The sequence below is a fragment of the Schistocerca serialis genome, chromosome 2 (genome assembly GCF_023864345.2).
Source record: "Schistocerca serialis cubense isolate TAMUIC-IGC-003099 chromosome 2, iqSchSeri2.2, whole genome shotgun sequence".
In the NCBI taxonomy this organism is placed as follows: domain Eukaryota; kingdom Metazoa; phylum Arthropoda; class Insecta; order Orthoptera; family Acrididae; genus Schistocerca; species Schistocerca serialis.
In genome coordinates, this window is record NC_064639.1 from 443,904,597 (window position 1) to 444,048,775 (window position 144,179).

The 144,179-nt window shown below is 42.3% G+C and overlaps 1 protein-coding gene across 1 annotated transcript; it reads left to right on the forward strand.

Moving 5' to 3' along the window:
• Nucleotides 1–23,111: 23,111 nt before the first annotated feature.
• On the forward strand, nucleotides 23,112–104,025 carry LOC126456053 (venom serine carboxypeptidase-like). The gene is made up of 8 exons (XM_050091807.1): nucleotides 23,112–23,429; nucleotides 42,357–42,543; nucleotides 49,976–50,122; nucleotides 53,137–53,211; nucleotides 68,273–68,439; nucleotides 74,893–75,072; nucleotides 96,284–96,480; nucleotides 103,592–104,025. Exons 1-8 carry the CDS (start codon nucleotides 23,112–23,114, stop codon nucleotides 103,740–103,742), a joined length of 1,422 nt encoding a protein of 473 aa, XP_049947764.1. The 3' UTR covers nucleotides 103,743–104,025.
• The last annotated feature ends 40,154 nt before the right edge of the window (nucleotides 104,026–144,179 follow it).

Consider the following 144,179-nt stretch of genomic DNA (forward strand, 5'->3'; position numbering starts at 1 on the left):
AGATAGCCGTACCGTAGGTGCAACCACAACGGAGGGGTATCTGTTGAGAGGCCAGACAAACATGTGGTTCCTGAAGAGGGGCAGCAGCCTTTTCAGTAGTTGCAAGGGCAACAGTCTGAATGATTGACTGATCTGGCCTTGTAACAATAACCAAAACGGCCTTGCTGTGCTGGTACTGCGAATGGCTGAAAGCAAGGGGAAGCTACAGCCGTAATTTTTCCCGAGGACATGCAGCTTTACTGTATGATTACATGATGATGGCGTCCTCTTGGGTAAAATATTCCGGAGGTAAAATAGTCCCCCATTCGGATCTCCGGGCGGGGACTACTCAAGAGGATGTCGTTATCAGGAGAAAGAAAACTGGCGTTCTACGGATCGGAGTGTGGAATGTCAGATCCCTTAATCGGGCAGGTAGGTTAGAAAATTTAAAAAGGGAAATGGATAGGTTGAAGTTAGATATAGTGGGAATTAGTGAAGTTCGGTGGCAGCAGGAACAAGACTTCTGGTCAGGTGACTACAGGGTTATAAACACAAAATCAAATAGGGGTAATGCAGGAGTAGGTTTAATAATGAATAGGAAAATAGGAATGCGGGTAAGCTACTACAAACAGCATAGTGAACGCATTATTGTGGCCAAGATAGATACGAAGCCCACGCCTACTACAGTAGTACAAGTTTATATGCCAACTAGCTCTGCAGATGACGAAGAAATTGAAGAAATGTATGATGAAATAAAAGAAATTATTCAGATTGTGAAGGGAGACGAAAATTTAATAGTCATGGGTGACTGGAATTCGAGTGTAGGAAAAGGGAGAGAAGGAAACATAGTAGGTGAATATGGAGTGGGGGACAGAAATGAAAGAGAAAGCCGCCTGGTCGAATTTTGCACAGAGCACAACATAATCATAACTAACACTTGGTTTAAGAATCATGAAAGAAGGTTGTATACATGGAAGAACCCTGGAGATACTAAAAGGTATCAGATAGATTATATAATGGTAAGACAGAGATTTAGGAACCAGGTTTTAAATTGTAAGACATTTCCAGGGGCAGATGTGGACTCTGACCACAATCTATTGATTATGACCTGTAGATTAAAACTGAAGAAACTGCAAAAAGGTGGGAATTTAAGGAGATGGGACCCGGATATTCTAAAACAACCAGAGGTTGTACAGAGATTCAGGGAGAGCATAAGGGAGCAATTGACAGGAATGGGGGAAATAAATACAGTAGAAGAAGAATGGGTAGCTTTGAGGGATGAAGTAGTGAAGGCAGCAGAGGATCAAGTAGGTAAAAAGACGAGGGCTAGTAGAAATCCTTGGGTAACAGAAGAAATATTGAATTTAATTGATGAAAGGAGAAAATATAAAAATGCAGTAAGTGAAACAGGCAAAAAGGAATACAAACGTCTCAAAAATGAGATCGACAGGAAGTGCAAAATGGCTAAGCAGGGATGGCTAGAGGACAAATGTAAGGATGTAGAGGCCTATCTCACTAGGGGTAAGATAGATACCACCTACAGGAAAATTAAAGAGACCTTTGGAGAGAAGAGAACCACTTGTATGAATATCAAGAGCTCAGATGGAAACCCAGTTCTAAGCAAAGAAGGGAAAGCAGAAAGGTGGAAGGAGTATATAGAGGGTCTATACAAGGGCGATGTAGTTGAGGACAATATTATGGAAAAGGAAGAGGATGTAGATGAAGATGAAATGGGAGATATGATACTGCGTGAAGAGTTTGACAGAGCACTGAAAGACCTGAGTCGAAACAAGGCCCCCGGAGTAGACAATATTCCATTGGAACTACTGACGGCCGTGGGAGAGCCAGTCCTGACAAAACTCTACCCTCTGGTGAGCAAGATGTATGAAACAGGTGAAATACCCTCAGACTTCAAGAAGAATATAATAATTCCAATCCCAAAGAAAGCAGGTGTTGACAGATGTGAAAATTACCGAACTATCAGCTTAATAAGTCACAGCTGCAAAATACTAACACGAATTCTTTACAGACGAATGGAAAAACTAGTAGAAGCCAACCTCGGGGAAGATCAGTTTGGATTCCGTAGAAACACTGGAACACGTGAGGCAATACTGACCTTACGAATTATCTTAGAAGAAAGATTAAGGAAAGGCAAACCTACATTTCTAGCATTTGTAGACTTAGAGAAAGCTTTTGACAATGTTGACTGGAATACTCTCTTTCAAATTCTAAAGGTGGCAGGGGTAAAATACAGGGAGCGAAAGGCTATTTACAATTTGTACAGAAACCAAATGGCAGTTATAAGAGTCGAGGGACATGAAAGGGAAGCAGTGGTTGGGAAGGGAGTAAGACAGGTTTGTAGCCTCTCCCCGATGTTGTTCAATCTGTATATTGAGCAAGCAGTAAAGGAAACAAAAGAAAAATTCGGAGTAGGTATTAAAATTCATGGAGAAGAAATAAAAACTTTGAGGTTCGCCGATGACATTGTAATTCTGTCAGAGACAGCAAAGGACTTGGAAGAGCAGTTGAATGGAATGGACAGTGTCTTGAAAGGAGGATATAAGATGAACATCAACAAAAGCAAAACAAGGATAATGGAATGTAGTCTAGTTAAGTCGGGTGATGCTGAGGGAATTAGATTAGGAAATGAGGCACTTAAAGTAGTAAAGGAGTTTAGCTATTTGGGGAGCAAACTAAATGATGATGGTCGAAGTAGAGAGGATATAAAATGTAGGCTGGCAATGGCAAGGAAAGCGTTTCTGAAGAAGAGAAATTTGTTAACATCCAGTATTGATTTAAGTGTCAGGAAGTCATTTCTGAAAGTATTCGTATGGAGTGTAGCCATGTATGGAAGTGAAACATGGACGATAAATAGTTTGGACAAGAAGAGAATAGAAGCTTTCGAAATGTGGTGCTACAGAAGAATGCTGAAGATTAGATGGGTAGATCACATAACTAATGAGGAAGTATTGAATAGGATTGGGGAGAAGAGAAGTTTGTGGCACAACTTGACCAGAAGAAGGGATCGGTTGGTAGGACATGTTCTGAGGCATCAAGGGATCACCAATTTAGTATTGGAGGGCAGCGTGGAGGGTAAAAATCGTAGAGGGAGACCAAGAGATGAATACACTAAGCAGATTCAGAACGATGTAGGTTGCAGTAGGTACTGCGAGATGAAAAAGCTTGCACAGGATAGAGTAGCATGGAGAGCTGCATCAAACCAGTCTCAGGACTGAAGACCACAACAACAACAACAACAGTGGAGTTTCGGGAATAGATATGTCTTAGGTAACATGTTAAACTGATTAACATTGCAAGATCACAGGTTAACGTAAGCGTGAGATAAGACATTGCAAATGTGAAATGCTGGTACACTAATAAACGGTATAACCGGAAAAATGTTGAATACAAGTACGCAGACGAGCATGCATTCTGTCGTACAAGTGGCGGACTTCAGTTTGTGGGATGGTGTTCCGTGCCTGTTGCACTTGGTCGGCCAGTACAGGGATGGTAAATGCTTGAGTTGTCCTATGATTTCCCATATATGCTCGATTTGAGTCAGAGCTGGGGTTCGAGCAGGCCAAGGCAACATATCGATACTCTGTAGGGGATGTCGAGTTACAACAGCATTATCTTGTTGGAGAACACCCCCTGGGATGCTGTTCATGAATGACAGCACAACAGCTCGTGTCACCAGACTGACGTACAAATTTGAAGTCAGGGTGCGTGAGGTTAACCATTAGGTGGTTCTGCTGTCACACGAAATCGGAACCCGGACTATCGCTCCAGGTTTACTTCCTGTGTATCAAGCACGCAGGCAGGTTGGCTACATGCCATTAACTGGTCTTCTTCTACACGGCCATCACTGGCACCAAGCGAGAACCAGTTTTCATCAAAAAGAACAACAGACTTCCACCCTGCCCCCCCCCCTCCTTCCACCAATCAGCTCTCGTTTGATACCACTGAAGCGGAAAAAGACGGGGGTTTGGGATCAGTGTAAAGCTGGCTCGGACTTGGCCTTGAAGTAATCGATTTGCAATAGTTCGTTGTGTCACTGTGGGGCCAACTGCTGCTCTGATCCCTGCTACAGGTGCAGTAGAATGTTTCAGAACCAAATGTCGGTAGTACCACGTGGCGTCCGGATGCCGGTCTTTTTGCGACCGTACATTCCTGACCAACTATGCCAGCAATCGTATACAGTGGCTACACTTCTACTAAGTTTTCACCTTCTCGTAGCCCTATTACACGATCTCGTTCAAACTCAGTGAGGCGTTGATAATGGCATTTTTGTCGCCTTAAATGCATTCTAGACCAGCATGAACTCATCACGTCTAATCTCAAAGTTAATTAACGCTCATGACCTTTACAGCGTGTACTTAAAGTAAATTTGATTTGCATCCTCATAGTAGCCCTATTAGCACCAGTCTTACCCGACTGGCGCGAAATTTTAACAGACATCATCATTCAGATGTAGAAACACGCCTACCAACTTTCGTCTATGTCGCAAAACTAATTCTTGCTGCAGCGACTTTTTTTCTGTCAGTGTATTATAAAAACACCGTTATGACACAAACCTCTAAGCTATAGATAAGTGAGTATGCGCTAAGGAAGTTTCCTTATCACAACTGTGTTTTCTCTCTCACAACATAAAAGCTGCATTGAGGTAGGGATTTAAGGAGTCACAGCTTGGTACTCAAAGAATATATAACTTACCCTTCTCTACAATCAGAATTCAAACGAGCCAGGCCTGCTCCTGAGATGCTGATCAGTAGTGGGCGGAATAATAGGCACAAAAATATCCAAATGAAGCATTTTACATGCACTAATAATAACAAAAATATACACAAACTCCGGGAACAATATCAACCAAGCCCTTAAAGGGAATGAAGCATTACAAATTCGGGAAATATCATAGCATGTTATTAGTAATTTCTACATCAGTTGTAATAAATTAACTTTTCTAACAATCAGAGCACTGAAAGATATAAGTCAAAACAAGGCCTCGGGCATAGACAATATTCCATTAGAACTACTGATAGCCTTGGGAGAGCCAACCAGACAAAAATCTACCATCTGGTGAGCAAGATGTATGCGACAGGCGAAATATCCTCAGACTTCAAGAAGAATTTAATAATTCCAACCCTAAAGAAAGCAGGTGTTGACGGGTGCGAAAATTATAGAACTATCAGTTTAATACGTCACGGCTGCAGAATACTGACGCTAATTCTGTAGAGACGAATGGAAAAACTGGTAGAAGCCGACCTCGGGGCAGATCAGTTTGGATTCCGTAGAAATGTTGGAACACGCGAGGCAATACTGACCCTACGACTTATTTTAGAAGATACACTCCTGGAAATGGAAAAAAGAACACATTGACACCGGTGTGTCAGATCCACCATACTTGCTCCGGACACTGCGAGAGGGCTGTACAAGCAATGATCACACGCACGGCACAGCGGACACACCAGGAACCGCGGTGTTGGCCGTCGAATGGCGCTAGCTGCGCAGCATTTGTGCACCGCCGCCGTCAGTGTCAGCCAGTTTGCCGTGGCATACGGAGCTCCATCGCAGTCTTTAACACTGGTAGCATGCCGCGACAGCGTGGACGTGAACCGTATGTGCAGTTGACGGACTTTGAGCGAGGGCGTATAGTGGGCATGCGGGAGGCCGGGTGGACGTACCGCCGAATTGCTCAACACGTGGGGCGTGAGGTCTCCACAGTACATCGATGTTGTCGCCAGTGGTCGGCGGAAGGTGCACGTGCCCGTCGACCTGGGACCGGACCGCAGCGACGCACGGATGCACGCCAAGACCGTAGGATCCTACGCAGTGCCGTAGGGGACCGCACCACCACTTCCCAGCAAATTAGGGACACTGTTGCTCCTGGGGTATCGGCGAGGACCATTCACAACCGTCTCCATGAAGCTGGGCTACGGTCCCGCACACCGTTAGGCCGTCTTCCGCTCACGCCCCAACATCGTGCAGCCCGCCTCCAGTGGTGTCGCGACAGGCGTGAATGGAGGGACGAATGGAGACGTGTCGTCTTCAGCGATGAGAGTCGCTTCTGCCTTGGTGCCAATGATGGTCGTATGCGTGTTTGGCGCCGTGCAGGTGAGCGCCACAATCAGGACTGCATACGACCGAGGCACACAGGGCCAACACCCGGCATCATGGTGTGGGGAGCGATCTCCTACACTGGCCGTACACCACTGGTGATCGTCGAGGGGACACTGAATAGTGCACGGTACATCCAAACTGTCATCGAACCCATCGTTCTACCATTCCTAGACCGGCAAGGGAACTTGCTGTTCCAACAGGACAATGCACGTCCGCATGTATCCCGTGCCACCCAACGTGCTCTAGAAGGTGTAAGTCAACTACCCTGGCCAGCAAGATCTCCGGATCTGTCCCCCTTTGAGCATGTTTGGGACTGGATGAAGCGTCGTCTCACGCGGTCTGCACGTCCAGCACGAACGCTGGTCCAACTGAGGCGCCAGGTGGAAATGGCATGGCAAGCCGTTCCACAGGACTACATCCAGCATCTCTACGATCGTCTCCATGGGAGAATAGCAGCCTGCATTGCTGCGAAAGGTGGATATACACTGTACTAGTGCCGACATTGTGCATGCTCTGTTGCCTGTGTCTATGTGCCTGTGGTTCTGTCAGTGTGATCATGTGATGTATCTGACCCCAGGAATGTGTCAATAAAGTTTCCCCTTCCTGGGACAATGAATTCACGGTGTTCTTATTTCAATTTCCAGGAGTGTAGATTAAGGAAAGACAAACCTACTTTTCTAGTATTTATAAGTTTAGAGAAAGCTTTTGACAATGTTGACTGGAATACTCTCTTCCAAATTCTGAAAGTGACAGGGGACAAATACAGGGAGCGAAAGGCTATTTACAATTTGTACAGAAACCAAAGGGGCCGGCCGAAGTGGCCGTGCGGTTCTAGGCGCTGCAGTCTAGAACCGCGAGACCGCTACGGTCGCAGGTTCGAATCCTGCCTCGGGCATGGATGTGTGTGATGTCCTTAGGTTAGGTAGGTTTAACTAGTTCTAAGTTCTAGGGGACTAATGACCTCAGAAGTTGAGTCGCATAGTGCTCAGAGCCAGACACCAAAGGGCAGTTATAAGAGTCGAGGGGCATGAAAGGGAAGCAGTGGTTCTATATCTACATCTACATCTACATTTATACTCTGCAAGCGACCCAACGGTGTGTGTCGGAGGGCACTTTACGTGCCACTGTCATTACCTCCCTTTCCGGTTCTAGTCGTGTATGGAAGAACAACTGCCGGAAAGCCTACGTGCGGGATCGAATCTCTCTAATTTTACATTCGTGATCTCCTCGGGAGGTATAAGTAGGGGGAAGCAATATATTCGATACCTCATCCAGAAACGTACCCACTCGAAACCTGGACAGCAAGCTACACCGCGATGCAGAGCGCCTCTCTTGCAGAGTCTGCCACTTGAGTTTGCTGAACATCTCCGTAACGCTGTCACACTTACCAAATAACCCTGTGACGAAACGCTCCGCTCTTCTCTGGATCTTCTCTATCTCCTCCGTCAACCCGTCCTGGTACGGATCCCACACTGATAAGCAATACTCAAGTATAGATCGAGCGAGTGTTTTGTAAGCCACCTCCTTTGTTGATGGACTACATTTTCTAAGGACTCTCCCAATGAATCTCAACCTGGTACCAGCCTTACCAACAATTAATTTTATATGATCATTCCACTTCAAATCGTTCCGCAAGCATACTCCCAGATATTTTACAGAAGTAACTGCTACCAGTGTTTGTTCCGCTATCATATAATCATACAATAAAGGATCCTTCTTTCTATGTATTCGCAATACGTTACATTTGTCTACGTTAAGGGTCAGTTGCCAGGTCGGGAAGGGAGTGAGACAAGGTTGTAGCCCATACGCGATGTTACTCAATCTGTATATTGAGCACGCGGTAAAGGAAAGAAAAGAAAATTTTGGGGTAGGAATTAAAATCCACGGAGAAGAAATAAAAAATTGGTGGTTTATCGATGACATTGTAATACTGTCAGAGACAGCAAAGGACCTGGAAGAGCCGTTGAAAGGAATGGACAGTGTCTTGGAAGGAGGATATAAGATGAACATCAACAAAAACAAAATGAGGATAATGGAATGTAGTCGAATTAAGTCGGGTGATGCTGAGGGAGTTAGATTAGGAAATGAAACACTTAAAGTAGTAGATGAGTTTTGCTGTTTGGGGGGCAAAGTAACTGATAATGGTTGAAGTAGGGAGGATAGAAAATGTAGACTGGTAATGGCAGAGAAAGCGTATCTGAAGAAGAGGAATTTGTTAACACGAGTATAGATTTAAGTACCAAGAACCCTTTTCTGAAAATATTTGCATGAAGTGTAGCCATGTATGGAAGTGAAACATGGACGATAGTTTAGATAAGAAGAGAATAGAAGCTTTAGAAATGTGGTGATACAGAACATTAAATTGTTAGATCACGAAACTAATAAGGAGGTACTGAATAGAATTGGGGAGAAGAGGAATTTGTGGCAAAACTTGACTAGAAGTAGGGATCGGTTGGTAGGACACATTCTGAGGCACCAAGGGCTAACCAATTTAGTGTTTGAGGGCAGCGTGAAGGGTAAAAATCGTAGAGGGAGATCAAGGGATGAATATACTAAGCAGATTCAGAAGGATGTAGGTTGCAATAGTTATTCAGAGATGAAGAAGCTTGCACAGGATTGGGTAGCATGGAGAGCTCCATCAAACCGGTCTCTTGACTGAAGACCAAAAAAACAACATCAAAAACAGCAACAACAACAATTATTACCCGTGTCTCTAACGAGATAGTACTGAATGTTATGCGCATATTCTTTCTTTTCTCTGTGAAGGCCTTTTAGTTTGAAAAGGTTTTCACCAATCCCCATGGTCATAGACGACAGAACATTAATAGCATAAGTATTGACAGCTTGGATAGTGCTAACACTAGAGTAAAGCGGATGCCCAAGTTCATTGCCTCCACATTCCTGCTTTTAATACATGTCGACTCTCTATCGGCATTGTCGCTGCTTCTTGATAACGGAATCGTATATTTTCAGAGCAGACACTAAAGGAGGTCCTCTTTCCTGAATCTTCTGAAATCGATCTACTTTAGAAGTAATTTCCTACTTTGCTAACGGAAGTGTCCATCAGAAACTCGAAGGTCGTAAATTATTTCACGGTAACAGCATGAGTAAAACCAGTACTAATAAAGCTATGTAATAGCATTGACACCTCATGAAAGAGAAAAACTAGGCAAAGAAGCATTTTTAAAGACCTATAATGCAGGTCGAATAGTAACTTAGCTAGGTAGATGGAAGATGTAGATTGGCTTTTGACTGTAAAAATTAGTGACTTAAAAACGCCTTAAACGATCATTGCAAAGTGTACAGATGTGCAGAACTATAGACCTATATCTGTAACGTCGATCAGTTGTAGAATTTTGGAACACGTATTATGTTCGAGTATAATGACTTTTCTGGAGACTAGAAATCTACTCTGTAGGAATGGTTCAAATGGCTCTGAGCACTATGGGACTTAACATCTGAGGTCATCAGTCCCCTAGAACTTAGAACTACTTAAACATAACTAACCTAAGGACATCACGCACATCCATGCCCGAGGCAGGATTCGAACCTGCGACCGTAGCGGTCGCGCGGTTCCCGACTGAAGCGCCTAGAACCGCTCAGCCACTCCGGCCGGCTTACTCTGTAGGAATCAACATGGGTTTCGAAAAAGACGATCGTGTGAAACCCAGCTCACGCTATTCGTCCAAGAGATTCAGAGGGCCATAGACACGGGTTCCTAGGTAGATGCCGTGTTTCTTGACTTCCGCAAGGCGTTTGATATAGTTCCCCACAGTCGTTTAATGAACAAAGTAAGAGCATATGGACTATCAGACCAATTGTGTGATTGGATTGAAGAGTTCCTAGATAACAGAATGCAGCATGTCATTCTCAATGGAGAGAAGTCTTCCGAAGTAAGAGTGATTTCAGGTGTGCCGCAGGAGAGTATCGTAGGACCGTTGCTGTTCACAATATACATAAATGACCTTGTGGATAACATCGGAAGTTCACTGAGGCTTCTTGCTGATGAGCTGTACTATATCGAGAGGTTGTAACAATGGAAAATTGTACTGAAATGCAGGAGGATCTGCAGCGAATTGACGCACGGTGCAGGGAATGGCAATTGAATCTTAATGTAGACAAGTGCAATGCGCTGCGAATACGTAGAAAGAAAGATCCTTTATCATTTAGCTACAATATAGCAGGTCAGCAACTGGAAGCAGTTAATTCCATAAATTAGCTGTGAGGAGGCATTAGGAGTGATTTAAAATGGAATGATCATATGAAGTTGATCGTCGGTAAAGCAGATGCCAGAATGAGATTCATTGGAAGAATCCTAAGGAAATGCAATGCGAAAACAAAGGAAGTAGGTTACACTACACTTGTTCGCCCACTGCTTGAATACTGCTCACCGGTGTTGGATCCGTACCAGATAGGGTTGATAGAAGAGATAGAGAAGATCCAACGGAGAGCAACGCGCTTTGTTACAGGATCATTTAGTAATCGCGAAAGTGTTGCGGAGATGATAGATAAATTCCAGTGGAACACTTTGCAGGAGAGACTCTCAGTATCTCGGTACGGGCTTTTGTTGAAGTTTCGAGAACATACCTTCACCGAGGAATCAAGCAGTATATTGCTCCCTCCTACATATACCTCACGAAGAGACCATGAGGATAAAATCAGAGAGATTAGAGCCTACACAGAGGCATACTGACAATCTTTCTTTCCACGAACAATACGAGACTGGAATAGAAGGGAGAACCGATAGAGGTACCCAAAGTACCCTCCGCCACACACCGTCAGGTGGCTTGAGGAGTATGGATGTAGATGTAGATAACAGCGGATGCATAGCACCATCGAAAGTCAGTTTAATTTTTTTAAATTAAAGAAATACAATTTGAATAGTAAAGCAGAATGTTGCTTCCCATGATTAAAAAAGCACATTTATGTACAAAATAATTAAAAAAATAATAATATAGGTGCAATGTAGGATGCTAAATCAGAATTCCTGTCTGTAGATGTGTAATGAAACGCGAATAACTCACAAACTAAGAACCCCAGCAAAACACCATTGTAATCATGTAAAAGTTTTTTGTTCGTTGGTAAGTCTGCTCGTAATCGACAAGATACATTATGCAAAATTTACTTAGTGCAAGCAATCCAGCTGTGATATTTCATAGTATCAGAGGAGTAGGTGCATAAGCGCGTGCTCTGTGAAATATTTAGGTGTATAGTTTTAACAGTTATATGCACAATAAACGCCTACTGTTTAAGTCGTTTGAAACCAATTGTGTTTGTATAAATGAAGAGACGGGTGACTTGGCATCTGACTTACTCCATTATCAAATGGTTCAAATGGCTCTGAGCACTATGGGACTTAACTTCTGAGGTCATCAGTCCCCTAGAACTTAGAACTACTTAAACCTAACTAACCTAAGGACATCACACACATCCATGCCCGATTCAGGATTCGAACCTGCGACCGTAGCGGTCTCGCGGTTCCAGACTGAAGCGCCTAGAACCGCTCGGCCACTCGGGCCGGCGTCCATTATCAACATCGATTCTGTTTCATGTCCTTGCATGCATTTCCGAAGGAACATTGCATCGTACTTCTTAGCAACACAGGCACTGCAATATCGTAATTATACGCCGATACCACGTGGTGACTTTCAATTAAAATGTCCTACATCTGTACGGGAATTACATGACGTGTACGAATGTTGGTTGAGACGCAGGATCGACGACATACGGAAGTTTGGGTCTAGCCGTCAGTCGTGTACGGATAGCCAAAGCGTTTTAGGCGACCGCTCGTTTAAATCGGGAAATCCGGGATCGAGTCCAGGTCCGGCGCAAATTTTTATTGTTGTCATTCCACTATACAGCTGATGGTTGTCCGTATTCGCAAATGCGAATACGTTTCATTTAAAATTTGTGTCAAACTGTGAAAGGTGGTTTGGCATACTGATCTGCGGCTGTTATTGTCGGTTAATAGATTGACCTGTCATCACCTAACGTTTTAGAAGCTTTTCAGTTATATAACTTACTAAATACCATTTTAGGATGGAAGAAGGTGCATCGTGATCTACACTTGAAGAAATATAGTCAATGTTACTGACAGGTAATATTACTTTTTATCACATTTCTATCAGGCCTACTTGAGGTTATATACCGAACATTTATCAAGAAAGGCTGGAACATTTGCCAATCGGAAGTCTGATGCAAATGGTCTCTAAAACGTTTACACAGTGTATTTCCATAACCAACTACTAAGTGATACCCATCTAATACTAATACTGCAAAGTACAAAACGAAAAAAACACACACTGTAGCCACAGACAGAAAAACAGACCAAACTCCATTTTAGGATGGGCAGAAGGTGTTTTGATGAGATCGTGTATCACTTCAACCACATATTTTCGTAATACATAAGAAGACATTCATAATGTTTACTTTATACATGGCCAAAGGCAATCAAGGAACAAGACAGAGATGAAAAGTCGACGTCTCAAAAACAAAATCTTTGCACCAAAACAAAATTATTTACTTTCAGGTTGCTTATCTTAGTATGTTAGCACAATTACAGGTCTCTCATCGTGAGCGAAAATTATAACTTTGTACCAGAATAAAATTGTATTATTTCTCAAAATATTTAAGCTTCCAAGTGCAAAACATATGTGGCCCTAGAGTCCTAACAAATAGTTTAAATTAAATGACTGCATTACATTTCAAAAGATAAACGGCTCGCTTATTGGCATCTCTGGAATATGTTACAGATTAGTTGACGAACCACGCATTAGACACTGACTGCTGCCACATACACAGTGATGTATGTTACAGCGCAAGACCTAGGCAGCTACAGCGTCGGAAGTGAGTCTCTGCTGTGGCTACCAGCGGGTACACGACATTAGGCGCTAGTTCTGCTATGACATGTGGCGGCCTCGTGGCAGTCAAGATCTTAATGAAACCTAAATACAAGAAATTGGTGGTATAACATTATAAAGCACACATTGGCACTGCTGCTGATCTAACAGCTTAAAATGTACTTGTTGACGAGAATTACTAACGTAAACAACGTTATTCCCACGATGTCAGTAATGATAAAATCTTACGCTCACAAAAGCAATACCAAATATTTCACCATTCATCCGTACATTTTCCCATGTTTAGAATGCACCTAGAGCAGTAAGATGATCTTAATGCTTACCGACAACAAACGCATTTGTTGATACACAGTCAGTTCCACAAGAAAGTGTACGCCATAATTTTAAATGTAACGTCCGTAGCGACATCTCTGGTAGTGGTCTCGAATCTGTTCTCACTGTGCTTTTGCACAGTGTCTAGATAAACAATGTGAGAGTCGGCTGCAGTTTAAAACACGTGCTAAGTATCTGAAGTGTCACGAGGCAGTGTTCCTTGTAAATCATCCAAAGGGACCAAAGCTTTCATAGGGAGCCTCAGTTAAAATTCTTAGAAAGTCAAAGACATTCGTTGCGAAGTGGGTCAAACGAAATTTAGAGGTTGGAAACGTGGATGATTTACCGGAGAGGGGGCTAACGTGCGCGACTACAAAAACTCAGGACAATGAAATTGTGCGTCCTTTAAGATTTGTTCGAACGAGGCAAACTGGGTGCTTGAAGAGGTTAATGATCCGAAACGTCGCAGCCGCCTCTCTACAGCGTGGAAACAAGGCGATGGTGAGTCCAAAATGGATTGGCCTGCAGTGTCTCCGGGTGTAAATCCGATCGTAATGTTTGGTCGCATATTAAGATGAAGCTTAAAGGAAAGCCAATACGTACTTGGAAGCAGCTATCATATACAATCAGGACGATATGGAGATCGTTACCGAGAGAATATGCAGAAAATCTCGTGGAAAGCATGCCAAAAAGTGTCAAGCTATAATCGATAATGGCGGCGATTGGATTAACTATTAGGTAATCGTCCAATTAGTTATAACGTGTATTTTCATGTAAACATATATTTATAATAGTGCCTTATTTCATACGGATAACGGCGTACACTTCCTTGTGGAGCTGACTGAATCACATGGCGATTATCCAAAGTAGTAACAAAAGCACCTGAGAATGTGGACCTGCTGAAACATGTTTCTTAGTGTCATCGTGATACTCAGTCTTGGGTCAATTAGTAACTTAGAAATAATCCGACCCCATGGAGCAAGGTCTTAATTTTTCGTTTAAGCACTACATTTCTCTGTGTAAGACTTCAACTTCAATTACGGCGTCAGTAGGTAGATGCTGAATTGCCTTGCTAAGAAACTGTGCTATTACTTCTAAAGACAAAAGTTATGTGGATGGCAAATCGTCTTACTTCCGCTACATCTTATGCGGCAATCAGCCAAACATTACAATGACCATATTAACTTAATATTGGAGTTGAAAACGTTTGTCATCTACTGCTATCACTCAATAGACACCACATGGCACGTTGCTCCATGCATCGTCATTTTAAAGAAAATTTTAACATACTGTCTCAAAATTGCCCTGCACTCGTACATCACCGTGAGGCAAAACTGTACCAGATTGCCTCGTATAACACTACGTTACTGCTAAAGTGAAACAAACTGCCCAGTAGGGTCAATAATGATCAATTTACAGGACGAATACCATTACCTCTGGTGGGGAGGGGGGTGGACAATTATGGTCAATTTGCAGGGTGACAACAACTACCGCTGTCGGATGGTGGAATTACACCAGTCATCAAAATGACACAGACAATAACAATAAGGCATTTTAATGGCATTAAAACGAATACCACCATGATGTCACGGATTCTGCCATCTTGGATTCTGACATCATGTGGATAAGGTCAATTACCTATGTGTGATGTCATGATGATGTTATAGTAATGGTGATGTGACTTTCACATCATGGATACGGTGCAGACCTGCACACATGAGCCGCCCGGTGTGGCCGTGCGGTTCTAGGCGCTTCAGTCTGGAACCGCGTGACCGCTACGGTCGCAGGTTCGAATCCTGCCTCGGGCATGGATGTGTGTGATGTTCTTAGTTCAGTTAGGTTTAAGTAGTTCTAAGTTCTAGGGGACTGATGACTACAGATGTTAAGTCCCATAGTGCTCAGAGCCTTTTGAACCATTTTTTGCACACATGACGTCACAAATCTGAGCATTTTGCTTGTTGGAAAAAGTCTTGACTTTCCGTCGCCAATAAATGCCGGCTTACTGGTAATCGCTTTCGCTTGTTCTAACAAGTCGTAGCTAGAGAGAACAAGTGTCAATTTGCTTAGTCGACGTCATGATTAAACTTTCTGACGTCTACGAAAGTGCACTGACGGAGTCTCCAAGCTTGTCGTATTTCGCCTTGTAGGGGTATATGCACATTCACTGTAACGACAGTTCTTATGTAACTCATCATTTTCGCCCCGCTCAGTGGTTTTCTGACGGTAGTGGTAGTCAACTATCAACTGACCATCATTGCCCCAAATTAAATTTGGGGTAATGCTATCCCGGTTTTTTAATGGTTTGTGCGAATGAAATTGTAATCCGTTACGTCCCATTCTGTTCCATTTTATTGAATGAAATTACGATCCATTTCTTTTCGATCTTTCGCATTCGAATCCATTCTGTTTCGATCTCTTCCATTCTGACCTGTTCCATTCCTTTTTTTGAATGGTCTGTGCGAATGACGTTCTGATACATCCCATTCTCCTTTTTGAACGAAATTCTGATCCATTCTGTTCTGTTCCTATCAGTTCCGTTTCTTTCTGTGGTGTGTGGGGATGAAATTCTGATCTGTTCGATTCTGTTCCATCATTTCCCCACTCAGCTGTATCAACCATGCGTTTGGGTACCTGTAATGCCAATCACCCACTGCACATACACACTGAAAGCTACTGGTCTCACAATACTGTTTTAAGAAATAGATCTGACACCCTCAGTGGCTGATTAATTAACTGACACCTCCAGCAGATGGAACATGCAGTAGATGACACACTGAGTTGCTGACACACCCAGTACCTAGTATGACTAACTCTCGCAATTTCCTGGTATCTCCGATATTGCAGCAATTTTTAATCCTTCTGGCTCAGTAGTGGCAATATAGCTGATATGTTTATTTTATTAAAACTTATGGAAAAATTAAGTTACAACAGCAGCATCACGTATGTTTTGCTCTCAAAATCTGACATATATTGAGAAATAGTTCAATTTTATTTTGGTGCAAGGTTCTAATCCTCGTTCATGATCAGACAACTGTAATTGTACTTGTGTATTATGATAAGCAATATCCATGTGTTCTTTGCTTATTTTGATAAATAATTTTATTTAGAAGCCAATATTGTATTTTTTGCAATATAGACTTTTCATTTTTGTCTTGTTCCACCATTGTATTTGGCGATGTTGCCGGTACAAATAACCATTTGATATTCCAGGCATTATGAAGCTCTCCTTGTGTATTACGGAACCATGTGGTTTAAGTGATACAAATAAATTGTTCTAGGAGTCTCTTCAAAACAACTTCATCCCGTCCTATAAAACCGCTTACTCAGTTTGTTTGCCTCTGGCTGTGTTGTGTGTTTTTACATGTTGTATTTTGCAGCATTATGATTATAGTAGTTGATTATGATAATACAGCATGTAAGTTGGAATGGTAAGGAGCGTAGGAGTGGGGGAGAGGGTGGTGCTATTGGCTTTGCTGGAGAAATCTATATTAATCATTTATTAATAAAAGAAAAAATCTAAACATTAAACGCAATTATAAAAGGAAATTCACACTGGCTGAGCACAGTACTGCAGTTTGGCCTCAGAGTACACTTTATCATATTTGTCCATAAGACAAGAAATTTTAAGTATTCAGCTTCAAGTAGAAATATATTGAATGTCATTTAACCACAAGAAAATGAATATTTGGCCTAACAACTGGTAGCAAAATACAGGGAAATCCGATTTGGCACATCTATATTTATGAAACTAATAAACATATACAATGAATTTTGTGTTTTTATGAACGGGAAACTCGAAAAGTTTTTTCGTCGTAGGTGTTCAATATGCCCCCTTAAGCTGCACGGTGTATGTCAATGCGGTGTTCGAATTGTTCCCACACTGCAGTGAGAATATCTTGAGCTACAGCTTCCACAGCTGTTGTTATGCGATGTCTCAGTTCTTTCATTGTTGTTGGTAACGGAGGCACATAAACAGAGTTTTTTATAAACCCCCACAAGAAATAATCATATACAGTCAGATCTGGTGACACTGGAGTCCAATAATGTAAGGTTCAATCATTTGGTCCAGTGCGACCGATCCATCGTTCAGTAATCCTTTGATTTAAAAATTCCCGAACTTCTAGATGCCGGAGTGGCGGTGCCAAATCCTGTTTGGTAAATGAACTCGTTCAAATCAGTCTTCAACTGTGGGAAAAGAAAGTTCTCAAGCATATTGAGATATATGCTTCTTGTAACAGTGTTCTCGTGAAATAAAAATGGACCATACACCTTTTCCCGTGAAACTGCCCGTAACACATTAAATTTTCAAGAGCCCCTCTCACGTTGTACAACTTCATGTGGTTGTTCCTTACCCAATACTGTCACATTATGACGGTTCACCTTTCCATTTAAATGGAATGTTGTCTCGTGACTAAACGTCTTGCCAAGAACGAAATTGCAGAACTCCACACGTTGTTGTCTGTCATCTTCACGAAGAGCTTGCTGTAGCTAAATTTTGTATGGTTTCATGTGTAAACATGGACGCAGCACATGCTAGACGGACATCGGGGACATGTTGAGCTGTCGAGCTGCGCGGCGAACCAATTTCTGCGGACTCCTTGTGAAACTATGGTGGATGATTTTGACATCTGTGTCAGACACTCGGGAGTGGCCCGGCAATTTGCCTTTACATAAACAACGTGTTTCTCGGAATTGTTCATGCCATCGTCTATTGCTCTATGCTGTAGGAGTATCCACGCCATATATAGTACGAAAGTCACGCTGAACGGTTATTACTGACCCGCAATGCGCAAAACGTAGTACACAGAACGCTTTTTGTTGTTCCGACACCATTTTTACTAGAACTGAAGTTGGCGCATACTGCTGGTACCTAGCGGGAACCATGTGAAGCTTGATAGTTTGCTTTCTCTGACTGTATATTGTTCACTCACATATTCTAAATAACATAAAAATTATAATTTTTTAAAAAAATTGGATGATTGTTTTTGATACATCCAGGATATGTAGCTGTAGTATCTCATGCACATTACATAGAAAACTTAACAAAACACAGGCATACTCTTAAGGCACATTTATTGACGAAAGGTGATGACAAAACTGAATGCAAATGATTAACGTAAAACCATAGAGCGTCATAATAAATATTTAAATGTACTGTTACTGAAACTTCGCAACCGGTGATATTTTCTGGTTATGAACTGCGAAAGGAATTTACATGCAATCACCAAATAGTTTAAAATAAATGTTCACATAACAACTTGAGAGAATGAAAACATACATAAATGACGTACATCAGTAACATTATCCTCAGTGCAACTGATGGACTAAACTTTGCAGATTGAAGTTGTGACTCATTTACAACCGGACAAGAAATTGTTTTTAAAATAAATATCCAACACACACCTCTGCAAATAAAAATATGCGTGACATGTACATCAGTTAGCTTAATACGTGTCGAAGTCTATATACAGGCTTTGCACAACTAGTGCACTAAACCTTACAGAATCGAACAGTAGATCAATAGCTTCACATACATGGAACCATCTTTCAGTCAACCTGAGTGCTACCAGCGGAATAAATACACAGAGGGGTCCAAAAAGATGTATCCACTGTTTAAAAGTCCAAAACGTGCAAACTGATTGGCGGAATTGTCTCATTTTTGGTGAAAGTGTAGCTTAAAGTTAAAGATATCACTGTAGGTTTACGAAATGGTCACTATTTACATCCTCACACAAACAATGCCGCCGAACTGCAGCACTAACTACTGACTGCTGCGTGTTCAGTTGGATATTTGCACATGAACGTACAATGGATTCTCGAAGTTCATCCAATGTCGATAAACGACGTCCCCACAGGTAAAAGTCCAGAGGAATTAGATCTGGGGAAGGTGGTGGATACTCCACAGTACCTCTACGGCCTATCCATCTTCCTGGTAGATTTTCGTCGAGATACGCCTTAACACCATTTTGGTAGTCGGCTGGGGCACCATGTTGTTGAAAATAAACTCTTCCGTCTCCATACAAGTCACAGACGGCAGGTAAAATGGATGTCTGAAGCTTCGGAACGTACACCTCACCGGTAACTGTGCCGTCAAAGAAGAATGGCCCAATCAAGCCCCGGTAAGACAACCCACACCACACATTTATTCCTGGCAAATTCACGGCTTTGTCTACATGGACGTTCGGATTTTCGGCGGCCCAGTAGATGCAGTTGTGGAGATTTACTGTACCATTGAGTTTGAACTGTGCCTCATCAGACCACACAATCATCTCCGCAAATTCTTCATCGTTGCGCACCATGTTGGTAAACCACTCGCAGTACTCCATTCTAAGATCTGGGTCGTCCTCGTTCATTGCGTGAAGCAATCGCGGGATGTAACACTTCCAGTTTGCTGTCTTCAAAATTCACCGAACACTTGACCGACTCACTCCAGTTTCACGGGCACCACTGTCTCACAGACTTCTGTGGTGAGCGAGTGAATTGTTGTAACACACGTCGGGACTTAGCTGGACTTGTTACTGTTAGAGATCGTCCAGATCGTTGTTTGTGTACATCTTTAACACAGCCTTCGGCTTCAAATTTGTCTCGAATGCGACGAATCGTTAAACGTGTCGTTGGCTCTGTTTGATACTCGTTTCCCATTGCCGTTGAACCTCATTAATGTTTTCGTTCTTAAAACACCACTTCAAAACTGACTTCCCTTCATCGAATGCAAGCCTTGCGCCAGTCATGTTTACTCGAATAACTAGGTGCAACTAAGAACAAAACACTGACTATCTGGCAACTGTCATCTGACAAAACAAAACAACGCAATAAAAGGCTTGTGTGGCGATTGCCGGAACTACAAACTATTACACTACCAAAGATGAGACAAGTCCGTCAATTAGTTTACCAGTTATGGACTTTAAACAGTGGATACAGTTTTTGGACGCCTCTGTATAATGGCAATGGAATAGTGAGAAACTTGACAATTTAGCTTCTCAATAAAACACAATAGTCCTTTGTAGCATGTAAAACACATAGTTACAGACACAGGCAGACAAACGACCAGAGGCGAACGAGGAAAGAAATTTCCATTTGAAAACAGACCACTCACTTGTACGACAGCACCATGCCCTGAGATACACAGTTTAACAAAACAGTAGGTCAGGTACAGCAGCCAGCACTAACATAACTCACTGAACTAGGCAAACATAACATCACACACAAAAAAAACAACGTCGCACGAACCGCTCGCAAACGTGATCACTGTCTTATAGCCACAGACATAACCTTAGCAGCCATACCAAGAGTGATGTGACAGGCGTAGCATGTACCTGGGCACCGCACTGCACACACAACAGCATGATGGTAGCAAGCTGCCAGTCCACACCCATCGCTAGTGTGTCTGCAGCATCCCTCCAGGCCTTGTATTTTGTAGGCGGCACCGCGGTAGTGGCAGGCAAGCAGCCTGCAGTCAGTTACGGTTATGCCAGAACTTCCATACTCGCGCCGCACTGCGTGCCCGCTACCGAGAAGTGACACGCAAACAAACAGCCTACATTCAGGGGGCGCGACTCAGGACTGCCCTCATCACTCACAGTGGTGGGCACAACTCGAAGACACAAGCTGGCTGGTGCCCAATGCACTCCAGCAGACGATGTGTTCCCTTCCTCGTTCATAGGCTGACTTCAGACTCAGAGCCTGCAGCAGCCAATGCTGCTGAACTTTCTCTTAGGACACAGAAAAGAAGCCCCACGGTGCACTCGTGGGAAGGTTCTGAGATATCGATACCTAGAGATATGCTACCATGGCTCCTAAATGTCCAAGAGAGCCTTGGCGACATAGTTCCGATCTGTAAGTGTTGCAGCTTTCGTGGAAAGCCTTTTTTCACAACCTCAAGCAGACCTAGTTCAAATGTGAAAAAAAGTAATGTTAGCATGTCAGTAGCATCAGTTACATTTTTTTGTGTAGTGTAGAACAGGATGCATCACCTCTTCCAGCCTAAATGGTGCTTTCTCTGGTGACACGTTGCTGAGAAACTTCTAAAATGTCAGGTGATGATAGTTCTTTCTGTGAACCACGAATAACGTAGCCTCGGATAGAAAAGGCAATAATATGTTGCTGTTCTTGTGTTAAGCTCCAGTGTTCCTTTAGACATGCGTGTTGCCCGAGGCACAGGCACTGCGGTGACTGCACCCGTTATGAAATACGTGAAATGTATTTGCAGTTGCGAATGTGGACAATCATCAGCCGTATATTAGACTGACGACAGTGAAAATTTGGCCTGCACCGGAACTCGAACCCGGATCTCCCGCTTTATGTGAGTGGTCGCCTTAACTGCTTTGACTATCTGTGGACGCCTCAGAGCTACATCGAAACTGCCACATGTTGTCGTTCCTCTGTCACAACCAGTACTCGTACACACATTAGGCAATTCCCGTACAGGGGAGGACATTTGTTAGCAAGACAGGTAATTCACTATCGTATTTCCAGAAATTTATGACATTGAATTAACGTTTTAACAGTTCACAAGCATTATAGAACAATTTGTATGTGGAAAGTGTTTAATTTTAGGGTCCGTTGTGCCTTACGCCAAGTATAGCACAGAGATCGAATTGTCGCAAGACAGCCAATGACCTCTTCAGTACAGATGCACACCACGTTCGAACTCTTACGGGAATCGGCGAAATACAGCGAAAAATAAGAAGAATGGGTGGGACAGTATATAGGTTGTGTGTGGATGAATTTAGAATCTGACTGTGACAGCATATACGCCAAATTTCGTAGCACTGTCCTAACGGATATGTTCGTTGTACGTCCTACTTAGATTTATGTGGTTTTTCAGGCAGTGCTGCTTGTCTGTTAGCAATGAAAACTCTTTGCAAACACCGCTGCTATCGGTCGCTAAGTGAAGGCTGTCGGCCACTGCGTTGGGCGTGGTGAGGTGTAATGCCTGAAATTTGGTCTTCTCGCTACACTCTTGACACTGTATATCTCGGAATACTGAGTTTCCTAACGATTTCTGAAATGGAATGGCCCAATCGTGTAGTTCTAACTACTTTTGCACGTTAAAGTTCTATTGATTCCCGTCCTGCAGCCATAATCGCACCGGAAACCATTTGACATGAATCAGCTGCGTACAGTCCGCCCCCGGTAGTTGAGTGGTCAGCACAACAGAATGTCAATCGTAAGGACCCGGGTTCGATTCCTAGCTGGGTCGGAGATTTTCTCCGCTCAGGGACCGTGTGTTGTGTTCTCCTAATCATCATCGTTTCATCCCCATCGACGCATAAGTCGCGGAAGTGGCGTCGAATCGAAAGACTTGCACCCGGCGAAAGGTCTACCAGATGGGAGGCCCTAGTCACACGACATTTTTTTTTTTTACCTGAGTACAAATGACAGGACAACGGCCTTGCCGCAGTGGATACACCGGTTCCCGTCAGATCACCGAAGTTAAGCGACATCGGGCGTGGCCGGCACTTGGATGGGTGACCATCTGGGCCGTCATGCGCTGTTGCCATTTTTCGGGGTGCACTCAGCCTCGTGATGCCAATTGAGGAGCTACGCTAATCTGTGCAGCTGCGATGACCACTGTGTTTGATCGGCTCAGTGGTCAGAGCCTCTGCTTAGTAAGCAGGGCACCTGGGTTCGAATCCTGGTCTGGCACAAATAAACAACTTTCCCCCACTGATTTCAATTAGTGGTCACTCGCAACCAATGTCTGTAATTTCCTTGTGTTTTAATTTCATTATTGCTCGTAATAAGTGACATAAAGGAAGTCTGATACGACTGCAATTAAACGCATACACAGAATACAGTGAATGGTGTGACGAGCAGGTAGTGTCAGCCGCCTGCCGCGACATGTGGACCTCTGTGGCGCCGGTGCTGCTGCTGAGTGCTGCCGCCGCCGCCTCCCGCCCGCCAGACGTGGCGGCCGCCTCTGCGCGGCTGCTGCTGCGCGACGCGTACCCCGTGTGGCAGCCGCGGTCTGCGCCGCGCGACTCTGGCCGCCGGCTGCTGCTGACGCCGCTGCTGGAGGCGGGGCTGGACGCGGCGGCGCGCCGCCTGTGCCAGGTGCGCGGCGACCGCTTCCCCGCCGACACGCCCAGCTACTCGGGCTTCCTCACCGTCGACAAGCAGCGCGACGCACACCTCTTCTTCTGGTTCTTCCCCGCCAAGGTACGCCGCCGGTACCCTTACCGGTGCAAAAAGTTCAGTACGCTTAAGGAGATGCTATACACTGATGTGAGCCGGCCGCTGTGGCAGAGCGGTTCTGGGCACTTCAGTCCGGAACGCCGCTGCTGCTACGGTCGCAGGTTCGAATCCTGCCTCGGGCATGGAAGTGTGTGATGTCCTCAGGTTCTAGGGGACTGATGACCTCAGCAGTTAAGTCCCATAATGCTCAGAGCCATTTGAACAATTTTTTGACCTCAGATGTTATGTCCCATAGTGCTTAGAGCCATTTGAACCAATTTTGAACACTGAGGCGACAAATGTCATGGCATGGCGATATGCACATTCACAGATGGCGGCAGTACCACATACACAAGGAATAAAAGGGCAGTGCTTTGGTAGAGCTGTCATCTGTACTCAGGTAAAAAAAAAAAAAAAATGGCGGCTGACTAGGGCCTCCCGGCGGGTAGACTTTTCGCAGGGTGCATGTCTTTCGATCTGATTCGACTTCGGCGACTTGCGCGTCGATGGGGATTAAATGATGATGATTAGGACAAGCGGAGAAAATCTCGACGCAGCCGGGAATCGAACCCGGGCCCTTACGATTGATATTATGTCGCGCTGACCACTTTTTTTTTCATTTCCTTCGTTATTGATCGTTATGTTTGGTCGTTGCGGACGTAACATGACATCCGTTCAAGTTCATTTGTTGATCCTTCCACTCAGTTTACTCAGTTTTTTATTACAGAGGCCAACCGGCTTTCTGACCGAACACGCTGAGGTGCTGTGCCGGCTTGTATATTCTTCATTGCGTATGTTCCGGGCGGACGTGCCATGACACCCGTTCAGGTTGTTCTTTGAGCCTTTCACTCAGCTTTTTTATTACAGAGGGTAGCTAACCCTCTGACCGAACACACTAAGCTACTGTGCCGGATAATTCTATTTTGTTCGTTGTGTATGTTCGGAGCGGATGTCTCATGACAGACGTTCAGATTGTTCGTTGATCCGTTCAGTCAGGTTTTTTTTTATTATAGACGGTAGCTAATCCTCTGACCGAACATGCTGAGTTACCGTGCCGGCGTGGATCAACAGACCTTTAACGTGCAAAAGCAGTCAGAGCTAGACGATTGGGCAATTCCATTTCGCAAATCTTTAGGAAACTCAATATTCCGAGATATACAGTGTCAAGAGTGTGCCGAGAAGACCCAATTTCAGGCATTACACCTCACCACGGCCAACGCAGTCGCCGACAGCCTTCACTTAGCGACCGATAGCGGCGGTGTTTGCACAGAGTTTTCATTGTTAACAGGCAAGCAACACAGCGTGAAAATCCGCATAAATCAATGTAGCACGTACGACGAACGTATCTGTTAGCACAGTGCTACGAAATTTGGCGTAAATGAGCTATGGTAGAAGACAACCGACGCGAGTGCGTTTACTAATAGCACAATATAGCCTGCGACGCCTCACCTGCGCTCGTGACCATATCGGTTGGGCCCTAGACGACTGGAATACCGTGGAGTGATCAGATGAGTCCCAACTGCAGTTCCTGGCAGCTGATAGTTGGTTTCAACAAAGCGCTGTGCAAGATGGCGGTGACTCCGTAATGGTGTGCGCTATATTTACATTGAATGAACTGGGTTCTTTGGTCCAACTGCACTGATCGTTGGCTAGAAGTGATTATGTTCGGATACTTGGTGACCATTTGCAGCCATTCATGAACTTTATGTTGCCAAACAACGACGGAATTTTTATGAATGACAATGTGCCATTTCTCCGGGCCACAGTTGTTCGCGATTGGTTCGAAGAACATTCTGGACATTTTGAGCGAATCATTTGCTCAGCAAGACCTCCCGACATGAATCCCATCGAATATTGATAGGACGTAATCGAGAGGTAAATTCGTGCTCAAAATCCTACAACGGCAACATTTTCGCATCATAGATTGTCAAAGGGGCAGCATGTGTCAATATTTGTGCAGGTGACTTCCAACGATTTACTGAGTCCAAGTAACGCCAAGTTGCTGCACTACGCCGGGCGAAAGCAGTTCCGACACGATTCTAGGAGGCATCCCATCACTTTTGTCACCTCAGTGTACATCATTAACGACTATCGGCGATCACTGGAACTTGAACAGGAAAAGAAAAGAATATCTATTTTACTTTGTTAATTCCATGCATTTGGGAGAACCTAAAAATGTAGAACACATATTTTTGTACTGTGGCCCATAGAATATCGGAATTGCCTGTAGAACAACCGGAAAAAGAGAGAGAAGCGAGTGGCCGCCCTGCCGTTGGAGCCCCGCCGCCATGCTGACCAAGGCAGCGGCAGGAGCTGCCCCACCGTTATGCTGCACAGTCGATAAACTAAGCGCCGTCTAGCGTTTTATCAGCATCTCCTACTTCCTCTTCATTGTGTAAGGAATGTTATCACAATAAATGCCATGATACTATCAAAAACCTACACTTAGTATTATTTAGAAACTTTCATGTTTTTAGTAATTTTGTTTTTAAGATACATGAATGTTAAACATAAACATCACTGAGAGTTCAAATAAAACAATTATCTGCGTCAGTCACTCTTTTTATTTCATTCCACGACGTGTTTCAAGACTGTACGCTCTCACCTTCAGGTGGAACAATGATTTTATTTTACATTTTTGCTCGCTGGATAGAGCCAGTTGTTTGTTGTGGTTTCATTTTGTTACAAAAACGTATAACAAGTACAAGTTACCGTAATATGAAACTAAGATTATAAATTTTAAACGATAATAGGTTACTTACTATCTGTTCTAGTGCACAGAACCACGTAGTTCGTCATAAATATAATTTTCAACTTAATTTGTCTCACAGAGCGCTAACTATTAACGTAAACAAAACGAAGATTATAACGATGTAATGATACAGTGCATTTGCTCAGAGATCATTCATTACTAGCTTACATTATGGACTACAGACAGGTGTAACAATTATAAAATTGTTTCATTCTTTACATCTTGGTAAAAGTATTACTACTGTAAACCTATGACGGGGAAGTCGTAAATAAACATAAAATAAAAAAAGAAAAGTGTAAAACTTGCACACTTAATATCAACATAATCGAATTATTACTGTTGCTGTGCAATGATTTGGGTATTATCTTTGATTAAGAGCACTCAGAAAGTGGAAAGAGTTATAGTTTGGCATCTACTATTTCTGCGAAGCTCTTAAAGAAGCTCATTGTCACTGTCTCACCTTTTCATTTAGCGTTTTATTTTGTGAAAGAAAATTTCCAGTTCTTCATAACGACTGAGTTTATTTTGTGATATAAAGTTTCACGAAAGACCGACTCTTGTAGCCGAATGGTCCGCGTCACTATTTTCGGTCCGGAGCCAACGAGATATACGGGCCCTGCAACGAACTTGTGACGTCACACTAGTCGGGTTCTCCACCACTCTCTTATTTTGTGAAATATTATTACATTGTCTTCTATGTTATCAAAGGAAAATATTATTATTGGTTTGTGTTTTGTGAGACAAATTAAGTTAAAAATATATATTTATGACGGACCGCATGGTTCTGTGCACTGAAACATATTTGAAGTACCTCTCGAAACGCTTCGTAGGATGAAATAAAAAGAGCGACTAACGCAGATAATTGTTTTATTTGAACTTTTACTCTCATTAACAGTCCAATTTGTACGCCATAAGGTTATAAACACCACCACTCACGGACTAGGCCTTACTTCTATTCAGAATGGCTGACTACTGCCTGCTAGGCAGTAAGAGGAGTGATCTATGATCGTGAGACATGTTATCAGCCTGCCACCTATCCCCTCGACCGTTCTATAAGTAGCTGAATCGTGGTGCCGGCGCTGCTTCTTTATTCAAGCAGCTCCTCATTTAGCTTCACGAAGCTGAGTGGATCTTGTTCCAGTCATCCCTACCTCAGAAAAATCCGAGGATGTACCGATAATCTTACCGCACCGAAGTAAGCCCCACGAGAAAGACAGGCCGTGGCGCGTACACCACATGACACTGCAGGTCTTACGAGTGCCAGTAGCCGTCTCCGGCGGGGAGTGAGTAACTATTTCAGGCAAGTTTAATGTCTGACTGCTCATTTAAAAGCTCACGACAGCACAGGAGATGTTTAAGACTCTTAGTGGGATCCTTTTCAATTACATATTGATTTCCCGTTGGCACTGCATCGAGCCGACCGTTCGCGCAGAGTGGTGGAGAAACCGACTAGTGTGACGTCACAAGTTCATTGGAGTGCCCGTATATCTCGTTGGCTCCGCACCGAAAATAGTGACGCAGCCTACTCGGTTACGGAGTCCGGCTTTCGTGAAAGTTTATATCATAAAATTTTACCTTGGTGTTTCAACATATGTTTAGATTTTCAGTATAGATATTTGTTTCTTCCAATTAACTTTTAAAAAGATCTTCTAATTGAAAGAACTATGTTAATCAAGGCTGCACTGTAAACAGTTCCAGCTTTGCGCCAGAAATAGCTCTCTTGTTCTTAAGGAGTCGTACAGCACATACAACCTACTGTGTTTGGAGTCTGACAAAGCATCACGTGACGGCTGTCTGACGCTCCATTCTGTCGGTATTCGTTTTACTCGTTTATGTTGTCCCAGATCAGTAGAATTGACAAAGTAAAATATATATTATTTTCATTTTCTTCACTACTAGTATCTAATGTAGTTTTAGCACATAAAACTTTTAGCCTTTTAACTTTTTCTGTGATTGTGCTAAAAGATCATATTAAGCGTACAAAACAACAAGAAGTCAGTTACTGTGTCGACCACAAAGCCTAAATTTCGGAGCTTGCCTTATTCCTCATTTTAACTTACTAATGCCAAGATCGCTGGTTCAACTTACATATCGAAGAAGCAAAGAAAATTTCGCGAGAGACATACAGGTGGAAGGAAAAGAGATAACAATGTTAAGGTTCTCAGGTTACGTAGCTTTGCAGGGCCCGTATATCTCGTTGGCTCCGCACCGAAAATAGTGACGCAGCCTATTCGGTTACGGAGTCGAAGAAGCAAAGAAAATTTCGCGAGAGACATACAGGTAGAAGGAAAAGAGATATCAATGTTAATGTTCTCAGGTTACGTAGCTTTTCTGGCCGGGCGAAAGGGTCGCTCATCGGCCTTCTGAAACGATTTTATGACGCATTTCCCGCAGAGTATCGCTTAAGTGCAAATAAAGCAAAGACTGATGTAATGCAAAGTAGTAGAAAGGAGGTTTGCTTAACATCAAAAGTGGCAGCGATGCAGTAGTGGAAGAAGCTACAGTACTCACCTACAGGTGTTTGGCAAAAGCATGGAAACACCGCGAGAAATGCATCTTTCAACATAAATGCACATGCTAGCCAGGCCTGCAGGTTAAACTGTTATATTTGATCACGAACGTCACTTGTGCAACGCTCTCAATACGGCTGCAAGCGTAAGCCGTGGTCTGAACAGTGTGCTGTATAGTTGTGAATACATTATATAGGAGCTCAATCAATTAGAAAGTGGGATAATTGTTGGTCCTCGTGTGGCGGGTACTTCCTCAACCAAGACAGCCCGTTTAATGTTTCGAGCGTTAACGCGTCGAAGATTTATACCGCATGCTGTGAAAGCAGAAAACCGTAGTCCGCTAAGTCACATCGCGGACGAAAGTGTGTGTTCAGTGATCGAGACATTCATTGAAGATAACAGGGACAAAAAATAAGAGGACGACTGCTGCAGACGTCGCTCAGAACTGTCTGTCGTATTCTTAAAGAAAACAATACGAAGGCAGCACTAAAAGAAGGGAATTGCAGAACGATGTGCAATTCCAGTCAGATATATAAATGTCCCAAACAGGAAAACGTGGTGCCGAAGCCATGAAACCTGGACTATGGAACATTGGAAGAAAGTCTTTTGGTCCGATGAGTCTTGTTTCACAATGTTCCCAAAATGGTAGAGTTTGCGTCTCAATAGTGAAACATGGCGGGGTTTCGGTGATGTTTTGGACAACAATATATCACAGAATTGCATGGACCACATCCTTACTCCGCAAGGTCGCATTACTGCCACAGTTCATGTCACTGTTTTGGCTGGTCAAGTCCATCCCATATACAATGTTTGAAGGCCACTGGTAATGCTGCGTCGTAAGACTAGAGGGCCCTGCTCACACAGCTCATGTTGTCCAGGAAAAGTTTTGTGAGCGGGAGGATGAACTGTCGCATCTCCCCTGGCTTCGACAGTTTAAATGGTTCAAATGGCTCTAAGCACTATGGGACTTAACATCCGAGGTCATCAGTCCCCTAGATTTAGAATTACTTAAACCTAACTAACCCGAGGACATCACACACATCCATGCCCAAGGCAGTATTCCAACCTGCGACCATAGCAGCACCGCGGTTCCGGACTGAAGCACCTAGAACCGCTCGACCACAGAGGCCAACTCGTCGACAGTCATCAGATCTCAGCACTATTGAGCCATTGCAATTTAATTTCGATAGAAGGATGCGTGATCGCTATTGACCCCCATCATCGTTGCCTGCATTTGACACTATTTTGAAAGGATATTGTTATAAGATTCCTTTGACAACCATACAGGACCTGAATTTGTGCATACCGAGACGACTGGAGGTTGTTTTGAATGCCAGCTTGTTTCCTACACCGCATTAGGCATGGTAATGTCTTGTGTTTTTGGCTTTTCGTTGTTTTTGGCTCCCTCCTGTTTGTAGGAAGCCAGATTGCACAGAATGGCCGAAACGAGAAAGATGTTCGAAGTCGACTGGCATAGGCAGAGTAAGCTTCCTAGACTGGAAGAGCCTCCTCGGTATCAGATATTGGTACGGAAATGAGGACGAAGTTTCTGACAGTGTACGTCTGAAGTGCAACATTACATGGAAGTGAAATGTGGACCATGGAAATCCGGAGAAGGAAAAACTTGGATGGATTTGAAGTGTGATACCATCAAAGAATGTTAAAAACTAAGTGACATAAAACACAACATGAAGACACACTAAAGAGAATAGATGAGGAAACAATTCAGTGGAAGAGGGGCAAATTAATGGAAGATGCAAGATGTGTTGTGGCATCGAAGAACAGTTAACTTTTTGCTGCAAGGAGCAGTACAAGAAAACGTAATGCAAGCAGAAATAGGCTAGAATATGCATTAAAGGTTGTTGAGCATCTTGCCTTGAGCATTTATGTACAGATGAAAAAATTCGTATAAGATAGAGCAGACGGTAAGACAAAAACTAACCAGTCTAAAAGACTGATTTAGCAGGTGTATTCATTTCAATAGTAAATCATCTAGGTTTACCCAGAGCAACTGAGTATTAAGAATCCCTACAGGATTCATAAGAAAATTCGCTTTCGATGTTGAATAATAAAGCGATGGAAAGGCAATATATTCTCTTCAAATTCTTGTGACATTTTCTGAGATATGTTGATTTTGGTTCGCATGCTAAGTCCATGATGCTTCGTAAACGTGTTGCACCAACCAACTCCACGCATCAAGTCCGTTAAGTTCCCTATAGCGCTAGCTTACGAGCGTGTATTTGAATAATTTTTGTGTCAAGTCCACTGTCATTTTGACGGTATCCTTGAATCCATTTCAATACCTCATCTTCTAGATTCGCCCATTTTACATTCAGTCCTTTATTTGCACATTGAGTCTTCCTCATTTTTTTCAGTTCTTCTTTACTAGCCCGCCTGTTACGAATGGTTTTTTCTGTTGGTGGAGGGCCGAAATGCCGCTCAGCTGCTCCGTTTCCATGTTCTTCTGCATATGCTGTTACTTGCTGTTTATAGCCTTTTATTTTTTTCCATTACGAAACTAGTTACTAACAGAAATATTGTATTGTTACCCATAATACAAATCTCTTCTAACAAAAATATCGTATTGTTACCCATAATACAAATCACTTTGAATTCAGATTCACTGGCACCGTAGACTGCAATGACGCAACATGTGGTAGACAGTGTTCTGGGTTTCTGATGACGGGGAGGGAGGGAGTCAGTGTTAGTGAGATTGTGAATCCCCGCAACTCATGTTCGTCTTATCGGTGCACTGCTGCTGTCAGTTGAATACCATGTTTCCACATACACATAGGTTTCCCGTGGCGTCGAATATATGGCCATTTTTAAGACGCGGAAATTTGAAATCACGATGGAAATTTTTATATTACTTTCGAGTGTAAGTTCTTGAATTTTGGAGGACGTCTTTCACAAAAAGTGCATCTTATAGACCGTAATATACGTTAATCTAGTTCCTAATTGGTTCTTAGTACAAAGGAGTTAAGTAACTATTACGAACACAATAATCGTCCCGCTGGTTATTACGCGTAACAAGCTTCTGACGACCACGCACATTCCGATGCTCGCGCTGTGACGTATACGTTACAGACTTCCAGGGGTGATGCAGAAAGGTAAATATAGCTATTCGAGGTCTAGAAACGATCGAGCCGAAAGTTGTAACCGAATATCGTTCTGATATCTCTGAGAATGGAATACATGTAACGGTACTGTTGCAGCTATGATTGTAGGCTAGGCAGTTCCGACGAGCACTTAGGTATAGAGGGTGGAACAGTAACTCAACTAATACAGTGCAGATGGCATACTGTGTACTGGCATGAGCAATTCTGGTGTACAATGTCTGCACTGCAGTAGACTGCAGTCTGTGTTTACAGGTTGAAGTACTAACGTTTATCAGCCTTGACCAAGTGGAGTTGTACTCGATGACGGATCTTGCAGACACGATTTTCGTGTATGGGCAAGCAGATGGAAGCAGCAGAGAAGCAGACCATATATCCGCCTAGAAGACTTCCACTTCAAACCATATTACCAAGACTGTTCCAACGAGTACGTGAAACAGGGCGATTGGCACCAGATTACAACGACCGAAGAGGACGACTAACTACACAGACTCCGGACTTAGACGAAGCAGTGCTTGTCCGAGTGGATGAGTCGCCTCAATCAGTACTCGATCAGTTGCACTTGAACTGAACGTTTCGCTGTGTACTGTGTGGCGAATGTTACAGGAAATGAAGCTACATGCTGTCATGTCCTTAGTTGAAAGATAAGTCATGTGAACGACATTTCGAGTTAGTTAAAGATGGAATTCTGGGTGTGGCACAAGAAAGCCGCAAGAGGTGGAAGATAGGAGCCGAATTAGGAAGCTGATGTGGAAGATAGGAGCCGAATTAGGAAGCTGATGTGGATAAGTCAGAGAAAACAAGAAGTAAGAGAGAAGGCGAGCGGGGCTTGTGGTGGGGGCCAATGGATGGCTTAGGACAATTACGGTGGATATATAGGGAAAGGCGTTCTATCTCCTCCACACAGTCTCTGAAAGATGACTGAAGAATAACAAACCAATGTAGCCAACAGGCGATCTGAAGCCTCAGACGCTACGTTATGCTAGGGACTGGCGGGGTCTAAGAGGAAAGGTGAGCAAAATGATAGGACCGGGGGTTGAGCAGGCAGACAATAGAGACAGTGGGCAGATTCAGTGGAGGTAGGCGTGACAAGGGGTCGCAGAAGGAGGCAGCCAGAGCGTTAGGCTGATGTTGCTGGGCCGGAATTAGAGAGCTGTGAACCTCCATTGATCTTAGATTCCGGCGAGGGTTTCAGTTATCAGACGAAGCAGTTATAGACAGTCACTGTATCAGTGGAAGGACTTTCGCGAGGCGGCACCTCAGCTGGAAAGGTCAATTTGTCCTAAAGATTCGGAATAAATTCAAAGTTAATTATTCCTTTTGAGTGATTATTTAGCTTGTCATCCACCCATCTCCTACAGCCACATCAGGGGTTTTACGTCAGACATTCAATTCTTCCTCTCAGTACGGTCAACCAACCGAATTCGCTGTAGCACGAACCCTTGTCGCTCAGTCCCTGGCAAATCTCACGCTCTGAATGCGAAAATCCCCAGAAAGTGAGTACTTTGACTCCTGCAAACTTCGGACTTCGTGTCGTATTCTGCCAATGGTTGTTGCATTGTCCTACAATCGATCTTCACATTCCCTTCTGTACTGTTTGCAGATGGGCCGCGCGGGATTAGCCGAGCGGTCTGAAGGGCTGCAGTCATGGACTATGTGACTGGTCCCGGCGGAGGTTCGAGTCCTCCCTCGGGCAAGGGTTTGCGTGTTTGTCCTTAGGATAATTTGGGTTAAGTAGTGTGTAAGCTTAGGGACTGATGACCTTAGCAGTTAAGTCCCATAAGATTTCACACAAATTTGTTTTGCAGATGGTGCCTGTTTCGCCAGAGATGGAAAGTTAAATAGTCATAATAGTCATGTTTAGGCTGGGCTATAATTCTGAAGATCCATCAGCACAGATTATTAACCGACGTGTGGGCACGCATATTCAGGCATTACACACTAGACTCATTTCTTCTTCCTTCCCACTTAAACGCACCAGAGTACACAGTGTTAATCAGAGACACACTACTGAGGTTCCTGGAACATACCCTACTTGTTAGTGGGCAACGGAAGTGGTTCCAGCATGATGGAGCACCATCTCACTTTGGAGTGAGGGTTCGTGAACACCTGTAGCAGACATTCCTGAAAAATGGATAGGCAGAGGAGATCCTTTTTCGTAGCCGGCAGTCATATGATCTCACCTCGTTTGATTTCCTCTTGTGGGTCCGTGTGAAAAGTCTTGTGTAAAGACGCCTGTCGAAATAAGAAGTCTTGGCAAGAGATATCACTGCTTGCGACACTTTTCCGACGATACCAGGGTTTTTATAACAGGGTATCATCCCTTATCTCCAATTGATATTTACTCTTGTCCATCATCCCTGAGAGTTTGTAAAATCATGACGGAATGGCTCTGTGTAAACGTCGGTAAACTAAAGAGTGAGCACCGCTTGTGGTGGAGGAAGTGGACTTTCCCAGAAGAACGCCTTATCTGCCGTACAGGGTGACATTCTTTTAATGTACGATTCTTGGGTTGGTTATATTAGTTATTAATTTCTGTATTCCGTGTATTGTTATTCGTTTAGTGGAAAATAGACTCTGTTCAAAAAATGTGTGTGAAATCATATGGGACTTAACTGCTAAGGTCATCAGTCCCTAAGCTTACACACTACTTAATCCAAATTATCCTAAGGACAAACACACACACCCATGCCCGAGGGAGGACTCGAACCTCCGCCGGGACCAGCCACACAGTCCATGACTGCAGCGCCCTAGAGCGCGCGGCTAATCCCGCGCGGCGAAAATAGGCTCTCCAGGAGCACTGAGTTGCTACTCGTTTAAAAGGGGTGCTGCGGAAGAGCTGATGTAACATTGGCAAAAAGCCTGTACAGGGTGGTCCATTGATCGTTACCGGGCCAAATATCTCACGAAATAAGCGTCAAACGAAAAAACTACGAAGAACGAAACTTATGTAGCTTGAAGGGGGAACTCAGATGGCGCTATGGTTAGCCCGCTAGATGGACCTGCCATAGGTCAAACGGATATCAACTGCGTTTTTTTAATAGGAACCCCCATTTTTATTACATATTCGTGTAGTACGTAAAGAAATATGAATGTTTTAGTTGGACCATTTTTATCGATTCGTAATAGATGGCGCTGTAATAGTCACAAACATATGGCTCACAATTTTAGACGAACAGTTCGTAACATGTAGGTTTTTTAAATTAAAATACAGAACGTAGGTACGTTTGAACATTTTATTTCGCTTGTTACAATGTGATACTTGAACCTTTGTGAACTTATCATTTCTGAGAACGCATGCTGTTACAGTGTGATTACCTGTAAATACCACATTAATGCAGTAAATGCTCAAAATGATGTCCGTCAACCTCAATGCATTTGGCAATACGTGTAACGACATTGCTCTCAACAGCGAGTAGTTCGCCTTCCGTAATGTTCGCGCATACATTGACAATGCTCTGACGCGTGTTGTCACGCGTTGTCGGTGTATCACGATAGCAAATATCCTTCAACTTTTCCCACAGAAAGAAATCGAGGAGGGGGGGACACGTCAGATCCGGTGAACGTGCGGGCCATGGTATGGTGCTTCGACGACGAATCCACCTGTCATGAAATGTGCTATTCAATACCGCTTCAACAACACGCGAGCTATGTGCCGGACATCCATCATGTTGGAAGTACATCGCCATTCTGTCATGTAGTGAAACATCTTGTAGTAGCATCGGTACAACATTGCGTAGGAAATCAGCATACATTGCACCATTTAGATTGCCATCGATAAAATGGGGACCAATTATCCTTCCTCCTATGATGCCGCCGAGGTCGCTGATGTTCCACTTGTCGCACCCATCGTGGATTTTCCGGTGCCCAAAAGTGCATATTATGCCGGTATACGTTACCGCTGTCGGTGAATGACGCTTCGTCGCTAAATAGAACGCGTGCAGAAAATCTGTCATCGTCCCGTAATTTCTCTTGTGCCCAGTGGCAGAACTGTACACGACGTTCAAAGTCGTCTCCATGCAGTTCCTGGTGTATAGAAATATGGTACGGGTGCAATCGATGTTGATGTAGCATTCTCAACACCGACGTTTTTGAGATTCCCGATTCTCGCGCAATTTGTCTGCTACTGATGTGCGGATTAGCAGCGACAGCAGTTAAAACACCTACTTGGGCATCATCATTTGTTGCATTTACACACAGATATTTCTCTGGAGAGCTGCGAGGAACTTTCCTCACATGAGAAGACTAGCCAAATTCAGTCTACAATTTATTATGGGCAATCTGTTACATTTTGGTACTCCTTACTTTGTACACTATCTCCTGTACATAATCCAGCAAGTAACAATAGCTCAGACCATCTTTTTGTTCTGGTGTTTGACCTATGGAAGGACACCGGATCAATACAAGTTATGATTGCACTTTCTTAGTCTCGGAGGGAAACATCCAACGTTACCACACCCGTGCGTGGGTGGCAGGAGGGAAACTTTGAAATCTTCAGTGGAAAGCCCCTTTTCTTATTGCAAATTATGATTCTAGGGCAAAACCTACATGCGTTTTGTCTGAAGCGTTATCTTCGTTTCGCTACAGATGGCGCTGTAGTCGGAAGGGGTAGAAATAGGTACACAATGGTAATTTATGACATGATAATCAATGACCTTTAAATATCCAATGGCACTTGAATCCACACCTCCATGATGCGAGTGCAGGACAGGCCAGTATTTCATAACTTGTAATTGTGAACGCCACCTGTAATGTCGTATTCATTCGACGTATCGGGCAGGGTACTACTCGACGCACCACCGTGGCAGTGTAGCGAACTACGACGTGTAATAACAGGCAGTACACGGCGATTGGAGGTCACGTGTCGTGCAGACGTAGAACAGATAGCGGCTCTGAACATCATAATACTTGCACAATGTTTATTGCCTGCACACCTACCTATCATTTGAAGAACAGACGTGTAGGAGGACGATGAAATTTGCAACCACAGAAGAAAAAATTAAAATGATCCTGATTTACGAAGAATGTTGAAGAAATGTTGAGGCTGTTATCTTGTATCCTGAGCGTTTTCTAGGAAAGCTCGCTCTCTTTCGTTCTTTTACAAAGCTTTATGTCTCATGGCAGCGTACAGACCGGCAAAAGGAAACGAAGCAAACGTGTTACAAGAGAATCTAATGAAACAGATGTACCAGTGACAGTGTACCACAACCCATGGATAAGCGCCCTTCGTTTATACCGCGTTTGTGGCTTTTGGGCAGGTAGTGTTGTCACAATAGTATATCCTCGTACGTACTATCCATACCATGTGTCACTGCATCAAGAACTTCATGGCGCCGATTTCCGTACCGGGGAAGTGTTTTGTGAGTGGGGACGTCAACAAATGCAAACGACTCCCTTGTTATTTGCCGAGATACTATCTTCCAATGAGTCTACATTCACAAACTATGGTAGGGTCAAGCGGAATAATGTGCTTTACTGGAGTGTAGCATCATGAGGAATAAACTCATTGGTCCTCATTTTATCGACATTACGTTGAATGGACACAAATATCGAACGTTTTTGGAACAGGAATTACCAGTGCTATTGCAGGATGTTGACCTGGACGTTCGACAACGTTTGTGGTTTTAGCATGACGGTTGTCCAGCGCATTAGGCAACTGAAGCACGGGAGGTATTAGACCGCGTTTACACTGGTCGATGGATCGGCAGAAGTGGCTCTATTAACTGGCCCGCTAGGTTGCCGGGTTTGTAGTCGCCGGATTTCTGTCTGCGACGATATTTAAAAGATAAGATGTACCAGCCAAGTGTCAACAGGCCGTGAAGACTTGGTCAACCGCTGACATTCCTGTAGACATGCTTTTGTGTACACCATAATCATCATTAGTGTTCTGCAAAAGATGGTAGTTCTCCAGGCTGTCCGGTCTTCTACCATCCTCTTCTGGTGCGCATAATTTCCTCTTCCATTTATGTCGTCTACCATCTTGTATCTTTTTCTTCTTTAGTCTTCTCCTGCAAACGCCTCGCTTGGTGTAAGGAGCGTAAACAGTCCTTCCAAATCATCTGCTAGCAAGCACTCCCTTCTCAATGAATGTCCCAACCAGTTCTTTTTCCTTTCTCTTATAACCTTCAGCAAACATCTTCTTTCACCAACCCTTTGCAATACTCTTTCATTACTCACCCTTTCCATCCAGCTTATCCTCTCCATTCCCTCCACATCCACATCTCAAACGCTTCTGACTTTTTTCATCCTCTAGTCTCAGCATCCATGTTTCTGCCTCATATAGTGACACACTACAGACGACACATTTGCTAAGCCATTTCCTTAGACCTTTATCTAATTTGCCACATAACAGTCTCCCTTTCCTGTTGAATGCCTCCTTCGCTATGGCAATTCGAGTTTTACCTCCTGGTGACATCTCAAGTCTTCATTTATTGTGCTTACAAGATATTTAAATGCACTTACTTGGCTAATGGTAGCTTGTCCTATTTTAATTTTGGACGGTCTGCATCTTGTACTGAAGACCATACTCTTTGTTTTTGCTGTGTTTATTTGCATCCCGTATTCCACACAAAGCTTCATTCAGATCTTTCAGCATGTTATTCACTGTTTGCTCACTTTCTGCCACTAATACCATGTCATCAGCAAATCTTATACATTCTATTCTCTTTCCACCAATACTCCTCTCGTTCCATCTAAGCCTTTCGCAATAATCTCTTCAAGGTATGCGTTAAATAACAGTGGGGAAAGGCAACAACCTTGTCTAACACCTCGTCCATTGCTGCTTCCTTCTGAAATTTCATTTCCAGTCTCTATCCTTAGTTTCTAGTGTAAACATAGATTTTGTATCAGTCGTCTCTCTTTGCAGTCCACTCGTTTCCTCTTCAAAATATCCATCAACTTGTTCCACCGAACTGTATCAAAAGGGATTTCTAAATCTATAAAAACAGCGAAGTTTTCTCTACCGTTTTCCATACATCTTTCCTCTACAATTCGTAACAGGCCAATAACATCTCATGTTCCTTTTCCTCTTCTAAATCCGAACAGCTCCTCTGAAATCCGTCTATCCAGCTTGCCATATAACCTTCTATTCAATACTCTTGGCAACACTTTAGCTGCATGAGAAATTAGACTGATGGTCCTAGACTCTTCACATTTTTTAGTGTTTATCTTTTTCTCTATTAGCATCATAACTGTTGCAAAGAAGTTCTCAGGCCATTCCCCTTTGTCATATACTTCATTACAGAGGTAGACTATTTCTTTTCTTGCCTTGTTTCCCAGACCCTTCAATAGTTCTGCTGACAAATCATCAGTTCCACATGCCTTCCTATTCTTCATCTCCACCAGCGCCTTTTCTTTCTCCGGTTTCAAGATGGTGAACCCTTTTCCATCTACCGGCACGTATTGCTCCTCTTCAAACTTAATTTCGCTTTGTGTCTCATCCCCCTTATACTGACATTCTACATATTCTTGCTATCTGCTCAAAATCTCCTGTGGTTCTTCTGCTAGAGTACCATCCGATCTTTCTATTTCCATATTATTCCTCTTTCTTTTACGTCCAAAAACTATTTCACTAGCCGATTTATATATAATTTCATACTTTCCCTCTTTCTCCATTTTCTCTATTTCTCTTGCTTCTTCAGTTTCTCTTCTTAATTCATTATTCAGTTTCCTGTAACTCTTTTTGCCTCCTTCAGCCTCTACATTTTTCCACTTTATCCGCTCTTCCATCTATGCATTGTCATTTGGAAAGCGGATCACAAAGTGTAGTCAAGTTGGCGGTACTGCATTTGAACACTTAGTGTGATTGGAAAAAAAGAGCAGCGTTCTCTTCGTGCCGAAGTGGCGTGTCGAGTAGTCTCCTGTTCGATACATCGGAGAAATACAGCGTTGCGAAAGGGATTCACAATTAGAAGTTATGAAATACTGGCCTGCCTGCCCTCGCAGCGTCGACGTGGGGTCCCATGTGGCATTGGATATTCAAAGGCCATTGAGTAGCATGTCGTAAATTACGATTGTGTATGCATTTACATTCTTCCGATTGCAGCGCCATCTGTGGCGAAACGAAGGAAACGCTCCAAACACAATGTTTGCAGATTTTTCGTAGAATCGTAACCCGCAATAAAAAAGGGGGCTTCCCGTTGAAGATTTCGAAGTTTCCCTCCAACGCCACTGCACGGGGCGGGGTGGCATGTCCAGTGTAGTATCGGTGGATGTCCTCCTCCGAGACAAACAAATTGGAATTATAACTTTTTTTGATCCGACGTTAAAGTGAAACCTCTGTATATTTTTGAGCACATGACCATCACTTTACAAGTGCCTCACGGCTCACTTACAACACGGGAGGATAACAGAATAGCAGACTTGAAACGCTATTCTCATGCGGCATGAGAAGTATTTCTTCATTGTTGGTTCCTGAAAATAACACCCTAAATTAATTAATGACGTTATAAGAATCTGTTTCCTAACGGTCAAGTTAGATATAGGCAAAGCATTCATAATTGAAAAGTTTCCCTTACTCAAAAGAAAAAAAATAGGTTGTAATTGCTCTGTATAGCAAATACAGGAAAAGCTCTGAGGATGTAACCTGACGTACTGGTATGTGTACTTCAAATTTCAACATCCGCTGTGATGAACATAAATAATTCTATACCACTGGCCATTAAAATTGATACTCCAAGAAGAAATGCAGATGATAAACGGGTATTCATTGGACAAATATATTATACTAGAATTGACATGTGATTACATTTTTACGCTATTTGGGGGCAAAGATACTTAGAAATCAGTACCCAGAACAACCACCTCTGGCCATAATAACGGCATTGATACGCCTGGGCATTGAGTCAAACAGAGCTTGGATGGCGTGTACAGGTACAGCTACCCGTGCAGATTCAACACGATACCACAGTTCATCAAGAGTAGTGACTGGCGTATTGTGACGAGCCAGTTGCTCGGCCACCATTGACCAGACGTTTTCAATTGGTGAGAGATCTGGAGAATGTCCTGGCCAGGGCAGCAGTCGAACATTTTCTGTATCCAGAAAGGTCCGTACAGCACCTGCAAAATGCGGTTGTGCATTATCCTGCTGAAATGTAGGGTTTCGCAGGGATCGAATGAAGGGCGGAACCACGGGTCGTAACACATCTGAAATGTAACGTCCACTGTTCAAAGTGCCGTCAATGCGAACAAGAGGTGGCCGAGACGTGTAACCAATGGCACCCCATACAATCACGCCGGGTGATACGCCAGTATGGCGATGACGAATACAGGCTTCCAATGTGCGTTCACCGCGATGTCGCCAATCGCAGATACGACCATAATGATTCTGTAAACAGAACCTGGATTCATCCGAAAAAATGGCGTTTTGTCATTCGTGCACTCAGGTTCGTAGTTGAGCACACCGTCGCAGGCGTTCCTGTCTGTGATGCAGCGTCAAGGGTAACCGCAGCCATGGTCTCCGAGCTGATAATCCATGCTGCTGCAAACGTCGTCGAACTGTTCGTGCAGATGCTTGTTGTCTTGCAAACGTTCCCATCTGTTGACTTAGGGATCGCACGATCCGTTACAGTTATGCGGATAAGATGCCTATCATCTCGAATGCTAGTGATACGAGGCCGTTGGGATCCAGCACGGCGTACGTATTACCCTCCTGAACCCACCGATTCCATATTCTGCTAACAGTCATTGCATCTCGACCAACGCGAGCAGCAATGTCGCGATACGATAAACTGCAATCGGGATAAGCTACAATCCGACGTTTATCAAAGTCGGAAACGTGATGGCACGCATTTCTCCTCCTTACACGAGGCATTACAACAACGCTTTACCAGGCAACGCCAGTCAACTGTTGTATGTGTATGAGAAATCGGTTGGAAACTTTCCTCATGTCAGCACGTTGTAGGTGTCGCCACTGGCGCCAGCCTTGTGTGAATGCTCTGAAAAGCTAATCATTTGCATATCACAGCATCTTCTTCCTGTCGGCTGTATTTAGCATCTGTAGCACGTCATCTTCGTGGTGTAGCAATTTTAATGCCAAGTAGTGTATGTGCACCCACGGACTGAAGAGGTTATTAATGTGGTAGGAAATTTTCATTCAGAGCGCTGCCCGGGAATGACCACTTTTAGGTTCCGAGTCCCGGTACGACACACCGTTATAGTGTGCCAGGAAGCTTCCAAGAAAAAAACAAAGAAAGAAAGAAAGAAAAGGTTCAATGGCTCTGAGCACCATGGGACTTAACATCTGAGGTCATCAGTCCCCTAGAAGTTAGAAGTGCTTAAAGATAACTAACCTAAGGACATCACACACATCCATGCCCGAGGCAGGATTCGAACCTGCAACCGTAGCAGTCACGTGGTTCCGGGCTGAAGCACCTAGAACCGCTCGGCCATCGCGGCCTGCGGAAGTTTCCCAACAGTGCACACAACTGCAGAGTGGAAGATTCATCGTAGAAACACATTGGTTTGCCCTGCTGTATGTTGTGTAGAGCCGGTGTGAGGCTGGCACTGAACTACTTGCTGGTTGGTGTTTCCTCAGATCCGCGTGGAGGAGTCGCCGATCGTGCTGTGGCTGCAGGGCGGGCCCGGCGCCTCGTCGCTGTTCGGCCTCTTCACCGAGATGGGGCCCTTCTCCGTCGTCAATAACGGCACCACGCTGCGGCCCAACCCACACTCCTGGCACCACGGACACTCGCTCCTCTTCATAGACAACCCCGTCGGCACAGGTAGGTGTCCTGCGCCGCTCATGACGGATAGTAACAACGCACATGAGTAAAACCAATAAATATCATGGACGGCTTCTCGACTGAGAGTGGAGGGAAAAAGATCCTATGAACATGTGTGCGGCAACGGACGGTGTGCTTGCAACGACAACAAATCGTTCCGAAACACAGTGCAGAGATGTATCGTATCCACGTCACAACAGATTTTCAAAGTGGCCTCCATGGGATGCAATGCATGTGTTCACACGTCGGATCATGGATTGCCGCACTCTTTCGCACGTTCCGCTCTCTCCCCAGATAGCGTCACAGAATCGTGAACACGTCGTTGGAGGGTATGCATATCAGGAACTGGTTCAGCACACACAACGCTTTTCAGACAAAAAATCCAGGGGGCTTAAATCCAATGATCTAACAGATCGTGCTACACAGCCTCCGTATCCTATCCAACATCCAGAGAAGATGTTGTTGAGGTACTGTAATGTGGAAGTGGAGTGGTGCTCTGTCATGCAGAAAACACATAATCTGTCGTACTGCCAAAGGCACATTCTCAAGAAGCCCAGGCAAAGTATTCCGCAGGAAGTCCAGGTACATTCCTCCGACGAGGCGTTCTGGGATAATAACCGGTCCAAGTATGTGGTCGCCGAAAATATCCGCCCACGCACGATGCAGAAGCGATGCTGATGAGACGCCTCAACAGCCCAGATGATGATTATACAGACTGATGATGCCAGTTCTGGTGAAAGTAACTTCGTCGATGAAGAGGACTGATGACATAAATCACATAAGTGTGATGGTCTGCTGCAAATACCATTGACAACATACTTCCCGTAGAGGGAAATCCTCTGCTATAATCGTTGCACTCGTTGTAGGTGATAGGGATAGTAGCGGTTCTCATGCAGCTTACACATAATCGTTCTCTGGCATACACCACGCTGGCGAGCCACTAGCCTGGAATTGATACTAGAGTTCCTCTCAATATCCTACAGAACCTGGTCCTTCAAATCTGGCTTACGTACAGTCCGACGCTGTCTCCCTACACCTTCGTCTGTCTGAAAGGACCCATGATCACATGAACGACCAAAAAGGGCTTAAAATGTTGTTTGATGTGCTTAGTGTCTGTGATGGTACTTGTTTCAGTATAACCGCGCTGCCTCTCGACCTTTTTCATCTGCTTGGCCTACACAAACGCCATCGCTGCTTCTTCCCGACATGAATAACGGAGCAGTCTGCTGCTTACAGTTCGCTGCATCAATCGCACAGCTTGCAACATACAAGGCAGGTGGTGAGAGGAACTTTCAGTTCTTCAGTTGTCAGCGCCATCTACCATGGCAACGATGCATGTCCGGACGCGTGTTCGTAGGACCTTTTTCCTCCATTTCCAGTCAGGAATCCGTCCCTTTAGTTTGTCGATTTTTTTAATATTCATACTGTTTAACAAGCTGCTCAAACTTATAATCGTTGTTTGCCTTTGAGGCTCTAACAACGGTCGTGTTTCCAGACAAAATTATGTGAAATCTGTAGAGTTATAAACTAACTTGCAAGTGTGATCCTTCAAAAACGTGTACCGTGTTTCTGTACGTGTTTGTAGAAAAAATGAGTTTGCAAACGAGGACAGACATCACGAAAATAACTGCAAGTAATCGCAAAACATACGCACAACAACTGTACTTTCATAGGTAATGTAAACTGTTATGTCGCCGATTGAACTCAAAATAACACCTTACCGTATTAGTGTAAAGAACGTCCTACAGAATGTAACGTTCTAGAAAATAAGGTAATAATAGAACAGGCACAAAACGTTTTAAGCTGTATGTTTCATTCCAATAGCTATTACTTAAAACATTTTTCTATTCTATAAAACAAAATCAGTGTAGTGACAGACAACGGCACAAAACTGTTCAAATATCTTTGGGCATTAGAATGAGCAGTTGTGTGCATAAGAGGAAGACCTGAATTCCCAGGAATGCTGAGTATCGTCTGTCTATTTGCTTGACTTTAAGAAGAGCAGGGAATGCAAGAATAACCCTTCTTGAACTAAAAAAAGTTAATCTATATTAATATTAAAACAAGTCAATGAGCAAATAAAAGCTGCCTGTACGAAGGCCAGATCTGTCTGCAGCTAAGAAACCCCAGTGTGCTACTGAGTATCATGTTGCTCCACCCTGTGCACCGTAGCTCTCCTGGATCCTCATTGATATCCTGTCCTGAATATGCTCGACATGTTTCTCCTAAAGCTTGTTTTACTCCTCTATGGCGACACTCCTGACGTCATCCAGAGTATAAGCTGGGATTCAGCCAGGATGTATTGCAAGTTTCTTCTTATCCCTAGCATGCTGAGTCAGATTCATATCACGAGATATCGTCAGCCATTCCATTCATTTGATTCCCGCCTCCAGGATGTTGGTGTGGCGCGGTATGCTTGTGCATTCATCAGTCTTCTGACTCGTTTGATGAGGCCCGCCATGAATTCCTCTCCTGTCCCAACCTTTTCACCTCAGACTAGTACTTGCAACCTACGTCTTCAACTGTTTGCTTGATCTGTCCCAGCCTATGTCTTCCTGTACAGTTTTTGCCCACTACAGGTCTCTCTAGTAACAAAAAAATGGCTCTGAGTACTATGGGACTTAACATCTATGGTCATCAGTCCCCTAGAACTTAGAACTACTTAAACCTAACTAACCTAAGGACATCACACAACACTCAGCCATCACGAGGCAGAGAAAATCCCTGACCCCGCCGGGAATCGAACCCGGGAACCCGGGCGTGGAAAGCGAGAACGCTACCGCACGACCACGAGATGCGGGCTATTTCTAGTAACATGGAAGTTATCCCGTGATATATCAACAGATGTCCTATCTTCATGTCCCTTCTCCTTTTCAGTGTTTTCCGCGTATTCCTTTTCTCGGCCATCCTACGGAGAACTTCTTCATTCCACACTTTATCAGTTCACCTAATTTTCAACGTTTTTCTCTAGCACCGCATCCCAAATGCTTCGGTTCTCTTCTGTTCCGATTTTCCCACAGTCCATGTTTCACTATCATACAGTGCTGTGCTCCAAACGTGCATTCTCACAAATTTCTTCTTCAGACTTCTCTCGGTCAAAAATGTCGTTTTTGTCAAGGCTCGTCTGCTTTTGATGTCCTCCTTGCTCCGTCCGTTATTTTTCTGTCTAGGTAGCAGAATTCCTTAACTTCATATACTTCGTGATCAGCAATTCTGATGTTAATTTTCTCATTGTTCCCATTCCTGTTACTTCTTATTACCTTCGTCTTTCTTCGATTTACTCTCAGTCCATATTCTATACTCATTAGACTGTTCATTCTATTCAGCGGATCCTGTAATTCTGACTCACTTTCGCTGAGGATAGAAATGTCATCAGCGAATCTTGCCATTGATATTCCTCCACCTTTAATTTTAATTCCACTCTTGAACTTTTATTTTCGTTATTCTTTCTTCAATGTGTAGACTGAACAGTAATGACAAAGGATTCATACCTGTCTTACACACTTTTTATCCGAGATCTTCGTTCTTGGTTTTCCATTCTTATTGTTCCCTCTGGGCACTTGTACATACCGTATATTACCCTACTTTTATCAGAATGTCGAACATGTTGCACTATTTTACATTGTCGTACGCTTTTTTAGGTCGACAGATCCGATGAATATATCTTGATTTTTGTTCAGTCTTGCTTCCATTACCAACCGCAATGTCAGAACTGCCTCTCTCGTGCTTTTACCTTTCCTAAAGACAAACTGGTCATCATCTAACAGAGCATCAGTTTTATTTTCCATTCTTCTGTATGGATGGAAATAGGATGCGTGAGCTGCTAAGCTGATTATGCGATAATTCTCGCGCTTGTCAGCTCTTGCAGTCTTCGGAAATGTGCGGATGATGTTTTTCCAAAAGTCATTTGGTATTTCTCTAGATTCATAAATTCCACACACCAATCTGAATAGCCGTTTTGTTGCCACTTCCGCCAATGATTTAAGAAATTCCGATGGAATGTTATGTATACGTTTTGCCTTATTTTGTCTTAATCCTTCCAAAGCTCTTTCAAATTCTGAAGGGAAAGACATGTCTGATGACGTTCTAGAAGAAGAAACAAGAGTTGGCATAGAAAAGATAGGAATTCCAGTATTAGAGACAAAATTTAAATGAGCTTTGGAAGGCTTTTCTGCATCAACGTCATGAAAAACGAACCCATCACGTAGACGGTGTCTCTGGGCTGAACATTAGATTGCACCACCCTGTTCATATACAGTACAGCACCCAAATTACTCTCTATGTCGATGAGACGCGTCCGACGTTCATATATCATTTTGTCCCATAATCCGTTTGGTCCATGTTTCTGCAGAACCCGTTAGACTGCCTGTCTAAGACGGTTATAGACACCTGACCACCTCCACGGTCTTCCTTCACGATCATAATACGTTATAAATCCTGCAGTCATGGATGAAGACAAATGCGGCGCCAATGATCCAAGTTCCGCGAAACGTTTTCCTTTGCCAACGTTCTTCGCGCAGAAAGAGGCTGAGAGCTTGTACCGAAGTACCTAATGAACGCCTGACGCTCAATTGATATTATGTACCGACACAGCTCTCCCATTTGTCTCCAAAGGAAGAAGAGCGCATCCATAACTTGTACAGGGATTGCACGAAAATAGAGAAACACGAAAAACGTAAGACGTGTCTAATACGTTGTAGGAAACCCTTTGCATTCAAAACAGCTTCCCAGTCGTTTTGGAATGGAGAAATACAGGTCTCGTACGGATTTGAAGGAACTCTTATACATGCCTCGTACGAAGTAGTGGCAGGTTCAGACAAATAGGTGTGATTCCCCTTCTCACCAAAGTAGACTACAAAGGTTCAGTAATATTGGTATCTGGTAATTTATGGCCAGGGGAGACGCGACAATTCATTCTCCTTTTCACAAAATCATTCATGGATGATGCGGGCTGCGTGAACAGCAGCTCTGTCTTCTGGAAATACAGCACCTCCAATGGGGAACATTTATTTTATAATGAGATGGATCTGATCAGCCAAAACGGTCACATAATCCTTGGCAGTAGCGCGATACCTATAGGGCCCATGGAATATGGCTGTCCAACTCATCACCAATCTCCCGCCATGTTTCAGTCTAGGGACGTAAACTCGGCCAGAAGTTGGAAACAATGTGAAACAAGGCTTATCCAACCAACTGACTTTCTTCCACTGCTCCATAGTCGAGGTTTTATAGTTTCATGATCACGTTTCCCTGTTAGGAGCATTTGCAGCACTGATTTGTGGCTTTGGAACTCCTGTTTCCGGAGCTCCCTTCGCGTTTTTTAGGCGCTTACGGGGTCAAGAGGGCGACTTTCATTTCTACAATGACTTCTGAAGCTGTCTTCCTCTTATTTTTCGTCGCAGTTCTCTTCAACTAATGTCTGTGACGGTCACTCAACACACACTTTCGTCCGCTTTGTGACTTAGCCTGTTATGTTTTCCCGCTTTCATTGTATGCGGTATAAACCTTCTATACGACGCCTCTTCACAGCGGCTACCATAGTTATGAAAGAACCCGCCACACGAACACCAACAATATGACCATATTCTAATTCGTTTAGCCCCGACATAATACACTCACTACTATACAGAACACTGGACCACGACTGGCACTTGCAACGATTGAGGACATTATACACACAGCTGTCGTTCGCGGTCAAATACAACAGCGCATGTTGAGGACTTGGCTATCTCATGCATGTACGTTCAAGAATGCATTTTCCGCGATGTTAACATATTTTTGTCCAACCCGTCTAGGTTTCGACCGTCATCTAGTGTTGTGCACCATGGACGACTAATGCGAGGGGTCTTTAACGCTGTGTGTTCATGATAGTGGTGTAATAATTGAATGTCGTCGCTGTTGTGTACGACAATTCTGAGAGCAATTTCCCGAGCTGTCAGTCATTCTTCCCGTAAAATGGCAATGCACTCACGGCTTAGTCTTGAAATGATCCTTCGAGGTTTACTGACGGACTGAACGATGTATATCAGACACACTGCTCCGTTCGTGATTGGAAACACAGCGGGCTCTGTTGAGCAGTTCTGGTTTAATTTTACTTCCACTGCACATGCACAGCTATTCCTCGTGGTGTAAAGAGCACAGAAAAAGAGGTTTGCGATAAAAAAACACTAACTATGCTAGTCATGCGAGTGATATAAAACTTTTTTGGAGGAGGCATCATTGAAGATTTGCGTGTGACCAGCTAGTCGAATTGTTCAATATTCAACCTTGCGGGGCATGTGGGGCGTTTGGATGTGACAAAGGTCAGATCTTGAGCTGAAAGAGAGGAGGAGGGAAACCACACGCATCGTCAAAGTCGACAAAATCTCAGTCAGCATTGGAACACAGCGATAGTGTGAACGAAGGACATCGTAACTGCTTCATATTGGCTCCTTCCAGCAAGGCGGAAGCAATGTGTTCACTACGACATACCTTGTCGTCATGCTTCATTTGTTGGAGACTTGCTGCTGATTCGTCGTCCCTTGAACCGGATGCTGCTAACTAGGAAAGCGTGGGGTCTACTGACGAGCCCCATCGCAACATTTTGAGCTATGAACCTTGGATCTGCACTTGTTCTGATGACCATCTTGTGCGAGTGTCGTGACGATGTGGAGAACTGACACATTTTGTCAGTGTTTTGGACAGACACCCCAATGCTGTTCCTAGCGTCAAGTTGTGAAGAGACAACGGTTATGAACTGAAGTCATCTCTGGTATCAATTCAGGTAATCATCAGTATATCACAAGACACTCTGCGTCGTCACGTGTTGTCTCCCATGAGACGGTATCTTGGCTCCAATTTTCCACAGTGCAACACTTGTCCACGCGTGGCATGTGTCGTTTCCAACTGTGTGCACGATCTTGAGGTGCTTCCTTGGAGATTTGGTAGAACGTGTGTTCAGTAGCAACAAGCACGATATGGAGTGCAAATTACAGCAGTTGTAGGACACCTTACCACGCGGTAGGATGCAAATGCTGTATGACACCGTTCGGAAAAGAACTAGTGCTAATTTCGTTAACGACAAAGCTTATTTTAGTCAATACTCAAATAAAATGTTTAATGGTTATACCGATTTCAAATGGTTGGTCACTGTTAATAATTCATAAGCACTTCTTAGCCGATGATTGCGTCAACATTTCCATTAAGTTGCTATTAGTTCTCTAGTGAGAGCATAATGGAAATACTGACTCCTGATAAGCTTTGATATAACCATAGACTAACATTATAGTTAAAAATAACTTTCTCATTGATGTTCTTTGCTAATAATAATGCAAATTCCGTTCTTCATATGACTAAATTTTGTAATCACTAAACTGAAAACACACAACCTGTCCTACTGCGTGCTTAATCTTTCCGTGAGAGACAAGAACTCAGAGTCGCCGTCCCGTTGCAGGCTTCAGCTTTACGGACCGCGACGACGGCTACGCGACGGACATGCCGCAGGTAGGCGAGGACCTGTACGAGGCGCTGCAGCAGTTCTTCACGCTCTTCCCGGGACTCCGGGAACGGCCCTTCTTCGTCGCAGGAGAATCCTTTGCCGGTACTTACCCACTGCTGTACTTATTACTGCTTCACATGAGACCAACTGCCTGAAAGCTACTGTGGACAACTGCAGACCTAAATGAGTTATGAGAAATATATGTTTTTTTTATTTTCTTATTTACAGAACAGGTGTGTTATGTGGACTGTGAATGTCTACACCACCTTCATTACTGATTCTGCTGCTATACGAGCCGCATGACGAGTGTGAGAGCCAGGGAACATGTCATAACTAGAAGAGAAGTGTCGCGCGAAACTAAGGAAAAGAGAACAATGGGTGAAAGAAAATAACAGCGTGGAATCGAGAACGATTGATGGACCACCTAATACAGAATATAATAATTAAATTTTACAGTTTAACCCTCTCACTTTTAGTGTCGACAAAAGGCAGTGGAGTGTAGTAATTTCCAAACAGTACAGGACTGAGAATTTGTGTTTGTCTCCATTTTATCGGATCCGTTTTCTATCCTACTATGGATGGGTAGAGCACGGTTTATGATCACTCGCACTGGCGGTGATGCAGAGAATAGCTAAAACTACCGGACGTGTGCATAGCTGTGGTACTTACAGACTATTCTGGTAGTGGATGGGTTCGTGTCACAATCCCGTAGTGGTGATGGCACTCTCTGGGGTTTGCAAGGTGCTCTGGCTGGCAGGGAATCCAGTGCTGTCGGACGTTAAACTGTTGTTTCCTAGCTCTTGTATATCGTGAGGATACTTTAATTGTAATTTCTAATTAAATATATTAATTCGCACTGTAATATGTGAAATAAGTAAATCATCACCCACCGGATCAATTATAAAGGAATTAATCTATGAAAGTAAACAAAGATCTCAATGAATGCAGTTTGTTACACGTATGTAATAAAATTCACAAGAATTTTGTATAACAATAATTGAAACTGCTAAGCTAATGCCTTAGCAGACTTTAATAGGGGATCTGGAGTGCAAAACAAGTGAATGAACATACTTACATGCGTGGGAGTCGTATCGTGATCGCCAACGGTTAGTGCAGAGAGACAGAAAATTCTACAGAAGGGTATTCATGGGCATCTTCTGCCGGGATGAAAGCACGTTGAACCTATAACTGCGAACAAGTCTTCGGAATGAAGACTGAAATTACCGAACACCGTTTATCAATGATTTGCCTTTCCCTAGAGATCGCTTTGCTATTGCAACTGGATCTCGCCATACGTATAACTAGCAAGTGACAGATGTGGCTCCAAAATCAGCCATTTGCTTGATTCCAACTACCCCTCCCTGTTCTTTGTCTAAGCTTAATTTGGCTGGATGAGACTCTCATCGCAGACGAGCCTGGAGAAGTTGTGTAGAAGTGAAGTTGCCAAAGAAGAGGCCTGCCCTAGAAGTCTGCCTGTGAAGATGCCAGCCTGAGAGGTAACTCCCTACAGAGCACTTCCAACAAGGAAAACTCTGTGCTCTGAGTTTTTCGGCGCAGCGTGATTTTGATTGGCTGAATAATAATTCTTGCGCTTGCCTACCAATAAGAAGTTTTTCTACAAGACTCTGGTTTGCCCCCCTTACTTGTGTTTCAGGTGATTAACCAGTTAAAAAACCTTTTAAGCTTGGCGCTCCAAAAATGTGTCCAGTTTCTCCATTACTCAGCCCACTTTCCTACACTGGCTAATTCTGTAGGACCCCCATAAGTAAAGTTGCACTCCTTACTCCCACTTTTAAATTATTTATGTAAATCCTTGGCAGTCTTTTCCACATATACTTTAAATTCAGGTTGGCGGCATTCGAGCGAGGTGACGGTCTCTCACGACCTTCAAAAGAACTGTAAACTTTCTTCCCTTCTTCCACTTTCTAATTGTAGGATATCATCGTAGGCCGTCATTTTCGGCAGAGTTTGAGAGCCCGCTGTTTCCCTCCACAGAGGCAGTGCTACCGGGACTCTGCTGTCAAGCGGCATGCATCCCATGACCATAACAGCGCTCGTGAAGATGTAAATGTTGACGCATACATCGAGGAGCTGTAATCTGCATTGTCTCCCTTCAGACGCTCTGCACCAGCGTACCAAAATCGAGTCCGGCATGACACTATATCTGTCTGGCGTTTCTCGTCACATGGTGGATGAGCGGCGATTCTGTACATAGGGCTGGGGTCTGTCTCCTTGCAGTTTATGGCTCTAGAGCGCTTCCCTCATTCTTCACCGAGTCCAATGTGTTTTCACAGTTGCTTCTCATTTACCTAGGCATGCAGCTGAACACAGGAAATTGTAATCTAGGTAGTAAAGTATTGGCAATCATTGCTGCTGATTCACTTTTTATTATCTGGTGAACACTATTTATTCCGGTTTGATTTCACTCTTTCTTATAGGTTTTACATAAATTATGGGACACTTCGTATAAAGAAAAACCAGTAGCGTAGTATTAAAATTCGTAAATACATTTTTAACTATGCCTCACTGCTCCAGTCTTCTATTTGCAGTTGATAAACCTGACATTGTAAAGTACTTTCAGTATTAATGAAATGATAACTCCACACCCAGTCAGCCACAGTTTGCAGTGAGTGTGAGACATTCACTTTCTCTCCCGTGCATTATTTATTATAATCCCATCATCTTCGGTTATTTATCGTTGGGCCATGATTGAAATCACTGAAAATAAAATGATTGTGAAATAATCCTTTAAACTTGATAGTACGAGAAGCTCAGAATATATAGTTTCTTTTATTTGTGTGCAAACTTAAAATTGAAATTAGAGAAATATCTTCTATTGCGGCTGTGGTACACTCAAGTTTTACGAAGGACCCACTGGTGTACACTAAACGACAATTCTGGTCAGAGGAAAATGTTAAAAACCATTTTCATTCATTGCATACTTAGCGTTGGAGCACAGCGTTTATCGTGTCTCACCACAAATATTCCTTCTCCTGCCAGCAAGCAAATGTTTAAGCGCGGATCGTTGAAATGTTTTGATCAATTGAATGTCAGTAAAGAAACAAATACTACTTTTACAACGTTAAGTTCCTTCGATTTGTTTCTTATGTTCGCAGGAAAATACATCCCGGTAGTGGGCTACACAATACTGGAACGCAACAAGGTCGCCTACGAACCCATTAATCTCCAAGGTATGTAATTACACTGTCTGCTATTAGCTAAGAGATAGTGACATGTTTCGTAGGTCATCTGAACATAAACAGCTGGATGTAGAGCTTGTCGTTTGAATAACAAAAAATGGTTCAAATGGTTCTGAGCACTATGGGACTTAACATCTTAGGTCATCAGTCCCCTAGAACTTAGAACTAATTAAACCTAACTAACCTAAGGACATCACACACATCCATGCCCGAGGCAGGATTCGAACCTGTGACCGTAGCAGTCGCGCAGTTCCGGACTGAGTTTGAATAACAGTTTGCTGAATTTTACAATAATCTCTATCCCCAAACTCCGAACATTCGTAGATTTAATCAATTATATCTGTTCAAAATGTCATCTTGGATATAGACGGAGATTTTAAGAGCATATATCATGGGTAACGAAGACAGGAGACAGCACAAAATACAAAGTACTGTTATGACATTCTGAGACATAATACGAGACAAATTATGATTGCTACTTGTCGTTAAGTTTGTAATTACAGTAACAATCTTCAAATACATTTTGTTAGATGTGTTATAAAAAATAGCTTACTACCTTTGTTTACGTCAGAACACAACGGATTTACAGAGCATCTAAATTAAGTACACTATTACTTTAGATCATACAGCAGAATAATCAACGTAAGCAGCAGTAAAAAATGGTTCAAATGGTTCTATGCACTATGGGACTTAACATCTGAGGTCATCAGTCCCCTAGACTTAGAACTACTTAAGCCTGACGAACCTAAGGACATCACACACATCCATGTCCGAGGCAGGATTCGAACCTGCGACCGTATCAGCCGCGTGTTTCCGGACTGAAGCGCCTAGAACCGCTCGGCCACAACGGCCGGCTAAGCAGTAGTAATAAACCCGGCACCATGCACGAGATCTATCGATTGACAGATATAACTGTTGATTGTAATACAATAATACAACTTTGGAAAATTAATGCCAGGTCTTGGTGCGTTTCATAAGAGAGCCATATAGCATATTATCCATCGCTGCATCAGAAGCAAACAATGATAAGAGAAAATTGTACTTCATAATTTCAGTGTGTCTGAAGTTTTTTGGCTTCTATGATATTTATCCAGCATAAATATCGGAACAAAAGAACAGATTTCCCCCCCCCCCCCCCCCCGCCCCATGTCAAAGTGACCGCTTTCGGGGCGGGAATGTATGCCGGTCTCGAATCTAATCCCGCTGGTGAATTAACGGGGAGGAGTCGGTGAGCTGGCCAGCTTGGATGTGATTTTTAGGCTGTTTTCCACATCTCACTAGGTACATAGCAGGGTGGTTCTCATGTTCCTCAGATATACGTTAAGCAAACATTTACAACACTTTATCACATTTGCACGCTGAATTTGTACACTAAGAGGCAGGGTACACTGCTTCTGTCCTGGGGAGTGAATAGGGCACTTGTAACGTTAACTGTTTGATCTCCTTAATATATTATCAAAATATATGAGATGGATCTGATGGATCCGCCTCAAACTCAGTAACAAAGAGGAAATCTGGAATCAAACTCCTGTATGCAGAACGGAAATATCGGACTTGTAGTAATGCGTTTGGTATACTGAGCCCTTTCAGCTCCTACAGGTCATGCAGCAATAACAGTGATGAATATGTGGAACTGATGACAAGAAGACGATAGGAAAATAAGCTGAACTTGAATCAGTCTAAGTTGTCTCGACTTAGGATCAACGCCATGGATCAGAAAGTGTTTGTATCAATGGTTTGACACCACCTGCCGAGAGCTGGACAAGTAGTATGCACACCACTTCCTCAGCTCCCAGTGTCCAAAAACTTTTAATGGCTCAGATTGCCATGGGCACGTGAACGCTGTACCCGATTAGCTGGCTGCCAAAATGTAGTGTTTCGGACAAGCCCTGTTTCAAAGTTTGCTGTTCTGATGGGTGTGTTTGTGTTAGACGCCACATTAGGGACCGCAGTTTGGCTGGCTACCTTGTCGTACAGAGTAGGGGCACAGAGGGCAAACGCAGAAAGTGATGGTTTACGTTGATACTTCTACATAATGACGTCCACCTGAATAGCAGTCGGAGCACCAGGGAGACTTCCGAGCGGCAGGTACTGCCTCTTATTGACACGACTCGATATTGCTATAGGTTAACGGGACAGGACAGCAAACTTTTTTCAAACTTATGTACATTTACAGACCGAAGCGATGAATGAAAATCTGTACCAAGGCCGAACCCGCCGTGGTCCAAATCTTCATTCATCGCTTCCGTCTGCATATGTACCTCATAGATGTTTGACACTTGAAAAAGTCTTTGGAACCACACAGTTTCATGTGAATTTCTACAATGCGTCTTCCCGTACTGTACGTCCGCCTCACAAGGCACCTATGGAAGACGGGATATGGCTGGTGAGCCACTTGTTCGTTACGGTAATCTTCCCAGGTCATGGATGGATATTCGTGAGGAACATACCAAGGCTCTCTCGGAACGCATAACTCCACGTTTAGTGTCTTTGGTAGAAGGACGTACAGCTTTCATGCTGTTTTCAATTTTCAGAGTAAGAGGGCATATGCAGTCCTGTAATCTTTATTTTTTTAAGTTGCCATGCACCTAATTTGTAGTATAAATTTCATTATACATGGTGAATAACCTACATCTACGTCTACATCATTCTCCGCAAGTTACGTAATGGTGTGTGGTGGAGAATACTTTTTGTACCACTAACTGAGCGCTACAGCCCTGTTCCACTCGCGAACACCGCGTAGGAAAAATGATTGTCGGTAAGCATTTACATTGGCTCCAATTTCTCGAATTTTCTCCTCGTGGTCATTGCGCAATACATATGTGGGAGGAAGCAATACGTTGGCCGACTCCTCCCGGAAAGTGTTCTCTCGAAATTTCTATAATAAATCTCTCCGTGATGCACAACGCCTCTCTTGCAACGTCTGCCAATGGAATTTGTTGAGCATCTCCGTAACGCTCTCGTGCCGGCTAAACGGTCCCACGATGAAACGAGCCGCTCTTCGTTGGATCTTCTCTATCTCTTCTATTAATCCTACCTCATATGGATCCCAGACAGATGAACAATACCCAAGAATCGGTCGAACAAGCGCCTTAGCGCCTTATAAGCCAGCTCCTTCGTGGATGAGCTACATTTTCTTAAGATTATTCCTATGAATCTGAGTCTAGCATCTACTTTTCCCACTGTTTTATATAGTCACTCCACTTAAGGTCGCTCTGGACAGTTTACGGTAGACACTGTTTCCAGCCGTTTGTCATCTATAGTGTAGCTGCACAGTAGCGGATTTCTTTCCCTATGTACAGGCAATATGTTACATTTATTTAGGTTCAGGGTCAACTGCCAGAACCTGCACCATTCATCAATTCTCTGTAGATCATTCCGCAAATCGTTACTGTCTTCTGGCGTTGCTACTTACTTATAAACAACCGTATCACCTGCAAACAGCCTTAAAGAGCACCCGACGCTTTCTGCATCATTTATATACAGGATGTCCCAGCTATCTTGTCCACCCAAAATATCTCTGGAACAATAACAGCTATTGGAAAACGACTTTCACAGGTATCAATGTAGGGCTGGGGCCCATGAATGTACATATTTGGAAACGATCTAAAACGAAAGCATATGTGTTTTTTAACACTAACTTATGTTTTTATTTTAATGGACCTCCTATATTGTTTCTTCAGCAATCCATAGCATGACAAAGCACATACACAATGGCGTTGTTGCATCGCAATATTCCCATTACATCCCAAGATATTGAGACGCGAAGTTGACGCTGGAAACACCCGACATGCGCTGCTAGCGCCCGTCCTGAGGCTCAGGCGTGAACCCCATGCTGCCCGTAATCGCGATGTGATTGACATGCGTAATCACACTTCCATACTTATCAAGAGGTCCGAAACGAATAATACGGTCTGCTGCCATCCTGCATTAACGTCGTACATTCCAACAGGTATTAACATATCTGTGTACCGCAACGTTAGTCACAAAGTTAACTTCGCTTATCGTTAATCCGTTACTAAAAGGGTAATGCCGTTCAACGTTAAAACTTTACTTTACTGTACATCTAGCGCAAGTGACAGTTAATCATTCACTCGTAATAGTAAAATTCATGTTGATGGTTTTAGTGAAACGAGCAAGTCGACTAAAAGTTTTACCGTTGTTTAGGTAAAAATGATTTGATTTGGGAAGTTCAGGTAGGACATAGAAGATGAATGTAAACATGTTTAACCAATTAGTTTTATTATCACATAATTATCAATGTTATGTTTATGTAATGCGTTAAATGACAAATTGTTGCAAACAAATGTTTCTTAACATCACTGGGTAAAATGAACCTTTGTAGAAACCTCCACTGTGATACCAGCACTACATACTAAACATAGCGTTCACATCTCATGCCCAAAGTGATGCCCATTGGCTTGCATACATAGGGTGACTCTGCGGATGAAGGATACCCTACTTCGTGCTACTGTTTCCTCTTTGATGGCTGTACAAGCATCAATAATGTGTTGCTTCATGTCCTCTGGTGTTGTTGGTTCATGTTGGTAAACAGCATCCTTCACTGCTCCCCAAAGAAAATAATCCAGCGGTGTAAGGTCCGGAGATCGGGCAGGCCACCTAACTGGGCCACCTCGTCCAATCCACCTACCAGGGAACTTACGGTTCAGAAGTCGTCGTGCTCGTAAGGCGTTATGTGCAGGGCATCCGTCATGCTGATACCACATGACCATTCTCCGGTTCAGAGGTACGGTGTCCAAGAGAACAGGAAGATTGTGTCGTATAAGTCTGGAGTATTGTCTGCCATTTTAGATGCCAGTTATAAAGAAAGGTCCGATAATGGTATCTCCAATAATCCCACACCAAACATTAACTTTCCACGGACGTTGATGCTCTACCTGACGGAGCCATTTTGGATTGTCTGCGGACCAATAATGCATATTCCTCATATTGACAATTCCTTTGTTGGAGAATGATGCCTCATCGGTAAAGAGAACATCTGCAAAAAAATTTGGATTAGTCAGAAGTTTTTGCTGAGCCCACCGACAAAATGTTACCCCATTGCGGAAGTCATTTCCATGAAGAGCCTGGTGTAAATGAACATGGTAAGGATGGCATTTATGACGTTTAAGAATACGCTGTGCACTTGATTTCGACACAACAACTTCACGTTCAATTTGACGTGTGCTGATTTGAGATTCACAGCTATGGTAGCGAGCACAGCAACTTCAGCACGTTCATCTGCGCGTGTTCTAGGACGATGTCGAGGTCTTGGATTTAAGGTTCCCGTTTCACGTAGAAGAGATGTGAGACGACCAAACATCCGGCGCGAAGGCGATGGCTTGTCAGGGAATCGTCTTCTGTACAGTCGTTCTGCCTGAACAGCATTTCGTCCACCTACAACAGGGTACAGTACAGGTATGTAGAGTAGGGTCGAAAACAGACATATTAACTTAATAATCATAATGTTCGCTAACAGTACTTTCAACAAACAAGCACTCTCATAACGTATTTCCCGTCAACGTGCATCTTCCATAGATCAGCAGCATTTCTACCATATCTTCATGTGTGTACATTATACTGTACAGTATAAGTTCCACAACACAACGATTATTCACAATGTGTACTACCTCCGTGCCGTCACTAGATTACTCTGATGCACGACTACACTGGCAAGCGGTGTACTGCACGCCAAAGCAACAACAAATGGGATGCTCGGAGGGTGGTGGAGTACAGGAGTTTGCATGGGTCGGAAATCATAAATAAGGCGAAGTGGTAACTGTGGCAGTAGTGGGAACTACGTTGGACAACGCACAATGGGTCATATAACGCATTAGATAAACCTTATTTTGGGTGTTCAGGATAAATAAGACAACCTGACGGGTGTACACCGATCGGTACTGGTTCATATTGTGTACGTAGATACGTAAAATGTGCAAGAGGGAAACCATTATGTGCTTATGAGAGTTGATGGCAGCAGACCGTATTATTCGTTTCGGACCTATTGATAAGTATGGAGGTGTGATTACGCATGTCAATCACATCGCGATTACGGGCAGCATGGGGTTCACGCCAGAGCCTCAGGACGTGCGCTAGCAACGCATGTCGGGTGTTTCAAGCGTCAACTTCGTGTCTCAATATCTCGGGATGTAATGGGAATATTGCGATGCAATCAACGCCATTGTGTATGTGCTTTGTCATGCTATGGATTGCTGAAGAAACAATATAGGAGGTCCATTTAAAAAAAACATAAGTTAGTGTTAAAAAACACATATGCTTTCGTTTTAGAATGTTTCCAAATATGTACATTCATGGGCCCCAGCCCTACATTGATACCTGTGAAAGTCGTTTTCCAATAGCTGTTATTGTTCCAGAGATATTTTGGGTGGACAAGATAGCTGGGACACCCTGTATACTGTAAACGGCAACGGTCTTATCACACTTCACTGGTGTACTCCGGAAATTACCTTTACATCTGTCGATTTTGTTCCCTTAGCCGGACGGAGTAGCCGTGCGGTTTTAGGCACTACAGTCTGGAATCGCGCGACCGCTATGGTCGCAGGTTCGAATCCTGCCTCGGGCATGGATGTGTGTGATGTCTTTAGATTAGTTAGGTTTACGTAGTTCTAAGTTCTAGGGGACTGATGACCTCAGAAGTTGAGTCCCATAGTGCTCATAGCCATTTTTTGTTCCCTTAAAAGCGACATGCTGTGTTCTGTCTGCAAGGAAGTCTTGAATCCAGTCACAGCTTTGCTCCCATTCTCGATAAGCTCGTTTTTTTTCACTAAACGGCAGTGCGGGACGGTGTCAAATGCCTTCCTGAAGTCAAGGTACACGGCATCAACCTGAGCGCCATTGTCTACGGCGCGGCGCTGTGAATCTCATGGAGGAGCAGAGAGAGCTTAGTTTCGCACGATCTTTGTTAGCGGAATCCATGTTGAGTTTTAAGAGGAGATTTTCATTCTTCAAATACGTCATAGTAGTTGAGCATAAAAAAATGTTCCATAGTTCTAAAATAGACGTCAACGATATGCATCTATAATTGCGTGTTCTAGAAACGGGAATGACCTGCGCTTTCTTCCAGTCGCTTGCTAAAGCAATTTACTATAAATTTCTGCAAGAAGGGGAGCAAGTTCTTTAGCATAAGCAGTTGTAGAAACTTGCACCCCAAATATTGCGGAAATAGAAAGTGTTATTGGTGTGCAATTTTCACTGACTGAGTCGATAATCAGGGCTCGTATTTTTAGAGAATAAACTGATTGTAATAATACTTAGAAAGTGTATTGTTCGAACAATTTTTAAATGGAACAATGCCTATTGACACTAACAAACGACAAATAGGGTAAGTTTGCAGTTTTCGGAAACAAAACTTCCTTTCTCTTTTATAAAGCTGTATTCAATAAACGCAAGTCTGTGGGTTTAACACGATCAGAAGGTTTCGGACCTCTGTGGCTATTACCAAAAGATCCTACGACGGACAACACAGAAAGAAAAAAAGTAACAGTGGTGCATTTTCCCGTAATTTTCCCTTATCATATATCAACGATTTAACAGTATACTTACAACGTATACCGTACAGAAAACTTGTGGGTCATGCACCTGTTTAGCAATGAATCAGCAGTTCGCAGTGTGCAAATGAAACAAAGGCACATACAGAGTGAATACAAATACGTAAGCGGTAACATGAGAATTAGATCGACAATTTATCGGAAACGCACATACCATATTCTGAAATTTATTTACCATTTAACAGCGTGTTCTCCATTTACCGGTATCTTGTTATGTGGTCACAAACCTGAACACTGATGTAAAATGTAGAAGTCGTTGAGTGCTTACAGATTGACTCCTTGTGTAAAGACTACGCTGATCAAGCTGTTCGCTAAGGCGCTGCAGTCATGGACTGTGCGGCTGGTCCCGGCGGAGGTTCGAGTCCTCCCTCGGGCATGCGTGTGTGTGTTTGTCCTTAGGATAATTTAGGTTACGTAGTGTGTAAGCTTAGGGACTGATGATCTTAGCAGTTAAGTCCCATAAGATTTCACACACATTTAAACATTTTGAACAAGCCGTTAGTTTCCTTGTGGCTCCCAACACCGTTAGTGTAAGTATGAAAAATTTACTGCCGTGTCATTTCCAGTGGATGACGATATGAAGCAGACATACAATAGATATGACAAGGTTCCATGTTAACAGCAGTTTGTTTTTCATAATTTCTGACTCCAAGAAACCTTCCATATAAGCCTCAACTGCAATGAAACTTTTGTGAGTATTTTTGACTCTTACGACTTATTTGTACTGTCTTCCAGATAAAATTAACTCTGTTGTTCTGTTGTTTCTTTACATGTGTTAGTCAGCTGAAAATAATATTTTGATCGAAATTCGCTATCGTATGAAATATATTCTTTCAGAAACTCTTTGGTGCTTAGTTATAACGTCATTCTAGAATTTAAGTATTTAATAGCCAACATGTCTTTGGCGCTATATGGTACACAAAGAGCTGAAAACAAACGAAGCGGATTGTTCGCGCATGTTGTAAGGCAAGTGGGTTGGAGAAAACATTGCCAAAGCAGCAGTATGCCTATATGTAAAATGCACTGTCATTCTAACATGAACCATGTGTCGTGGTGCATTGAAGAAGAAATTAGATTCTCCAGCCGTGCAAGAATTTACGAGAGTACTAGGGCGGCTGATGTGGATCGGTTATCAAGATATAAGTGAGTTTGAAATGTGTACTGTCGGCGCACGAGTGATGGGACACAGCATCTCCGAAGTAGCGATGAAATGGGGATTTTCCCGTACGATCATTTCACGAGTGTACCGTGAATATCAGGAATCCGGTAAAATATGAAATCTTCGAAATCGCTGCGGCCGGAAAAGGTCCTGCAACATCGGAACCAACGACGACTGAAGAGAATCGTTCAACGTGACAGATTTGCGACCCTTCCGCAAATTGCTGCAGACTTCAGTGCAGGGCCATCAACGTCAGCGTGCGAACCACTTAACGAAAGATCATCGATATAGGCTTTCGGAACCCAAACCTCACTCGTGTACCCTTGATGACTGCACGGCACAAAGTTTTACGCTCGCCTGGGCTCGTCAACACCGACATTGGACTGTTGATGAGTGTAAACATGTTGCCTGCTCAGAAGACGAGTCTCGTTTCAACGTGTATCGAGCGGATGGGCATGAACGGGTATGGAGACAACCTCATGAGCCCATGGACAGTAGATGTCAGCAGAGGACTGTTGAAGCTGGTGGAGGCTCTGTAATGGTTTGGGGCGTGTGCAGTTGGACTGATATGGGATCTCTGATACGTTTACATAAGACTCTGACAGCTGGCACGTACGTAAGAATCCTGTCTGATCACCTGAAACCATTCATGTCCATTGTGCATTCCGAAGGAATTTGGCAATTCCAGCAGGAGAGTGTGACACCCCATACGTCCAGAACTGCTGTAGAGTGGCTCCAGGAACACCCTTCTGACTTTAAACACTTCCGCTGGCCACCAAACTCCGTAGACATGAACATCATTGAGCATATCTGGGATGCGTTGTAACGTGGTGTTCGGAAGAGATTTCGCCCCTCTCGTACTCTTAGGGATTTATGGAGAGCCCTGCAGGATTCATGCTTTCAGTTCCCTCCAGCACTACTTCAGACAGTCGAGTCCATGCTACGATGCGTTGAGGCACATCTGCGTGCTAGCGTGAGCCCTACACGATATTACACAGATGAACCAGATTTTTTGGCTATTTAGTTTAGTTAGATATCGGTATCTGTATGTCGAAGAACTTAACAGTAAAAGAGGAATACTTTGTTCCACAATAAAGGTTATTACTTTGGTAGAAATGTGCAGACTGATGGGCGAAACACTGTGCATACTGATGACAAGTTGGTAAGTTCCGCATGCCGATGCCAAGTAGGGCCTACGACAGCCAGCGGCTACAGTTTCGCGGAAGTGTTGTGATACGAGCCGCTGCCTGAGATGCGGTCCTGCAAGGCGGAAGAACCAGTCAGCCAGACCAGGAGCAACGAACGGCCCTGCAGTCAACAACCGCGCCCTGGAGCCCTGCCAGACCGGCGCTGCTGCTGACCTTGTGACTCGCGACGGGCAAGCGGGTCGAGCCTACCCAACGCCTCACGGCTGTCAACGTCCTCTGGCTATGCGGAACACCGACGCCGTATGCAGATTTAGATTGCGGTTTTGCAGTGTAATGAAGCTACATACAAAAACACTTTGGACAGCAAATGTCTTTATTTCAATTTGCGCGCTTGGCGAGTTTTCGATCAGACTGCTTCTTTACTTTCAGATATTGCAGCGCCTGAATTATTTTTAAGCGTCCTCTTACAAGAATTTTTTCGTATGTGAACGGAAAGTCATGTCATTCACAGAAAACATGGCCCGGATAACTGACCGAGTGTGATGGCACAGTCGTTAATGTACTGAATTTCTCTCTTGGCTGATGGAGTGCATGTAGACGAACAACAATGAAAGTACACTGACGGAGAAAACAGCAACACCAGGAAGGACTTGAATGACGTAACCGAAAGTTAGCAAGTTTGTTTCTTCATCTGAAAGTAACGTCTATTCAAATTTCTCATCAGTCGTATAAGAGTGGTGCTAGTAACGCTACTGCGAATATGTAAAGGCCGTCAGTTTTACTTATCCTTGAGATTGGACGTGGTGACTTGGTCTTAGTCAAGAATACCTTTAAGGCGATAAAGCCGCCATTATCAACAATTCAGTGAGTTTGGAAGACGTGTATAATATAGCTACGAGAGGCTGGATATTACTTTTGTGATATTGCAGAAACACTTGGGAAGAAGGTAGCCTTAGCACATGATTGTTGGCAGCGGTGGTCACAGGAATGTATGCTCACAAGAAAACCTGGGTCCGGACGGCCACCTGGTGCTGCCGAGAGGGAAGACAACTGGGTTGGGCGTATATGGCTCTGGCGCATCATACTCCATCTGTAGCAGTCATTTGAACAGCTGTTGGCACCACAGTGGCACAACGGACTATTACTTCAAAAACAGTTCCGAGCCAGACCCCCTGTAGCGTCCATTCCACTGACTGGAAAGCACGGCTATTTGAATCTTCAGTGGTGTCAAGCGAGAGCTCAATGGAGGACAGGGTCGAGGTCTGTTGTGTTTTCTGATGAAAGCTGGATCTGTCCCAGTGCCAGTAATGGCCATGTGTTGGTTAGAAGGACACTTGAGGTCGTGCAGGAAACCCGTCTGTGTGCTATACATGCTGGACCTACACGTGGAGTTATGATCTGGGATTCGATTTCGTGTGACAGCAGGAGCACTCTTCTGGTTATCCCACGCACAATGACTGCAAAATTGTATGTCAGTCTGGTGATTTGACCTTTTGTGCTGCCGTTCATGAATAGTATTCCACGGAGTATTTTCCAACAGGATAACACTCGCCCACATACCGCTGTTGTAACTCAACATGCTCTACAGAGGGCCGACTTGTTGCGTTGGCCTGCTCGATCACCACATATGTCTCCAATTGAGAACATATCGCACATCATCGGACGACAAGTTCAGCTTCATCCACAAACAGCATTAACTGTCCATGTATTGAGCGAGCAGGATCAACAAGCACGGAATTCTGTCCCACATACTGACATCCGGCACGTGTAAGACAGGATGCAAGCACGTTTGTGTGGTTGCGTTCAAAATTCTTATATGCTCTACTCTAATTATTTTTTGGTGTTGCAATTTTTTCCGTCAGTGTATATACTAATCGAAACAACTAGTTTCTACCTGTTTCATAGAATGCGCTGATCACGAAATCTTTCATAAAATCTTCGATTAGGTCTGGTTTCGAACATATACTGTGTAAATGTTTGTTTGTGTTCGTGTGTATGTATGTGTGTGTATATGTGGGTGGGAGTGTAGGTGTGTTTGTGTCCGTCTCTGTGTATGGATGAGGAGGAGGAGAGAGCGCCTTGCAATGTAAGACTGTGATTTGTAGTGTCTACCTTGTAACAAGACAGACTGTGAAATGGACCAGTAGATAAAAGATCCACAACTGCCTTAGGATAAACCTGAACTGTTGGATTCTAGATTGCATAATTACTCTATCCAATCTATTGTCACCAGACTATTGCTACAAACTCGTATATCAGAGGAATTCAACGCAGTAAGCTCAGCTCATTCATTTATTTAGACCCTCCATTACACTTAGAGTTACATCACACACAGGTGCTGCAGACGGCAGCACAGTAAAGGTTCCTGGTCCGATCCGGTATCAACATGTTGCTAATGACTAGGATTTCAAAGAAATTCAACACAGTGGACTCGGTTCACATATTTATTCACAGCGTCAATTGCAACGACAGTTGTATCACAGAGACATGCTGCAGAGGGCAGCAAAATCTAAACTTTTATATAAGATGCCAACAGATGACGTAAGTGTCTCTTACTCCCCAACAAAGACCACAAACCTTGTGTATTGCCATACTCCATTCAATTTCTTTTCACAAATGACAGTACCTTGACATTGTGCAGTAATTTAGAAGGCATCGGGGCGGGTGTGGAAACTAACTACACAACTCATCATTGGGAGCTTTTAATACATTTATTATTTTAAGCCTAATTATGCCATTTACCCATTTCTGGCTGTGGATTCCAAGTCGTTACGCAACCTAAATGAAGGAAAATTGTCAGTATGAAGCTACTGTTACAGAGGCGACGGCATTCTTGTATAAAACATTCTGAGCTTACTAGCCGCGTCATATCTGGGTAAAATCTCGGACTTTAGATGAAATCCTCCTTCGGCTTTGTCATGAACAACTGACTGTTTTGTTTGACGTTGTGGCAAACATTTATAGCCCATAAAAAACTTGTGATTGGTCTGTGTGCGCCATCGTGGCGTTATGCTGCCAGGGATTGTGACCAAGTCCGTATCGTAAGAAAGTAAAGAGTTCAGCGCATTTCTGTGTGTGTTGCCAGCGTCGAGGAGTCACTTCCACCCTTCTACATACTGCGCTCTAGACAAATAGTAGTAATTATAACGTGCACGAACACCGTCAACCGAAATATCAGCTATAGTCTTAATGATGCGTGAAAGCGAGCGATCGGCCCTGAGAAGGCTGTTTACGTTCCTACAAGAGCGATGGCACCACCAACGCAGACATGGGCACAATCTCTGGCAGCATGATTTAATTATGACGTACATCGATTAATCAGAAGCCGTCTTGGGGCTATAAGTGGTCATCGCAACCATGGACGTATAATAAAGGCATCCGTCATGGCGTCACAAACGTGAAGTCGGCGTCCACTATGTCAGTTACCCTAAACATTGGCTACAGGTGGAAGTGTTTCGATCAAAAATACCAGGTTGTGTCATTTACAGGTGTACTAACCACTCCGATTTCAGTCTAAAGTGTAAAGGAACCACATTTCATTCACAAGTGGACTCGGTGAAGCGGTATTTTTTCTTAATATACCGGTACATTTATTCTGGTTACGCTGTTTACTTTTACTGTAGTGGTTTTGTGTCACTTGACCTTAGGGTTCCTATCAGTCCAACTCGAGTACCTCTTTGTGGAAACGATGTGAGAAGGAAAGTTTGGAAACCGACCAAACATGGAAAAATATGTTTTCAGCATTACCAGGAAGAAGACAAGGACCGAACATCTGTTTCGTTAGTCGGTGGTAAAGAAGGAAAATGCTAGGTTACGTAGGCACCCTTTTCATACCAGATAATTCTCTTGTTGGCTATTTTAAAAGTATAACAAAAAGAAAGTTACATTAACATAAGCGAAATGCGTCTTATTACTGGGTCAAATAATAGATTTCGGACCACACAAACGTCTGAAAATGATTGTATTGTTCAAGAAAGCACTGCAACATTTTCTGTTGAAGACAGCTGTTGGGTGCAACCGACTGAAATGAAGAAGAAGAAGAAACATCTGTAAACAGTAGTCTGCTAATACTTTGGAGCATCCAACACGACGATGCCGGCCTCAAAGCTGTAGTGCCATGTCCCGTTGTTACCCTTCTACGACCACGGTGCTCAATTGTTCTTAATGAAAAGGATGAAGTATTTCACCGAATGCTCCATATTGTACCCAGAAAGTACACCGAGAATTTTTTATACAACGAACGACTTGTAGATTATTACGGAATACGGGCAGTAGCTCACAATTGGTTCACCTCTTACTTTAACAACAGATAGCAAAAGGTCGTCATTATCCACAGTGTTGATGATGGTTTTGATGTTAGGTCTGAGTGGGGTGCAGCATACTGCTGCATGCATTTTCAGTAAGCTACCACAAGAGTTCGAAAATGTTTGCAGTAATCCACCGGCTTTCAACTCGAAACTGAGGAGTTTCCTCATGGGTCAATACTTCCATTTCGTTGAGGAGTTCCGCGAAACATTAAGCTGATTCTTATGTTACATTTTTTTAAGCTGATTCTTATGTTACATTGTTGATTGCGTTTACTTAAACTTATGGCTTGACTTTTTTGCCTCCATAAACATTTAATTTAGCTGTTAATAGTTTTATGTTGTAATTTCATGTATTGACAAGTTCCATGATCTTAGAGATTTGTTCCTCAATTTGGTCCTCCGCAGCTAGACGCGTAAATAAATAAAATAAATAAAAGCAACATTACTGTGTCCCGCAACACATCAGTCACAGGCTCATAGCGCTCATTTTGATCTCGATGAGACGTAATGGTACTTCTTTTCACGTCTACAGTTCGTTCATTGTCTCTCCAGCGCTTCATACTGGCATAACATTGATCTTTCCAGTCAGAACAGGGTGCTTTGGGTTCTACTTTTACGATATCCCTTTTCAGTGTCAATCAAAACTTTTCTACACATTTGGATCCAGTAGGAGCACTCTTCCTGGGTGTTCGATTTTCACAAATTTTTGTGTATAATATGTGATGTAGTGGTCTGTCCTGTCTCGTGGTATACCAACCAGTTCGCAAGAAACAACAATTTTATTTCCAGTTCGTAAAGCTCTCTTACGAGAGGACAACTCCTTGTACTCTACAGCTAGTGGTCCGTACTGAGCACAGCAACGTGTTGCAGGCGTGCTGATCGGGAACGGCTTCTTCGACCCGGAGCACATGCAGGCGTACAGCGAGCTGTCGTACGCCATGGGCCTGGTGGACCACCGAGTGCGACAGGAGATGCGCCGCTCGCAGGAGGCCACGGTCGCCGCCATCCGCGCCGGCAACCTCGAGGAGGCCTACGTCGTGAGTACTCCCCTCCCCTCCTCTGCTCTGCTCTGCTCGGCCCTGCGACTATTAATGTTACACGCGTCTCACGTTACACGAGTCATGTCGGCGTTCCGCGAAACGATCGAGGGATAGCACACACGAGGCAGCCTTTCAGATGGAGTCGTCGAGGCTCTCAAAACCAGCAGCTGATTTAAGAGCGTATTTAAGACACTGTCATATGCATAAATCGAAGGGAAGGTGACAAACTAACTTAAAAAAACGCAGGGCGATAAAAGATTTCGCTGAGTATCTGAAATAATTGTATCGCCCTTCCCAAACAGAGACGGTTGTCTCATGCCGCAATCCCACTACACAGCAAGATAACGCAAGGATATCTTCCAGTAAGAAGTGTAACAGCAGAGTGGTTTTGACGATCCGACGTTTTCTTGTTGAATACCGGAGCTACTAGATCTGCTGCACAGTCCCTACCACAGACCCTATCGTATCCAAAGTGCTGAAATACCTACATGAAAGTAGCTTCTGTGGTCGGATCAAATTACGAGGGTTGGAACGTTCATAGTGGCAAGTATTTATTTACAGCTCGTACGAAACAGATACGCGTTTCAAAGTTTTACTGACCTTCAAAGTAGTCACCAGACTTGTATATAACCCGTTGCCAGCTATATGGAAGTCGTAGGATACTCTTAGCAGTACCAGATGTGTTGACAGTTCGAGTGGCGCGGTCTATTGTGCGACGAATTTGTAGCAGTTCTGAAGCGAATGCCGCGAAGTGTTTCCTTCAGTTTAGAAATCGAGTTGAACGCACGAGTGCTTAAGTCAGGGGAGTGCAGTAGGTGGTATAGCACTTAGCAGCCCCATGAGTCAAACAAATCAGTAACGGTATACACTGTACGTGGTTGAGCATTGTCCTGCAAAATGAAGCTCAGGTCCTGGAAAAAGTGTTTTCACTTCTGTCTCTAAGCTGGTCGCAGGTTGTGTTCCAAAAATGCATAGAGACAGAAGTGAAAACACTTTTTGCAGGACCTGAGCATCATTTTGCACGACAATGCTCAACCACGTACAGTGTATACTGTTACTGATTCGTATGACTCATTGGGCTGCTAAGTGCTATACCACCTACTGCACTCCCCTGACTTAAGCACTCGTAAGTTCAACTCGATTTCTAAACTGAAGGAAACACTTCACGGCATTCGTTACAGAACTGCTAAAAAATTCGTCGGGCAATAGACCGCGCCACTCGAACTGTCAGCACAACTGGTACTGCTAAGAGTATCCTATGACTTCCATATCGCTAGCAACGGGTTATACACAATGCTGGTTACTACTCTGTAGTTCATTAAAACTTTGAAAGACGTATTTATTTTGTACGAGCTGTAAATAAATAGTTGCCACTATTAAAGTTCCAACCCTCGTATATTGTCATGCTGGTTAATGTTACAAAGCTATATCGGTCAGTTATTCATACTGCTGTCCCTGTAACCGTTAAAGTTTGGTGAAAAGTAAGTGCAATACAAAGAAATAAACAGTTGGCAATGTTCAGCCAGTACGAAGACTCAAATATATTGAAAAGATCCGTTTACTTTGGGAGTTTGCTTGGTGTGCACCAAGAATAACTGATCAAGGTACAATGTAGGCATGCAATAAATGTTATCGTCTTTAAGATGACATTTTAGATAAAATGGATTAAAAGCAAAGCCTCTGGTGAAATTCCTGGAATCGTGTTTATGGGACATGGACTGGAAACTCATGCTTCCCTTTCGGGGAAACGATATTTAATAAATAAATAAATTCTCATATCACTTTATGACCGCCTCCTAGGATTAGCGTCATATGTCAAGTGATGTCTTTTGGCAAAGCGCTTTCAAAGGGGACCGACTAACTGTTCATTTACTATGCAAAAGCATGTAGTTGATACGAGGAGTGAAAATAGATCTTCATCGGTCCTGATGGATAGTTGGGAAAGTGAGGATGTAATAATTATAAAATTATTATTATCGTATTTCGTGAGTGTGCTATGGAGCTGTTGTGCAAAGTGTGGAGCCCCGTGTGCCATTGAAGCAAGAGCCGAGTGAGGAACCATTTTTACCTCTAACCAATCTATCACAGACCCACAACATGCGGAGATTAATCAAAGCTGGTCTCGCATCTCGCTCACTTGTTACACCGATATTCTCAGCAGGTTCATAGTTCACGATGATGTGACTGCTCATTTGTTTTTGTTGTCCAAGACTGAACTGGATTTCTGCACTGTGACCGGTGAATCCACTGTTACGGGAGTCGTTTGATAAATAATACGCCAATTTGCTTTCGAGTCATTGATATGTGTAGGAAAACGTTATTTTTGATACTTCAAATTTGATGTTTCTTCTGCACGTGTGCAAAGTTTTGAAAAATTCCGACAGTTGGCAGAGCCGCAGTGAGCCATCTAAATGCTGTCTACGCAAGAGAATCGTTGCTGCCAAGGTGCTGAAATTAAATTCTTACCTGCACAAAAAAACAGTGGTAAATATCCATAGAAGTTTCTATGCTCTGTACAGTAATGAGAAAGTTCGTAGAAGAACTGTTAGGCAATGGATAAAGAGAATCAAGGCGTCAGGAAATGTAGACACTGAGGTCCATGATCGGCCACATTCGGGCCGTCCTGTCAGTCAGTGTTCCCGACACGCTCAGTTGGACGGATACCATTATTCCTGCAGGCCTGCGCATCTAGTATGACAACTGACTCTGCAGCTATGGTTGAGCAATGGGTATGCGTTGATTGAGTCTCTTTACGCAAAGGTGTGCTCAAGTTGGATTCCACGAATGCTCACCACAGACCACAAGTTGCAAAGACGAACCATTTCGTCTGAACGGTTGGAGAATTTTTAGGCCTTTCTGTCACGTATCGTTGCAGGTGACGACACTAAGGTACATCATTTTGACCAAGAAACAAAAGGGCTGTAACTGTAGTCACCAAAACAGAAGAAATTCAAAGCATCCTTCTCTGCTGGCAAAGTGACGTTGACGGTCTTTTGGAATAGTGATGGTGTCATTCTTGTCGAGACGTTGCCAAAAGGACCAATCCTTTATTCAGAGGCACATGTGAAGACTTTGAACAAGCTCAAGAACCGTTTTCGATGTGTTCAGTCAGACAAAATCCGAAACAAACCTTGGTCCAACACGGCAATGCATACCCAAACACAAGTCTCAGAACTCGGGAACACATCACCAAACTGAGCTGGCCATCATTGCCCCATCCCTAGTGTAGCCCAGATCAGGCGCACTCAGATATCTATCTGTCTGGGACACTTAGGGACTTTCTATGTGGGACGTACGTTGAGGATGACGAGCAAGTAGCTCATGCGATGGAAGCATGACTACGAGAACACGACAAGAGCTTATACCAATAGGAAATTCTCGCTCTTGCACAACAATGACGTAAGAGCATAGAACGTGATGAGGACTATCTAGAATGATAATGCACGTTAAAAGAAATGTTGACTGGTGTTGGCACCAAATTATAACTCTCAAGAATAAATAAATATGTTCTGAGAAAAAACTACAGGGCATTATTTACTGAACGAGCCTCGTAAAATTCGCTGTAGTTGACAGCGACCACTGTCATCAGTACGGTCTTAGACTTAACTCTGGTGGCTGTGGTCTCTTTCATAATCGAAGTATTCGTAAGAAAGGCCCTCTGCTCGCGCTACAATGTAAATGGAGAATGCCAGTCGTTGGGCGCGCACTGAAACCGCACTGCTTGCTCTTCCTACAGTAAGACCTTTGTAAGGGCTTGCTACAACCCAGTCACATGACACGTCAAAGCGAAACATACGCCATGTTGACGAGATCCTATTCTGCGCTACGTAACCGATAGTTCTCATTGAATTAAGCTCAATGCACAATATTAGTCGCCCTCTTAAAATAACATACTGGTCGCTTTGTGGCGCTGTAGTTGGTGTACAGCTGCTAGGTAGTGATGTGATTCTCCGCCGCTGACGCGTCAAGGCAGAGGAGAAGTGTGTACGAGTGTATTGTATGGGATCTCCGCAGCAAGATGTGTCGACGTGCAGACGTGACAGTGTGGCTGAAAGTAGCTATCGTGTTTTGATGTGCCCCTGACCACGCTGTGAGGAAAGTTGCCTATCATGATGGTGTATCTACGTGAACCGTTCAACATGTCTACAAGGAATGATGTACCACTCGCAATCATGCAGCAGTGCATAAGAGGAGTGGTCGTACAAAGATCCCAACCCAGTGATTGGAGAAGAGAGTCACACCTTGCGAATAACAGTAGGTTTCAAACGTGACGGGAATAGCTGTTTTCAGTGAATGAAGGTCCATCTCAATCGGTTTCCCAGTGAATACTGGGAAGAAATGAACTTTTGGAGTTTGGTACCTCGCGAAAAGGCTATTGACCAGAGCGACACATAATGTGACGCCTGTTCATTCAGCCAAGCAACGTCGAAACTGGGAAGTAGCTGACTGCAGATGTTGTCTGACGAACCACGATTTTGCATCTTTTCAAATGACGCAAGGTGTCGAATGTACCGATGACTCTAAGAAGCGTTTAACTCACAGTGTATGAAGGGCGTTGTTCAGGCTGTGGGTGGTTCAGTGTTGTTTTGAGGTGTTTTTCGTATAATTATTTGGGTGCACTCGTTCAGATTACCGTGAACATGAACATGATCAATATTGTGCGGTTCTTCCACATCTTCATGGTGAGTATGCTGTAGACAATCCAGTCTTCCAGGATGACATTATTTGATGTCAGAGGATTGTACACAAGCGTTCCTAGTTTGATAAATAAATTTCGTGTGACTAGGGCGTCCCGTCAGGTAGACCGTTCGCCAGGTGCAAGTCTTTCGATTTGACGCCAGTTTGGCGACTTGCGCGTCGATGGGGATGAAATGATGGTGATGAGGACAACACAACACCCAGTCCCTGAGCGGAGAAAATCTCCGACCCAGCCGGGAATCGAACCCGGTCCCTTACGACTGACATTTTGTCGCGCTGATCACTCAGCTACCGGGTGCGGACCCTAGTTTGATGAACACTAAGTGTATTGCACAACGACTGGCTCGATAAATCATGCGGTTTATAGTCACATTTAAAATGCCTTGGACTATTGGGAAAAAAAGAATTTCACGATGTTAACGTCCCTTCGACATCAGGATCATTAATGGCAGAGGCTATTGGGAACAACAGATGAAACTATGCAATCGACAGCGCCGCAGTTTGGTAGATCTACGGTATATGCCAGACCTTAACAAACTTGTGGACTCGCGGCTATTGTAAAGGCTTTTCTTTTTTTCTTTTGTAGAGTCATTAGTCTTGTGAGTGGTTTGAGGCGGCCCTCCACGAATTCCATCTCAGAACGAGATTTGCAACCTACGACCTCAATTATTTGCTGGACGTATTCCAATCTATGTCTCCCTCTACATCTGTATCTAGTACCATTGAAGTTATTCCGTGATGTCTTAACAGATGTCCTATCATCCTGCCGCTAGCCGCGCGGGGTAGCCGCGAGTTCTCAGGCACCATGCCACGGTTCGCGCGGTTCCCCTGTCGGAGGTTCGAGTCCTCCCTCGGGCATGGGTGTGTGTGTGTTGTCCTTAGCATAAGTTAGTTTAAGTTAGATTAAGTAGCGTGTAAGCCTCGATGACCTCAGCAGTTTGGTCTCATAGAAACTTACCACAAATTTCAAAAAATCCTGCCCCTACTTCTTATCAATGCTTTCCATGTATTCCTTTCCCCACCATTCTATGCAGAACCTCCTTATTTATTACCTTTTTAGTCCACCAAACTTTCAACATTGTCAAATGCTTCGATTTCCTTCTGGTTCTCTCTTAGTCCATGTTTCACCACCGTACAATGCTGTGCTCCAACCACACATTCTCAGAAATTTCTTCCTCAGATTAAGGCCTATGTTTCATACCAGCGGACTTCTCTTCGCCAAGAAAGCCCTTTTTGCCTGTGCTAGTTTACTTTTTATATCCTCTTTGATCCGTCCATTTTGAGTTATTTTGCTACCTAGGTTGCAGAATTCCTTAACTTCAACTACTTCGTGATGACCAATTTTCCTCCCTATTCGCATTTCTGCTACTCCTCATTACTTTCGTCTTTCTTCGGTTTACTTTCAATCCATATTCTGTACTCGTTAGACTGTTCAACACATTCAGCAGATCCTGCGCTTCTTCACTTTCACTGAGAACAGTAATGCCATTAGCAAATCGTCTGATATTCTTTCACCCTGGATTTTAATCCCACTCTTGAACCATATTTTTGGTTCTGTCATTGCTCCTTCGATGTATAGCTAGAAGTGGTGTTACATAACACCAGTATTGTGTCTCCTGGGGATGACTAGTTCTTTGTCAAGTGTGCTTACTTGTGAATATTCCTGCGTATTGTAACTTTCCAGTAGGCAGGTAGAACTTCTTGAGGTGGCCAGTGGACAAGAGCAGACGGTTTTATTTTTTTCTGTGACAGACGTGGGTGCAGACGCTGACGCTGCTGTCGCTCAACTCTCGCCACCTGTCGCTGTACCACCTGCTGCGGGAGAGCGAGCTCTCGCTTTACGGCGACGGCACCTTCGCCGACTTTCTGCAGAGCGCCGACGTCCGCCGTGCCATACACGTGGGCGACGCCGAGTTCTCCAGCGTCGGTCAGGTCAGCCGCCTCTCATCTCCACTACTACAAAATTTTACCCAGCGTCAGTGGCAAAATTTTGCCATTGTGCTACAATAATAATAAAAAAATAAGCAGCATGCAAGAGTCGTTTTTGTTTTAACGTACAGCAATTTACAATGAAGTGACAAAAGTCCTGGGATACCTCCCAATATTGTATCTGACCTTTTTAGAGCAGGAACTCTAAGTGGCATGGACTCACTAAATCGTTGGAAGTCCCCTGCAGAAACATGAACCCATGCTGCCTTTAGAGCCGTCCATAATTGCGGAAATGTTGCCGGTGAACGATTTTGTGCACGAACTGATCTTTCGATCATGACCCATAAATATTCGATGGGGCTAATGTCGAGCCAAATCATTCGCTCGAATTGTTCAGAATGTTCTTCAAATTAATCGCGAACAATCGTGACCCAGTGACTTGACGCATTGTCAATCATAAAAATTCCATCCTTGTTTGGGAATATGAAGTCTATGAATGGCTGCAAAGGGTCTCCACATAACCAAACATAACATTTACGGTCAATGATAGGAGGTCTCAGTTCATTCCATGTAAACACAGCCCACCAGGAGCCACCACCAGGTTGCGCAGTACCTTGCTGACAACTTGATTCCATGGCTTTGTTGGGTCTGCGCCACACTCGAAACTCTACCATCATCTTTTAGCAACTGAAATAGGGACTCAACTGGCCAGGGTTTTCCAGTCGTCTAGGGTCCAACCAATATTGTAACGAGCCCAGGAGGGGCGCTGAAACCGATGTATTGCTGTTAGCAAAGGCACTCGCGTAGGTCATCTGCTGCCATGGCCCATTAACGCCAAATTTCGCTAGACTGTCCTAAGGGATACGGTCGTCGTACGTCCCACATTGATTTCTGTTGTTAAAAAAATGGCTCTGAGCACTATGGGACTTAACTTCTGAGGTCATCAGTCCCCTAGAACTTAGAACTACTTGAACCTAACTAACCTAAGGACATCACACACAGCCATGCCCGAGGCAGGATTCGAACCTGCGACCGTAGCGGTAGCGTGGCCCCAGACTGTGGCGCCTAGAACCGCTCGGCCACTCCGGCCGGCTTCTGTTGTTATTTCTCGCAGTGTTGGTTGTCTATTGGCACTGACTACGCTACACAAACGCCACTGCCCTTTAACGTTAAGTGAGCTCCGTCGGCCATTGCGTTGTCCGTGTTGAGAGGTAATGGCTGCAATGTGGTATACTCGGCGCATTGTTGACACTGTCGATCTCGGAATACTGAATTCCCAGACTATTTCCGAAATGGAAAGTCCATCCGTCTAGCTCCAACTACCATTCCTCGTTCGATGTTTTAATTCCAATCGTGCGGCCATAATCAAATCGGACGCTTTTTCACCAGAGCACAAAAGACAGCTCCGTCAATGCAGTGCATATTGCAATCCCGTCACCTTTCTCATCTCAGTGTAAACAGATTGTGTTTCACTATGGCGTCATAACAGTTGCGACTTAATACTGTTGCGATATTAGCTTCACCTAATACACTAATATCAATTACATTGTACATATGTCTGTCATTTCCGGCAGTTTTTTATTACAGCATTAATATGTCCTACATCTTACACCTCGCCTGTACCTTACGGATCACTATTCCCGAATAACAAAGATGGAAACCGCAAAAGTTCAAACTCAACATCAGAATCGCAGATCCAATTATCTCGTACATTTTCATACTAAATTTCCTAGTATCCCCGCTTCTTTTTTATCACCACCTATAGCCTTTTGACTTACAAGTGTAGTAATAGTAACTAAATTGAATATATTAACTTACGAATATGAATAAAATTGTATCAATTAATTGATTCAGATTTTATAATTAATCGTTTAACATTGTGAGGAATAAAACAAAGTAAAAACAATTAAGACAGTAGCAGCACAATTCGTACCCGAGCCAACAAATTGGCTGTGTAATGAACTTGACTACGGCACGTCGACTCTGATATGCGAAGTGCTGCAAAAACATCCCTCATACTCTAATGTAAAATCTTTAGACATGGTTTTACATTTTCCTAGGGTCTACACAGGCAAAATATTAGAGGAACTTGAAAGGGGCATCCACCTGCTTCTACCCACACGTTCTGAGCCGAATCGGTCCTTCTTGTTCAACGACCTCTCCGTGTTAGATTTAAATTTGGATTAGGGCTACCTACCTTTAATTCTCAGTTTCTTCGCCAAAAATCTATTGGGAAGCAAATCATCTACAGAACTGACCATGTTCCTTGCACAATAATTTACACATACTTTCAAAGAAAACCAAGGACCTGGTGGTGCGAGCAACGTGGCATCCACAATGGTGGCAGGTATGTTGTCACATGGCAGCATGCGCAATCGAAAACAGACAGTGTCCCTTCTTTGAGTTAATTGTAGCGCTACTGACCGTCATTTTAGCACTCGACTGTGGGTTCCAGTTACCATGGCGAGAGCACTACAAACATGTTATCCTGTTTTATTTGAATATTAGTACACACCCGAAGAGAAACAGCGTAATTTTTGTACGAATTCCAGCTCATATTCGAAGAGAAACGGCATAATTTTAGTTCGATATTTACAGTACATTAGCACGTGATCACCGTCAGCCACCTCCCAGTAATCACTCAACCTCCTCATATCTAAGCCACACGATATTCATCTGCCATATTCACATTATCTCTTTTAAATTATCTGCATTCTGACGTTTAAGGTGTACAGTTGCGATGTTGTGCTGGATTAATATCTGTAGGGAACCACAACAGCTCCTCATGGAAACAGAAAATGCACTGCCTTATAAAAATATTGAAACACCCAAGGGAGGAGAAGAACTTGAAATGAAATTTCTCAAACTGGGAGGTTATGTGACGTTATTTCAGTGATTACAAAATGGAATCAATTTTACAAAGAACTAGACGTATGAGTCTACTTATCAGTGTGATGTTGCACCACATCTGGCCTGGATTCGATTGATAAGGCTGTCATAAGCCGTTGCACCCTCTTGTGAGGCAAACTGGCTCACAATTGTTGTAACTGGTCCTTGATATCCTGGTTACTTGTTCTGCAACCGAGTTGACATCCGAGCTAGTTCCATACGTGTTCTTGATACATCTGGTATGTCTTTGGCCGTGAGAGTACTTCAACACTAGGCAGACAATTCATTGACGTACGTGCCATGTGTGGACAATCATTGCCCTATTGAAAAATAGCAACACAATACTGTCGCTAGAGAGGTAATGCGTAATGATGCAGGATATTCATGATGTACCACTGTGGTCTCAGAGATCCCTCAATCACCACAAACTTTGATCTGAAGTCATTCATATCGCCAGGAGTAACACCAATCTGTCTCTCTATAAAATTGGAAGACTGGAACCTCACTCCAGGTCGCCACCATACTCGCTGACGATGCTGATCTAGAACACAGTGCTATGCCATTTATCAACCGTCTATGATTTCCAGTCATTGCTCCACTCCAAATGCAGCAGTTTCTGTTGCGGTAGTAATGGCCGCCTACACTTGTGACAGTAATTCCTAGTCTGGCTGCTGTTAGTCTCCCATCAGTCGTGCATTCGGAGGATGCAAAGGGGTTACGATGTGCTTTGTAAACATAATGGTGGTCCTCCCATGTGGTAGCCAGACATGGTCGATCAGAACACAGTAGACGAGAATGGCTGCTATCATGTTCCCATACAGTCCAATTTCGGGTAACTGTCTGATCCAAATGCCCCATAGATCTGGACATTGTACGTTTCGACCAAATGGTGACCCACAATACGGACCCTTACAAAGAAAGTCAAGGGCTGATTACGATACCAGCCATGAGAACACAATATCCTCGTATTCGTCACAGTGATCGCTCATGTGATTTTTTTTTTCTTTATTGTAATTTCATTCCCCAAATTGGTTCAGGTTGGCAGTGGCACAATATGCTGCTCTTCAGCCAAGAGAGGTACTAAAACATATGCACATGAGGAAAAGAACATATGGCAAAAATTGGTGAAAAAAAGGAGAATAAAAACAGATGATTGTAAAAAGGTAGATTACAAACACGTAGATGAGAGACACACACACATGTGGAGAGTGATCACTTTAGGTTGAAGAGAAAACAAAGAAACACCACTGCAGCAACACAATGAGGTGTACTGGTGGCACTGTTGGCAGTGATGAAACAAAGCACTACACGCATCACTGGAAAAACACAGACACCACAACAAAAATTATAAACGTTGAAAAATCATTTCACCGAATGGTGGGGCCCTACCACTGGTTGAAGGCTAGGGGAGGAAAGAGATGGGAGGGGGAGTGACAGCAGGGGAAGCCTGGAGTGGGGAGGAGGGGGGCAGGGGAGAGGAGAAGGAAAGGAGCTGGAAGCCTGGGGGAATGGGGAGGAAGGAAAAAGAAGAGGGGCGGCAGGGGAAGAGGAGGAAGAAGACAAGGGGGGGGGGGGGAGAGGGAGGGTCATGTGATGGTATTCGCGCCTCTTATGTACCGTACCAGGCCTGTAACAACACTAAACACGAACAGCACTAATGCACCCTGGTGGCTGTTTTACCCTTCACAAAGAATTTCAACTCTCATAATTTACATACCAACCAATGGGTTGTATGTGTGCATGAATGAGCGTGCTTTAAAGTAATGCCTGTGAATTTTTTATTCTGCTCTCGATATCGGTTGAGGTATCATATGTCTTGCATATTACTCGGTCGACATTCCCTCTTCGCTAACGCAAGTAGCAGCCTTATACTGCTAGAGGGCTCCAAATTGTAGCAAGATGGCTGTGTGTAATGTTCATGTCGGTGCGCTAGAAACAACGTGCTTTAATCGAGTTTCGAATTCGAAAAGTTCGTCCACACACGGAGCAACCTCTCTTTCAGCATGACAACGCCAGGCCAAACGCGGGAGTTGCGATATCTACACCAATCTGAAGCACTGGGTTAACTGTCATCGATCATCCTCTATGCAGTCCTGACTTGGGCCCATCCGATTTTAATCTGTTTCCAGACCATAAAAGACACCTTCTAGGTCTGCTCTTTTCCCCTGCTGCACCTTGCTCTTCCCTCCTTTTCCATCCTTCAGGCCTCTCCATCGGTGGGTCCCTCCTAGTAGTTTTATTCTTCGTCGTGTGTGCTTCGTCTCTTCAAGTAGTTTTAAAATGTCTTGTTCTGGAGTGTTTTTAATACTGTCGCAAACTTTTAACCTGTGCTGGTGACTTCAGTGCCCTTTTGTGCTCTACGAATCGCCAACTGTGTTTTTTAACTTTATGTCGACTTTTTTAACTGTCCCCCCATGAACGTCTCCATGTCAGTGTATTTTTACCTCCATTATCTCCCTTTACTTTATTTTTAGGTCGCCTTTTTATCGCCTTTATATGTAGAATTTTCTTCTTTTATTAGCTGTCATGTCACTTGGCTGAAGAGCGGTGTGTTGTGCCGCTGACCAATATGGGGCAGGGGAATGTAATCACAATAAAGAAAAAAAAAGTCTGCACTTTGATACTGATGAAGCGGTGCAAGCAAAGGTGAGGTTGTGGTTCCATCAACACATTCAAACATTTTATCTTGACAGTATAAAAAAACTGGTCTTTCGTTGGGAGACATGTGTTCGTTGCCATGGCGACGATGCTGAGAAATAAATATATAGACGAGAAGAATAAAGCTGTAGATTGTTAATAAAGATTTTATTTTAAAATATTTAAGAGTTTTCACACAAAAAATTCGGAGGCATTACTCTTGAGCATGCCTTAGTAGTTCCATGTCTCCTGGGTGCTTCACTATTTTTGTCAGGCTGTCTCTATCGTCTGAAACAGAGAGAAGAAATCTGAAATTCATGCATGGTATGGATATCTGTATGGTCGCTAAGTATGTCAAATCTTTTATTATCTTTTATTATGGCTAGATTTATGTCATGTTTTTGGAAATGGTTTAAATTTCGTGTCTGGAAAACAGCTTCAAACTCATTACGTCACGTGTCGAGAACTGTTGAACTCAGTGATATTGCTTTCCTTTGCTCGGTAAGGGTCTCTGGAAAGTTGTGTATCGCTCTGCGTTTACTGTGTGTGTGTGTGTGTGTGTGTGTGTGTGTGTGTGTGTGTGTGTGATTAGTAAAACAGTGTTTTCTTTGAAATTTTGTCATTTTGTCAATATTTAGCAGGTAGAAAGCATGAGGTTTCGAGTCTATACCTCATACAAAAATAACAACGCTCTGAAGTATACATATGTTATAGATCTTTATAGTGTATCTAAGTATGTAAAAAGTCATAATTTTAATTAAGGGCGAAGTTACTTAAAAAAAAACGGGAAGTTTTCGCAGGAGGAAATGTTTTCTGGTCGGGAGCTGTTAGGTAGAATGATTTGTGCAGAGGAAGGGACAACGCGGTGGTAGCCGACAATACCACACTCCAGTTGAGGAACTGTTGGCCGGGGCATTCCATCCAACTCGCTGTAAAATGACAACTACTTTAAATCGGACTGCGTAAACCACTGCACGATGCAACACAGAAGTATTCATGTGGTTACGAATTTTATCTGAAGCGCTATACATGGATGGAAGGGTTTGAGACCTGCGTTCACAAGAAGTGTGAAAACAAAAATATTTGGTATCATGGTGACAATTTATGACAATTAAGAGCGCTGTGTGAATTAAGTGCTGGTAGTGTATCGCTGATTGCTTGCATACTTCAGAACTTAGAACTCTAACGGGAAGTAGATTTCAAAGTCGGAGGTTTCCGTGCGTTACTGGTACTTTAGCAATGTATACATGCTAATAAATCTCCCTTCCCTCCATAAGTAAATATATCTTTCGTACACCATAATCCAAATACTGGTGGTAAAAATTATTGCATAAATTTTCTTCAGCACTATATTGAACAATAATGTGCCATATACTTCTATCTTTCGTATCAGTTGCAGCATGCAGCATGTCTATTCTAGCACAGTTATAAGTGACAACAATTCAGCAAAGACGTAATAGTTTCACAGTTACGGGCTGCTTATGGTACCAAAACATTTGTGCCAATGGATGCAGCTCTGACTGGAGACTTGAGCGTCAGCCATAATTATTTATACGTCATGCTAACTTCCCTACTGCATTTCCCAGTACGATTTAAATAATACGACTAAAGTACAAGTTAGTGCGGTGGAATATTTTGATTTGTAACTATTTTTCTAAGTTGGTTATTAGGATAATGTCTATAATATAAAGGATTATGATGTCAATAATTGCTCTATAGTCACAAACGTTTGTTTCCTTTGCGGTTTTTGTGATGCCAACTGAAACGTTCCAGGAAGGTTCCTTCCTTCTAGCCATCTATATCCACATCCACATCTGCATCGATACTCCGAAAATCACACTTAAGTGCCCGGCGGAGGGTTAATCGAATAACCTTCGCATTAATTCTGTATTATTCCATTATCGAAGAGCGTGCGGAAAAAGCACATCTATATTTTTCCGTGTGAGCTTTTTTTTGTGATGAGAGTTTCTCCCTATGTAGGTCAGTGTCAACAAAATATTTTCGCATTCGGAGGAGATAGTTGGTGATTCAGCAGGGTATATCTTCAGATTATGGGAACATTCAAAGACACCAGTTTTATCTACCAATAAAGCTACGATGAAGTTCAGTTAACGTGTGACGAATATATCCATTCGCATTACTCCGAAACTGCAAAATAATTCTCTTCTAAAAGGACACTAAAATGAAAAGCCTTTGTTAAGTCCCAACAAGGAGATACGCCACTTTGCTTGGTGTACCGTTTACTCATTTTAGAGATCAGTTTTTCCGAATACCGACACACTATGGACTACGAAAAATAACATATCTGTATTAAAGTGACATAATCTCGATACCAGACTTTTATATCTATCACAGCAAGCCATCTTATGGTGTGCGGTGGGGAGTAATTCTGATACTATCATTTCCCTTCTTGTCCTATTCCATTGCGAATGGTGTGCGTGAAGAACGATTATTGGCAAGTCTCCATGTGAGCTCTAACATTTCTAATTTTCCAACGATGTACGTGGGAGGAAGTAAAATCTTGCCTGACTCATCTCGGAATGAGTGCTGTCGGAATTTCTACTGTAAATCGCTCCCTGACGCGCATTTCCTCGTAGCGTGTAGTACCGAAGTCTGATGCGCGTCTCCGTAGCACGCTCGCTCTCATTAAAGGGATCCCTGACGAAACGTGGCGATCTGCTTTGAATCTTCTGTATCCCATCTGGTAAAAGCCCCAGGCAGAGGAATATTTTACAAGGGATTCCTGTCGAGGACTGATTCTACCAATAAAGCTCAGCCTGGTACGTGGGTTTGGTGGCAGCTGCAGTTTAGATCGTTCCAGAAGGCTACTCATTGATATTTTACAGTGTTACTCTATCCAGTGATTAAGTGACAGTTACAAACCCGGAAAGTGACGGGTACTTCGGTTTTTCACTGCGCTCTTCCTCATATTTATTTACACTGAGGGTCAACTACCAGTCCCTGATCCAATCGTCGGTCTTCTGCAGGTCTTCCTGCATTTCTCTGAACTATATAAAGGTGTCTTTAGTTCCAGGTTTAACACTAATTATTGTTGTGGTCTCCAGTACTAAGGCAGGTTTGATGCAGCTCTCCACGCTAGGCTACCCTTCGGAAACCTGTTTCTCTCTCCATAGCTACTGGAACCTAAATCCATTCAAACATGCGTACTTTAGTAAAGTCTTGATCTCCCTCCATTGTTTTTACCTACGACATTTCCCACCATTACCAAAGAGAGAATTCGATGATGCCCCAGCTTGTGTTCTATCAAACGATCTTTTCTTTATTGCCGTAAATTTCGTTTCTGCCTGATTTAGTTCAGTACCTCTTTATTAGTTATTAGATCTACCCATCTAATCGTCAGCATTCCTCTATAGCACCACATTACAAAAGCTTCTATCTTGTTCTTGTGGAAGATGTACGTCCTCGAAATTTCCCTTCCACTCCAGACAAATACTTTCAGAAAAGAATTCCTAACGCCTTAAATTTATATTCGATGTTTAAAAAATTCTTTTTTCAGGAGCACTTTTCTTCCTGTTGCCGGTCTGCATTTTATATTCTTTCTATACTTACAATTGTTTTGCAGTGCCAACAGGAAAACTAGTCGACTACTTTTAGTGTCTCATTTTGTAATCTATTTCCCTCAGATTCGCTTGTTTTAATTCGAGTACGTTCAGTTATCCTCGTTTTACTTTTGAAACCCGCGCTGCTAGAGCAATACTGCCGATGATCGTCCTATTGGCTACGAGCTGAAATCGAGCCGCTAAAGTGCCGTCGCCTGATATGTCCCACTGTCGTCCTCAACACCAAAACCGCCCCTAATCCCTAATTTGTTCCGTAGTTTTATCCAAAGACGTACCAACCTAACAAGCTTGTTCAGTAGGCTAATCGCCATGGAACTCTCAAATTACAAGGTGACACACCAATAGAGCTACAGAATTATGAAACTTACTACTTCCGGCGGAACATCTAAACGCGCTGAATACTATGGCTCTTAGGAGTATTTGCACACCGCTTAAATTATCTGTTCCCAGAGTTCCCTGCTGAGTTCACAGACCTCACCCCGTTCCCCCCGCCATTCCACCCCCTCACCGCTCCACAGGCCTCCTCTAAGCCCTCGCCGCAGCGGCGAATGTAAACACTGATTTTTCGTTGAAGGAACCACGGAACTCACGAAAATGGCGTGTCCTGTAAGGTAATATCTCACTGCTTGGACACCTCCACAGGCGAGGCTTTTGCCTCGTGCTGCCGGGATGCTGGCGCCTCAAACCTTTTTTTTTAATACAGTTTTTACCCTCTACAGTTCCCTCTGGTTCCATGGAAGTCATTCCCTCACGTCTTAACAGATGTCCTATCACCCTGTCCATTCTCCTTATCAGTGTTTTCCACATATTGCTTTCCTCTCCGATTTGGCACAGAACCTCCTCATTCCTTACCTCATCAGTCCACCTAATTTTCAACATTCGTTTGTAGCACCACATCTCAAATGATTCGATTCTCTTCTGTTCCGGTTTTCCCACAGCCCATCTTTAACTCCCATACAATGCTGCGTTCCAAACGTACATTATCAGAAATTTCTGCATCAAATTAAGGCCTTGTTTGATATTAGTAGATTTCTCTTGGTCAGGAATGCTCTTTTTGCCGGTACTAGTCCGCTTTATATGTCTTTGCACCGTCCATCATAGATTATTTTTTTACTTTAAATCCATATTGTGTACTCATTAGATTGTTCATTCCATTCAGCAGATCATATAATTCTTCTTCACTTTCTCTCAAGATAGCAATGTCCTCAGCGAATCGTATCATTATATCTTTCACCTTGAATTTTAATTCAACTGATGAACATTGCTGTTATTTTCATATTTGCTCCTTCGGTACACAAATTGAACAGTAGGGGCGAAAGACTACATCCTTGTCTTACACCCTTTTTAGTCCGTGTCCTTCGTTCTTGGTCGTCTCTTGGCTCTTCTGCATGCTGTACATTACCCTTCTCTCCTTGTAGCTTACCCCTATTCTTGTCAGAATTTCGAACATCTTGCACCATTTTGCATTGTCGAACGCTTTTTCCAGGTGGTCAAATCATTATGAACGTATCTAGATTTTTCTTTAGTTTCGCTTCCATTCTCAAACGCAACATGTCAGAATTGCTTCTCTCGTCCCTTTACCTTTTCTAAAGCCAAACTGATTGTCATCTGGCTAATCCTCGATTTTCTGCTCCATTCTTCTGTATATTATTCTTGTCGGCATCTTGGATGCATGAGCTGTTAAGCCGATTGTTCGACAATTCTCGCACCTGTCAGCTGTTGCAGTCTTCGGAATTCTTCGGATGATGTTTTTCCGAAAGTCAGGTGATATGTCGCCAGACTCATACATTCTACACACCAACGTGAATAGTCGGTTTGTTGCCACTTCCCCCAATGATTGTAGAAATTCTGATTGAATATCACCTGTCCCTTCTGCCTTATTTGATCTTAATTCCTCCAATTATTGTTGTTGTGGTCTTCAGTCCTGCGACTGGTTTGATGCAGCTCTCCATGCTACTCTATCCTGTGCAAGCTTCTTCATCTCCCAGTACCTACTGCAACCTACATCCTTCTGAATCTGCTTAGTGTATTCATCTCTTGGTCTCCCCCTACGATTTTTACCCTCCACACTGCCCTCCAATACTAAATTGGTGATCCCTTGATGCCTCAGAACATGTTCAACCAACCGATCCCTTCTACTGGTCAAGTTGTGCCACAAGCTTCTCTTCTCCCCAATCCTATTCAATACTTCCTCATTAGTTATGTGATCTACCCATCTAATCTTCAGCATTCTTCTGTAGCACCACATTTCGAAAGCTTCTATTCTCTTCTTGTCCAAACTATTTACCGTCCATATTTCACTTCCATACATGGCTACACTCCATACAAATACTTTCAGAAATGACTTCATGACACTTAAATCTATACTCGATGTTAACAAATTTCTCTTCTTCAGAAACGCTTTCCTTGCCATTGCCATTCTACATTTTATATCCTCTCTACTTCGACCATCATCAGTTGTTTTCCTCTCCAAATAGCAAAACTCCTTTACTACTTTAAGTGTCTCATTTCCTAATCTAATTCCCTCAGCATCACCCGACTTAATTCGACTACATTCCATTATCCTAGTTTTGCTTTAGTTGATGTTCATCTTATATCCTCCCTTCAAGACACTGTCCATTCCGTTCAACTGCTCTTCCAAGTCCTTTGCTGTCTCTGACAGAATTACAATGTCATCGGCGAACCTCAAAGTTTTTATTTCTTCTCCATGGATTTTAATACCTACTCCGAATTTTTCTTTTGTTTCCTTTACTGCTTGCTCAATATACAGATTGAATAACACCGGGGAGAGGCTACAACCCTGTCTTACTCCCTTCCCAACCACTGCTTCCCTTTCATGTCCCTCGACTCTTATAACTGCCATCTGCTTTCTGTACAAATTGTAAATAGCCTTTCGCTCCCTGTATTTTACCCCTGCCACCTTTAGAATTTGAAAGAGAGTATTCCAATCAACATTGTCAAAAGCTTTCTCTAAGTCTACAAATGCTAGAAACGTAGGTTTGCCTTTCCTTAATCTTCCTTCTAAGATAAGTCGTAAGGTCAGTATTGTCTCACGTGTTCTAGTATTTCTACGGAATCCAAACTGATCTTCCCCGAGGTCGGCTTCTACTAGTTTTTCCATTAGTCTGTAAAGAATTCGTGTTAGTATTTTGCAGCTGTGGTTTATTAAACTGATTGTTCGGTAATTTTCACATCTGTCAACACCTGCTTTCTTTGGGATTGGTATTATTATATTCTTCTTGAAGTCTGAGGGTATTTCGCCTGTCTCATACATCTTGCTCACCAGATGGTAGAGTTTTGTCAGGAATGGCTCTCCCAAGACTGTCAGTAGTTCTAATGGAATGTTGTCTACTCCCGGGGCCTTGTTTCGACTCAGGTCTTTCAGTGCTCTGTCAATTCCTCCAAAGCTCCTTGAAAATCTGATTCTAATACTGGATTCTCTATCTCTTCTAAATTGACTCCTGTTGCTTCTCCTATCACATCAGACAACTCTTCTCCGTCATACAGGCTTCCAGTGTATTCTTTCCACTTATCATCTCTCTCCTCTGCATTTAACAATGGAATTCCCATTGCACCCTTCTTTTAATGTCGTCGAAGGTTGTTTTGACTTTCCTGTACGCTAAGTCTCTCCTTCCGACAATCATATCTTTTTCGATTTCTTCACATTTTTCATGCAGCCATTTCGCATTAGCTTCTCTGTACGTCCTATTTATTTCATTCCTCATTGTATCTCTTTATTCCTGAGTTTCCCGTAACATGTTTGTGCTTACTCCTTTCATCGATCAACTGAAGTATTTCTTCCGTTACCCACGGTTTCTTCACAGTTGCCTTCTTTGTATCTATGTTTTACTTTCCAACATCTGTGATGGCCCTCTTTAGAGATGTCCATTCCTCTTCAACTGTACTGTCTATTAAGTTATTCTTTATTCTATTAAGTTATTCTTTTCTTCTGTCTATTAAGTTATTCTATTAAGTTATTCTAAGTTAGCCTTAGGGAACCTTAAGTGAAACTCGTCATTCCTTAGTGCTTCCGTATCCCACTTCTTTGTGTGTACTCTTCCTGACTTAAACTTCAGCCTGCTCTTCATCACCACTAAATTGTGATCTGAGTCTATATCTGCTCCAGGGTACGCCTTACAATCCAGTATCTGATTTCGGAATCTCTGTCTGACCATGATGTAATATAACTAAAATCTTTCCGTATCACCCGGCCGTTTCCAAGTGTACCTCCTGCTCTTATGATTTTTTAACACAGTATTCCGTATTATTAGCTGAAATTTATTACCGAACTCAATTAGTCTTTCTCCTCTCTCATTCCATCTCCCAAGCCCATATTCTCCTGTAAACTTTTCTTCTGCTCCTTCCCCTACAACTGCATTCCAGTCTTCCATGACTGTTAGATTTTCATCGCCCTTTACGTACTCTATTATCCTTTCAATATCCTCATATATTTCCTTTGTCTCTTCATCTTGAGATTATGACGTCGGCATGTACGCTTGAACTATCATTGTCGGTGTTGGTTTGCTGTCACTTCTGTTAAGAAGAAACCTATCACTGAACTGTTCACAGTAACACACTCTCTGCCCTCCCATCATATTCGTAACGAATCCTACTCTCGTTATACCATTTTCTGCTGCTGTTGATATTACCCTATACTCATCCGACCAGAAATCCTTGTCTTCTTTCCATTTCACTGCACTGATCCCTTCTATATTTAGATTCAGCCTTTGCATTTCCCTTTTCAGATTTTCTGGTTTCCCTACCACGTTCAAGCATCTTACATTCCAAGCTCCGATTCGTAAAACGTTATCCTTTCGTTGGTTATTCAACCTTTTTCTCATGGTCACGTGCCCCTTGGCAGTCACCTCCGGGAGATCAGAATGGGGGACTATTCCGGAATTTTTTGGCAACGAACAGATCATCATGACACTTTTTCAATTACAGGCCACATGTCCCGTTGATACGCGTTACGTTTCTTTAATGCAGTTGTTTCCATTGCCTTCTGCTTCCTCATGCCCTTGATCATTGCTGATTCTTCCACCCTTTGGGGCAGTTTCCCACCCCTAGAACAAGAGAGTGCCCTAAGCCTCTGTCCGCTCCTCTGACCTCTTTGAGAAGGCTCTTGGCAGAATGAGGGTGACTTCTTACGCCAGACCTTATCGGCCGCCAATGCTAATTATTAATCAAAATATGAACCCGGGACCGATAACATTTTGATTACTAATGAAAGACGCGACCGCTAGACCACGGATACAATCCACAAGCCTACCCCTTGAGAAAAGAGAGTTACGGAGAGTTTCCGTGGGACGACTTTAGAGAGGACGGGGCTTGTAATGTTTGGTATCGGCGATCCGCCACAGGGAGGTAATCAGAAGTTTTTGGAGCGAGATGCTGTGGTAGGTCGGCGTTCGCAGTCTTCCATAACTTGACGCAGAACCTTCCAGAATAAATCTGTTAGGAGTTTTCGAATTGGAGAAGTAAAGTATGCGAACTCAGAATTGGCCAGTTTTGGCGGGCTCGAACTGCGAAAGAGCTGTAGAGTAAAGTATCAGGTCAGCCCTCCTGGTTGGCCGTGCGGTCTAACGCACGGCTTTCTGGAGTGGGAAGGAGCGCCTGGTCCCTGGCACGAATCCGCCCGGCGGACTTGTGTCGAGGTCCGGTGAGAAGGCCAATCTGTGGATGGTTTTTTGGCGGTTTTCCATCTGCCCCGGCGAATGCAGGCTGGTTCCCCTTATTCCACCTCAGCTACACTATGTCGGCGATTGCTGTGCAAACAAGTTCTCCACATATGCGTACACCACCATTACTCTACCACGCAAACATAGGAGTTACACTCGTCTGGTGTGAGACATTCCCTGGGGGGGAGGGCGGGTTCACCGGGGGCCGAACCGCACAATAACCCAGAGATAGTTGTTCAGTGTGGGGTGGCGGAGGGGTGAAGTGGACTGTGGTAGTCGTCGTAGGGTTGCGGACCACTGCGGCTGCGGTGGGGACAGAGCCTCTCCATCGTTTCTAGGTCCCCAGTTAACATACAATACATACAATACAACGTACCAGGTCACTTCTTCACTGCTAGTGGTAGAGAGAGGGACACTTCAGCGTTAGGAGCTGCAAAGAGGTAGTCGATGCCTGGGGCTGCTGCAGATTCGAAGCCTCGATTTGAAGAGGAGCAGTGAACATGCGAGCAGATGGGGCACGCCAAGCCAGCATTTATCTCCGTTTGTGACCCCACTGCACTTTGCCTCCTGCAAGTGATGTAAACTTCACAGCAGAATGGTGTGTGTATGAAATTGATATAGGGTGATAGGCATGTTGTTCCAGATTAATTAATTAGTCCCTATATGGTGTCCTTTCGGCCATGATTTTACTCTTTGGTGTTCTGTTTCTTTTACTCACTAATCTTCTAATGCAATCATCACCACCAATTTAACTTCACAGTTAATAGCCATTTAACACTGTTTCTTATTCGCTCGGTCTGTTATGTGATACCTTTTACAGTCTTTTCCTTCCAGAAGACCACAGTTATTATGGGCAAGTCCACTCCTGTGATGAGTACTGGACTCTTATTTATTCTGAGCAATCATTCGAATTTGGAACCAGTCAAGGTATATTATTTGTAACCCTTGTTTGATTATAGTAACTGACAGTCCCCATCATTAATTAGTAAACATGGATCAACTCCCATTGCAGAACTTTTGACAATCTACGTTTGAAAGCCATAATTTCCATCAGTACACCAAGAGCCAGATCCAAATGCACCAACAAAATCAACTTCTGACACTCCAATCCCTTTCGCGTTTGTCAGACATGAGCAAAACCACCCTTTCAGTGCGTTAGCGTCTTTAGAATGAGTGACTGGGGTTAGGAGTGGACCCTTATTCTAGGACAGAGCACATTGGCGTTTAACTGTACATAATTTGCATAGTTTCAGAATTATTGTCAAAGGTGTACACAAATTTACGTAGGTTGTGACATGACAATATTAGGACAGTTGTCAAGATAATGCATTATGTCCTGTTTAGCCATAATTACACAGACACAACAATATCAGATTTAAATAGAAGGTTCTCTACAAGTTGAAGATGGTCAATATTATGACAAATCATCCGATTTCGGTTCTAAGTTCGGTACTATTTAAGATGGTTAGTTTTTTGTGACAAGATGAGCAAAAGGCTACTCAAGGTTGCGTGCGACATTTAACGTAGCTGCGATGAGCTGTCGACTGCAGGGCTGCTCTCGCCATATGAAAATCCTATAAACAAGCTAATCAAAATCTTTACTGATTTTATCAGCAGAAACTGTCCTATGTTTCTCGTTAGGCGAGAAAACATGCACTCATCCTTAGTCTGAAAATATGGCGATATACACGCTCATATATGGAGCAGTCTGTATACTACAGTGCCCTCTCAGTTCTCGCAATTACAATTAACTACGTGGCTTTTTCGTTTCTCCGCTGTTGGAGCTCAACGACTCTTCAGCTGATTTCTAGCTGAATGTCAGCTGAAGTGAACGTAGAGTTCACACAAACTTCCTCTTTTGGCGAGTTTGATGCACCCTGTTTTACACTTGACGCTGGTTCAGAGGAGAGCCCACTAAGTTTTCGGGCTTGTGTCTTTCGTAGCAAACTGTCCCCCACCTGTGTCCTTTTGTGTTCCACGTCATGGCTATTTCAGACCAATGAGAGCCTTCCTTTCATCTTGCGGAAACTACCTCTGCCAATTGCAAAGTTCCTACCTTGAAACTGCATCAAAATTTCGCCTCTTTCTACTCTTTCCAAGTTTATTCCAGCCAATCGGACATTTTGTGCCCACTCCTGACGCCTGAAAGCCATGCGTACATCATGAGCGCACCACAGACATTTCACGTGATCAACTGTGTCGCTTGTCTGTTTGTGTCCATCTGGATATTCCCCAATGCAGTTTTGTAAAGAATTTCTCCATATCAAGCAGTGCTGGCCCACTACCTGCTCTCCTCAATGTATTGCCTGGCGCGTTCACTGCCCCTCTGGCCGCGGGTCACCAAACCCTTTCTTAAAAGCATTCCATTGTGCTAGGGCCGTGACAGTGCAACTCGCATCTGCCCCAAACTAAAACGTTTCCTCCAAAAGCTTTTTTCACCTTATGCTCATTGACGTGCAGGATTTGGGTTCGGTGTGTTAATACTGTCGAATCGAGTGTCATCCCTTTGTGTTATATTTTAATAACCAAATCTGCTCATTATCTCTCACTTAAAGTGCAAAATTGACATTCGTTCAATCAGCCATCTTACAAACTCTTATCGACAAGAATTCTTCAGGGAACCATGGACCATGCATTATATTAATTCATATATTACTTGATGTGGTATTTCATATATTCTTTAGAAGTAAAATACCAAAATTAGAAATGGAGCTATAGCTTGACGTGTGGAACCTCCTTCCATCGTCATGATGGCAGGGACCTCTGGTCCAGCATGCGGGAGGAAAAAAGAAAAGACGAATAAGCATTTAGAGACTTACAGTCTTGGAGAGTTCATTTTTGTCACTAAGCAGTAACCTACTTGCACCATTTAAATATTATCTGTTTCTAATTACTGTGTAGTGATTTGAAATATAAATACTGAAATCTACCACGAATTTACACAAAAGTTAAAATGCAATCAGAGTTGATGTTGATACTACTGTGGTGTAATAGTAATGCTGGTGACGAATGAAAATAATAATATTCAGGATGGAGAAGGAATGTTGAGCACTACAATGGGGTCCTGTCGAAAGTCAGAGAATTACTGGCAGTTACTGATGGAGGAGAGAGTAAAAGAAAGTATGTTGTGAGGGGGTAGCATTGTGGAATGTGGGTGGAAGAAAGAGTACGTCTACTTCATTTTTGGTTAGTGGGAGTTGGTTGGAACTCTGGTGATAGAACATCGATAAGACCTAGGGCTCCTTTAAACATACTGGTGTAACAGGACAGCTGGGTTGCTGATTAGGGGGTAGGATATTGGCTGCTTAGAGTCTGTTCCTTATTAATGTATTGGGTCCGATGGTAGTCCAACCAGAGTAGGTGTAGGAAAGGGGTAAGTGGTACAGGATATGGGATGGGGAATGTTGAAGGTGAGCAGGGGATGGGTGCATGGGTATTAGAACTTCAACGTAGTGTAGAATTTAGCAGAGACAGAGTCTAACTAATATCGACATGTTGTGCGATGGGTTGGCTGAGTGATTTGTTCTTTTCCAGTAATGTAGAAGAATGTAGATACCACACACAACATATATACGTAAGTAGTTTTAATAGTTCTTGTTGGTTTCAGGCTTTGTGTTGGATGGAACAGAGGTGTGCTTTCGACATTAGTTTTGTGTCAAGCTTTAGTCCTAAGGAAGGTCCTTGCTGCATGTAGACCTTAGGTAGCGTGGGAAATGTATGTGACGATTCTGTCATGGAGGAATACTCGGAAGAGCTCTGCTGACCAATATTTCGAAATATCAATTTTGTCATATAGTAGTTCTACGAATTCGTTAGCCCGTCAGGTTACGTGGAATTGTGTTAATTAAAGACTACAGCAGAAAGGAAACAATGAAATCGAATTAGATAATTTTCACTTTAAGAACATACATCAATTATTCAGTTTGTAAATCTGTGATTAGCACATGTGGCTTACATCACGGATTCGCTTGTAAGGTAGAGACGGACGATTGCTAATTCCTTGGCGCGAAGTTCATCGTGACTCGGTAGCTGACTAGTGTATCGGAAGAGCGTGTACATGAGTGCTCCGTAAAAATGGTTGCCTCGGTGGTAACAAAATACTTTTACAAGTTATGACGCATTTGAGGTGCTACATCGAATCCTCGAAATAGCTTCTGAATAATAGCAGTTTTTAGTTCCTCGCAGATACATGTCTGTTACGTCGATTAGGCAATGACTTTTACTGACTGAAAAAGTACAATTTTTGTCTGGAAACTATTTAGAACTTGTCAGTTCCACGTTCTAAAGTGAGATGCTGCTACTTCAAGATGGGTAAATGTTTCTGGCACTTGGCTTCGCGTTTGCGTGACATTCGATGCTTAGTTTGTTTTCGCTGAAGCTGATGGCTTTCTGGTCGCATAATAAAGTTTTAACTCCCGCTATTTGGTTAAGTTTAGAATTTTCAGGTGAAAATACTTTTCATTTGGAAATTTAGTATCATGTTCTGTTTGTTAAGGACGATCTAATGACCCAAGAGGTTGTGCGTTTCAATTCATATCGTTTGTCAATTTCAGTGTCTCAGTAATGTTTTAAATTCAGAATTCTCTTGAAATTTACAATCGATAATACTGTGGGCAACGCGGTGATTGTCGTTATTAGGTCTGCTACCTTGCTTTCGCGTTTTGCAAAAGATGGCAATAACGGCAAGTGGTGGTAGAGACGAAAGGTCGCAAGCATTTGTTTAAGATAACGCCATCAAAATATTAATCGATCTGTGATTGCATCATAAAGTTATTCTCGACTGAATACGTCAGCTTACGAGTTCAATTCTCGTCATTTGCGGGAAGTTTTAATCAGTGCTCGACCGCCATGTCAGAAAACCCGTCAAAACATACTTGGAAACTTCATCAAATTACTTTCCACTAGGAAAGTGGAATGCGCTCGACGACTGTGATATGACTTTCAAAATGACAGAGAGCAGCAATCAGTCGTCAGTCATTTCCTCTCTAGCTTTATTAAAGAAGAGCCAGCTTTCGGCTAGTGCCTAGCCATTAGCAGTGCAGTATTTCAGAATTTTTTATGCACGCCCCAGTATGTCTACACTTTTTTTTTTTTTGGCTCCTGTCACAGTTCTTTCAGTCATTCACAGCAGATGTAGACGTACTACGGCTTGTATAAAAAAAAACTCTGAAATACTGCTTTGATAATGGCTAGTCACTAGCCGAAATCTGGACCTGCCTTAATAAAGCTAGAAATGGAACGACGACTGACTGCTCCCATCATTTTGAAAACTGACACTTTTTAAACGCGCGAATGGGAAGTACTAGCCCCACTGCTGTATTCTTGAGAAATTGCTCCGTCTGATTACCAACTTTTTCGGTCAGTGGCTCACATCAGCGCCTCTCGTTATATGAACAAGTGAAAAATTGGAGCGATTCATGGATTTCGCCAAAAGGCCCAAGTTATTCCGTCGCGAATGGACTTCATTGTTATTGAATTGCATCAGAAGGTGATCCAAGGAGAGAAGAAGATGTAGGAAAAGGGTGGGTTGGTTCAGGATATGGTTTGGGAAAGGTAATGTGCTGCCAGAAAGAGGGGAGAAAGTAGTGGTCAGCGATGGCCAATGCTTTGAATCGTAATATTTTTATTGTCTTTTACAATCAAGTCTCAAATTTCGAGAAAAAAACGGTGAAAGGAAAGCTGCAGATCAGATACGTAGTTTAATCTTTGCTCACCCATCTTTAAAATGTAAGAAAGATCGATGGACGTCTCGTAAGGGTGCGTATGGGAAGGCGTGTTCCTGAGATCAAAGTCTTCCGACTTCTCCTGCAAATTTCAAGGTGCCAGACATGATTAGTTACCATTCCCTTTATTAGTGTATTACCGATCAGGACGGGACTGGGTGCCTCCACAGTAAATACCATATTTGTTATACTCTCGGATACATTATTTTAGTATCTAACCATCTCCTACTCTAAACAGGGTAACAACACCATGAAATAGAGACAGCGGAGCAGTGGGACTACCTTTCAATGCAAAACTGAAACGTCAGTGTTCGAGGCGCTCGCAGAGACTATAGTGTGAAGTAATTCTGTCGACACACTGTCTACACCGGTATGTGAGCAACAAGGCACCTTAACACTCAAGTTACTGGACACTGACACGGAATAGACGCAACATCGGGTTTAGTATAATTTATAACGTACATTCGCCTAACAATAGTGGTAGATGGTGGAATCATTAAATGCTCATTAAACGTGTTAAGTTTCAATATGAATGAATTATCTGTAGATGGATTGAAATTTGATCAAAGTTCTTTCTGGAATAATCTCGACTGTAGTGTTCTCCTAGTGGGTCGACTAGCACGCTTTTTCCGTATACAGAATGGCATTGCCATACACAGAGTGATATGATGATATGCAGTCTCCATCATTTTTTGCTGTTGACCAGGTGTACGCGAAGATGGTGCCGCGCTTCATGTCGACGGCGCGCCACTGGCTGGAGCACCTGCTGGACTCCGGGACCCGCGTGCTGTGCTACAGCGGCCAGCTGGACCTCATCGTCGCCTATGCGCTCTCGGCGGACGCCTTCCGCCACTTGCAGTGGCAGCACGCAGCCCAGTACAGGGAGGCTGACAGACAACCATGGTGTGTAGTGTTCTCCACGTACCCACATATGAATCTTCTGCTTTTGTATGCAAACTCTAAAAACCACTACTCTCACACTGAACACCGTCGGATTTCCTGCACTTCCTACTACGAGGAGAATCCAACCGGTAATGCAACACTTCTTTTTCTCGGCCAGTTTCCTTTGACAAAATGCGGAATTTGATGTGGGACATCTTGGGATATTTGCATTTTAGCCCCTATAGTTTCATGAAGTTTCACGGGGCTATAGGTAGCATTCAAAATGGCGTCTGTAACGGAGGTGTAGTACAAGCAGAGAGCTGTCATTGAGTTTCTTTTGCCGGAAAACCAGAGCATCGCACGTATTCATAGGCGCTAGCAGAATGTCAACGGAGACCTAGCAGTAAACAAAAGTACGGTGAGTCGTTGGGCGAGGTGCCTGTCGTCATCGTAACTAAGTCGCGCAATCTTGTCCGATATCCAGCCGGCTGCAAACAGCTGTGACTCCTGCACTGTTGGAACGTGCTGACGCTCTCGTTCGAGGCGATCCACGGATCACAATCAAGTACCTCGCTGCTCAGCTGGACGTATCTGTTGGTAGTGCTGAAACACTCGTCCACACGTTGGGGTCCTCAAAGGTGTGTGACTGCTGGTTTCCTCGCCACCTAACAGAAGATAAAAGATCACCTTCAGACTTCCATCCGTTAGGCCCAGTACGTGGATGATGGGGAGGCTATGGACGCAAAAAGACGTTCGCTCCAACTTCGATCAATAGAATGGTACAATGTGGGCATAGACGCCCTCTCAGGTGGCGGAAGCTCGTCGCATTGAACGAAGATTATGTTGAAAAATAGAGTTTTATAGTCAAAAGAGCGGCGAATAATTTGCTATATTGGAATCGTGAGTAAAGCCAACCTGCTTTCAGAAAAAAAAATCTGTTGCATTGTTTATTGAACGCCCCTCGTAACTTGAAACCAACCAATCTGTCGCTGCATCCCTTCTCATTAACCCTCATATGCTGCCGCGCTTATACATGCTGCTCTCGCTCCCTAATCTTTCATCCAGACACTCCCCACATTCGGTCCTAAAGAAACTTTAACTTTCTCTGCCTGCCTGGTCATGTAATACGCCCCTGCTCCCAGCTTTAACAGATAGTCCTCTTCATGTCAGAGCTACTCTTTACCCCCATTCTCCCGCGCTTCTTTCCTGCGTCCACCTTGGGTCATTGCAATCCTGAATTCTTCCAGTCCACATTCTCTCCAAAATACTCTTGCTCCAATGACTCTCCTCACCTGTTACTTATTTCTTGTAACTCCAGTAAAGTGTAGTACTCGGTTTTTATACAGAATATCATGAGCTAACTGTGAATTAAAAAAAAAAAAGGATATTTCACTTAAAATCTACAAGACATAATCGATTGTTCGAATAATTAAAAAAAAAAAACATGCCCTTAGTTATATTTTCCACATTTTTAGAAACTATATTTGTGTATTTTACTGACGTCCTTAGCAAAATAACCACCTGCCTGGATAACCGTGCGCGTTTGTTCGTCGCTTCCGGGATTCAGTGAAGCGCGCCAGCCCCGGATGCCACCCGTCCAGCGGATTAACGACAAGGGCCGATGTGCTGGCTAGCTTGGATGTGGTTTCTAGGCGATTTCCCCACATCCAACTAACTGAATACTGGGCTGGTACCTACGTCCCGCCTCAGTTATACGATTTGCAAACATTTCGAACACGTTGTCACGCTTTCACATGGAATAACGCTAAACACAAACGGATGGAGTACACAAGTTCTATGGCAGGGGGTGGGGGTAGGAGTGGGGAAGGAGGGGGAGGGAGAGGAGGCCACATGTGCCAAGCCTGAGTAGATAAGGGATAAGGTCAGGAAAAATCAGTTAGTAGCTAAAGGGCGGCAATAAACCACCGTCAGCCCAATGTCGCCCTGATGTGCGAGATACTCAAATAACAACACACGAAAACAAAACACTGCGAAGTATGTTGAAGACACGATTTCTTGCGTAGCCTCACTGCTCGCTGCAACCATCCATGAAAATCTGCAAATTACTGGTTTTATTACTGCTTAAAAATCACAAATTGCTGCGACGTGATATGGTTCGTCGTAAATATAGCTATTTTACGCGTGAGTCGCGTTACTAATTCTTGTATTTACAGCAGACCAGTGATTGAAATAAACTTTAGTTCATGTGAAACAGGCTGTGTATGAGAGTGCTGTTAAAATGAATTTTTTTTTCTTCTTTGATAACTGCAAAAATATGTAATTTACGTTACAAAACTTTGCATCGTCTTATGTGAATTCTGTTCAAAAACGTTTCATAAACGTCATACGCGTTTCATATTACTATTGTGAATTTTACAATACATTACACGAATTGATACACTAGAAAAAATATCACTGTCACTTTGACTCTCAAAAAGTATAAATACATTCATAACTTAGACCTTGGTAGTAGTCAATCTCAGCATACTCTCTGGAATATTGCCTTTAAAAGGCGGAAATCTAACGAAACACACAACTATCTCAAAAATATTTGTCCCGGAAATACGCATCAGTACTCATACTAACAGAGTTATTTTGTAGCTTCATATGAGTGGAAGTAGGTAGATGACTATGAGAAGCAAGTTACTTCTTCTATTTGTAATGATCAGAAGTTTTCAGAAGCTTTTACCGGCGTAGACAATGAATTTTTGTAGATGCAAAACTTAATAATGCCATGGCTATACTTACGTTACATCCTATAACGCGAAGTCAACAGTCAAGTGCGTGAAACACTTCAGGTAAAATATTTGTGTATCACTTAACATCTCAGACACGATGATGGCATCCTCTTGGGTAAAATATTCCGGAGGTAAAATAGTCCACCATTCGGACCTCCGGACGGGGTCTACTCAAGAGGACGTCATTATCAAGAGAAAGAAAACTGGCGTTCTACGGATCGGAGCGTGGAATGTCAGATCCCTTAATCGGGCAGGTAGGTTAGAAAATTTAAAAAGAGAAATGGATAGGTTAAAGTTAGATATAGTGGGAATTAGTGAAGTTCGGTGGCAGGAGGAACAAGAGTTTTCGTCAGGTGAATACAGGGTTATAAATACAAAATCAAATAGGGGTAATGCAGGAGTAGGTTTAATAATGAATAAGAAAATAGGAGTGCGGGTAAGCTACTACGAACAGCATAGTGAACGCATTATTGTGGCCAAGATAGACACGAAGCCCACGCCTACGACAGTAGTACAAGTTTATATGCCAACTAGCTCTGCATATGATGAAGAAGTTGATGAAATGTATGCTGAGAAAAAAGAAATTATTCGGGTAGTGAAGGGAGACGAAAATTTAATAGTCATGGGTGACTGGAATTCAACAGTAGGAAAAGAAAGAGAAGGAAACGTTGTACGTGAATATGGATTAGGGCTAAGAAATGAAAGAGGAAACCACCTGGTAGAATTTTGCACAGAGCATAACTTAATCATAGCTAACAGTTGGTTGAAGAATCAAGAAAGAAGGTTGTATACATGGAAGGACCCTGGAGATAATAGAAGGTTTTAGATAGTTTGTATAATGGTGAGACAGAGATTTAGGAACCAGGTTTTAAATTGAAAGACATTTCCAGGGCAGATGTGGGCTCTGACCACAATCTATTGGTTATGAACTGTATATTAAAGCTGAAGAAACTGTAAAAAGGTGGGAATTTAAGGAGATGGGACCTGGATAAACTGAAAGAACCAGAGGTTGTACAGAGTTTCAGCAGAGCATAAGGGAACAATTGACAGGAATGGGGGAATGAAATACAGAAGAAGAAGAATTGGTAGCTTTGAGGGATGAAATATTGAAGGCAGCAGAGGATCAAGTAGGTAAAAAGCCGAGGGCTAGTAGAAATCCTTGGGTAACAGAAGAGATACTGAATTTAATTGATGAAAGGAGAAAATACAAATGATGCAGGCAAAAAGGAATACAAACGTCTCAAAAATGATATCGACAGGAAGTGCAAAATCGCTAAGCAGGAAAATTAAGGAGACCTTTGGAGAATAGAGAACCACTTGCATGAATAGCAAGAGCTCAGATGGAAACCCAGTTCTAAGCAAAGAAGGGAAAGCAAGTAGGTGGAAGGGCTATATAGAGGGTCTATACAAAGGCGATGTACTTGAGGACAATATTATGGAAATGGAAGAGGATGAAGATGAAGATGAAATCGGAGATATGATACTGCGTGAAGAGTTTGACAGAACACTGAAAGATCTAAGTCAAAACAAAGCCCCGGGAATTGACAACATTCAATTAGAACTACTGACAGCCTCGGGAGAGCCAGTCCTGACAAAACTCTACCATCTGGTGAGCAAGATGTATGAGACTGTCGAAATTCCCTCAAACTTCAAGAAGAATATAATAATTCCAATTCCAAAGAAAGCAGGTGTTGACAGATGTGAAAATTACCGAACCATCAGTTTAATAAGTCACAGCTGCAAAATACTAACGCGAATTCTTTACAGACGAATGGAAAAATTGGTAGAAGCCGACCTCGGGGAAGATCAGTTTGTATTCCGTAGAAATGTTGGAACACGTGAGGCAATACTGACCCTAAGATTTATCTTAGAAGAAAGATTAAGGAAAGGCATACGTACTTTTCTAGCATTTGTAGACTTAGAGCAAGCTTCTGACAATTTTGACTCGAATACTCTCTTTCAAATTCTGCAGGTGGCAGGAGTAAAATACAGGGAGCGAAAGACTATTTACAATTTGTACAGAAAGCAGATGGCAGTTATAAGAGTCGAGGGAAATGAAAGGGAAGCAGTGGTTGGGAAGAGAGTGAGACAGGGTTGTAGCCTCTCCACGGTGCTATTCGATCTGTATATTGAGCAAGCAGTAAAGGAAACAAAAGAAAATTTCGGAGTAGGCATTAAAATCCATGGAGAAGAAATAAAAACTTTGAGGTTCGCCGATGACATTGTAATTCTGTCAGAGACAGCATAGGACTTGGAAGAGCAGTTGAACGGAATGGACAGTGTGTTGAAAGGAGGGTATAAGACGAACATCAACAAAAGCGAAACGAGGATGGTGGAATGTAGTCGAATTAAGGCGGGTGATGCTGAGGGAATTAGATTAGGAAATGAGACACTTAAAGTAGTAAAGGAGTTTTGCTATTTGGGGAGCAAAATAACTGATGATGTTCAAAATAGAGAGGATATAAAATGTAGACTGGCAATGGCACGGAAAGCGTTTCTGAAGAAGAGAAATTTGTTAACATCGAGTATAGATTTAAATGTGAGGAAGTCGTTTCTGAAAGTATTTGTATGGAGTGTAGCCATGCATGGGAGTGAAACATGGACGATAACTAGTATGGACAAGAAGAGAATAGAAGCTTTCGAAATGTGGTGCTACAGAAGAATGCTGAAGATTAGATGGGTAGATCACATAACTAATGAGGAGGTATTGAATAGAATTGGGGAGAAGAGCAGTTTGTGGCACAACTTGACTAGAAGAAGGGATCGTTCGGTAGGACATGTTCTGAGGCATCGAGGGATCACCAATTTAGTACTGGAGGACAGCGTGGAGGGTAAAAATCGTAGAGGGAGACCAAGAGATGAATACACTAAGCAGATTCAGAAGGATGTAGGGTGCAGTAGGTACTGGGAGATGAAGAGGCTTGGACAGGATAGAGTAGCATGGAGAGCTGCATCAAACCAGTCTCAAGACTGAAGACCACAACAACAACAACATCTCATACTAACGGTGAACCTAAGAAACGTTTTCGAAATTTTGTGCAGGTGTCTCACGTAGCACTTCAGAAAGCTCGTCATGTCACAAAAGTCCCATGCAACGTTGTATTTTCTTATTATTTTGCCTGTTAATACAGTGGTGAGAGTGTGTAGCTGCAGAACAGGAAATCAGGATAATTCATGCGGTCTCTACTACCATCTGTTAGTTCACAGCAATATCAAACGCTCTGAACATGAATAAGAAAACACGATTACGGTTTAACTTGCCTGCAATAGTTCCGCGCCGATAGACCTATATTCACTGTTATCAGTTCTGCACGCTCAAGATTTTTGACATTTTCTCCGTAAACGCAGTCTATACGTAGCTTCATCTCTGTACAACTAGCAAATTTCTTTCTGTAGAACTTCCACGAAGTTCCTACATCCCCTCCATCTAAATATGCCTTATGTCTTTATGTTGTGCTTAAGAAGAAGAATAAAATGCTGGAGTTCCGGAATTTGTGGGCGCTATGGTTGTTTTGTTGCTATCTTCAGTGGCAATCTGGTTGGCTCAAATGGCTCTGAGCACTATGGGACTTAACATCTATGGTCATCAGTCCCCTAGAACTTAGAACCGAACCAACCTAAGGACATCACACAACACCCAGTCATCACGAGGCAGAGAAAATCCCTGACCCCGCCGGGAATGGAACCCGGGAACCCGGGCGCGGGAAGCGAGAACGCTACCGCACGACCACGAGCTGCTCAGTGGCGATCTAACAGACGACATGGAAGTGTGCACTTTACAAACACAATCATCATTAAACATCATACTTTCTTTCCTCTTTGTTTTCCTGTTATCACTCATTTTCGAAATATCCTCTGTTTATTCTTTAACTTGATCAAAATGTAAGTATTCCGACACATTCCCAACACACTGATGAATAACCGCTCCAGTTGCTAAAACGTTCTTTATTTTGTTATTATATATCGAAGCTTTATTGTAGTGGAATCTCAAAATGGCTTCAGTATCAAAGTCTAAACAAGTCTGAAGTAAAATGAATTTTTTAGCAACTGGAGCTGTTATTCATAAATTCTCTACCCAGTTGCGAATCAGCAGCACTCTCCAGACGTGTAGAAACATAGTTCCCAACATAGTTGCATCTATGAGCTACAAGGACTGTTTTTTTGTTTTCACGTGGTCCTTCCTTTGAATAAAGATGAGATTTTTACGTGGCCACGTTCTCTTCCATCGATATTACTCGGTTGCTTCAGTTATCCTTGACTTGTTTCTAAGACTGTAATGCACTGCAAAGTATATTTTGCGAACGTTATTATCGCAACCACAGCATCTCAATTTTGCTTTAAAACATGATCAACATTAATGTTTCACAGTCCGTACTTTAGTCTCACTTTTTCAGGTACGTTGGAAGCAGCCTCGCTGGATACATGAAGACCGGAGGGAATCTGACGGAACTCTTGGTTCGAGGAGCAGGTCATATGGTGCCGACGGACAAGCCAGAATTCGCTCTTCAGATGGTAACGGATTTCACAAGAGGAAGGCTTCCTTGAACGTCAAGACATCCATCTGTCACTGAGAGGATCCGATAGACTGCCGAATTTACGTACCTATGAACGTGTGTGGAGTGAAGGAAGTGGACAAAGAGTTGGTACTGATTCAGTGGCACGAAGAACTTCGCTTTGCTGGGTGACTGTAAATCAAATGCAAACCAGGACATACAGATGTTTTGTTAAATAGTCTTGTATTTCTGCATCTAAATCGAAATTAGTATAGTTATGTACGGTTGATGCGTAAAATATGTCAAGTCTAAAAACGACATTCTGACAAGAAACTTTGAAGGCACGTTGTAAATCTAATTATGAAGATAAAATAAGTACAACAAAGAAAATTAATTCTCCATCTTTCTTCTTATTTCTCTCAGTTTTAGGTCCTTCCTTTAGTTATTTTAGCCGACCGCTGTGACTCAGCAGTTCTAGGCGCTTCAGTTCGGAACCGCAGGTTTGAATCTTGCCTTGGGCATGGATGTGTGTGATGCCCTTAGGTTAGTTAGATTTAAGTATTTATAAGTCTAGGGGACTGATGACCTCAGATATTAAGTCCCATTTGCTTAGAGCCGTTTGAACCATTTCTTTAGTTATTTTAACTTTTATTTGAGATAAAGGCGAAAACAGTACAAGACTTAATTGATTTAAGACTGACGAACTGGAAACTATTGAATTTTATAGATTGCTCATCATTAATTTCATACTCACTATTCTTTTTGGTAATAAATAAATTACAGAAAAATTTAAAAACAGCAAAAACAATCATTATTCTCAACTGCTATTAAGGTAACTAAGTAGCTAACGATGCAAAATATACAAAGAGGTGTAAAGGAAAACGTCTCTGATGTTATCATATGTCCTTAATTCGCGTTAAAGATAGAGAAATACTCCTGAGATAAATTTAGTATTAACCAATACAACGCCTTATTTTCTGATCTCTTCTTTGGTACAGAGAAACTGCCAACTATCCTCCTACTCGTAAAATCAACTCTTAAGTTGTTCATGTTTATCAGGTGTTGTTTTATAGAAGAATACTCCGCAATCATCTTTAGAGATTCGTAACCATATGGCAGTGGCTCGGTGGCTTAGTGATAACTTTTTCTACGACTTCATAGACAATGGTAAAGAGATGTGGGCTACTGGGTGGTGTGACAACTGTCGTCGTAGGAAAGCTAGACAGGAGGAGAAGTTATTAACGAGCACGGTAACACGAGAAACAGAAGAATTACTTAACATGTATTTCTCCAAGTATACGAAGACTCATTACAAATAATGCAGCAAGAATTAGAGTCCAGCTTATACAGTAGCAACTAGGATGAGGCTCGATGTACTGAGCACGAACATAGGTGTCATAGTGCAGAGGATCCAAGTGCAAACCGATGGAGCGGCCGCCGTCGGCCGTCAGACATCGCGGCGGCAGAGGCCACTCACAGTACACAGCCGCTGGAGGCATGTCTCACAGGAGTCCGCGAAACCCCGCGCGACCGCTATCGACGAAGCTTGCTATTCCGTTGACAACCTAAAAACATACATGGCGTGACAGGGATACGTGATACTGTAGCTCACAGTGCGCTGACAGAGGACTGTCATCCCCTCGTAATAACAAAAAACTGACAGAAGTTCTCATTGAGAGAATTTCATAGACGCCATGCGAGATCCGCAAAGCACCAATGACGACTAAACGACGAAAACAGAAAGTATTAAAATGCCAGACTACAAATCTAAAGATCTGGGGTCCGATCGCTTGTTAATTCTAGCCCTCTTACCTGTCACTTACCACTTCCTTCGCCTCACGAAATGTTTGTTGATGTGAAAAATGCCGAGTAGCACCGTGGTTCGGAGTCCACGTTAACCTGTAGGTTCCTCTATAACTGGCTGGGTAAGTCAGTGCAATGGTCGGGGGAGGGCAACGGATACCTCCCCCCCCCCCCCCCTCCAAGAGGAACATGTTCAGTAAAGCAGTGCGGTGTTCACAACACTCTTAGGAGTGATGGCAGTCTTACTTAACCACATCACATTTCGCTATTGAAAGTTTGACAAAAGTTGCCTGTTTTACATTATTGTTGCTCGTTTATTAACAGAAGTGAAAAGTCTAGGCTGTTTTCTTGTCCTAGTTTCAAAACAAGGAGTGGGTTAATTTTACCACACTGATGAAGCAGCTGCGCTCTCTGGCGCGAATATTCAATAGAAGTGAGAGTAGAGGCTACCCTCCTGTCAACAGTGCGTTCCTTAGAGACGGAGTACAAGCTCGGATTATGGGAGGATGAGAGAGAAAGTCGGCTGTGCCCTTTCCAAAAGAACCTTTCCGGCATTTGCCTCGAGAAATTTAGGAAAATCACGGGACACCTAGGTTTAGGCTGCCAACCGGGGACTGGAACCATTGTCCTCCAGAATGAGAGTTCAGTGTGGTAATAATTTTGTAACCATGCTCAGTTATAATCGGTAGAACTATGTAAATGTACCGTTTCCTTTCATCAGGCAGTGAAATGCGTAACACTCTAAATTTGTATCCCGTCAGTCGAAACTTGCGATGAATTACTCACAGTAATCTGTTAACACAGTCATATTTATTACTTATGTAGCGTATGGCTAGCGTATGGCTAGAATCACATCACATCAGAAAGCAATACATATGCATACAAAATTTTCGGGAGTTCCAACTACAAACTGCTAGGACTAAGGGTAGATAGTAAGAACATAATATTTTCAACAGGGACCCACGTCCTGAAACGTCCCGTTTCCTTTCTACGACGGTTTCAATTCAGATGTGCAACTCATCCACTTCTGCTTGAGGCACAGTACAATAATTAGATAACAATTCGACAGGAAACATAACGAAACACCCATTTATCACTAAAGCACATTTTTATACTGTATTAACACATCATGCGTTTACATTATTTCAAAATTACAACGGAGAAATAACACAGCCAACCAGCTGCATATAATTGTTTAATACATTTACCTAAGTTTCGTCATTGGTGCTTTGCGGATCTCGCTTCTTCAGAATAAAAACTTAAAAGCCCTATAAAACAATACAAAGAAAAAGAAGCTAGACTGAAACATTAACAAAGATGCAAATGTCATAACAGAGAAACGTACCTTACGTAAAGTTACACTACTGGCCATTAAAATTGCTACACCAAGAAGAAATGCAGATGATAAACGAGTATTAATTAGACAAATATATTATACTACAACTGACATGTGATTACATTTTCACGCAATTTGGGTGCATAGATCCTGAAAAATCAGTACCCAGAACAACCACCTCTGGCCCTAATAACGGCCTTGATACGCCTGGGCATTGAGTCAAACAGAGCTTGGATGGCGTGAACAGGTACAGCTACCCATGCAGCTTCAACACGATACCACTGTTCATCAAGAGTAGTGACTGGCGTATTGTGACAAGCCAGTTACTCGGCCACCATTGACCAGACGTTTTCAATTGGTGAGAGATCTTGAGAATGTGCTGGCTAGGGCAGCAGTCGAACATTTTCTGTTTCCAGAAAGGCCCGTACAGGACCTACAACATGTGGGTGTGCATTATCCTGCTGAAATGTAGGGTTTCGCAGGGATCCAATGAAGGATAGAGCCCGGGGTCGTAACACATCTGAAATGTAACGTCCACTGTTCAAAGTGCCGTCAATGCGAACAAGAGGTGACCGAGACTTGTAACCAATGGGACCCCATACCATCAAGCTGGGTGATACGCCAGTATGGCGATGACGAATACACTCCTCCGATGTGCGTTCAGCGCGATGTCACCAAATACGGGTGCGGCCATCATGATGCTGTAAACAGAACCTGGATTCATCAGAAAAAAATGACGTTTTACCATTCGTGCACCAATGTTCGTCGTTGAGTACACCATCGCAGTTGCTCCTGTCTGTGATGCAGCGTCAAGGGTAATCGCTGCCACGGTCTCCGAGCTGATAGTCCATGCTGCTGCAAACGTCGTCGAACTGTTCGTGCAGATGGTTGTTGTCTTGCAAGCGTCCCCATCTGCTGACTCAGGGATCGAGACGTGGCAGCACGATCCGTTACAGCCATGCGGATAAGATGACTGTCATCTCGACTGCTAGTGATACGATCCCGTTGGGATCCAGCACGGCGTTCCGTATTGCCCTCCTGAACCCACCGCTTCCATATTCTGCTAACAGTCATTGGATCTCGACCAACGCGAGCAGCAATGTCGCAATACGATAAACCACAATCGCAATAGGCTACAATCCAACCTTTATCAAAGTCAGAAACGTGATGGTACGCATTCCTCCTCCTTACACGTGGCCCCACAACATCGTTTCACCAGGGAACGCTAGTCAGCTGCTGTTTGTGTATGAGAAATTGGTTGGAAACTTTCCTCATGTCAGCACGTTGTAGGTGTCGCCACCGGCGCCAACCTTGTGTGGTTGCTCCGAAAAGCTAATCATTTGCATATCACAGCATCTTCTTCCTGTCGGTTGAATTTCGCGTCTGTATCACGTAATCTTCGTGGTGTAGCAATTTTAAAGGCGAGTAGTGTATTTGCCAGAAGACAATAGTCAAAGTTAAGAGAACACATGCTCAACTCAAAACTTAAAAACGTTCCAGTCTTTGGTACGCGCACCTTGCAAGGAACTACATCAGACTTAGCAGCTCAGTAGCTCACTTTGCTGCTACGAAGACAAGGAACAATTTGCGCCACGTATAGGGCGCGGACAGTGAAATATGCTCATCTGAGACTTTATAACATAAATAATCGAATTAGTCAACTGTCAGTTAAGAAGAAACGAAATCAAAGGATGAGAACTTAATGTATTTTTGGAAATACAAAGTAGTCAAGTAAATGAAGTACAACTGAGAGCCATCCTTTAGGTTCAAATGGTTCAAATGGCTCTGAGCACTATGGGACTCAACTTCTAAGGTCATTAGTCCCCCAGAACTTAGAACTAGTTAAACCTAACTAACCTAAGGACATCACACACATCCATGCCCGAGGCAGGATTCGAACCTGCGACCGTAGCGGTCTCGCGGTTCCAGACTGCAGCGCCTAGAACCGCACGGCCACTTCGGCCGGCCATCCATTAGGCTTTACTGAAATTCCCATTACGTAAAGTACAGACTATTGCAGAATATTTACACAAACAGCTGTATAGGTAAAAATATTTGCATGTAATGAAAATTTTTTCAACACTTCTCGGTTTGTGACAGTAAATTAACAAAAAAATTGTTCAAATGACTCTGAGCACTAAGGGACTTAACTTCTGAGTTCATCAGTCCCATAGAACTTAGAACTACTTAAACCTAACTAACCTAAGGACATCACACACACCCATGCCCGAGGCAGGATTCGAACCTGCGACCGTAGCAGTCGCGCGGTTCCAGACTGTAGAGCCTAGAACCGATCGGCCACGGAAATTAACAGATGATTAGCAAAAGTAGAATTATGTACATAAGTACTCTTTTTCCCAATAAATGTTCCTTATACCAAACATTGAAAGATCTTCCAGTTGGTCCCACATAACAAACAAGGCACTTACCACAAGTGATTTTATGAACTCTTGAATTGTGTGCAGGAGCAACTATGGACTTGAAATTGTAAATACGATTTTGCTGCGAGTTATTGTTTGTAGAACATGCATCTTTGCATCTATATTTTTTAACTAAAAAACGACTAATTCTGTAAGAAATAGGGCCTTAATATGGATTCGTAAAAGCTTGTTTATACCCGTTCCTATCACGAACGGCAGTAATAACTAAAGTGAAATGAGAATTATATTAATACCTTCAGCTGCTGACGGGCTTAGATATATATCAACGGGGACATGTGAAAATGTGTGCCCCGTCCGGGACTCGAACCCGGCATCTCCTGCTTACATGGGCGTCAGCATCTGAAGGTATTAATATAATTAGCCCGCATCTCGTGGTCGTGCGGTAGCGTTCTCGCTTCCCACGCCCGAGTTCCCGGGTTCGATTCCCGGCGGGGTCAGGGATTTCCTCCAGCAAAGGACTTGGAAGAGCAGTTGAACGGAATGGACAGTGTCTTGAAAGGAGGGTATAAGATGATCATCAACAAAAGCAAAACGAGGATAATGGAATGTAGTCGAATTATGTCGGGTGACGCTGTGGGAATAAGATTAGGAAATGAGACACTTAAAGTAGTAAAGGAGTTTTGCTATTTGGGGAGCAAAATAACTGATGATGGTCGAAGTAGTGAAGATATAAAATGTGGACTGGCAATGGCAAGGAAAGCGTTTCTAGAGAAGAGAAATTTGTTAACATCGAGTATAGATTTAAGTGTGAGGAAGTCGTTTCTGAAAGTCTTTGTATGGAGTGTAGCCATGTATGGAAGTGAAACATGGACTATAAATAGTTTGGACAAGAAGAGAAAAGAAGCTTTCGAAGTGTGGCGCTACAGAAGAATGCTGAAGATTAGATGGGTACATCCCATAACTAAATAACTAATGAGGAGGTATTGAATAGAATTGGGGAGAAGAGGAGTTTGTGGCACAACTTGATTAGAAGAAGGTATCGGTTGGTAGGACATGTCCCGAGGCATCAAGGGATCACCAATTTGGTACTGGAGGGCAGCGTGGAGGGTAAAAATCATAGAGGGAGACCAAGAGATGAATACACTAAGCAGATTCAGAAGGATGTAGGTTGCAGTAGGTACTGGGAGATGAAGAAGCTTACACAGGATAGAGTAGCATGGAGAGCTGTATCAAACCAGTCTCAGGACTGAAGACCACAACAACAATAACAACAACAACACAAAACAATTTTCGTCCCAAACGAGAAAGAAGAGCACTAATTAAGGATTTTTATATGAAACTGGATAAGATCTAGTCTAAACGTCAAATAATGCCTCAGAAAAAATATACATGTGTAGTTTCACTACGCGAAATAGCGGTGATTATGATGATTAAAGTATGAAATGGCTTATATTATGGATCATATAACTTCTCGATGCATGTTATACAATGTTTATTACGTAAAGTGCGTAGAGAAGTGATATATACTGAGAAATAAACTCATGGGTTACCCAGCCACAGACTGTATAATGGAAAAGAATTTTCAGTAGCTACTTATTAGAAAGAACCTCTTCAAACAAGAAAATGTTCACCAGTTCAAATGTCTATGTGCTTACGAATTACATGTTTTCTTTCTGTGTATTGCATATAAGAATCTTTGGAACCTAACCACCAAGGCTCTAGACCGCCTAGCATCCGGCACGTAATGAGGCGATGGCGCGCCCGTATGGACTGTGTGGAGGTAAACCCTGGCCCAGCGAGCAGTCATCTTAGTTTGTGCCGTCAGGCGGTAAGATGGTGTCAATGAGTAACTAACAGTCAGTTAGGAACTGCAGGATCGTGGTTGTTTAAAAAGAATTTTAGAGTTCTACAATATGAAATAATGAAAGAGAGCGACATCAATGTACGCCACAACTCAGGGGATACACCAATTTAAAGATATCAGGGAGTAAATCAGTTTGAAGAAAACAGGTACGTTTTCAAACAGCTTACTGGTATTCAGCCAAAGTAATATTTTCAGCGACCGCGAAAGTATTACCCGGCTGAATACACGTAAGTATTTGAAAATTGTATACGCCACGTAGAAACTCAGGTCCAACAGGTACGTTGTACAACGAATGAATAAGGAACTAAAACCGTTAAAATAATTAATTAAAATTCAGTCAAATTAATACACTTTTGAACGCTACATGCCAGTCACATTATCAAGTTTTCGTCAGACAGCTTCACAGAAGAAATAAAACTTACTCGTAGTTATACTACGAGAAATACTTCGTTACAATAATCAACTAGCTATAGACTTCCTCATTGCAACACATATTGTAACACGATGGTGTACAGTGAACAAAGGCAGTTAGCAGTGTGAAGAAACGACCTATTCCTGTCAGTCATAGTTAGTTTTAAGCACTCCGTCTTCACTCCACGAGTGGCCTACCGGGACCATCCGACGCCGTGTCATCCTCTTGGAGGATGCAGATAGGAGGGGCGTGGGGTCAGCACACCGCTCTCCTGGTCGTTATGATGGTATTCTTGACCGAAGCCGCTACTAGCCGGTCGAGTAGCTCCTCAATTGGCGTCACGAGGCTGAGTGCACCCCGAAAAATGGCAACAGCGCATGGCGACCTGGATGGTCATCCATCCAAGTGCCGACCACGCCCGACAGGGCTTGACTTCGTTGATCTCACGGGAACCGGCGTATCCACTGCGGAAAGGCCGTTGCCCATAGTTAGTTGTAAGAGCAACTTAAAAAAAATGACAAATCCATGATACTTGGTTAAACGTTCTGAGAGATTCCTCGCGATCATATCTATGGTACATTTCATGGTACTGAAGCTGGGATGAAATTCCTTAATTATCACCAAAGTGTGCACACCGGTATGACTTGATTATGCGTAATAACCCAGATAGTTCAAACCCTGAAACCAGTAAGTGGACTTTCTGGAGGAGACTGGTGTAGACACACTGCGCTGTATTATGAGTGAAGTAAATGGTAAGTATACAATGAAGGCTTTCACCATCGATATTTACATCCATGAAGTTTTGTGTTTTATGGCAACTGAACCTAAGGCTAAGACATGAGTCTATGCTCAATGTTTCATCTCCTAATGCCACTAATTTGCATGAAACAGAAATCATTAATAGCTAAACAATTAGGACTTGCATTTTATTCTATTTGAAGTAAAATGCACGGCGAACCACACAACTGGTTGCGACGATACAGATGTAGCAAGGTCAACAATGATATGTGTGTGAAACTAAAAGAGATTTTTTTCAGTACAACCGAGATAAACCCTCAATATTATTTTTAATAACTGATGTTACACTTCCTTTTCACAATAATTCAAATCGTCCAACGTGACATGTCGGCGGCTCAATAAGAGACGCAGAAATTATTTGTTAGCATCAGTAAACTCCTACTTCCCTGTTGTGAAAGCAGGAACGTTAAAAATGGCAACCGGTCAGCATACAGTCTGAAGTCTCCATGTCGATTTGGAGACTTTTCGTGTGTTAGCCGTCCCTTATCACCAAATATCTTCGATACGGAGGTTCTGTGTGAACTTTGGTCAACGACATCAATTTCATCCTGTCAGTTATGGATAAGATATTTGAAAAGAGACACCTTTTCCAGGTACCTGAAGAGTCTTGTTTTGCAAGTTCCTAGCACCAGACAAACAGTGTGAAGTGGTACAGGGAAGCTCTTTTGACGATTCCATGTTTTACTTTAGTTGCTTGATCTATCCCTTTGAGACTGTTTCAAGTGGTGCTTTCTTTTAGAGTCAACAGACTTAATCTTGATGGTATTTATTTATTTTATTTTAGGTTTCACAACATTATTTTAAAATTGTCAGTCGTCTAATAGACTTGTTGCTGTATTCATGAAGTGAAAATAATACGACCCTTCTTATTCATTCGTAATCTCGAGGGGGCATGCTGCAACTTCTCATAAAATTATATATTTCTTCTCCTGACATTACGTTAACGAACGTAATTGAAATATTAATCGGTATTGTTTGACTGATATATGTATCAGATTCAACGAAGCCTTATCGCAGAAGGCCTCACTGTAACGTCTGGCGCTGGAGACAGTGGCTTCTGAAAGAAACCGCGACAAAAGAAGTCGTTCGTCTTTGGACCTTCATTATTAATTCTACCCAGCAAAAGTCGCAGGCTGCCGAGCAATACTCAAGGAGTGGTCGACTGACTGTAAGTGATATAAGTGGAGGACTTTTTACTAAAGAAAACTTTCTTATGGGCAGAAAGCACCAAGCTACTCCTCGCGTCTGCTTTGCTTCGACCACCTTCAATAATTTTAATTCCTAGATAGAAAAGTTGTTTCATGTGTTCCCTCTTGTTTTCCCCAGCTTCGATTTTTTGTAAATATTTTTTATACAAAATGAAAACTTTATGGTAAGCAGTATTTTTCGACGTCCTCTTTTGTAGCTTGGTATCACATTTGATGTCGATGGCTGTCTTCTTAAATGCCTCAAAATATTCTTAATAAGTTATTCAATTTTCTGGTTGTGTCATAGCTTAATCTCGGACACTCAACAGTAATGGTGGTGTTTCTTCTTCTAGTGTTCCAGGTAGCACACCTCTCTACTGGTAATTCAAGTTGAAACTGAATTGTGGATGAAAATTTAGAAAAAAGTTATTAAAAGTTATTTAGTCAAGTTCGCATCAACAGTGTTGGTACTGAAAACACCTGCAGTAATAAAAGTAAAATCAATCAGACCACCATCGTCCGTTCTCTCGAACAGGCTTCCCTATCTGCTTCCAACTCTGTGCATATGCAAACCGTAGACATTCCTTAGATTCCAGTGGCAATATAACTACACGTTCAACCTGTGTGCCGTTATGTATATACGTTTGATACTAAACTGCTTCCAACACTAGTACATTTAGGTTTTCCAGCCAAGCTAGGTACGGCCCTTTTCTTTGAACGAAATTAATAATAATAGTGATAACAGTAATTATGAATTCATATTGAGCAGCCTGTTGACCGTGCAGCTTAAGACACCAAATTTTACCGAAGTTTCTAGTGCCGGTTGGCGTTACCATCAGTCCACATGTTGGTTGTAGCGGTCATCGCATTTACTGATTGCAGGACCAGTGTTCTTTGATCGTGCAAACTGACGAACAGTGCCACACCTCTTAGGAGCCGAGGCTACCTATCAGTAATTTTCCACATCGTGCCGTTCGACGAGAAGACATCCTCAGCATGTGGATGACGATTGTGGCAAGATGCGTGCAGAAAAATGAACTCAACTGGGACGAGATGCACGCATCACGTTGAGTGATTATTTTTGCTATGCTTTCCTTTCAGTGGGTGTGCCAAAACAGGAGCCTCCGTAGCATTATTTCTACAATAAATGATCGTGTACGTATAAAGAAATTTAGTGAAAAAAAATAACCGGTCTCCCAAATCGAAGCTGAATTCGATTAATAATGTTAAAAATGGAAGAACTCTGATTTTTTAAAATGAAATGAGCATAAGCTATCCGCTATGTAATCTCGGGACATCTAAAAAATATAAAATTTTTAATGGTTCCGGAATCCACTGAACATTACACTCACTTGGACTGTAACTATTACTGCTACTCAGCAGAATAGATAAACAAGGTTTACAATGGCTCTGGACCACAAGCACGACGATTTCTGAGATATAAACAAACGACAACCAATCCTCATCTGTTTGATTTAAAGTTCTCGCGTGGTTTAAATAATTTACCAATGAAAATCCCCGTACTCTTTCCTTACTGGCCGTACCCAACTGGCTCACTGGCAGACACCATAAAGTGTGTGTATTATGCTAGTACAGAACATAACTTGACTTGCAATTTGGATACATATGCAAAAGAAAGTAGTAACACTGACAAACGCGTTTATATGTAAACGGAGAAGTGAAATAATGTCTGAACAGAAGTATTAGCGAATACGTTATATTTCTACTGGGATAAACGGTTAATTAAAAGTATTAGTGTAAGTTTACTCTTTTTCAGTTGTTAAAACTAAAGTATCTGCTTTTAAGTTATACGAGACAGGCAACAGCTGTAAGAAGTTGGAAAAGTAACTTCAACGAAAAGTTTTATGCTTACCAGCTTAGCGCCCACGTTTCGCTCACGTAGATTGCATGGTCTCCACTGTTGTTTTTTTTTTTTTTAAATTTTCGTTTCATTAATCAAATTTTTATATTTTTAACAAATTGCACCAGTAGTATGTCTATGTTCGTTCTAGAACACTTCGAAGAGGCATATACGCAACGAGGACGCTTATTACACCGCACCGTACCCATCTGAGTCATCGCGCTCTGGCCGTTATCCAAGGTCGGGCAGCTGTCCAGATGAACCGGTTACGTACACTCACTCACTCACTCACTCACTCACTCACACACACACACACACACACACACACACACACACACAATGTTTACAATTACAGTTTTCTCTGTGTGTGTGTACAAGACGTTAAAATTTGCATAATTTAATATGGGAATGTTGTGAACTTCCCTTTCTTACGAACTATCAGTTCAACTATTAAAAGGGTCGGTTTAGGCCGGTTGAGGTGGAAATAAACACCTTGCGTGTGTCGTTTTTCCAGTGTGTTGTGCAGGTGTAGGTTAGTTCGATTTGTGTACCACGGAAATAGGTCGATCGGTCAACCACTTATAAAATAAATTAAAAAAAATAAATAAAAAATATATTGTTATTTAGATACTGATTATTCTATCTGTATGATGGTGATTGTGATTGCAATTGTGTTTGCTTATCTGGAACGTGGACGTTTGATTATGCAAATGTGCCTTTATACACTAACAAAGTTCGGTTTAAGTATCACGGAGATAGTTCGTTCTGTGTACCACGTCCTATGTACCACGACTGATCAAATCTGTCGCTATTCTTCGACCTTGCCAAAAGAGTGGCGGCGGCAAGGAGAACTGGAGCGAAATGTAGGAGACAAGATTCCTCACCCATTGCAGTAATGGGAACTAAATCAAAAAGGTAGCAGGTAAGAGCTCGCCTGCGAACTCACAAATTTTGGAAATATCTGCATCTGAGAAACTGCACTTTACATATTCTGAAAATTTCTATTGACCAGTTTGTAGTGTATCCTTTGTCAAAGACTGTCTTCTATTTGCTAATACTGACATAATCGCCAATTTCAAGTTTCGAAGGGCGTGGATCAGTCATTTTGATTTTACTATACACCTCCTCTGACTGCATTTTAATTGTCCTGTGTTTCGTGTGATTATATTGCTTTACGAATCCTTATACAGTATTAATAAATTTGTAGGAGCCCTGAGCAGTAAATTTTCTGAACATAAGACTCTGCTGAAACGTTCAACTATGGAAGCTTTCATATTTGAAAAAGTGGACTAATGGTTAATTCTGAGATGTCGCATTAACTTTTCGAAACTAGTATTGTATAATTATTTCCCAAGATCAGTTTGTAAGTGTACTGGAACCCGCCTGCATTCTGTCTAAATTTTCTTAAGTGCGTTTGCAACTGCAACACTGCCTTTAGTCTTCAGAGCAGCAATCCATGCTTATTTGGAATAAACATCAACCACTATTAATAAATATTTATATCCAGAATTCCATTTCGAATATGCAGTCATGTCATTTAAGTATGTTTGATGGAGGTTGCCAAATCCTTTTGTGATAACTGCCCACTTAGGATACGTTCAACAGGCAGGGCGATGAAGCTCATCAGCAATCGCAGCTTGCATCTCTCTTTAACTTGATGCTTATTGAAAACATCTGCCCAGGCCTAGTTCAACGCCGTTGGCTACTCAACAAAATCGGACCACTACTGTTAGTAATAACATCTCTACTCAGGTATTAGGGAAAATGGAATTAATGATGGACGACAAAATGAAAGAATCGCAAAGGCAATTACAATCTGTTCGGGAGGGAAACAAAGAAATGTGGGAGGAAACAAACAAATTCAGGAGAAAATCAAAACTAAATTGAACACGTTAACAGATACTGTCAATAATTTGCGATCAGAGCTTACTGAGATGTTCTATGAAAAACATTATCAGCTCAGAGAGGGATGTAAAGTCAAACGCGAAGAACTCGAAACGGAAACCCAAGAATTTCGGACCCACGTTGACAAAAAGATGCAAGCATATAATTGAACTGGTTAGTAAAGCTCTTGAGAAAACAGGCCAAAATGATGAGATCATTAAAATCAATAATACAAGACAAGCAAGAAGGACAAAAATCGATGAGTATATTGGTTAACGGCGTACGAATCTAGTTGCCTCTCAGAGCATATGCTAACCTTAAATTGCTTTCATAGGCACCAGTGTCAGTTTTTTGGAGGAGGAAAATGAAAATTCACAGCCACTCTAATTACAAATTAATTTAAAATCGCAAGCTATTCCTAATGTTCTTTCTTCAACAACAACCATGCTTTCCCTAATTTTACAGCTCACACTTGAACATTAAAACGTTATAGCATGGCAGAGAAATCTAAATCAATAAGCCTGAATCCAGTGGAATCCATATCAACACCATTCACGCACCTGTACAATTCTCCTGTCCCAAGGCTCGATGCTGAAGGTGGGAGCATATGTTCTCCATTTCGAACTGCTTCCTCTTTTTTGTTGAAAAACCGATTTCCATGAAACCTCCGTTTCCTAAGCACAGTTTTCCCCCACCCATTATGCATAAATCTTGTCTTCTACGTACAGGTTTGCGAATTCGATCTTCCACCCACTATGTGTATTGACAAAACGTAAATAAACCACATGCGAGAAAGTTTTCTGGCAAAGATATAAATGTCAGCCAGAGATATAGATGTCAGCCAAAGATATCAAACGAAAATAGCCTTCAACTAACAAGAATTCCACTGAAGCAAGCAGTTTCCCAAAGGTCAGAAAAGGTGGGAGTGGCCGCCAGTGCAGAGTTAATCAGTTGAACAATTTAAAGCTGCTATGACGATAAAATTCACACACAACATAGACTAAACTCTGTAGATCAAGAAAACAAATCGATTTTTTGGACTAAAATCTATTACATCCCCACTTAAAAATGTACATGCCCTATTTCATCTCCTTAAGGGTTAAATTTCCAAAAACTCTGAAACACGTATTTTTTTAATTTCTAACCGAGATGTCAAATACCAGTTTTCATAGACATAGCTTTAAAATGCTTTAGTGGTACTTTAATAATGTTTCATTTTAAAAAAAACTTTCAGCCATAATTTTATCCCTTAGTGGTTTAACTTCCATAGATGCCAAAACACGTATTTTATGTATCTGCCCCGAAAACCAAATAACAATTTTCGTAGTTCTAGCTACAGAGATGCATTAATAGCGACATTCTTCAGGAAAACCTTTCATCCCCTGCTTCACCCCTTACAAGTGGAATTTCGAACAAACCCTTACTGAACGATATCTGCAGTACAAGGTCAACACCGTCTCCACATTTCAAGTTTCTAACGTTAGCGGTTGGGGCTGAGTGATCATGAACCAGTCAGTCAGAAGATTTCCCTTTGTCTACAGAGATTAGCGAACTCCTTGATGCTTCACAGTTGCTAAGTATGTACTGAAACTGCTTATAAATACTAAATTCCTTGCCCACCCCCTCTGTGTGCCCGTCTTCTCAGCTTTCCCCCCCCCCCCCTCACTGCTTTCTCACTCTCTGCGCATAACCTCCTCCCACCCTCTCTCTGCCCATCTCCTCCTGCTCCCTCTCTGCGTCCATCTATCTCCGAATTTTCAGAGGAGTGAAACTGTCAAAATATTTTTGAAATGTTTGCTAGCATACGAATTTTCAATAGAGTATCGTGTAAAAATTGAAAGTAAATCGGTCAAGAACTATTTGACATTTGTGGTAACAACGCTTGTGTTCCTATGTCCGTCCAAGTGTAAAAGTTTGAAATAAATCGATCAAGAACTCAAGAACTTTTCGAGCTTTGTGGTTTCTACGTTTTCTCCCTATACATTACATATGTGTTGATATATTGTATATGTATAACCCTCAAGCTGTTTTTCTTTATGAAAGCATGTGACAGAAAAACTGTGACACTGAATGCAAAGTTTTATTTTTTTTCCCCATACCAAAAGTACCATTGCCATCCGCAATTAAGCACACACACACACACACACACACACACACACACACACACACACACACACACACACACACACACACACAAATCAATGGGCGAGCTGTTCTCAAGTGCTGATCTTTCACAACTGATTTTAATTTTCGACCTTTCCGGTGGAGTTTCCAAACATTTTCTTTCATACAAAGCTGGTCGTGACAATTACGAACATAACAAAGACAAAAATCAACGAAATCCGTGTAGGCTTTCTTAATTTATGATATGTCTCACATGCTGCAACTGGTATAAATTTCAGCCTTATCTGTTGGATTACATAAGCCTTTTTGAAACAAATTTATGGGAAGACATATTCCAATCAGTGATAATGTCCTTAGAAGAAATAACTGTGAAGAAATTGCGCGTCGTCAGCACACTTTGGGGGCTAATAAGCAACAAGTGTAATTCTTATTCTGAATTACCGCTAAAATTGTCCTCTTGAAAGCGGGTACTTACATGTGAAGGTAGCAGTTAATGAGTTGTTTACAGTCTTCTAGTTGACCGAAGGATCTATAATCACCGATGTATACCAAACCTGGTCTTTAATATTATTTATAGTTCACCACACGTGTTCAGCGTCAAAGAGAGTCCACTTCATAATACGCTACTCCATTGTCACACATGATAACTTTTGAATGACTTTGAGAAATATTAGTCCATGAGAAGACACATATTTGTACCTTAACTTCAAAGTAAGCTTGATAAACCTCTCTCTTTACTGTCCCGACTTTGCTGCTTTCACATTATTATTTTCTGATATGGTTCTTTATAACGGGAATCACTTTGGTCATTGCGCCGTTCAAGCTCATAGTCCGCTCTGAAAATATTCCACTTAGCAAACACCTTACTCCAGTGGCCGAAGACCTTAATTATCAGATTACTTCATGAGAAAATTGAGACGAAGGATACACAATACAAGGGGCGACGAACAAAGATCTATTCTTTCAGTGCGGATGCACACTAGGCGGGAATACGATATGGCGAGTGCTGAGTGTTCAAAAGTGGGTTATGCTGTTCTAGTAGTGTGAAACAGGCTGGAGTTTTGGGTGGAATGGAAAGCGTGCTCGGATGACCAAGGATGGTTAAGGCTCTTCTCGCGTTTAGCATAGGTTTTCACCTGTTGGCGATGACTCATTTGGATGACCAAATACAACTAATGTCGTTGAAAACCTTTAAATAATGTATTTATATTTTGACTCTACAAGTCGTGATACGCATCGAAAACAGTCTCCGTTATACATCGTAGACACAGTGCAAAGCAATACTATTCACACGCTACTTCCTCGCCCACGTCAGACAGTAAGTCACTTCTCTCAAGATACTTCTGTTACCGCTCTACGTAGCGAACTGTGGGTCGCATTTCAAAACTCGTGTCTCTCGTAAAATTTACGTTAATTACGTTAAGATATAATTTTATGCACGCTGAAGTATTTTAACAACACATTAATAAATGTGTAAGCACTCAATATGAGCAAATGAAAAATAACAGTTCCATATCCATGCCAGTTAAAAAATATATGTAAAAATGAGCATTAAAATTACCCTGTTGCAAATCATTGATGTGAAAACAGAAGAAAAAAAAGAATGAAAAATCTTCATGCGTGTGTGAAATTTGATTTTAGTTTTTAAGTGCTTCTTCAGCATCGAAAAGGTAGTAACGTACTAATGAAATTTAATAACAGGCATCAAGAATGTAGCTTTACTATGGTAAGTCTGCTACTCCTTTGTTCATATGCAGTTCGTCTGTCGCTTTTCCCATTATCTTTCTCTGATCACCGTTTTTTTTACATATTAGCATTCATTCTTCTTTCTTGTGCAGTTTCCTTTTCCTTTGTATGAGCCTTAGTGAGTGAGTTTTAATAAGTAATATTTTTAATTTATCTACAGCGGTTGCATTCCAGTGTTTTATGCGTTACGAGAACGTGATACGTACATGTATTAAGTTCATTTAGAAGCTTCTTGAAGCGCCTTATTTACTACTTCTATTCTTGTTCATATTTTGTTCTTATAATTACATATATTGTAACAGAGACTTGCCCAGCCCTATAATCGTGTACTAATGACGTATATTACCGAATAATATTAGCAATCTGTAAATTTTTCTAATGGTGCTTACTTACATATATATTGCAAATTAAACATTAATAAATAAAATTATGCCAGTAAAATAGTAAAATTTATTAAACTTAGTCTCAGTTGAAGTTCAGTAGGTTCAGTTATTCACGTCTTTAATCAGTCATCCTGGTGTGGATGTAGAAGTTTATTGCTTTAGCGTTACTTTGGACGAGTTAATACACGAGCCCTCCTTACTCTATTGTTTCTATAGTGTAGGTTATACGTGACTTTGCCGTGTGGGAGCGTTGTAATTCCAGCACCTTAAGAGTCACCTATTTTTTGTTGAAGCTATGTCCGCAATAGTATCAAGTGATGACATACGAATTACGTTTCAGTATTGTGTTATCTTCACAAGAACATCTACCAAATGTTATTAGACTGTCAACAACAAATTCTCATCTTCTGCAATGTTACTATTGTAATTCAGGCTATTAATTTGTTTTGAAACTCTTTGTAATATCCTGTGTTGACAGCCACTACAGACTCATAAATATAAAAAAATAATTACATATCGGCTATTCCAAGAAATTGTCGTACAATTCGTCGTAGGATGACGACTGTTTCTTCACTGTTTACTGTGTGGAATCCGCATGCATCTCTATGTAAAGCTGTCTGTTGCTTCGCACCAACACTTCTAGTCTGCTACATGGTGACTGTCCCTGTGTCGTCTGCTTGAGTTAGTTGTAGGTGTGGCACAGTGTTGTCACAAACGGGTGCATCATCTTTTTGGTGTTAATGTTGTGCAGTTTTTTGTGTTCATTTATATCACGTAAAATGTATTTCTATACAAGGTTTCGGCAAGTCTTCACTGTACCTTGTTCAATGATCCAGTAGTTTTGCCATTGACAAACCACAAAGATCACCTGATACACATCGTTATGAAAAGTTGTTTACTATGTGCATCATCGTACCCAGAATATACAAAATGGGAAAATTTTGTCAATATTCGGGCAAAATAGATGTATGACTAAAAAGAAGAGGGTGTATAAACAGCTAACCAGATATGCTTGAAAATGTTGGTTAACTGTCTTGTCATGTTTACGAAGGTGGAAATCTCCAAGTTTAGGAGTAGACATACAAACAAACAAAAAATATTAAGAGTGATTTCCATAATCTTTGACATAAAAAACAGTAGCGTGTATTAGTGGCATCGGATTGATTAAGCAAGATCAGTGGTTACAGTTTTAAAAAGGTTTGAAAACGTACACGTTGGACAGTCTTTGACGACGGCTCCAGTCGGTATCCAGAAATTTTGTACTGAGCAAAGCGGTGCAACGATTAAAACACTGCTGACGTATTCTGGAAGAGTTTTGTAGCAGCGCGATTTACTTTCCTCGTTTGGTTTTCTGTGGCGTCCTTAACTTAACTGACGGAAACGCAATGTCACGACAGAATTACTACACAATCCCCCTCCATTACAAACTTGTCCTCCAATGAGGTCACGGTCGAAATTGCATTGAAAGTTGGCTACAGGACCGTGTCCATCTTTGTTAAACTCTTATTTTTATTCGTTTCTATATTTAGCATGCTGGTGGTGGAAACAAAATCAGTACTAATGGTCCGATAAGAGGAGACAAGCGGCTATTTGGTAAATCCTGGATTCAACTCAACATTTTTCTGCATAGTGATGGCATGTGTTCAAGTTCATGGGTCGATCAAATCGACCACATGCGACCCCATGGAGAGGGAAAACTTGCTGATATTCACAAGATATCTACGTTTTGCACAGTCCTGGGTTTACGTGTTTGTTTCACTGAAGTGCCAAAGAAACTGATACAGGCATTCGTATTCAAATACAGAGTCATGTAAAAGAGAGAATACGGAGCTGCGGTCGGCAACGCCTATATAGAACAATAAGTGTCTCGCGGAGTTTTTAGATCGGCTACTACTGATACACTGACAGGTTACCAAAGTTTAAGAGAGTTTGAACGTGGTGTTATAGAAGACGCACGACCGATGGGACACAGAATCTCTGAGGTAGCAATGAAGAGGGGGTTTTCCCGTACAACCATTAATGAGCGCATAGTGAATATCAGGAATCTGGTAAAACATCAAAGCTCCGACATCGCAGAGGACGGAAAAAGATCCTGCAATAATGGAACCAATAACGACTGAAGAGAATCATTCAACGTGACAGAAGTATAGCCCTTCCACAAATTGCTGCAGATTTCAATGCTGGGCCATCAACAAGTGTCAGCGAGAGATCCATTCTGAACGACACAAAGCTGTACACCTCGCCTGGGCCTGTCAACATCGATATCGGACTGTTGATGACTGGAAACATGTTACCCGGTCGGATGAGACTCGTTTCAAAATGTATCGAGCGCATAGACGAGTACGAGTATGGAGACAACCTCATGAATCCATGGACCCTGCATGTCAGCAGGGGGCTGTTCAGCTTGTGGAGGCCCTCTGATTGTGTGGGGCGAGTGCAGCTGGAGTGATATGGGACCTCTGATATTTCTAGATACGATTCTGACAGGTGACATGTACATTAGCATCCTGTCCGGTCACCTGCATCCAGTTGTGTCCATTGTGCATTCCGACGGTTTTAGGCAATTCCAGCAGGACAGTGCAACGCCCCACACGTCCAGAATCGCTACAAAGTGGCACTGGGACTAGTCTTAAGAGTTTAAACACTTCCGCTGGCCACCAAACTCCACAGACACGAACATTATTGAGCATATGTGGGATGCCTTACAACGTGCCCTTCAGAAGAAATCTCCACCCCTTCGTACTCTTACGGATTTATGGACAGCCCTGCAGGATTCATGATGTCAGTTCCCTCAAGCACTATTTTAGACATTAGTCGAGTCCACACCACGCTGTGTTGTGTCACTTCTGCGAGCTCTCGTGGGTTCTACACGATATTAGGTAGGTTGAGATGGGAGGGGGAGGGTGGAGATTTCTCAGGAGGACAGATATTCCCAGGGAGTCATAATCCACTAAGCAGAACAATAGGTTAATGACCCTGAATGTAGGCAACCCACACTAACAAAACAACCCGCATGCCCACTTTGCAATACAACTCATTTATACTTACATGGTTGACCAGGATGATACTGCTCTGTAATGTCACTCTGAAGTGCCCGTGCAGAGTTTCGACTGTTGGGGATATCCATCGTCTTTTGTGGTCGTATCCTAAAGAGTATCTGGTGCCTTTACTGTGTGGAGACATAGTTATTTTATCAATCACGCCAGCTTGCGTCGTTTATGGGTGTACTAATCTATCCAATCATAATTTAAAGTTTAAAAGAATCACATTTCACTCTTAAGTGGAGTCGTTCAAACAATATTTTCTTTTGTATATATGAATTATGGCTGCACCGTTTATTTTTAGTCTTTCCTGCTTTTTTCGAAACGCTCCAACATCCGAGCCACGCTGTATCAACTGTCCCATCCCCACGCAATGCTGGTTGTTAGTGCAGTATGTTATGCCTTAAATTCCTCCGCCGATAGTAATTTATTGTTCACATCTCCTTCTTCTTGAAACAAAAACATTATGGCTGGAACAGCCGGAGACAGCGGTCTTTCGTGTGTACGATTGTATCAACGATTTGATTCCATTCTGAAGAAGTCTTTGGATGAAAGCATACGTGAACACTCTTTTCGTCATATTTGCCTGCTGCTCGGTATGTGAGCAGCAATTTGTCTGGTTCTCAGTACAGTTATTCTCTCACGAAGTTTGTTGTAAACATTCCACTATACTTCAACAGCAACAATGATGTAGAGAACTACACCACCAGAAGGAAAAAAATGACATTCATTATGCCACATTAAGATTGTCACAACGCTGCAAGGAAAAGTTTTGATCACTTACCCAGTGATAGAAAAGCTAAATTTTAAACTAAACTGATAACGTTTCTATTTGTCAACTCCACCTATTCCACAGAAGACTATCTATTACTGTAATATGTAAATGATGATGTGTACTATTACTGGCTAGCATCTGTCTGTCTTTAATTCAAAAGTAAAAAGAAACTAATAAATTATCAGCATGGAGGCATATTTAAAAATTATGCTAATATAAAATGACCCATTGCTCATCATTATGATTTATCATGCAAAAGATATATGGAACATGAAACTAGTGACTAACTAACTAACTGTTGGTATATGACGAAGCATGGTATAGACTTACGTTATTTGAAAACCTCAGAATGAAATTCAAATTCAAAATGAAGCAGATGATCAAAGTAGGTGTACATTTCAATTTTGATACGTTTGGTTAATCCTGAAAAACTGACAGTTACTGGCGAGAAATATTCTGGAAACGAAGCAAATAGACTACAGTTGGAAAATTAGAGCTATGTGTTACACCAGTTAGGGTATCATTACTAAAAACTGACTTATAAAACTCTTAAATCGGAATATCCATTTTAGCGATCTAACCGTTTGAAACAATTTCCTTAACTACATTTATAGCATTGCTCGGTACTAGAACATGTTTACAAAATTATATCGTTCTTTTACCGTGTAATTTGCTATTATTGGTCACCCACTCAATGACGCATCATAGGTAAGATTTTGAAGTGAGATGACGTGTAAACTACAGTGAAACTAATGCACTGAAGATCTAATCAAACAAGAACTCAATCCTGCCTAGAAGTATGCCTCTATGCAATTCTGATTCTTTCACGTTTCATCAATCGTACCAGTTTCTTCGGCTCTTCAGTGAATAAGTTGAAGATTATATGACGAAACTGCGAAAAACTCAAGTCGATAAATTCATTCCAGTTTTTACTTTCTAAATCGAGACGTTTTGTCATTTTGTGGGTGAAAACAGGAAAATCGTGCGTGGTGCTTCAAAATAAATTTTGTGAGAAAGAAATTTCCGTCATATTGCGTGTTGTGGAGCAATTACAAACGCTGCTATTAATATTTCTGAAGTTCGTTTAGTAATTCACAGATGCATCATTTGATGTCTACAAAAATAATATTTTTCTCATAGTTTCGGAAGTTGTCTTATAGTGTTCCTTTTAACACTTTCTGCTATTTCTTATGTACTTGTACTGATTGCTCCCTACTGGAGGAGTAGGCCAGCAGCTGATACTGTCCTCAAAGAACGGTAAAAGTTTGTAATTCATCTTATTATTAGCTGCTGGAAGATACTATAGAATGATAAAAGAAATAAGAAATCACCCTTCAAATCCCATGGTACTCTAAGAATTCGAATGCAGTCCGCGCGTGTCTGACTCTGACCAAGTAAATGTGAGTACATGAATTCTCGTTGCGTTAAAGATTCTTGTGAACATGTACTAATGTGAGAACTTACGTTTCTGCAAACATATCTGCTCTGAAATCACTGAAATAATCATTATGCTGTTGTACGAATCATACACAAAGAGATTTAATGAATTAATTTTTCTTGAACTTTTGTGTACGTCTCACTGCGAATACTGCATCAATAGGTTTAGCTTCAAGTAAGAAGTTGAAAAGTAAATGTAGGTCTTCTTTACAGACATTCATAGAGGTGTTGATAATGATTTAATGTTAATAAAATGGAGCGTTACATTGAGTGACTATGAATCAAACACGTACACGAGAGCGTAGCATTTGGAAGATATCAACGTTGACCACTTTAGAATCAGTAAAGCATCACAAAAATTATATTCCAGTTGTTGCACTTATTATGGCAGTAAACTGTGCCAGAAGTTCATGTACGGCTCATATAACCTCATTCCTGGCTTCAGAGGAGATGTCAGTTCCATGTAGAACGGCAGCGATTCGTTGTACGCCTCCCATTTTTGTGTCAGCATCGAGTTCAGTTCTGGAGTCGGATTACTGGAACAAAAGCAATAACATTTATAAATGGTCATGGAAACAGATGTATAAGAAGACGTTTACGATCGCTACGGGCAAGTTTATCACATCTACATCTACATCGATACTCCACAATTCATCCTACGGCGCATGGTGGAGGTATCCCTTACCACTACTAGTCATTTCCTTTCGTGTTCCACTCGCAAATAGAACGAGGAAAAACGACTGTGTATTGGCCTTCGTATGAAGATCTAATTTTTCGTATCTTATCTTCGAGGTTGTTAGGAGCAATATATGTTGAAGACAACAGAATCGTTCCGCAGCCAGCTTCAAATGCCGGTTCTCTAAATTTTCTCAATAGTGTTCCTCGAAAAGAAACGTCGCCTTCCATCCAGGGGTTCCCATTTGAGTGCCCAAAGCATCTCCGTAACACTTGCGTGTTGGTAGGACCCATCAGTAGCAAATCTAGTAGCCCGCCTCTGAATTGCTTCGATGTCTTCCTTTAATACGACCTGGTACAGATCCCAAATACTAGAGCAATAGATCGCACCAGCGTCATACATGCTGTCTCTTTTACGGATAAACCACACTTTCCTAAAATTGTACCAATGAATCCAAGTCGACCATTTGCCTTTCCAACCACAATCTTCACATGTTCGTTTCATTTCATATCACTTTGCAGTGTTACGCACAAATATTTAAGTAACGTGACTCTGTCAAGCAGGGCCCCACTAATGTTGCACCAAAACATTATGGCTTTGTTTTTCTTATTCATCAGCATTAACTTACATTTTTCTACATTTGGAGCTAGCTGCCATTCACAAAACCATCTAGAAATTTTGTCTAAGTCAACTTCGACGCATTACCGTACACCTCAGCATCATCAGCAAGCGTCCATAGATTGTTACATCAGAACAAGCGAAAAATTCATATAAACATTCGTCAGAAAATTTTACGTTTCTAAGTTATTAATGAAACTGCATTTTACAAAGTTCTCTGATCAGAGAATACTCGTAAGTATTTAAAATATACACAGCTGTAGACATGCATGCATTTGAGGATAATGGTCTACCGTACCCTTTCAGTGACACGCAGCTGGGGTGGGAAGTTTCAGAGCCTTCCATGAACGTTGATGAGAAGTCTGTACATTAGAAATGTAGTCTGTGTAAACCAAGTGCTTTACGTGACTCAATATAAATCATAAATCAGTCCAATTGACTGATATGTGCAGTCGTGAAGCTAATAGAACTGGTTGCTTCCTTCATGTCGAAAACTGTGTGACGGTGCGATATACATGCTGTCATTTGACAAGCCATAACGTGAGTTGGCTATCGAGAAGATAGACCGTACACTATTAGTGAAATTGTTTTCTGTGAACGGCAGAAATCATTGCGCTGAATTGAGAGATTACCGCAGACTGAAAGTTTTGGGGAGGGGCCCGATATCATTAAATGGTTTAAAGAAGACGAGAATGAAATTCGAAAACACTGGCGAGCTTGAAGTGGCACCTGGAAGAGGAAGGCGCCCTTGGTAGTGCTAGTGCTCGTGGAGTCTCATGAGAATCGTCCATCTCAAGATCAATAGTAAGGAAAGTTCTGCAGTCTGTATTACTCTGGTACCGGTATAAGATCCAGATGATGCAGCAACTGAAACTCAAGATCTGCAGCAATATTCTGAATCTTCGATTTCTGGCGCGGATCGAGGCTGATGACGTGTGGCTAGGCAATATTCTATGGATTAACGAGCCACATTTCACAGTACAGGGTGCAGTAAATACACAGACCTGCCGAATTCGAGGTAATGTTAAACAGCGTGTTGTGCACGAATAGCCATTGCACTCGCCGTACCTGACTGTGTGATGTGGGAGTTCTCAAACACCTTAATTATCGGTCTGCTCTTCTTTGAAGAGTATATACCCAGAGGGCTGTCACGTCTACCCTGCCGACTGCACATTATCGAGACCGCCTTGTACAGCATATCATTCCTGCTTCGCAAAAGCGCAAAAATGTGGAGACCACTGTTTTCGCGCAAGATGGGGCAACACGTCACGCCACTCGTCCAGTGAAAGATCTGCTTAATGCAAAGTTCCACGAACATGTTACCTCAACAGGTTTCCCAGACGCGTGGCCTGCAAGATCGTCTGGTCTAAATCCATGAGACTTTGGGGGTATCTAAAAGAACGCGTTTACCAGGAGCACTTTCGGTCCCCAGCTGACCTTAATGCCAGTATACAGGAATACGTTGCTCAGATTCCACCGGAACTGCTGCGAGCATCTGCTGATCTCACATCATTTTACCGTTGCAGCCTCCCGTCGACGTCTCCAGTGCTCAGATTCAACAGATTGTGCAAATGGAGGATAATAATAAAATTAACATTACGGCTTTCTTATTTGTTTGATCTGTTCTGTTCACGAAGCTTTCCTAATCTGTTACGTATGGAAACAATTCTATATGTCTTTCTTACATTCACACCACCAGATTTTTCCTGGTAGCCAGAATTAGCACTAGTATTTTTCAGCGTAAATCTACCAAATTTTCCTGCCATTCGCTACTTATAGACCGCACCTTACATCTGTCAATAGCTGCAATTTAACTTCAGCCACTCGTTGCCTAAGACCCGATGATTCTCGAACAATGTGACTGAAACGTGATGGGGACCATTACGCAAACAGTGCATCCGTGTCTATTTGTGGCTGGACGCCCTGTAATATGTCTGAAAGAGAGTTATGAATAGAAAGAGACTGACACGCTGTTGAAGGCAACCGTACATTCTCTCATCACTAGTGTCGCGTACCTCCTGCTAGGAGGGGGTGTGTTTAAATATTAGGTCAAAAATTATGCCAGTACTGTAGAATGCGGTGTTTGTGTTCTTTTGGAGTCTTCTTGTTTGATGGTTGTGAGATGGTTTCAAAATTATGTAATTCTAGCATGCGCTGATTTTTCGTATAGTTTCCGAAAGTCATATTTATTGCACTGTATGAGCCTAAGGTAGAGTGAAGAAAATAGTACTTACTCGTACTTAGCGAAGTTAGTCCACATTGCAGTCATCTGGTCTCGGAGAATAGCCCCGTCAGATGTGGGATCAAGCCAGAATGAAAGGAACATATATGCTATGTCGATAGCATGGCCTACGCCTGGAAGATAACATAAAACATAAATCTAAAATAGCTATTTTGTTCTTATACTAACGTAACAAATGTAAGGAGCATTTGGTATTTCGTTTCTGTTGATTACAATAACTAGGAGTTCTCAGTACGAAATTCCGCACACAATAACATCATGATCAAATTTATGTATTATAACAGGGAACCACCATAAGAAAGTTACTTATACAAGTCTTGCGAAAGCCTCATAGCGATAAATCTATGTATAGGTGATTATTAGGTTGTGCATCAATAATCAGCGCATGTTGTGTTACATTCACGAGCATAGGATAAAGAGATAAAATTGAGGTATATGAAGATATACAGCGTTGAGATGGAAATAGTAAGAATACAAACTCAAGGAGTAACACAGCTACTGTTTTTTGGGATGAGGAGTTCAAGAACATGATCATTAACGTCGTACATTTATAGTCATAACTTGGAAAGACATCGTATAGTTAGCAAAAGAAAGACTAACAATGAACTTTGTTGCAATTCATAGTATGAGAGACTATGGCTGACATTGTTTACTGTTGTTTTATTTGGCTTCTCTCTTGTCTTTACTCTGCAGCAGAAGAAAGAAGCAAGATTATGCTTTATAGTCCCATTGAAGACGAGGTTACCGGAGGTGGAATGGGAAAGCGTGGGTACAAAATCGACCGTGCGCTTTCAGACGATCCATCCTGGTGTATACGGAAACGAAGGATAACCTAAATCGGATAGGCTGGGCTGGGATTTGAATCCCTGTTTGCCAGGATGCCTCCAATTTTTTACCGCTGCGCCGCCTTGCTTGGTACTGGGTGGTTGTAATTAAAGTGCTATTACTCAGGAAGATCCAGTGTGGGCTATAATTATCGTGTGGCACCGAATCTTGGTATATATGCGAATGAGTTAATGTGATGGAATCAATTTACGCTGAAAAAAACCGTTAGTTCCTATTTTGTTCAACAGGTGAAAATCTGTCGATATGAACACAAGAAAGACATACAGAAATGCTTCCATAAGTAATGGATTAAGAACGGGACTTGGGCAGAGAAGGTCAAATAAGCGAGAAAGGCATAATGTTGATTTCATCATTAACCGTTATGGATTGTGAAATGACAGCGTGGACGTTATAACGTCATACAAAAAATGTACAGTAACACATTTGCACCTGGTGGCCAGAATAGTAACTAATTTTTTTCCGCATTAACGCATTCGCATATCTAACATGTTTCGCTGTTATACTATAATAATTACAGTCCACACCTCCGTGAGTAGCTACACTTTAATCACAACCAACTCATACTGAACAGCATCGAGTCTGTTTGTCCTCTATGATATCGCAAGAGCATAACAGTAGAATTTATCTGAAGAGTTACCTGTTATCGACGATAAAAGCGGACACCTGGATCAAAGATACGAAGTGCAGACAGATAAACTCTTTGTTACTAGACATCATAAATAATTTTAATAGTTCGTTTTTGTTACATTATTTAATATATTTGGTTATGGATTATCGAGTGATAAAATACTTTTGTCTTTTAATTTCATGTGGGGACTGTTCTGTTTCCACCGAACTGTTCTTAATCACGGAGCTACGAACTTAATTTGCGTACATGAATTGTCCAGCGGTACAAGTAAAATAAGTAAGCATTTATTTCACTTGACGACAGATCAACCGATTTCCGGTCAGCTGACGATCTAAACGTTTTGAGATACAGATTAGTGGAACGAAATCTTACAATGAGTATCTGCATATGTTTGTAATTCTACATCTCTAAAATTATTTATTGGTGGTTAAAGTAATGTATTCTGTTATGGACACTGGAGACAGTAAAATATGGAATGAAATTTTATGCCCTTCTTGATGTTCCAGTTACATCCCAGTGTTATCCTCCATCTGCTCCCGTTTCAAACTTACGCCGATCTAGGGAGCAGAGAACTAGTATGAGTTCTGTTTACCCTAACCATCGTTGGTATTCTGGACTGCCTAGATGATAAAACAGAAGATGAAAATTTTGAAAATAGGTACTATATCTTATAAATGTGTCTTTTCACATTTGTTACGTAGCCATATTTTCCTGCTTTCGATTTTCTGTAAACATAAATTTAAGTATCTGCTTGAAACGTGGAACGTTGTCTAAAATTTCAAAAAAATGAGACATCCGTCACCTCTTTCATTAGAACATCTTTCATAGAACCTATTGACCAAATCAGTCTTCGATGACGAGATAAATATTCAGATATTAATTAACTCTAAGAAATATGCAGTCTATTCTCTGTAGACTTGTTCTGTTTGTATGAAAAGTCTTGTTCAGCTAATATGACAATTTTGGTTATTCTCTGCAATCTCTTCACGCCTTTCAAACAAGCAAACGCTGATGGATAATGAAACCACACACGCCTTTCAAACATATAAACGTTGGTGGAAAATGAAACCACACAGTTACTGCTGCCTTTCAAATGTCAGTTTACTAAGTAAACTTTATTTGGTTTAATAATTCCTGTACTATTTTACCCTTACACGTTCACTTGCCGTACGTTAATCGTTTATATGCATAAGATCTAAAATGGAATTTAAACACACTGTTGGGGATATATACTATAGGAAATACAGTGCATTTTTTTCATATTTGATCGTACTCTACACTTTTCATTAGTACATTTGACGTACTATATTGTTTGTATGAGAATTTATAATATGTCTATTTCTTTTCTTAAGGAGACCTGCATTCCATAGAAACATTCACGTAGTCTGTTCGTAATAAGACGTATTTTTCTTACCTTCAGGATATCGGTTGAAAGGTCCGTCGTTGTAAGTAAATTCATAGTAGTATACAGGCTCTGAAGAATAGTTAGCCATATTCCTTACGACAGCGTCAACTCCCTCCACGAAAAACATATGAGAATCTAACTGAAAATTATAATTAAAAATATGAAAATAATAAACCTGGATCCATTCAAAATATCAGTTTTTAGTGAGAGTATGAAATAAGCGAATAAACACTTTATTCCTAATGATATTACATAAAATAACAAACAAAAACACTAGTAGAACGAACATAACTTTCGTGAGTTACGTATTTTACAGTGAAACTTGGAACCAGAGCTATACAAAACGATTTTCTATTGTTTTAACTATCCAATAATGAAAAGCGCTATTACAATTTTTCTATGATTGTATGAAAAATATAAGAAACATAGTTTCCTATTGTAACATTTGTACTTAGACCGTAAGTTGGTCTAGGTCTTGTGCGCAGAAAACAATTGATAGTGTTTAGTTCACAGTGAATTCCACTTCATAGATGAAACATATTTAAAACTTTTGTTAGAATGAGGATCTCCTGGTTTGGGTACATGTGAGTAGTAGTGTTGCTTTAACAGACTCATTTTCGACCTTGTTAAATACTGTGTGCACATGACTGAAAAAAGAACTGTTTTCCACCAGGATAAAGTATTTATTTCTCTTTGCAAGTGGTCTTGAGTTGCAGTTGTACGATGAGGTGGACTGTACTCGAGCAGTGCAACAAGGAAAAGGTCCAAGGCAGCTTAACACCGTCAGTGTACAGAACACATTATCAATGGCGATACCACAGCCGTTGGTTGAGCAACAAAAAGTGACAGTTCAGAACAAAACTATGAAGTGGACCATTTGTTTTTGCGGCCCTATGACCCGAGCGTCAGAAAAATTGTGAAAAATCTGCGTGACATAGTAACACTATGTTTCACAGGTATAATCATCGTTACTAATTTTATTCTTTTTAACTGGTAATAGAGGAAACCAAAGAGTTTCTTATGTTCCAAGTAACTCGAAACTTAACAATTACTCATCCTCGGTACTACAATTTGTACGTCAAGTGTCAGCACTAGCGCACGTTGACGTTGCCCGTTGAAGGGGTGCAGTCAGTTGGGAATCGGTAACCTGGCTCACTTCTATAGTTATTTCACTCTACGAGAGTTCTGAGGTCACATAATTGATTCACAAATGTCTGCATCAGGTTTAAATTCTATACCCTCTACCATGTAACTGAATGATTTGAAATATGCTCGTAGCTAGTCACTTTTTAAGTGAAATACGAATCTGGGAACTCTTTTCACTTGAAGAGCCACTTTGTATATTGGCTGCACCGTGCAGAAACTCCAGAAGCTATAGAAGTACGGAAATATTGGAACGAACTGTTGGTCGACAAATTTTGCGTGACAATTTATACTTTCCAGGTGTTCATTGCTTGCATACAAACCGCTCCACCAAGTATAGCATAGTTTCGTATGACCATCAAAGTAGGTTCGACGCCACAAGTTTTTTGTAAAGCTGTAAGAACCAAATAGTTACCACTCCCTACATATCAATTCTTTCTGACTTTGCTCGTGCTCAGGTACTTAATACACAGCTAGAGGATTCTTAAAATAAATACACATTGTACCAATAGCAGTGTCATTAATTTCTTGATCATCTTGTGTAAGTAGTACAACGTTTTTATAAACTGCTGTTAAGATTTATATTGCCACCATAAATTAAGTTTTACACTAGAAGGTTAATTTTAAATGTTGCAGAGTGCTTGTTAATTTGGTTTCTGGATTAGAACTTCCTCATTTTTGTTACAGATTTCGTTATATAGCATTTCGTAGATAAGGAATTTAATCGAGTACTACTGCCACTTACCAAAGCTGTGGTGAAATTATCCTGCACTGTGATGTCGCTGCCATTGTAATAAAACTGTTTCACTGCTAGAGCGCCATTCAGCCGTTCGGCTCTGGTCGGAAGTCTCAGATCACAGCCAATAATTGCCTCAAAGTTTTCGTTGAAGTGCCTAATACCTTCTTCTGTTGCTAGCGTTGAATTACCTGCGATGAAAAAAATCAAACGATTGTTACTTCCTGTAGTGAAATGTGTTATCACTGGCAGATGGTCTGTTAATTGTACCACTCATTTGAGCTCTTCTGCTTTAGGTGTCTTCTTTACATTATGTATCACTGATATGCTTAGGTGCTTTTTCACAACCTAGATTTACGTAAAATTAACAGCAAATTAATTGTCAGAGGCCAAATTTGAAGCGACTTCTAAGTAATTCAAGTCAATAACACTTCTAAATATTTCATCCACTCGATACTGTTTTGCTACCCACTCAGATTAATACTGTATTTCGTCATGTAATTCTACACACACAGGTCTTGAGAGTTCTCCCTGATTTGTATCTGGATCATGGGCCTTTTTAATATGCTACAAGTTTGGTTGCATTAATTATTTGATGTCACACCGTAATGACATGGAACGAGTATCTTACGAAATAGAAGTTCTGCTGTGAAATTGGTAGAGGTTTAAAAATTTCTCAGTTCAGTTTTAGCATTTTGTAAGATAAGTGATAACAGAATATGTTATGGATAAAGTCGATGAGGAAGACTGCCGTACCATTATAACATTTGTTGTTTTGGACGTTTTACTGCCAACAGAAGTTGATCGTAAGTTGTCAGCCATTATAAAGAGTTCGCTGTTTTACTTTGAACTTAATTCAGTGATACTTCTATTCAAGATGATCGTCGTCAAGGTCGATACTAAACAATAATCAGAATTGTAAGTATCTATAAAATGCATAACATGGTGTTAAATGAAATTAAGATATGTGAAATATCTGACACCATGCGCATATTTGAAGAATTAGGTATAAGAATGCTTTGAGCAAATTGGGTACCAGTTTGTTAAATGATAACTATTTAAAAGAATTTGATACTTTTCACAGTTTTATATCCGTGGGTGACATGTTGGTGCTTTAATTCGCGGCACAAACGAAACAGCAACAACGCACTGAGTGGAAAGCCAATGCCCCTTCACCTACGATGAAGAAATCACTTTCTTGTGACAGAAAGACTATTCCCAGAGTTTTCAGCGATGCAGTCTTAAGATAAAGTTGCAAAACATGAAAAATTTTAACCTTTGTCACCACATGTATGGAGGAGAAATGCAAAGTGGACGCTGCACAGTAGTGGTTTCTTGGAGGTGCGGTTGCGAATTGAGCCTGCCAAGTTGAAGCCCGATGTGGAGTGGTGCGTGCGCTGCAGTTGTGAGCAGCACAGGCCAGTTCCAGTCCATAACAGAGAGTCCGCCGAGGGCTGAACCTTAATTATTGCTGCTGAACGACAGATCACAGTGAACAGTGCCAAATGTCAGCATAGGTGAGAGCTCGTGGTTTTTTTTCTGCGTTTCATTCTCTACTCGGACGGATAGAACAGCCTGTTCGAGGTGAAAGTTTTTGTAGACGTTGTGCCTGGGCGTTTAGCTCACCACTTTAGCATGATAGTGCAGCAAGTAGCCGGTACACTAGCTCTTAGGCGCCATGGAAACGAGGACCAAAACAGCGTCAATTCCGTACGACAGCAACCACCATTGCACAATGTCAGGGGTAATTCACGACGCCACCGCTGCGACCAGGGCGCTCGTCTCGCTGACGGCGCCAGCCCCGTAGCCCCTAGGAGCCGCGGTTAAGCCAGGCCTTCTCGCTTCTGCCCTTATACTTGGTCGCAAATGGTCCACGATGGATATTTCCACTCAAGCGGTACTTGTGATATTGCACGGCCAGGGTCCTGCAGTTGAAGCCTGCTCACCAGCCAGGGAGCGCTGCCAACAGAGATTACGTCGAGCCCACAGCCACCAATGTCTTCACTGCGCTCTGATTGACCTCTCTGAGCACTGTAACCCGGACTGTGTTTTCTTGCAGCCTGTTACTGTCTCATGTTCCTGGACAGCCATCCAAAACTGTGGTACTTTTGGACATAGACTTTCGTCTGATAGAGTCATTGGGCTTGTCTATTATGGCAAACAGTTGCTTTCTGTGACGTGCTCGAAGAGAGATATTACTGGTTTTTACTTTTTGTTATTTACACGTCAAGAGCTACAGAAATGGCAATTACTGTTTAATGTGGTTAATAATAAATGAACTCTGAAGAGCCAAAGAAACTAGTACACCTGCCTAACATTGCGTAGGGCCCCTGCGAGCACGCAGAAGTGCCGCAACGGGACGTAGCAAGTACTCGACTAATTTCTGAAGTAATGTTGTAGGAAACTGACACGATCAATCCTGCAAGACTGTCCAAAACTCCATAAGACAACGCGGTGATGGAGATCTCTACCGAACAGCACGTTGCAAGTCATCCCAGATATGCTCAATAATGTTCATGTCTAGTAGCCAGTGGAAGGGCTTAAACTCAGAAGAGTGTTCCTGAAGCCACTCTGCTGTAATTCTGGAAGTGTTGAGTGTCCCATTGTCCTGCTGGAATTGCCCAAGTCCGTCGGAATGCACAATAGACATGAATGGATGCAGGTGAACAGGCAGGATGCTTACGTACTTGTCACTTGTCAGAGCCGTATCTAGACGTATTAGGGGTCCCATATCACTCCAATTGCACACGCCCCACACCATTCCAGAGCCTCCATCAGTTTGAACAGACCTGTGCTGACACGCAGGGTCCATGGAGTCATGAGGTTGTCTCCGTATCCGCACACGTCTATCCGCTCTATAGAATTTGAAACGAGACTCGTCAGATCAGGCAACATGTTTCCATTCATCAACAGTCTAATGTCGGTGTTGAGGGTCCCAGGCGAGGAGAAAAGATTTGTGTTGTGCAGTCATCAAGGGTACACGAGTGGGCCCTCGGCCCCGAAAGCCAGTATCGATGATGTTTCGTTGAATGGTTCGCACGCCGACACTTGTTGATGGCCCAGCATTGAAATCTGCAGCAATTTCCGGAAGGGCACTTCTGTCACGTTGAACGATTCTCTTCAGTCGCCTTTGGTCGCGTTCTTGCAGGATCTTTTACCGACGCAGCGATGTCACGGATCTGGTGTTTTACCGATTACCTGATATTCTCGTGAAATGGTCGAACAGGAAAATCCTCTCTTCATCGCTGCCTCGCCCGTGCGCCGACTATAGCACCACGTTCAAACTCACTTATAAGACTTGATAACCTGCCATTGTAGCAGCAATAACCGATCTAACAGCTGCGCCTGACACTTGTTTTCTGCCGGCCGCGGTGGCCGATCGGTTCTAGGCGCTTCAGTCCGGAACCACGCGGCTGCTACGGTCGCAGGTTCGAACCCTGCCTCGGGCATGGATGTGTGTGATATCTTTAGGTTAGTTCCTGCCTCGGGCATCGATGTGTGCGATGTCTTTAGGTTAGTTAGGTTTACGTACTTCTAAGTCTAGGGGACTGATGACCTCCGATGTTAAGTCCCATAGTGCTTAGAGCCATTTGAACCATTTTTTAAGTTATTTTCTTATATAGGCGCTGACGCCCGCAATGCCCTATTCTGCCTTTTTACCTATCTCTGTATTTGAAAACGCATGCCTATACCAGTTTCTTTGGTGCTTCAGTCTATGTGGCCATTAATAAATGTATTTTGCCTTGTCTACCTGGGAGTAAGTTCTTGCTTACTGATTCCTTAGCAGACACTTCAATAAAGTCCATGTTTCTTCTTTTTCTTTTTTTTCGGCCAAGTATCACGAGCTGGTATTGGGAGTGCGGTAGATAATATCCAATTGGAGTTACTAGAGAGGGGATTTACAGTTCCGGTTTTCGCCTTACACCCATGGGAAACTTCACAAAAACCTTGGGCGGAATTAAATGGACTGAAGCTACATTCGATATACTACTGGGACAATACGTTGCAAAGAATAATATGAACCCTATGCGTGTATGAGCGACGTAATGGACAAAGACCACTTGAGCCATTGGGTATAATATGGGCTGTTGCCTCCTTTGTAGTGACAGTAACCAAACAATTATCACTATATCAGGTAGACCTCAAGAACGTAAGATGCTGTTTCTCTCTCAGACACTCAACATTCCACACTTGAACAGAATGTTCTGTGTCAACAGACAGCGAAGAATGAACAAGTCTTTTTGGAAGAACAACGGGTAGGTATGACTAAAACGCTGGTCAGCCATCATTTAAATGACAGAAAAACGTTATTCTTAGTGGTGAAGCTTATATCTATTTGTAAAGCTTGTTTCTGATTTTTCATCGCTTCTTCCACGTGCCAACATGCTACCAAAGACGATAAACTTTTGATATTAATTTAGCCATTTTTTAAATAACAATACTCATTTGCTTTTCCATATCTTACAACAAACCGTTTGCACGTATTTGTTTACGTGAATATCAACAAAAGTAAAACAAGGGTTACTGAATATTGTAGACACGCATACGGTGGTGCCGGCGGAATTAAATCAGGGAATGAGTTTTGCTATTTGGGTAGCAAAATATGCGATAAAATATATAATGCAGACTGGCAATGGCGAAAAGTGTGTTTCTGAAGACGAATAATTTGTTAACATTGTACATAAATTGAAGTGTTAGGAATAATTTTCTGAAACTATTTGTCTCGTGTAGAACTGAAACGCTAGCGATAAGCGATATTCAAATAGAAAGATAGTGGAAGCTGTTGAAGTTTGGTTCTGCAGAAGAATGCTGAAAATTAGAGGAGTAGATATAAACAATAAAGAGGTGCTATATCGGATTAGGGAGAAAATAACCTTTATGGAAGAATCTGATTAAAAGAAGACATTGAGTGATAGGACAGATCTTGAGGCGTCAAGGAATCATCAGTTTGATAATGGTGCGAACTGTATGTGTGGAGGCAGTTTGGGGGCGGGGGAATGAAACTTTTAGAGAGAGACCAATGCCTGACTATTGTTAGTAAGTCAAGCCGTATAGGCTGCTGTATTTCTATAGAAATGAAAAACTGGCACAGGATAGACTAGTGTGAATGGTTGCATAAAAGCAGTCTTCGGCCTGAACACCAAGGGAACATATCGAGTCAGGCGAAAACTTTCAGCATGATTTAAAAACCCCATAACTTCGTAGTTATTATTTATCAACTTTGTTCTTCGTTGTTAAACGTATACCTATATTTAGTTATTTCTTTCCTTGGTTTCTGTAAATCAAACATGTCAATATTTGGTGTACCTTTCATTTTCCTTCATTTGCTAGAGGAAATTATTCTGATAAACAGTTTAACGCCAATCGATATCAAGTTTCGTTTATCCTGGTCTTACTATCAACGGAGAGGAATGAGTGTGCAAGAATTTAGAACCCGTAGCCATAGAACTAACAGGGGATATTGGGAGTGTACAATAAATTACAGCACAAATTTTCACTTGTCGCCATCGAATTATTTCAATGTCCTCATGCGACTGACTTCAGTATTTCTCTTTATCATGTATATACAAAGCTGCAGAATCACGACTGATGTCGGAGACACGTAGTAGTAATACTAACAATTTACAATAGTAGCTCTAAAACTATTGAGAGTTGTCATCCAAAAGGAACTTGTAAATCCTTTCCATACAAACCGTGAATATTGTTTACTAGTTCGAGGTCCGTGACTCCCGACATGAATGGGACGCGATTGTAGCGACCTTCAGCCACCAGCCGCCACGGTTCTTCAGTGATAAACGCTGCTTCGTGCTCTGGTTCGGCACTGGGGGCCCAAACGCAAGTGCCGATACTTTGACTATCCTATCACAAAAAATATTCTTATGTTAACACTTACACACGCAATAATTCAAAGTAAATGTAGCAACGTTCACAAAAAATTTAGACAATACAGAAATGGCCATCAATTTAAGGCAACTGCATGTATGAGATAGTGTTGTAAGCTTCTTTACCACAACAAAGATAACATGTCAGGGGTGTTTGATCAACATTTTATTTTGTTTTAATGAGTACCAGTTACACATAGATAATTTTAATTTAGGACAGCACGTTAAATGATAGGTTCCTAATGCTGCTAAAGATACATTCTGCATATCATTACTATTACTACATGCAAATACTGTAGCCTCTGAAGTAGAATTGACTATATTGATAGGACTACATTATAACAATTGCATTGTCAGTAACAGTATCTTTCATTTATCAGTCCTTAACTTCTCTATTGTGTGTAGTAGTATATATGATGAGTCTCACAAAAAGGATAAAATGTTACTTATACGAAAGGATCTTATGTTCCTATTCGTTCTCGACGAAATAAATGCATATTTAAAATGAAAGAATGTTGGTACAGAGGTTCACTTCCCTCGGTTTTATTCGCAAATGATGCAGCAACTTTAATCCCATCCTTCAAGACTTGTCACCCGATCTGAACTAGAGGACCTGCTAGTATGCCATACATTGATTCATGTACTCTACTCACATCTGTTTTGAGCCCAAAAACGTGTTACTACGAATTAGCTCTTCATTTTATTAAGTAATTGTCAAAGCATTCATTGCCATACTTGCACTCCCTGATCTCATGCTACAGAAATCATTTCATCCTTTGAACCCCTTTTATTATTACCGCCATGTTGACGTCTCTGTAACGTCAGAATCACACGCGGACGTCTATGGATTCCTATACAGAATAACGGGCGTGCTATTTTGGTGGGAATAACTGCTCACATTTTTTTCCATTCCTTGACATGCGAACTCTATCAATACTAGGCATACATTATTATGTTGTTCTGTCTATAACACAGCGTATCGCTGAGCAAATAAATCCACAATGAAAGGAAGGCAACCGCGCCATACGAGGTGTGGCTAGAAAAAAACCGGACTAGTACTGGTGAAACAATAAAACGAATGCAATAAGGCTGAAAGTCGCGTGGCCTGTCACGTGACTCTCGCTCCGCCTACTGCTCGAGTTTCATCTGCCTCCTGCACTCAGTCTGCCCGTGGCGTCTGTTTTAAGTAGTTGACGTTTTGTCTGTGCGTCGGAAAATGTTGAGTGTACAGAAAGAACAGCGTGTTAACATCAAATTTTGTTTCAAACTAGGAAAATCTGCAAGTGAAACGTTTGTAATGTTACAACAAGTGTACGGCGATGATTGTTTATCGCGAACACAAGTGTTTGAGTGGTTTAAACGATTTAAAGATGGCCGCGAAGACACCAGTGATGACACTCGCACTGGCAGACCATTGTCAGCAAAAACTGATGCAAACATTGAAAAAATCGGTAAACTTGTTCGACAAGATCGCCGTTTAGCAATCAGAGCAGTGTCTGAGTTAACAGGAGTTGACAAGGAAAGTGTTAGGCAGATTCTTCATGAAAGTTTCAACATGAACAAAGTGTGTTCAAAAATAGTTCCAAAGTGTCTCACAACTGAACAGAAGGAACGCCGAAGAATGATTTGTTCTGACATCCTGGAAAACATTGAAAGTGATCCCACCTTCTTACAAAATGTTATTACTTGCGATGAATCGTGGTTTTTTACTTACGATCCCGAAACTAAACGCCAATCGATGCATTGGAAAACTCCTGGTTCTCCACGACAAAAAAAGCACGAATGTCAAAATCGAAATTCAAGGCAATGATGATTGTTTTTTTGACATCAAAGGGATTGTGCACATTGATTGGGTACCAGAGGGACAAACAGTGAATCAGCATTACTACATTAGCGTCCTGGCTACCCTACGTGAGCGAGTACGGAGAAAACGGAACGATTTGTGGAGAAAAAAGTCATGGATCCTTCACCAAGACAATGCCCAAGCTCACAGTGCGTTGTCAGTGAAGACGTTTTTGGCAAAACACAACATTCCCATCTTAGATCATCCACCCTACTCACCTGATTTGGCCCCCTGTGACTTTTTTCTTTTCCCTAAAGTCAAGTCAGCTTTGAAAGGAACTAGATTTGAGACTGTTGAAGCAGTAAAAGAAAAAGCGACGGAAGTAATGTATGGACTTACCGAAAATGATCTGCAGCATTGCTATGAACAGTGGAAAATTCGTATGGAGTGGTGTAGAGACCGAGGAGGAGAGTACATTGAAGGAGATAAAATGAAATTGTAAATAATTGTAAATAAATGTTTTTTCCAGCATCAGTCCGGTTTTTTTCTAGCCGCACCTCGTACTTTAAAATCAGCATGGTAGTACTTTCTACAAACGTGAATACAGTACGAGTGATTATTAAGGGTTCAAATAAAGTGATATACACTTCCTCCGGCTAGCCCAACTTCCGCAGCGATCACAGAGGGACATAATGAAATATATACCTGCTCTGAAGTAAAAATTTTGAAGAGTATGTAGTGAAATAAAAATACACTGACAGAAAAAAATCGCAACACCAAAAAATAAGTAACGTAGGGTAATGAAGTTTCGGGAATACACTTGTCTATGTAACATGTGTAAGTTGTAACATTGCAAGATGATTGGTTAATGTAAGCTCGAGATAAACCACTGCAAATGTGAAATGCTGGTATATTAATAACCGGCTGAATGTTGAATGCACTTTCATGCATTGTGTTGTACAAGTGCTGGATGTCAGTTTCTGGGGTGGAGTTCCATGCATGGTGCACTTACAATACAAGGGCGGTTAATGCTGCTTGTGGATGACGCTGGAGTCGTCGTCCGATGATGTCCCATATGTGCTCTATTGGAGACAGATCTGGTGATCGAACAGCGCACAGTAACATGTCGACATTCTATAGATCATGTTGGGTTGTAACAGGAATCTGTGGGCAACATGTCGTCACTCTGTAGAGCATGTTGAGTTACACCAGCGGTATGTGGGTGAGCGTTATCCCGTTGGAAAACACATCCTGGAATGCTGTTCATGAATTGCAGCACAACAGGTCGATTCGCAAGACTGGGGCACACATGTGCGGTCAGGGAGCGTGGCATAACCACGAGAGTGCTCCTGCTGGCATATGAAATCACACCTTAGACTATAACGCCATGCGTAGGTCCAGTGTGTCCAGCACCCAGACAGATTGGTTGCAGGCCCTTAACTGATGTCCTTCTACTCAACACACGGCCATCACAGTCACCGAGGCAGAACCGGCTTTC

Coding starts and splice junctions, on each gene's coding strand:
- LOC126456053 (XM_050091807.1), top strand. CDS start 23,112: ATGTGGACCTCTGTGGCGCCGGTGCTGCTGCTGAGTGCTGCCGCCGCC. Junction 23,430..42,356: donor TCTGGTTCTTCCCCGCCAAG/GTACGCCGCCGG, acceptor GTGTTTCCTCAG/ATCCGCGTGGAGGAGTCGCC. Junction 75,073..96,283: donor AGTTCTCCAGCGTCGGTCAG/GTCAGCCGCCTC, acceptor GCTGTTGACCAG/GTGTACGCGAAGATGGTGCC.